Source organism: Jaculus jaculus, chromosome 10, assembly GCF_020740685.1.
Source record: "Jaculus jaculus isolate mJacJac1 chromosome 10, mJacJac1.mat.Y.cur, whole genome shotgun sequence".
Classification (NCBI taxonomy): domain Eukaryota; kingdom Metazoa; phylum Chordata; class Mammalia; order Rodentia; family Dipodidae; genus Jaculus; species Jaculus jaculus.
In genome coordinates this window covers 6304299-6426194 of record NC_059111.1, presented here as the reverse complement: position 1 = coordinate 6426194, position 121896 = coordinate 6304299, and the positions used below count along the sequence as shown (strand labels likewise).

The 121896-nt window shown below is 44.3% G+C and overlaps 3 protein-coding genes and 1 pseudogene across 3 annotated transcripts; 1 reads left to right on the top strand and 3 right to left on the bottom strand.

The window, feature by feature from the left end:
• Positions 1–4469: 4469 nt before the first annotated feature.
• Ccnb2 (cyclin B2) lies at positions 4470–17860 on the bottom strand. The gene is made up of 9 exons (XM_045160365.1): positions 17723–17860; positions 13541–13669; positions 13311–13424; positions 12233–12403; positions 11982–12140; positions 10536–10772; positions 9029–9169; positions 5763–5873; positions 4470–4714 (listed from the first exon to the last, which is right to left on the bottom strand). The coding sequence occupies exons 1-9, from the start codon at positions 17744–17746 to the stop codon at positions 4604–4606; spliced, it is 1197 nt and encodes a 398-aa protein (XP_045016300.1). The 5' UTR covers positions 17747–17860; the 3' UTR covers positions 4470–4603.
• Positions 15628–16321, bottom strand: LOC105944325 (annotated as a pseudogene).
• A 5400-nt stretch (positions 17861–23260) lies between the features above and the next one.
• On the bottom strand, positions 23261–70584 carry Rnf111 (ring finger protein 111). The gene is given in 14 exon segments (XM_004662504.3): positions 23261–24917; positions 26426–26529; positions 29551–29646; positions 31705–31797; positions 35974–36100; positions 37714–37839; positions 40305–40653; positions 42905–43163; positions 52717–53036; positions 58301–58495; positions 59149–59312; positions 60740–60866; positions 69692–70531; positions 70534–70584. Coding segments are annotated over 14 exon segments (2955 nt in total). The 5' UTR covers positions 70571–70584; the 3' UTR covers positions 23261–24799.
• Positions 70585–90658: 20074 nt separating this feature from the next.
• Positions 90659–92634, top strand: LOC123464054 (basic proline-rich protein-like). The gene is made up of 2 exons (XM_045160599.1): positions 90659–90665; positions 91808–92634. Exons 1-2 carry the CDS (start codon positions 90659–90661, stop codon positions 92632–92634), a joined length of 834 nt encoding a protein of 277 aa, XP_045016534.1.
• The last annotated feature ends 29262 nt before the right edge of the window (positions 92635–121896 follow it).

Sequence of the window (121896 nt, the reverse complement as noted above, 5' to 3'; positions counted from 1 at the left end):
CACCATTTGAGGGCCCGTAGTGTGGCATTTTCTGCAGAGACATGATCAAATGTCTCTAACCCCAAGAAGTCACCGATGACAAACCACAGAAAACATGTCCAACAGAATCCAGCTGGGCAAACCCATGAGTTTATTGGGCTTCACAGCACACAGGTGAGAGCTTACTCACAGGAGCGTAGGCGACTCAAAGACATTGCGTCACTGGGAAGCCTGCCCCAGCACGAGCGACCACTTCTAAAAGCTAGGTCCTCCGAGCTGCCCGCGAGTCCGGTTTGCTGGCCCACAGTCTCCCAGCAATCACCACTGCTCACTTCACTTTTGCAGAGGACTCAGCCCCGTAACAGCAGCTTTGGTGGAGAGTACACCACAGAAGGGGTTTGCCATGGAGCAAAGCTGCTCACCTAAGGGCAGCAGAGACAGAGGACGGGGCTAGGGTCGCAAGAGCCTCTTTAAAAGCAAACGTCCTGGCCAGGAGAGAAGGTTTAGCGGTTAAGGAGCTTGCCTGTGAAGCCTAAGGACCCAGTTTGACTCCCCAGAACCCGCATAAGCCAGATCTACAAGGTGACACATACATATGGAGATGGCTTGTGGTGGCTGGAGGCCTTGACACGCCCGCTCTCTCTCTCTCAATAAGTAAAAATAAAAATTTTAAAAAGCAAACATTGGGCTGAAGAGATGTCTTAGCAGTTAAGGTGCTTGCCTGCAAAGCCTAAGGACCCATGTTCAACTCCAGAGCCCATGTAAGCCAGACACACAAAGGTGAGGTCATACCTGCCCACTAGGTGGCACAAGCATCTGGAGCTCGATTGCAGTGGCTGAGGGCCTAGGGCAATTATCTCTCTAATATTGAAAAAAACGTAAGCATTTAGAAAAGATGACGTCAATTAAGAGAGACTAATTGGGAGGGAGGGGATATAATGGGCAGTGGGTATGAGAGGGAGAGTGTGGAGGGTGGGGAGGATAACCATGGTTTATTGTCTATAACTAAGGAAGCTATCAATAAAAAAGTTTTTACAAAACTGAAACAGGAAGGGGAGGGGAAGCAAATGTCCAGCCAGGTGTGGTGGCACACATCTTTAGTCCCAGCACAAGGGAGGCAGAGGTAGGAAGATCACTGTGAGTTCAAGGCCAACATGAGACTACATTGTGAATTTCAGGTCAGCCTGAGCCAGATGGAGACCCTACCTGGGGAAAAAGAAAAGAAAACATCCAGTGCCTTAACTTCCTTCTTCTAGGCTCCGTCACCTCCCAGCAGTACAGGGTGGAGACCAACCCTCAGCACCACTGGGGACATTCAAGATCCAAACTCTACTGGCCTCGGTACCCGAAGTCACACAGCAAACTCAAGGCCAGATCGAGCTACACTGTCTCAAAATAAACATACAAATCCTTTTTAACAGTGTATTTTAATTTATTTGACAGAAAAAGAGGGAGAGGCACACCCAAGCCTCCAGCCACTGCAAATGAACTCCAGGCGCATGTGCCCCCTTGTGCATCTGGCTCACGTGGGTCCCGGAAATCGAACCTGGGTCCTTTGACTTTGCAGGCAAATGCTTTAACCACTAAGCCATCTCTCCAGCCCTAACTATATAAATCTAGAAGGACACGCTCTGGAAATTGTATACAAACGTCCAGTCACGCTGTGCACTGGGGGCTGTGAGAGTGCGCCCGCAGCTGTAACCCACTTACCCAGAGTCTCCTCCTGGTCGGAGCTCTTTCCAGAGACAGCATGGATGTGCACCCAGATGCCGAGGCTGGCAGGCATCCACAGGAGGTCATCCAAACTCTTGTGCCCTCCCTCTGGGCAGCTGGTCAGAGGACATCTTGCTCTCCAGTGGCTTGGGTGATGATGGCTTCATTAGTGACAAGGCTGGAGTCTGCTTTCCAGGGCATTCAGCAGAGCCCGGCCTGATCCCAGCAGCCTCCACTTCCATGTCCACGTGGGATCCGTTCTAAGTAAGTGGTGCCCCCTTTCCTTCCTGTTGTCGCCTCCCACTAGGCCGGGCTGAATGCATTCCCTCCGAGAGTAGTACCTGGGTCTTGCTCCTTCTGGCTGTGTGATGCCTTTCCATCCTTCTGCACTGGGTTTGGACCTCTGAACAGACAGACCTAACTAAATGCCTCAGTTCAGCATGGCTTCCTCAGGGCCTTATCTGACTCAAAGCCCCTGAGGATTTTGGAGGGTGGAGGACATGGGGTGAGGGAGCTGGAGGTGGGTCTCACTCTAGCCCAGGCTGACCGGAACTCACTCTGTAATTCCTGGGTGACCTGGAACTTACAGTGACCTTCCTACCTCTGCCTCCTAAATGCTGGGGTTAAAGGTGTGCCCCACATGCCTGGCATCTCAGGTTTCTTTAAAACATTTTATTTATTTATTTGAGACAGAGGGAGAGATAATGAGCATGGCAGGACATGTACTAACCTGTGCATCTGGCTTACGTGGGACCTGGAGACTTGAACCTGGGTCCTTTGGCTTTGCAAGCATATGCCTTAACCAAGCCATCTCTCCAGCCCTGATTTTTTTTTTTTTTTTGGTTTTTCGAGGTAGGGTCTCACTCTGGTCCAGGCTGACCTGGAATTAACTCTGTCATCTCAGGGTGGCCTTGAACTCATGGCAATCCTCCTACCTCTGCCTCCCGAGTGCTGGGATTAAAGGCGTGCGCCACCACGCCCGGCCCAGCCCTGATTTTTATTTGCACATTGCATGTACCAGGGTCTCTTGCTGCTACAAATGAATGCCAGCCTGTGAATCCACATTTTGTGTCTAGCTTTACATTGGGTGCTAGGGAATTGAACCCAAGTCAGCAGTCTTCTTTGCAAGCAACAGTCTTTAATCTTCAAGGCATTTCCCCAGCCCTAAGTCCCCTGATTTTAATCACTGTCTCCAACTAGACACAATTGGGAATGATAGTCTGAGCTCAAGCATCCCTGGGAGGTCACGAGCTTCCAGAGCCGCAAAGCTCCACTCTATGGTCTCACTGTTAACATGCACTCTGACAGAAGTTGGTACAAAGCTGCCATGGGAACAAGTTTCACTCACTCAACAAGGGCTATTGATATAACTCTGAACAGGATTTCAAACCATAAAGATGTCCAGGCCTCTGAACACTCAGGACTTGGTGACATCCGCCAGGCAGCCCTGGCCTGCGCATGGGAGGTGACAAGCCAACTCCTGCTGGAGCCAAGCGGATTTGTCAAACGTGGATCCAGGACCAGACAAAGGGGTTTTGCCATGGAGGAGAAGGTGTCTTTTTCCATACCTTCAGTAAGGGATGTACAGAGATAAATGGCATTACTGCAAGGCTCAAAGCCTTTATGAGTCTTACAAAAACCTCAGTATTTGCTGAATTGGACTCTCTCAAGACATCTCATCACACTGACTTCAGGAAGTAGCTGCCTAAGACTATGTTTATAATTGGTCTTGACTTCAATGGTTAGAGATCAAGGAGTATTTCTCAAAAAATGTGATGTTACAGGGGCTAGGGACAGAGCTCAGCCATAGAGCACTTGCTGAGCATGTGACAGGCCATGGGTTCCATCCTCAGTACTGAAAAGACCCACAATGTTAAATGTGACGAGGTGCCCCACTGTTAATCCACATGTAGCTAAAACAGCCTACCAGGAAAACACATCCCATTTCATAAGTGTGTTTCCCTCAACTCAGGGTTCACCCACGCCTTATGGGCAAGAACCATCATGAGGTTTACTGCAGTGGCCTCCACCCAACTGTTTCTATGTAGGGAAAGGAGCAGGTGAGGAGGTTCCAGAGGGAAATAGTCATGGCTACTGCCTCATCCTAATTTTCTTTTTTTTTTTTTAATTAATTAATTATTTATTTATTTGAAAGCAACAGACACAGAGAGAAAGACAGATAGAGGGAGAGAGAGAGAATGGGCGCGCCAGGGCTTCCAGCCTCTGCAAATGAACTCCAGACGCGTGCGCCCCCTTGTGCATCTGGCTAACGTGGGACCTGGGGAACCGAGCCTCGAACCTGGGTCCTTAGGCTTCACAGGCAAGCGCTTAACGGCTAAGCCATCTCTCCAGCCCTCATCCTAATTTTCCATAATGAAGTAATGGACTCATGTCCCGGTGGCTTGGGAAAGGTTCAATGCTCAGAGAGGCCCAGCTCAAGTCCACTGGAAATGGTAAGTGGGCCTTTCCCAATGACTTACGTGCTCATCACAATCATAATAGCTCGAACAGAAACTAGTCAGAGCAAGCCTCTACAGACTTTTTTATTTTAGAGACACAGAGAGAATTGGCACACCAGAGCCTCAGCCACTGTAATCAAACTCTAGACGCTTATGCCACCCAGTGGTCATGTGCGACCTTGCACTTGCCTTACCTTTTGCGTCTGGGTAACGTGTGATCTGGGAAGTCGAACACAGGTCCTTAGGCTTCATGGAAAGTACCTTAACTGCTAAGCCATCTCTCCAGCCCTACAGACTTTAGTACAGAAGACACTTGGGTGCCCTTACGAAAAATGAATAGCTTTATTTTTCTTTGATATACATTTAGAAAATTAGTCTGAGAGAAGGTTTCACGGTGTAGACTAAAGGACTATGTACAAAATCAGGAGTTCCAAGCCAGCAGGAGCAAGTGCCTAGGCCCTTGCCATCAGAGGGGAGGCGAGGTCTCTGATGGCTTTGGAGTTCAGCTGAGGGATGGTGCTGATCTTCAGGAGCTTGCTGCTGGCATACTTGTTCTTGATGGCCTACGAAAGTCACGTGTGGTCAGACGTGCCAGGGCTCCCTCATCCTTTAGTCCTCATCCAATCTACTAGGCTCAAATGGTGGTCCCCGAATAATCTGATAATGCCCAGTGACTGAAGTTAGCCATACACATTGCCCTCCAGCCCTGTGGGGGGCTAAAACCCACACAGGCAATGGAAAAAATAATTTTAAGCCAGGAATGGTAGCACTTGCCTTTAATCCCAGCAGTTGGGAAGCTAAGGTAGGAGGATTGCTATGAGTTCAAGGCCTACCTGAGCTAGAGTGAGAGCCTACTTCAAAAAAAAAAAAAACAGAAAAATAATGTCAAGGCCCAAGGAACAGGATCTCCTCATGAGCTACTTGAGAGGAAAAAAAGTAAAAGGTCCGTCATACGTAAGCGGCATCAGGACCAGCAGCAAGAAGTGGCAATGAAAGTGAGCAGCAAAGAAAGGCCGGGCAGCCCTGTGGGCTGGGACAGTGTGCTTCTACAGTGTGCGACGTCATGCTGGAACCGTATGAAGAAGCAAATCAGGTGATGTGAGGCCACTTGACTATTCAGGGGACAAGCTTTTCGCCACCACACCCTTAGCGTGCTCGGACATCTGGTGTCCACAAACACAGGGCAGACTTGAGACTCCTGCACACACCAGGAAGCTTCTCGTCATCCCTTCACCATGCTCATTAGGTGCCAATCTCCGCTGCCAAAATGCCAAGCTAAGGGCCCCAAGTGCCATCACCTGGATACACAGGCCTGCACAGCTGTGTCACCCGCTGACCATCCTTCCCCACGCGCTGAGGGCCCTGCTCAGAGGGCGGCCGCGGGCGCGGAGTAAGCACGCGCTGGGCCCGGCCACTCGGCCTGTCTACCTTGCTTCAGACAAGGTCTGCTTTCAAGGTTCATCAGTACGCTTCACCGTGCCAGAAAAATTAAAGAATCTGCTAAAATAAGACTCCCATAAATGTAATAATACGCATATGTGCAGATGTAAACACACATACAGAAACCCATCAGCGAACACTTCCCGGCGCTTAGGAAACAACAGTACTCACGATGAATTTTGTTAAGTTCTCGTTGACTTTCACCACGTTTTTGGCCATATGCTGCATGACTTCCAAGACCTCATTTTCTGTGTAGCCTGTGTAATACTGCTGCTTTAGGTTCTGAAATACCAGGCAGAGAGAAGGAAGATGACTGGTCAAGAGAGCCTCCGCCCCTTCAGGAGAGTGCATCTTACACACCGCCGTCACCTGTAAAAGCTGTGAGAGCCAAGGCTGGAGGTGCAGGCTTGAAATCCCAGCTAACTTGAGGCAGGAGGATGGCAAGTTCAAGGCCTGCCTGGACTACTTAGTGAGATATTGTCTAAAATAAAAATATTAGCCAGGCATGGTGGCACACGCCTTTAATCCCAGCACTTGGGAGGCAGAAGTAGGAAGACTGCTGTGAGTTTGAGGCCACCCTGAGACTACAAGAGTGAATTCCAGGTCAGCCTGGGCTAGAGTAAGACCCTACCTCACAAAAATAAAAATAAATAAAATACTATGAGCCAGGCATGGTGGCACACTCCTTTAATCCCAGCACTCAGGAGACGGAGGTAGGAGGACTGCTGTGAGTTCGAGGCCACCTTGAGACTACATAGTAAATTCCAGGCCAGCCTGGACTAGAGCAAGACCCTACCTCAAAAAATTAATTAATTAAATAAAATACTGTGGTTGGGGATATAACTCAGTGGCAGGTCACTTTCCTAGCATCTGTAAGACCTTGGGATCAATCCCTAATACCACAACTTAAAAAAGGAGGGGAGGAGGCTGGAGAGATGGCTTAGCAATCAAGGCTCATGCCTGTGAAGCCTAAGGACCCAGGTTATATTCTCCAGGTCTGATGTAAGTCAGATGCACATGGTGACACATGTATCTAGAGTTTGTTTGCTGTGGCTAGAGGCCCTGGCATGCCCATTGTCTGCCTGTCTGTCTTTCTCTCTCTCCCTCCCTCTCTGTCTCTAATAAATAAATTAAAAAAAAAAAAAAAAAAAAAAAAGCTGGGATGAAGAGATGGCTTAGTGGTTGAGGTGCTTGCCTGTGAAGTCTAAGGACCCATGTTTGACTGCCCAGATCTCACATAAGCCAGATGCACAAGGTGATGCATGCACAAGGTTGCTCATGTGCATGAGGTGGTGCACACACATCTGGAGTTCAACTGTAATGGCTGGAGGCCCTAGCAAGCCAATTCTCTCTCATTAAAAAACAGTCTCACAAGCCAGGCATGGTGGTGCATGCCTTTAGTCCCAGGACTCGAGAGGCAGAGGTCAGAGGATTGCCATGAGTTCGAGGCCACCCTGAGATTCCATAGTGAATTCCAGGTCAGCCTGGGCTAGAGTGAAACCCTACCTCGGGGGGGAAAAAAAAAGTCCCACAGCTAAATGTAATAATCTAGCAAACCCAGAACTGAAATTAACCCTGGATTCTCTTGTCAGACAGACCCTTGTGTACAGAGAAACTTCAGAGAAGTCCCACATACTGACTCCTAACCTGCCCCCTCAAATCAGAATTCCAGCAGAAGCCTGATTGTCAGTGGGTGGTCAGACTATGCACACTGATAATGTTTTATTTGTGAGCAGAGAGAGAGTGTATGTGCAAGAGTGAGCAAGAAAGCATAGACATGTCAGGGCCTCTTGTTCCTGCAAAGAACTCCAGATGAATACACTACTTGGTGTATCTGGCTTTGCCTGGGTACTGGGGAAACTGAAGCTGGGCCAACAGACTTTGCAAGCAAGATTCTTTAATGGCTGAGCCATCTCCCCAGCCCTGTGGTAACAACTTAGCCCTAAATGACCCCTTTCAATGCTCATGCTCAGGCAAAATGAGCTCAATCCTAACGCAGTATGAGAAGGGAGCAAGGGGACACTCTCAATGCACAACCGTCAGGGTTGAAAATCAATCCCCAGAAAACAGCCCAAGAGCCCATGGCTGAGAGTCCAGAGCATATGTAAGCAACGCAGCTAAAATGAACCTTGTTCCCACAAAACCCCACAGCATCCTTTTTCATGTTTGGTTTATTCGTCTTGTATTTTAAGTTAGCAGATACATAAACACATATGCATAAACGTTCTTTCCCATGTAAACCAGCATATGTAGCCGTGTAGGACAATGGCTCCACCATACTGCCCTGGCAGCCTTGCCCATCACCCAGAGACCATGCAGGGCCAAGGCTTCAAGCAGAGGAAAAGGCCTGATGTTCCTCCTTCCCCTCCAGAAGGGACAGCAAGCTTGGAGAAGCCACCTCTAGGCCGTCTCCCACTTCACTCTCGTGTCCCTGGGAGACTGTCATGAGGTGATGAGGCTTTCCACTGGGGTTAACATAGTGTAGGACCAGCTCCTCTCCCCAAGTTCAGCCTTGGACTTGAACTACAGTCAGGGTTCCTTTTATCACGTCATCCTTCCAGGGTGTGGGACAAGGACCAGGGAGCTGGCATCCCATCTAAAAGTAGTCCATTTTTTTTTTTCTCAAGGTAAGGTTTCACTCTAGTCCAGGCTGACCTAAAATTCATGCTGTAGTCCCAGGCTAGCCTCAAATTCAGTGATCCTCCTCCCTCTGCCTCCCCAATGCTAAGATTAAAACATGAGCCACCATGCCCGGCTCTATTTTATATGGGTACTCAGAAACTAAACCCAGAGTGCCAGGCCTTGCAAGCAAGCGCCTTAACCACTGAGCATTTTCTCCAGCCAACCCCTTTTTTTTTTTGATTCTGTGGGGTTTTATTGTTGTTTTATAATTTTTTACTTTTACTTATTTATTTGAGAAAAAGAATGGACATACCACTGCAAACAAACTCCAGACACATGCCCCCCTTGTCCCTCTGGCTAATGTGGGTCCTGGGGAACTGAACCTTGGTCCTTTGGCTTTGCAGGCAAGTGCCTTAACCGCTAAGCCATCTCTCTAGCCCTTGTTGTTTTTGAGACAAAGTCTCATCCTGTATCAAACTCTCTGTCCTGTGCCCCAGCCTCACTGCTGAGACAGCAGGCAGAAATCATGACCCACGGTGGGCTCTTTGTATGTGGACATCAGCCGTGCCTTGGCCTTGCTTTGTCTAGTTGTGTTACAACCTGTCTCAACTAAGTGCCTAAGGAATCCTGCCTGAAAGGTCTCAGTGGCCTTCCTTGTCACACCTCCATATTTATGTGACATCATACACTCATGTCTCTTTCCTTCAGGCCTTTGACCTTCTAACAATTGTTTCAAGGACAGTGTTGGAAAGCATAGCATCTCATCATGAGGGTTTAAAAATATAACCTCATTTCTCCTTAAATCCACCACTCACCCATTTTCCTTGGCCCAGCACCTTCTGAGACAAGCAGGAAGCGGCTGCTGCCACCTGGGAAGGGTGGTAATGCACCATGTCGTAGTCGACAAGAGTCAGCTCCATCAGGTACTTGGCTAAGGTGTGCTGTTCCACATCCACCTGGAAGAACAGCGTGGGCAGGGGACATTATGACTACCTGGCCACATCTGGGACAAGGCCAAGGAGCTCAAATCCATCCCACAACATGCTCTAAGCACAGAACTCAAGGCCTAGGAATGGAAGAGCTAAGCACCAAGATTTCCTAAAGGGGACAGGGGTGATGGCTCAGCAGTAAAAGGTACTTGCCTACAAAGCTTACCAGCCCAGGTACAATTCCCAAGTACCCATAAAGCCAGACACACAAAGCGACACATGTGTCTGGAGTTCATTTGCAGTAACAGAAGGCTCTGGTGTGCCCAAACTTCCTTCCTCTTCCTCTTTTCTCCCTCCTCTCTCATAAATAAATGAAAATATTTTTTTAAGAGCTGGGTGTGGTGGCACAAGTCTTTAAACACAGTACTGAGTAGGCAGAGGTAGGAGGATCGCCATAAGTTTGAGGACAGCCTGAGGCTACATAGTGAATTCCAGGTCAGCCTGGGCTAGAGTGAGACCCTACATTGAAAAACCAAAAAAAAAAAGCAATTAAATTCAATGGAAATGTCAGCCAATATTTTCTCCTTTTTTTTTTTTTTTAGAGGCAAGCACAACAGATTGGCCCCTTTTTTTAATGCAAGAGAGAGGGAATTAGTGCACCAGGGCCTCCAGCCACTGTCATCGAACTCCAAATCCACGTGTCACCTGTGCGCATGTGCAACCTCGTGCGCTTGCATCACCTGTGTGTTTGGCTTACATGGGACCTAGAGATTTGAACGTGGGTCCTTAAGCTTTGTAGGCAAGTACCTTCGCCACTAAGCCATCTCTCCAGCCCTCTTCCTTTCTTTTCTTTTTCTTTGTTTCAGTTTTTCCACGTAGGGTCTCAATCTAGCCCAGGCTGCCCTGGAATTCACTGTGGAGTCTCAGGGTGGCCTTGAACTCATAGCAATCCTCCTACCTCTGCCTCCCAAGTGCTGGGATTAAAGGCATGACCACCACGCCCTGCTTCCTTCTCCTTTCTTTACTAAAATATTGCAAAGACAAAAGAAAAGATTTCCTAAAGGAAACTTCCTGTGTCTTTTCTTTTCCTTTTCTTTTTTTCTTTTTTTTTGGCTTTTAATTTCTAAATATTTATTTGAAAAAGGGTATGGTGTGGCAGGGGCCCCTGGCATTGCAAATGAACTCCAGACACATGTGCAACTTTGTGTATCTGGCTTTACATGGGTGCTGGGGAACTGAACCCGCATCATTCTATAAGCCAGTGCCTTTAACCACTGAGCCTTCTCCCTCGAGCCCCAGCTTTCCACACATCTAAGCTTTCTTAGTCAGATCAGGTTTCGGAGGGAGACACGAAGCAAAGAACAAAATCCACTGTGGAGCGGGAGGCACTCACCTCCCCAGCTTTCGAAGCTCGCCTTAGGAAGTGTAGTGGTAAGGGTCGTCCCAACTCAAATTTCAGCTCTTTCAAAATTAGAGTCTCCATTTCTCGGATCTGAGGACTGGTATAAGCATTGTCTGTGATGTAAACGAAGTCTTCGATGTTTGGAGAAAACATCTCCTCGTATTTGGAAGCCAAGAGCAGAGCAGTAATCCCAACCAGCTGCAGCTTCTTCCGGGAAACAGGCTGAACCTGGCAGAAACAGATGCAGCATGTCACACCTGACTTGAGTTCGGGGATCTGGGACAGATGTGAGGGCATCAAGGCCTGAGAAGGAGCAGCAGTCCATCCATGATCACAGGCCTCTGCAGGACACAGGAGACCTGTGTGTTGACAGAAAGAACCCTCAAGTAGCACATTCTTACCAAGCAGTGAGTGAGGCAGTCTCAGGGCAGAGATTCCTACACACAATCTCATCTGGTCCTCACCAGAATCCTGGGAAGTACTTTTGTTTTGTTTTTATACATTGTTAAATTTTTTCTCCTCCCTGAGGTCTAGCCCAGGCTGACCTGGAATTCACTATGTAGTCTCAGTCTGGTCTTGAACTCAACAGTGATCTTACCTCTGCTTCCAAGTCTTGGAATTAAATGTGAGCACCACCATGCTTGGCTTTTTTTTTTTTTTTTTTAAAGGAGGCTCTTGAGATGGCTCACAGGTTAAATGAGCTTGCTTGCAAAGGCTGGTGGCAGAGGTTCAAATCCCTAGTGCCCACATAAAGCCAGATGCACAAAATTGTGCATGCATCTGAAGTTCGTTTGCAGTGCAAAGAGGCCCTATTGCACCCATTCTCTGTCTCTCTCTGCCTGCAAATAAATACATTAAAAAATGTTAAAAATACAAAAAAAATAATAATTTTTTTTTCCTTTTAAGGCTGGGGAGATAGGTAAGTACTTGCCTCGCAAGTATGGAGATCTAAGTTTGATCCCCAGAACCCATGTAAATTCCAGGCATGGAGGCACACACCCATTACCCCAGGTCTTGGTGGCAGACATGGGGATCTCTAGAGGTCGCTGGCCAGCCAGTCTAACCTAAACTGGTGAGCTCCAGGCCAATAGATTATGTCTCAAGAAGAGGATGATGCCTGAGGAACAAAACCCAGGTTGTCTTTAGACACACACACACACACACACACACACACATACACACACACAAACATGCATATACTCATGCACACATACCACACATATACACATGCCAAAAAATTAAATTCCAGTTAAGCATTTTGGGTTACAGAATACTGAACATATTCCCACCGCCCCCCCAGCCCAGGTGTAGGCTGGCCTAATGCCACTGCCCAAAGTTGGTAACCAGCAGCAAAGGTCTGGAGGACTAGCTGTCCTTTTGGGGAGCTCCAGCTTAGCTCTCATGCAGCGCTGAGAGCCCCTAGAGGCACACACTTGCCTGTAAAAATCGGTCCATGATGGCAACGCACATATACAGAGTTTCTTGCAGCAGCCGGAACTTGGAGTGGACTTGGACCAGCCAGTCCACCAGGATGGCACGCATACGTCCGTTTATGTCTCTCCCTTCTAAGAAACGTGGGGTGATGGACTGCAAAACCTGTTGGGGGGAAAGAAAAGACCTTGTTCCCTCCTCGGCTCTGTGGCAAGTTCTGTAGTGACTACACAAGCCAAACACAAAGGCCTGCCCACCTCCAGCTGCCGGAGATACTGGTAGATGTCCTTCACGTAGTCGCTGCACAGCTGAGGGTTCTCCCAGTCCTCATTATCAATGTCCTCAACCTTGCAGAGCAGAGCATCCGAGAAAGCCTGGCAGAGGTTCTCTTCCTTCATGGAGACATCCTCAGGGGTGGGAGAAGAGCTCTATGCCGATAAGTAAAACACAGGTATTAAGGCCTAGAACTCGGGACTGCAGGAGAGGCTCAGTGGGGAAAGTAATTGCAAAGGACCCGAGTTTGAGACCCTAGCACCCGTGTAAAATAAGAAGTCAAGCATGGTGGCATGTGCCTGTGGTCTGGGGAGGCGGTGACAGGAGGATCCCCGGGACGAGCTGGCTAGAGTAGCCAAATTGGCAATTCTAGGTTCAGCAGCTGGAAAAGACCTGTGATGTTGACCAATGGCCTACACACAGACCACACAAAACTCCTATAACTAATGTTCTACAGACACTATTTATAGATTATGTGTGTTCCTTTCAGCCTGCCACTGGTGGAACAAAAGCTCTGTAAGCTTACATTTGTTTTAGTCAGCTTTGTTCACACTTGTATTAATTCTTACACAGAAGACCCTCAATAATTGAGAGACTTGACTACCTGGGTTCTTCGATTACAAGACCTGATTATTGCCGGGCGTGGTGGTGCACACCTTTAATCCCAGCACTTGGGAGGCAAAGGTAGGAGGATCCCTGTGAGTTCAAGACCACCCTGAGACTACACAGTGAAATCCAGGTCAGCCTAAGCCAGAGCAAAACTCTACCTCAAAAAAAAAAAAAAAAAAAAAGAACTGATCTTTGTGCAGACTATTCCGCAAATATGATGTTTGCTTCTCTTCAACTAATTTACTAATTTAAATTAAGAAACTGGCAAGTTTACTGCCAGCTTACTGTGTCAGTGAGCCTGGGTTGGACTGGGGGGTCTTATAAGGTGGAAAGCAGCAGAGGGAGACACTAGGCTCGGATCACGGGCCTCTACAGGCACACTCACCCTGCCCAAACAAATAAAGAAAAAGCACCCTGTAGTGCTCCATCACACAGGAGGTCAGATCCCTGTACCTTCGGAGGCAACATTTCCATCTGTACTGGTTTCACAGAAGCAGTAGGTTTCAGTGGCTTGCTGACATTGGTCGCTTTGGTGGGCGGAATGAGCACTTTGGTGTTCTGAGCTTTCTATAAGGAGAAAGGAAAGTGAATAGGGCAAAACAGCCAAAGTGGACCTCAAAGTCCCACAGCATCCGCCCCCCGCCCCCCCACCCTCCCCGCACAGGTTGCCTCACCGCCGTCACCTTAGCTACTTGCGCTGCCCTGGGTTTAACTTTATTTCCAATTTCCTCTAAAACCACACGCCTGACGGTCACATGGCCCTTAGCTTTAGGATTAACTCCTATGTCAGTATTCTCCAAATCACTGGACACCTAAAAGAAAAAAAAGAAGAAAACAAGATTAAACACTATTTAAAATACCTAGCTTCTCAAATTTGATTACTCAAACTATAATTGTGAGAAAGGCACATATTAGGTCTAAAAATACTATTCAAGATGACATCACTCAAAGCAGGCCGATCACTCATCTTCCTTATGGATCAGACACATCAGCCTACCAACATTTTTTTCTGTGGTAGATGTACATGTGTGTGTACCAGCACACACATGCACTCGTGTGGTTGCCCGAGTATCAGCTTCAGGTCTCTTCCTCAGTCACTCCTACGTTTTCACACAGGGTCTCACACTCAACCTACAACTCCTTGAAGCGGCCAAACTAGCCAGCAAGCTCTGGGGATCTACCATGCCCAGCACTGGAATTACAGCACACACTGCCACACGCAGCATTTTTAGCTAGGGATCTGAACTCAGGTCTTCTTGACCCACTGAGCCATCTCCCTGGTCCCTGCCACTAGTCTTATAGAACTATTTAAGATGCAAGTAATCTCTAAGAAAACATTAAAGACTGGGGTGTGTGGTACACGCCTTTAATCCCAGCACATGGAGGCAGAGGTAGAAGGATTGTCATGAGTTTCAGGCCACCCTGAGACTGAATTCCAAGTCAGCCTGGGCTAGAGAGAGACCCTGCCTCAAAAAAACAAAAAATAAAAAAGTGTCATTTAGGGCAGGCATGGTGGTGCACACCTTTAATCCCAGCACTCAGAAGACAGAGGTAGGAATGCCAGGCCACACTGAGGCTACATAGTGAATTCCAGGTCAGTCTGGGCTAGAATGAGAACTTACCTCTAAAAAATAAATAAATAAAATGTTATTTAGTTTAAATCTTTCCTTTTCTGAGATTAATACCAAGTGTATTTGATTTTTTAAACTTAATTTTCCTTATTTGCACACATAGGGGGGTGGAGAGGGATGTACCAAGCTCTCTTGCAGCTGTAAATGAATGCCAAATACATGCATCACTTTTTGCATTCAGGTTTACCTGGGTGCTGCGGAGTTGAACCCTGGGCCTACAGGCTTTGCAAGCAAGTGCCTTTAATCACTGAGCCTCCTCAGCCTTGGCAAGTATAGTATGAAAAGTTACAGAGCTATTTATTATACCAATAACAACAGGTCTAGTTGTTTAATAAAAGCAAATGTCTAACAGACAGGCGTGATGGCACATGCCTTTAATCCTATTCAGGAGGCAGAGGCAGGAGGATCACCAGGAGTTGGAAGCCACCCTGAGACTACATGGTGAATGCCAGGTCAGTCTGGGCTACATGAGACCCTGCCTCGAAAAGCCAAAAAGAGAAAAAGAGAGAGAGAGATCCAGGTGTGGTGGCACATGCCTTTAATCCCAGCATTTGGGAGGCAGAAGTAGGATTGCCATGAGTCTGAGGCCACCCTGAGACTACATAGTAAATTCCAGGTCAGCCTGGGCTAGAGTGAGACCCTACTTTGGCAGGGGGAGGGGGTAGAAAGGGGGTTGGGGGAGGGAAGAGACTGAAGAGATGGTTCAGAGGTTAGAGGCACTTGCCTGCAAAACCTGATGACCCGGGTTTGATTCTCAAATGCTCAAATAAAGCTAGATACACAAAGTTTGCAAATGGCAAGAGGCCCCAGCATACCTAAACTCTTTTTTTATGTCTGCCTCTTTCTCTGTCTCAAATAAATAAATAAATTTTAGTGATTATAAGGCTTTTATTTTACATTTTTTTAATACAATCAAAGCAGTGAAATGTTAAGTAGATAACCATACAATTCATAAAATAAAGAATGTAACTAACCTAAAATGAAATGACAAGAACTTGGAGATTTTCAAGGTCTTGCTGAAATAATTACTTGGGAATAATGATATTGAGAAATGAAAAACCACCTGTGAAAAATATAGGAGATGTAGAAAAAGCTAATGCTAAAATTCAACATGTTAATGTTATCAACAAGGTAGCTTTCTACTTCTGTTTCATCAGGTTTCTTGGCCTTTTCTGTGGATAAATATCTTGAAGTACTAAAGTGACTACAAATAAAAACTAGGCCACTAAAGTCACTACTATCCTCAAGTCTTTGAACCAGTTGGGATAATGTGGTAAGAGGAAAAAGTCCCCAGACCTATTACTGTCATGACTATAGCTTCACGGAGTTCTTCAGAAATGAGAATGCAAACCATGAAAACACACAGGGACCCATACTGTTAACTAAATTAAGGTGGTCTGGTTTGGCTGGACTACTTTCTGGCAGAGTAAAACCCCATCTGACCCTTCCCAAGAAAGCTAGGGAACTAGCTCTGTGAGTCTTCTGAGTAAAAGCTAACATAGGAATGTAATATAAGTCTTTGTTGTGACCGTGACCAAAGGCATAGCAACAAACGGTATTAGTCTTGCTAGAGTTACATACAATGCTGGCTTTGGGCTGTCAAGTAGGTAAATGATGTCACTTGGTGGCCTAGCAGGAAGGACTGCTTGCTTCTCTTTATTCTTAAAGCTGCATGGCGATGTATGATAGCATTATGTCATGCTCATAAGCACTTGAAATGATCCACAAAAGCCAAGGAAAGAAAGGAGAAAGGTTCTGCTGAAGAGATGGCTTGGAATAAAGTGTATCTATTCTGCTAGCTCTGAGTCTCACTGTGTAAGGGTATTTCAGCATCTTGAATTCACCACGTAGTCTCAGGCTGTCCTGGAACTCACAGTGATCCTCCTACTTCTGCTTCCCAAGTGTTGCTAGCATCGCATGGTGATCTTGAAAGAGCAACTTCTAAATCTTTAAAAATATTTTTTAATTTAAAAAGAAAAAAGCTGGGCATGGTTGTGCATGCCTTTAATCCCAGCACTTGGGAGGTAGAGGTAAAAGGATTACCATGAGTTTAAGGCCACCCTGAGAGCATATAGTGAATTACAGGTCAGCCCGGTTTAGAGCAAGACCCTAACTCAAAAAACTAAAGAAGAATGAATTTGACTATTGAATAACCTGGGTCAATTAGACAAAAAATTATGTGTTACTCTGACGCAGATGTCAAGAGGACACAACCATTGAATGTATTAATTCAGTATGTAGGGTTCACACTGTTCAATTTTTCCAGCATCAACTGCCAGCTGAAAGAAAAAAAATGTTTGAAAGTTTAATGCTGATGGGCTGAAGCCTGATAATGTGACTGAGTTTAAACTCATCTAGAAGGGAAAATTGAAAGCTTTGAAAGAACCTGGCAGTGGGGACAATGGAACTCAGCTGCGTAAGAGCCCTCCGATTTTCAGGAACACAAAAGTAAATCCAGGTACACTGCAAGCCCACAGGGAAGATACCTAAAAGCCAGGAAGACTTTGATTTTTGCAAAAATAAATAAAGGAATTTGGGAAACTTTTCTGTCTGCAATATTGATCTCAGGTATATGTCAATTTTCTATTACCTTCCAGTGATTTTTTTTTTTTTCCTGAAAGAGGATAACCCCAGCCAGGCGTGGTGTCGCACGCCTTTAATCCCAGCACTCAGGAGGCAGATTTCTGTGAGTTCGAGGCCACCCTGAGACTACATAATCAATTCCAGGTCATAAACAAACAACAACAAAGACAACCCTATACATTAATGAAGTTGGCCTGGGAGACAAGTGTGCACAAATCAATGGAAAATTCCTACAAAGCAAAGTGTGAAAAGTTTGAAAAACAGCTATGGAGGTGATGGCTCAGCCATGGAGAGGCCTGGACAGCTTTGCCCATTGCTTCCCGTCCTTGACGTCCCCACCCCCACCTCGATCCCAGCGGACCCGGGGATGACACAGTGGGAGGGGAACCCCAAGAATAGGAAGACAGACAGCTGCTCGGTTGGGGTTCGCGGGATGACCCACGCTCAGGAGGGTCACCGGGCAGCTGTCCCGTCCCCAAGCCTCACTCGAAGCAGAAGGGAAAAGCCGGCCACGGCGAGGCAGGCCGGGACGCCAGGGGAGCCCTGAGCCCCGGGATAAAGGAAGGGCGACGGCAGAAGAAGGCGGGAGAGGCCGGTGGAGGCTGCGGGCCCAGGCTGGGCAAGGGAGTGCGGGGCGCAGGCCGCACTCACCGTCGGTCGTCGGAGCAGCGCCATGAGGGAGCGGGGAGGCCGCGGAGCCGGTCCCGCCCGGGGAGCGAGGCGGACGGGAGCGCCAAGCCGCTGGGTCCGCGGTACCGTTGGTCTGCAGTGCGGGCTGAGAGCGACGGCGAGGGGCGGCGAGCTCCGCGGGGTCCGGGATTCAAATACCGCGCCGCTCGCGCCCCATTGGACGGCGCCACGCACGGCGCCTTCTCCTGACTGGCTGGACGGCGGCGGCCTCACGCAGGCGCACTCTCTTTGGCAAAGGGTGGGCGGCCTTACACACGGCGCGCTCCCCTCATTGGCTGAACAGGGACGCGGCTCCGCACGCTGATTGGCCGGATTCCCCTAGTTGTCATAACAACTTTTTTTTTTTTTTCTTGCTGCAAGGTTCTGTTGCTTTTGCTTTGTTTTGATACAGTCCCCGACATAGGTTGGAGTGAGTTGTTCTTCGTCTGTGACTTTTGAGAAAACTTAGGAATGTCCAGAGGGAACAAAAGTGGGATCCAGAGACCATCCTGAAAATGTCATTTCTGGCGTTCGTTCCTCTTCCGGAAATGTTGGGCTTGGACTGGGTTGGCTGGGGTGCTGGGATTTGCTGTGTGTGATAGAGACACGAACCTGTGATCAACGTCGGAAAGTGTGGCCGTTCCGCGAAGACTGATTCCTATCGTACGCAAAAATAAAAATAGAGAATGAACTCCGCATGATGGCGCACGCCATTAATTCCAGCACTCGGTAGGCAGAAGACAGAGGATCACCATGAGTTCGAGGCCACGATGAGACTACATAGTGAATTCGAGGTTAGCCTGGACTAGGGTGAAACCCTACCCCAAAAAACCAAAAAAATAAAAATAAAAATTTCCATCACGGGCAAAAATGAAGGCCGGAGTACTTTATGGGACTCCTGACTCAACATCTAGTAGTATGTAGGTGTTTGATACACACAAAGGCCCTTAAATGTTTTTTTAATTGTTATTAGCAAGGAGAGAAAATATGGGCACATTAGGGCCTCTTGCCACTGCAGACAATTCCAAATGGATACATCTCTTTGTGAATCTGGCTTTACATGGATACTGTAGAATAGAGCCTTGAACATTAGGCTTTGCAGGGCAAATGCAACATTAACCAAATAAATGATCGTTTGCTTGGTACAATTTTAAAATGAATAACAAGGTGTGACTCCATCATGAACAAATGGGTGGGAAAAGAAAGCAAAAGAGAGTTGCTTGCCCTAGCAAAAAGGTTATCAAAACAAAACCAAAAAATTTAAAAAGTTAAAAAAAAAAAAGAGGGCTGAAGGCTGGAGAGATGACTTATGGTTAAGATGTTTGCCTAAGGACCCAGGTTCAATTCTCCAGTACCCACATAAGCCAGATGCACAAGGGGGCACATGTGTCTGGAGTTGGTTTGTAGTGGCTGTAGGCCCTGGTGTGCTCATTCTCTCTCAAATTAAAAAAATGAAATATTTGAGGGAAAAAAAGGGGGGGAACTGACTGAGATAGGAGTATACCAATGAAGGGACCCAACACACAAGCGGGAAAAGGTCAAACAAAACAAATAAAAAAATGTCCTTTAGTGGGGCATGATGGCACACCTTTTATCCACCCAATCAGGAGGCAAAGGTAGGGGGATTGCCATGAAATCAAGGCCACCAGGAGACTACATAGTGAATTCCAGGTCAGCCTAGGCTAGAGAGAAACCCTACCACAAGAAACAAAGCAAACAAAAAAAAACAAAAACTCTTGCCCTCAAACACCTTCCCTGAAACTTCCTCTTAAGATGCCACCCATCACCAGAGAGGAAGTTAAGACCCAAGCAATAAAAGGAGAGGCCAGAAAGCTAGAAAGGGGATATAAAAGGAACAGAAAGGGAGGGAGGAGGGGGCACGTGAGAGGATGGCATTTTATCTATGTAAGCAGAAGAACAAATTACTGGGGATGGAAAGGCCTAAGTGAGTTCCGGGGAACAGATTGATTAAAGAAAGGATGGGGGAAAGGGTAATCAAAATCTAAGAGGACAGCCGGGCATGGTGGCACATGCCTTTAATCCCAGCACTCGGGAAGCAGAAGAGGATCACCATGAGTTCAAGGCCACCCTGAGACTAAATAGTGAATTCCAGGTCAGCCTGGGCTAGAGCAAGACCCTACCTCAAAAAACAAAAACAAAACAAAACAAACTCAAAAAAACCTTCTAAGAGGGATGACCAAGTCATATGGAAACCTAAACTTTGGGATAATGGTGTATCCAGAAGCCATAGATTACTAGAAAATTTTCATTGCTAGGGATGGGATACCTTCCAGTCAGTTGTTGGCCAGAGAGGTCTCTGTAGCCAACAAAACATTACAGGCCATTGCCGAGGACCTTGGTTTCCCACCAGGAATAGATGGCAAGACCCTATTGCTGAGGACTCCGCATACTTGTGCTGCAAGGCCACTGAGAAATCCTGCTGAAGCTGAGCTGAAAACCTCCTCCACTACACCAGCTGACAGAAAGCTGGAAAAAGCCATGCTGCATGCAGTTCAATGGGAAAGAGAGAAATCACCAGTGGAGATACTCAACAGTGAATACTGCAAGCCTTGAATTGGGCCAGCCAGGCCAAATGAGCAAATAGGTACAATAGTGGCTTATCTGTAGAGGGGAAACCAACTGCTCTCTAATTGGACTGGAGACTGGCTCCAAGGAAGGAAATATATGCCTGATACTTAAAACCTATGACAAGGGAAGTCAGAAGCCCTAGGGTCTAACACCTGCTAAATCTGGCTAAATGCACCTATTATGCTCACCAAGATAACCAATAAGCACTTCTCTTAATGTTCATACCCATATATTAATGCTACTCTTACTTCCCCCCCCCCCAGGTAGGGTCTCACTCTAGCCCAGGCTGACATGGAATTCACTCCCTATTCCCAGGGTGGCCTCTAACTCACGGTGATCCTCCTACCTCTACCTCCCAGTGCTGGGATTAAAGGCATGCGCCACCACAACAGGACTACTCTTACTTTTGATTACAGAAGCTTCTTGTCAGATGGTGGTAACTTCTGGGATGGCTCAAAAGGCACCATAGTGCTAAGAAGTGACAGAGGAGTACTCAGCACTGAAACATCTCTCATTCCTACCAAGGCTCAGGGTCCATTGTGGAAATAATCTAAGAGCCAAAGGAAGGACAGAACTCCTAACAATGCAATCTTCCAGACACAGAGTGGCTTTTATATCCATGACATCACAGTCCATGGCACTACCTACACAAGACCGGTACAAAAGGAGGAAAAAGCCGGGCGTGGTGGCACACACTTTTAATCCCAGCACTGGAGAGGCAGAGGAAGGAGGATGGATATGAGTTCCAGGACACCCTGAGACTGACTACATAGTGAATTCCAGGTCAGCCTGAGCTTCATTGAGATCCTACCTCAAAAAATGGAAGAAAAAACTAAAGAGGATGAAAAGATGATGGCATCAATACAAAAGACTAATTTGAGAGGAGGAAGAAATATAATGGAGAGTGGAAATTTGAAGGAGAAAGTGGAGTGAGGGAATTATCATGGTTTATTTTCTATAATTATGGACATTCTCAATAATAATTTTCAAAATAAAAAAAATTTACAAAGGAAATGACTACAATTTATAAATAAGAAAGATATTTGAACTTTAATGCATCTAATATTGTGACATGAAATTTTCAGTTAATAAAAATTTGCTATGTTGCCAGGCATAGTGGTGTACGCCTTTAATCCTAGCACTCAGGAGGCAGAGGTTTGAGGCCACCCTGAGACTCCACAGTGACTTCCAGGTCAGCCTGGGCTACAGTGAGACCCTACCTCAAGACAAGAGATGAGGATATATTTTCTACAGATCTAAACCTTCCCAGTCATGGAACATTAAATAAAATGTCCACAACAGGGCTGGAGAGATGACTTAGCAGTTAAGGGACTTGCCTATGAAACCTACAGAATCATGTTCGTTTCTCCAGATCCCATGTAAGCCAGACACACAAAGGTAAGGCAGGTGCAAGTTGCACATTGCCCACTAGGTGGTGCAAGCATCTGAAGTTTGATTGCAGTGGCTGAGACCCTGGCACACCAATTTTCTCTCTTTCTCTGAAATAAATAAGAAAAATTTCAGCCGGGCGTGGTGGCACACGCCTTTAATCCCAGCACTCGGGAGGCAGAGGTAGGAGGATCACTGTGAGTTCGAGGCCACCCTGAGACTACATAGTGAATTCCAGGTCAGCCTGAACCAGAGTGAGACCCTACCTTGAAAAGCCAAAAAAAAAAAGAAAAAAAGAAAAAAAGAAAAATTTCCACAACAATCCATTTTAATTTTGGTATTAGTTACAAATAATACTGGTTTTGGTTATTTGAGATAATATGGAAAAAAACTATTCCATCAACATTAAAAATCAATAGGGCTGGAGAGATGGATTAGTGGTTAAGGTGCTTGCCTGCAAAGCCTAAGGACACAGGTTCAAGTCTCTCATACCCACATAAGCCAGATGCACAAAGTGGTACATGCATCTGTAATTCATTTTCAGTGGTTGGAGGCACTGGTATGCCCATTTTCTGTCTCTCTCAAATAAAAAATTTTGAAAAAAATTAGCTGGGCATGGTGGCACACGCCTTTAATCCTAGCACTAAAGAGGCAGAGGTAGCAGGATCGCCATGAGTTTGAGGCCAATGAGATTACATAATGAATTCCAGGTCAGCCTGGGCTAGAGCGAGACCCCACCTTGAAAAAGCAAAAATTAGACAAATTTATTTATTTTTTTTTAATTTATTTATTTGAGAGCAACAGACACACAGAGAAAGACAGATAGAGGGAGAGAGAGAATGGGCGCGCCAGGGCTTCCAGCCTCTGCAAACGAACTCCAGACGCGTGCACCTCCTTGTGCATCTGGCTAACGTGGGACCTGGAGAACCGAGCCTCGAACCGGGGTCCTTAGGCTTCACAGGCAAGCGCTTAACCACTAAGCCATCTCTCCAGCCCTATTTTTGTTTTTTTTAATTAGTGACAATTATAAAACAGTATCTACCCTCATGTAATATTAAAAAGTGGACAAGGGTTGGAGAGAAGGCTCAGAGGTTAAGCACTTGCCATCAAAGCCTAATGATCCAGGTTTGGTTCTCCAGTACCCATGTAAAGCCAGATGTACAAAGTTGCGCAGGCATCTGGTGACCCAGTTCTTCCCTTGCACTCAGGAAAATCTATTAAGACCCCACGGCATAGCTCTCTCCATCTTCTTTGCTATCAACCCAACACCCAGGCAGGCCGCCTATGTGGTTTCTGCAGTGCCATGCATGGAACTCAGAACCCTGTCCTGTTTGGCAAATATTCTGCCACTGAGCTGCATACCAAGCCCCAAGGACATTGCAGTCCCTCCTCCATGTGCACATTTACTAATGTAAAAAAGGCATGGCTAAATGAACACAAGCACCCAATTATGCAAATATTAATTTATGTGAAATCAGTATTTTGTGAACTCCAAGATGTTTAATGTAAGCTGCTTTATAAAAACTAGTTATGAAACACAAAGACAATAGAAATATAAGTTATTTATTAATCAATCCACTTACAAAGCAGGTGGCTTAATGCAAGCTTATTGACATCTTCACATATGATCCATGGGAACATGTCTTCCACATACAGACAGCAATTATTACTGGCTGGATGCATTTGCAATCTTGGGCATATTAGGCATATTTAAACAAATAAAATTAGGCTATCCTGTATATGAAAGTATCTCCATACTACACATCCTGAAGTGGATAAAACTTTCTCCAAAGGAGAAATGTTAGTATGTTAAGTTAACTTTATACTCTATATTATGTCATAAATCTTAACTATAGAAATTAAAACTTTTAAATCAGTGATCGACTCTCAGTAACGTATGAAGTGGGAGTCTTTAACATAGCAACAGTAGGTTGACAATAGAACTTGTGCCTCACAGTATCTGCAGACATATTGTTTTCAAGTTTAGAGAGAAAGAAAACAAGAGACATGTAGATTCATCTGACTTTATTTATATTGAAACTAATAAAAATCCCCTAAAAGTAATCCTGGGACCTTTAGAAGTTCTACGAATGCATAGATACCTGCCCATGACTGAAATCCTAAATCCTGACTGAATGTCTTTACAAAATTAACGTAAGCAGATATCTTAACTATTCGTGCTTAGCAGAAGACTCAACAAAATTCTACATGTCTTTTTCAATTTCCCTAAAATGTCGTTGAATCTGCAAGTGTCCAATGCAGCTCCCTCAGATTCATACTCAGTGTTCGCCAGAGCTGTTTCAGAGCAGCGAAACAGAACCAGGGAAGTGAAGGTCTCAAAGATGCAGAGATAACGCCAGCCAGGATGGCGGCCGAGCAGATAGCATCAGAGCTCAGCTCTGTCCTGCACTGTGCTGGAAGCTGGGGGGGGGGGGGGGGGGGTTACACTCAGAAAGTCAAACTGAGCGCTCTGCTGATGCGAGTACCGCTGGCATCTGACTGGTACAGGTGTGTTCAGTTCCCAGTGAAGGATGGTATTTAATCAGAACTCCATATTGTAAATATACAGCAGCCATTTTGTCCTAATTTAATTAAGGAATGTCTTAATACACAATATTATCATTTTCTAGAGGATCTTTATACATTAAACTAAAGTACATGATTGATTAAATTAAAGGTTAGTAATGGATAAAAAATTCATAATTCTCAAGGCTTGGTACTATGTAAAAAAACAAATAGACCACAAAATTCTACTTACTAAAGCAGCTAATCTTGCCTGCAAGTTTAGGGTCACAAGCCCATAATATGTGCAAAGAAATGCAATACAAGGAACCATGCAAAAATACAGTAAAATGATACAGGAAAAATGTCAAATCTAGAAAAAAAAAAGCTTTTATAAATACATCAAAATCAACTGTGTACATGAATGGTAGGTCTAGCATCAGTTGTACCATAGAGCAGAGCCAGCACTTGAAGTTCACTGCTTCCAAACCTGCATGGGTAAATCATGCCATCTTTGGTTGACTGCAGTACCAGGAAGGGTGGGAATGAGAGGAAGGGCAAGAGTTCTGAAACATGCTGTCAACTCTCACTGGGCAGCTGAGCCTCAATGTCCACTCTGCAGATGGGGCACTTCTTGTTGGTGATCAACCACTGGTCCACACACACTTGGTGGAAAAGGTGCATACATGGAAGGCGCCTGTCATTGGCAAAGAACACAAAATGAACCATTAACTTAATGGTAACCCCATGTGGCATTTATTTCCAAACAAATCACACATGCAGTTCGTGAGTAGTGAGAAGCTAAGCATCTTTCTCTTTAAAGCACAACAGCCTCTCCAAGGAGAACCGCTCACAGCTGAATTAGCATTCTGAGCACTGTAACCATGAGTGAACACAGTAATTCACTGACACCATGCTAGAAACAAATGATATGAACTCTTACAACACAAAATACACTAGCAATGTGTCCATTCTTCTGTATACAAGCAACCAGTGTGCTAGAGATGGCAGTGTATGCCCTCTCATACAATGTTGCAAACAAACTGTTACTTTAAGTTTTATTTATTTGTTTAAGACAGGGCTGAGCTGGAGAGATGACTTGGCAGTTAGGGCGTTTGCCTGCAAAGCGAAAGGAACCTGGTTTAATTCTCTAGGACCCATGTAAGCCAGATACACAAGGGGACACATGCATGTGGAGTTCGTCTGCAGTGGCTGGATGCCCTGGTGTGCCCTTTCTCTCCAACCCTCTCCCCTCACCAAATAAATAAAATGTATTTAAAAAGAAAAAGAGAAAGGCAGTGCTTGCAATTTCCTCTGTGGTTGAGAATAACCTTAAACTCCTGATCCTCCTGTCTCTACCTCCTAAATGCTAGGGTTACTGGCATGTGCCACTACACCCTCTTTTACATAGTTCTGGAGACCTAACTAAAGGTCTCATGCATGCAAGGCCAGCACTCTTTCCACTGAGCCACACCCTGCACCCCACAAATTCTTCAGCCATCCAATCATCACTGTATTTGTGAAGATTTTTGAAGACTATCTCTTTCAAATATCTTACAAAGAGATTAGAACATATTTTGTAAACATGCGGTTCAATCTAAAGAATGTCTTGGGACTCAGTTAAGGCACTTCCACATAAAACCAGATACACTGAAGGAAGCTTGTTTGCAGTGGCCCTGCCATGCCCACACTCATTCACTGTGTCTGCCTCTTTCTTTCTTTCCCTCCCTCCCCTCCCTCCCTCCCTCCCCCCCCCTCTCTCTCAAGTATTTTTTTTAAATAAAACAGAAGGTCTTAATATAAAATATCAGTTCTGACCCAAAGGAATTTTATACATTTTACATAAGTACATGATTAGTAAATAATGTTGTTTTCAGGAGATAAACATATTGTGATATTCTGATCTTTCAAAACAACTTCTGGCAAAATCTTTTCTTCTTACAGCAATGCCTGGACTAGCCCTTTAGTTCCAAATTTACTTTTTTTCCCAAGCCAGGTTCTCACTCTAGTCCAGGCTGAACTGGGATTCACTATGTATTCTCAGGGTGGCCTGGGACTCAGTGATCCTCCTGCATCACCACGGCCAGCCCAAGTTGACTTTGCAGTTCATTCATTGTATGTATCTACTGGCCTGGCAGCTCATCCTGCTATCGTGATGCTGAAGCCCAAAAGCAAACAGATTTGAGATAATTCAGATCTAGTTACCTCACATCTTCACCTTCCTCTAAAATAGACAAACAGATGGTACACTTTTCCTCAGTGTCTTCCTCAGTCCCTTCTTCCCCATCTTGTTTGCAGTGCAGTTTCCTCTGTGAGAACCAATCAGTTGTTACCTTATTAGCAGAGATGACATTATTGAACAACTGAGTCAAGTCGTGTTTACTTAAAACAAAACACAACAAACAAAACCACACATTCATATGCAACTTATTTCCTATGTAAAATTGTCATGAATTAATGGATAAATGGACTATCAAGTAATTACTCTTTAAGATTCCCTAGTAATCAGCATAAAAAGCAAAATCAAATTTAACAGAAACTCATTAGCTTGAAAACCTTATTACATTTTATTTATGAATGAGGACGATATACCATATAAATGGTATTACAACACAGCTAAGGAAATTTTTCTAATGAATATTTCAAACAGTATCTATATAAATTATAATAGTATTTTGTTTAGAGAGCTGAAAAGAACTACGAATTCAGTGGTAGTAACACAATAATATTGTTAGAAAACATGAAAATGCTAAGAGTAGTACTTTTCACACTTATTTCCTGTATAGCAAAAAGCATCATCCAATGCTTGTTTGTGGCGAGAAACATATCTGACAGGTCTACATAGGAATTTCTCGTAGTACCACACAGAGTGGAGAGTGCAGATGCTCAAAGTGGCTATGTTTTGATTTTCTTTGAAGAAAAGTTTGTTATGAAGCCCATTCTGTCCTTGAACTCATACCAATCTCCTCTCAGCTTCCTCAGTGCTAAGATTACAGGCATGCCACCTTGCATAAGTGGTCAGTTAAACTATAGGAAGAGATGGCTGGGCAGTAAAAGGCACTTGCCTGCAAACCCTGACAGCCCAAGTTCAACTGTCCACACGTAAAATCAGATGCATACAAGGTGCAATGGCATTCATTTGTGGTGACGGGAGGCCCTAGCACATCCATTCTCATTAACTGCCTGTCTCTCTTAAATTGTATATCACTATCACATGATAGAATTCTGAATAAACTATTAAAAGGAACATAAGAGCCAGGACTGGGGTGGCCTGCAGTGAAATTCCAAGCACTTAAGAAGGGAAGGCAGGATGAACAAGTATGAAGCCAGCTTGGGCTAGATAACAAGAATTCTTCGAGGTAAGGTCTCACTCTGGCCCAGGCTGACCTGGAATTCACTATGTAGTCTCAGGGTGGCCTCGGACTTCATGGTGATCTTCCTACCTCTGCCTCCCAAGTGCTGGGATTAAAGGCGTGTGCCATTACACCTGGCAAGAACTTGTCTTTAAAAAACTAAGGGGGGCTGTGACAAAAGAGATTATATCAAATTAAAGTATGTTCTAATTTCTTTTTTTGTTTTGTTTTGTTTCTTTGAGGTAACAGTCTTGCTCTACCCCAGGCTGACCTAGAATTCACTATGCAATCTCAAAGTAGCCACAAACTCACAGAACTCCAATCCTCCTACCACCGCCTCCTGAGTGCTGGGATTATAGGCATGCACCACCATGCCCAGCTTGTTCCAGTATTAAAATTACCAATGCAGGGCTGGAGGGATGGCTTACAGATTGAGGCGCTTGTTGTATGCTTCTGGAGTTCAGCTGCAGTGGCTGAAGACTCTGGCACACCCTTTCTCTTTATCTGCTTCTTAATCTTTTTAAAATAACTAAAATAAATACATATTTTTAAAATTCCCAATAAGGGCTAGACAGCTTAGCAGTTAAGGCACTTGCCTGTAAGACCTAAGGACCCAGGTTCAATTCCCCAGTACCAAAGAATGCCGCATGCATCTGGAGTTCATTACAATGGATGGAGGCCCTGATACATCCATTCTTTTTATTATTTTTTATTTTATTTATTTATTTATTTGACAGAAAGAGAGGGAGAGGCAGACAGAAAAGGTGCGCCAGGGCTCCAGCCACTGCAAACGAACTCCAGATGACCCTTTGGGCAACTAACTGGCTTATGTGGGTCCTAGGGATCAAACCTGGGTCTTTTGGCTTTGTAGACAAACGCCTTAACTGCTAACCCATCTCTCCAGCCCTTAAGTTTTGTTTTGTTTTTGTCTTTCTTTTTTTTTTTTTTTTTTTTTTTTTTGGTTTTGCGAGGCAGGGTCTCACTCTAGCCCAGGCTGACCTGGAATTCACTATGTAGTCTCAACGTGGCCTTGAACTCACAACAATCCTCCTGTGCCTCCTCAGTGCTGGGATTAAAAGTGTATGCCACCATGCCCAGCTTCCATTCTTTCTTATCTACTTCTCACCCCCTCACTCCCGGTCTCTCTCCCTCCTTCCCTCCTACCCCTCTAACTCTCAAATAAATAAAACATTTTTCGAAATTCTCAGAAAAGCCAGGTGTGGTGGCGCATACCTTTAATCCCAGCATTTGGGAGGCAGAGGGAAGATCACTGCGAATTCGAGGCTACCTGAGACTACATAGTGAATTCCAGGTCAGCATGCACTACAGTGAAACCCTACCTTGGGGAGGAGGGATCTCAAAAAATCTGCATGTGGATATAGAATAAATAACATATCCTCATGCATATTATTAGAATGTACAAAAATAGGGCTGGAAGCCTTTAATTCCAGGACTTGGGAGGCAGAGGTACGCAAATCACCGTGAGTTCGAGTCTACTATGAGAGTACATGGTGAATTCCCGGTCAGCCTGGGCTAGAGTGAGACCTACCTCAATAAAATGAAAAAAACAAAAATAAAATAATAATAATAATAACAATAACAATAATAATAATGATGATGATGATGAAGACTTGGCTCACAGGATAAGAAGTTTCTGAGTATATTTTTATTTTTATTTATCATAATTTATTTTTGGGGAGAGTGTGGTTCAAAGTAGGATCTCACTCTAGCCCAGGCCGATCTGGAATTCACTATGTAGTCTCTGGGCCTCAAACTCACAAGGATCCTCCTACCACTGCTTCCTAAGTGCTGAGATTAAAGGTGTGCGCCACCACGGCCAACTTCTGTGTCTATTTTAGTGTCCAATGCTGTTCTAAGTGTGTCTGTATTGGGTCAACAACTGAAAGTCATAGGTCATTGCACACTAAATGTTCTCTACTTCAACAACAAGCTGAAGGAGCAAGGAATAAAACTCACCTTTTTGTATTTGTGTGGATATGTACATCTTTCAATTGTTCCCTGGGACGCGCCACGATTGACATTTCCTAACCTTTCCTCCAAGTGAATCAGTTCCTGAGAGGGAAGAACAACCAATGTGAGAGGCCAGGATGCTCATCCCTTCCCCAGCTGCAAAAGCCACAATCCCAAGTATTTAGAAACCTACACTATAAGCACAATGTTCAATACATACCTACATAAAGAAAGGTAAATACTTTCTATCATTTTTCTTATGCAGTAACATGGTAAGATAAATGGCTGTTTATAATCTCTTTCTTGGCCGACTGACATGGCATTGCAGTGTCCTTCTCACGATAGAAAACAATGTTACCCACCCTGAGACTACACAGTGAATTCTAGGTCAGCCTGAGCTACAGTAAGACTCTACCTTGAAAAGCCAAAAATCAATGTTACCATATGGTAGGTATTATGAAGTCTGTATGTTCATGAAAGTGTAGGATTTTTAAATTTATTTATTTATTTATTTATTTATTTATTTATTTATTTATTTGACAGAGAGAGAGAAAGAGAATGAGCATGCCAGGGCCTCCAGCCACTGCAAACAAACTCTAGAAACAAGTGCCCCCTTGTGCATCTGGCTAATGTGGGTCCCAGGGAATCAAATCTGGGTCCTTTGGCTTTATAGGCAAACACCTTAACCACTAAGCTATCCCTCTAGCCCAAGGGATTTAATCCTTCCATTACATTTGGGAAACAAACATGAATAGTTCTAAGTTACACTAACAATCATTCCAACCTGACATGAAGAAATACATTATTTTTTTCTTCCAGGTAGGGTCTCACTCTAGCCCAGGCTGACCTAGAATTCACAATGTAGTCTCAGGGTAGCCTCGAACTCACTGCAATTCTCCTATCTCTGCCTGCTGACTCCTGGGATTAAAGGTATGTACCACCACACCCAGAACAAACTAACTTTAAGTAATGTTCAATTCAATATTCTTACTAAAAATTCAGATGACAAGACACTAGCTACATAGTGTATTACTTAGGTTCCTTTTCCTCAGCAATGTTTCTATACAAATAAAGCAAAGTCAAAAGCATTAAGGGGCTGGACAGATGGCTTAGTGTTAAGGCGCTTGTTTGCAAAGCCCAAGGACAAAGGTTCAATTCCCCAGTTCCACATAAGACAAGATGCTTAAGGTGGCACATGTGTGTGGTTGCAGTGGCTAGGGGCCCTGACATAACCATTCTCTCTATATCTGCCTCTCTCTCTCAAATTAATAAAACATTTTTTTTAAGTTTAAAAAATAAATAAAAGTATTAAAGGGGTTTGGAGAGATGGCTCACTGGTTAAGGCACCTGACTGCAAAGCTTAATGATCTGAGTTCAATTCCCCAGTTGCCACATAAAACCAGATGTATATAGTGGCATGTGTGTCTGGAGTTTGTTTGCAGTAGCAATAGGTCCTGATGTACACATTCTCTCTCACACAAATGAAATTTTTTTAAAGATTAATAAAATGCACATTTTTAATCCCATTGCTCAAGAGGCAGAGAAAGGATGATATCTTTAAGTTTGAGGCCATCCTGGGACTACAGAGTGAGATCCAGGTCAGCCTGGGCTAGAGTAAGACCATAACTTGAAAAAAAAAAAAAAACTTTTAAAAAACGAGCTGGAGAGATGGCTTAGTGATTAAGGCAATCCAAAAGACCCAGGTACCCAAGTAAACCAGAGGCACAAGGTGGCACATGAACTTGAGGGGTTTTCAATGGCTGGAGACCCTGTTGCACCCATTCTGTCAATCTGCCTCTTTCTCTCTCAAAATAAATAAGTAAAATAAAAAAACTTACCCCCGAAGCAACCTCAGAAAGTCACACATTTTATTGCTTTCTTATGCCCTGCCACAGCAGCAGTCATATACCAGTGCATATGAGCAGTGTGTATATATATAAATACACTATAAAGCTGGGTGTGGTGGCACCTTTAATCCCAGCACTCAGGAGGCAGAGGTAGGAAGATCACTGTGAGTTTAAGGCCACCCTGAAAATGCAGAGTGAATTCCAGGACAGCCTGGACTAAAGTGAAACCCTACCTTGGAAAAACACACACACAGTATAAACTCACTCTACACTGGAGATACCTTGGCAAATATTCATCTATTTTCTTACATACCTCAAAATTTCCCCTGAAAGGCCCTCTGAATGATGTCCCATCCAGTCCTGATGAAATGTAACGGATGTGAGGGTAACCAGCCATGTCAGGAACCTATTTTTAATACAAGAGATAGAAGATAAATTTACCAAGATGTGTTTTCTACTAGTATTAAATGATTTCAGACACCCTAGCTCTCCATTCAACTTATAAAATTCAGCTACACACACACACACACACACACACACACACACCCCACTATGCATTCTGCATCAGGGTTAGGCTTCTTTTAAATATTATCTCTTGTCTCTTGAAATATGGTCATGGGCTGGGGAGATGGCTTAGTGGTTAAGGCGTTTGCCTGCAAAGCCACAGGAGCCAGGTTCAATTCCCCAGGACACATAAGCCAGATACACAAGGTGGTGCATGTCTGGAGTTTGTTTACAGTGGCTGGAGGCCATGGTGTGCCCATATTCAGTCTCTCTTTCCTTCTCAAATAAATAAAAAATTAATGAGCCAGGGATAGTGGCGCAAGCCTTTAATCCCAGTACTCGGGAGGCAGAGGAAGGGGGATCACCATGGGTTCAAGGCCACCCTGAGACTACATAGTGAATTCCAGGTCAGCATGGGTTAGTGTGAGAACGTACCTTGAAAAAAAACAATAAACAAACAAACAAGTAAGTAAGCAAATCAGCAGAAACTTAACCTTCAAATGACCTACTTAAATTGTCTGTGGGCTAGAGAGATGGCTCGGCGGTTAAGGCTCCAGCCTGCAAAGCCTAACAACCCGGATCTGAGTCCCCAGTATCCATACAAAAGTCAGATGCAGAGAGTGACACATGCATCTGGAGTTCCTTGGCAGTGGCTGAAGGCCTTGACTCACCCATTCTTTCTCTCTCTCTCTCCTCTGCTTGCAAATAAATAAATAAAAATATTTTTAAAATAACTTTATCTGCAACTTTCCTTCAAGATCAGTCCTAAACACACAACTCAACCTAGAGATTTCCAAGACAATCAGGAAGGAATTCCTCCTCCAAAACTTCTAATTTTATTATATTTTATTTATTTGAGAGAGAGAAAGAGAATGAGAAAGAGAATGGGTGCACCAAGGCCTTCAGCCACTGTACACTCCAGATATAAGCGCCATCTTGTGCATCTGCCTTGCGTGGGTACTGGGGGATGGAACCTGGGTCTTTAGGCTTAGCAAGTAACACAACTGGACCACTAAGCCCTCTGAACCTTCCAAGTCATCACTTCTCCGAAGCTCCCTCCTCAGTCTCCTTGTTCTACCATCTGAGGATGACATCCACCTTCTATCCAAACGTAGTCGTCACCACTGCTACAAGTTTCTTTTCCCTACTCTAGTTCCTACGTAACTGACTCCCCCCACCTGTTTCTTTAAAGTTTCTCTCTTTGTAGCTTTCTGCCTTAAACCTAAAATTTTCTTATTTTTCCAAAACTTAATTTTGAAATTAATGCTAATCCTATTTCTCAATTTCCTTTCAAAACCTAGCTACAGGGCTGGAGAGGTGGCTTAGCGGTTAAGTGCTTGCCTGTGCAGCCTAAGGACCCAGGTTCAAGGCTTGATTCCTCAGGACCCACGTTAGCCAGATGCACAAAGGGGCGCATGCATCTGGAGTTCGTTTGCAGTGGCTGGTGGCCCTGGCATACCCATTCCCTCCCTCCCTCCCCCCCCTGCCTCTTTCTGTCACTCTCAAATAAATAAACAAACAAAATTTTTAAAAAAACCAGCTACAAAATAAGTAGTCTCTTTTTACTGTCCTCAAATTTTCTATAGTGTGGGTGAGTAGCAGAGCACTTGTGTAAAAGCACAAAGGAACTCTGCAACTCAGCCACAAAAAAAGGCAAGAGGGAAAGAATGAGGAGGCAAAGTGTCCCGTATCTCCACTTCCCACCATTAGTGAGCCAGGCTAAGAAAAGCCAACAGACCCCATTCATGGCAGACGAGGAGCACACTGCAAGCTCTAGCCTTCTGTGTGGCGGTGAGACACCACTGACCACAGTAATTTAAAACAATGTTCTCATTTTGTTTCTCGGCCAGTTCTCCTAAGCATTTGACTGAAGTACAGTATCAAACCATCACTCTCTTCATCCTCAGTCATTTACAGGTTTCTCTATGGTAAACTGCCATGTCTCAAACGTATTGTCAGCCCAGGGCCATCAACAAACGTTATGGGACATTCAAATAATCTTGACAAATTCAATTCAGTATGTCTAAAACCTACCTTACCTAACTCCTTCACTAAACCAACCAATATTCTCCAACACAGCAAAAGGCATTACATTTTTTAATCTGTTCATTTTTCCAAGGCAGGGTCTCACTCTAGCCCAGGCTAAAATAGGACTCACTCTGAAACCACAGGCCAGCCTCAAACTCAATGATCCTCCTACCTCTGCCTCCTGCGTGCTAGGACTAAAGGCACAAACACCACCACGAAAGCAAGAGCAGTACATCTTTAAATCCAGACTAGAAGTCTGGGAAACATGCTAAGTATTACTACTGTGAGCAGTCATGCTAAGTGCTGATGCTTTTTTCAGGCATCAGTCAACATTTCCTTCTAATTCAATATCTAAATGAGTTTCCTTCTATTTCTAGAACTACTGAATGCAAATGAGGAAGACGGGTCTTTTTGGGGGGGAGGATGGGGGTGTTGAGGTAAGGTATTGCTCTAGCCCAGGCTGACCTGGAATTCACTATGTAGTCTCAGGGTGGCCTCGAACGCACAGCTATCTTCCTACCTCTACCTCCCAGAGTGTTGGGATTAAAGGTGTGCGCCACCACGCCCGGCTTCAAGACAGGTCTTTTTAACTACACACAGATTAATCCACTCTAAGAGGACAAATATAATCAAAGCATTTTCTCCTTTTATGGACCCAGCATCTTGGCAGAGGAGCTTAACTTCATTTCACTACTTTATGTTGGCTATCAACATAACAGAGCTGTCTGTCTAGCTTTGATGGTGGCACTGGGGGCTGAGCACAGGCTTCATGAACGCTGGTCAACTGCTTGGCCACCAAGCCCCTCACCCGGCAGATCTGGACTCCCACAGTGCCAAGTTGCAAGGCACCTCGTGCTGTGCCAGCTCCTTGCATGCTGCAGCCATCCAGGCACGGGAAGCCGCCGATGACGATGGGCCTGAGGCTTCGCTGAACCTCGGCTATGCCTGGGTCCACAAGACAAACACTCCCCTCTCTGTCCCACGTCTATACTTAGCACAAATTACAAAGAATAAAGTCAATAAATGTTTGCTCAGTTTTAATTTATAGCAGCTTTAAGTTAGCAAAATTTGCATGTGTTCAAATCAGAAGTAGAATGCTTCAGAGAGGACCAATTCTACTTGAGGAACAATAGATATGATTGTCTTAGCATACAAAAAGTGCCACTTAGCCAGGCATGGTGGCGCACGCCTTTAATCCCAGAGGTAGGAGGATTGCCTTGAGTTCGGGGCCAGCCTGAAACTACATGAATTCCAGGTCAGCCTGGGCTAGAGCAAGATCCTACCTTGAAAAACAAAACAAAACAAAAAGTCCCAGTTTGCTATTTTGTACAGAGCATATTGTATAATGCACATTATAAACCCAGATTTTAAAGTATCTAATACCTTCTTTTGAAAACTATTTTTATTTCACAGAGAGAGAGATCCTGCAACTGCATAAAGAATCTAGACATGCATCACCTTAAATGTCTGGTTTGATGAAGGTAACTGGGAACTAAACCCAAGCCAGGGAGCTTTGCAAGAAAGTGCCACCAAACATCTCTCTAGTACTCCCATATCATCTGGCTTTTGAGGTAGGGTCTCACTAGCCCAGTATGACCTAGAAAACTCATTATGTGGTCTAAGGTTGGCCTTGAACTCATAGTACCATCAAACCTGGCTTGCTACACTCTTACAGATGCACCAGGTGGTGCATGCATCTGGAGTTCATGTGCAGTGGCAAGAGGCCCTGATGTACCCATTCTCGCTTTCTCTAATCTTGCAAATAATAAAAATATTTTATCAAACAGATATTCCAAGCTGGGTATACTGGCACACACCTTTAATCCAAGTACTCCACAGGCAGAGGCAGGTGGATCTCCTTGACTCTGAGGCCACCCTTAGACTACATTGTAAATTACAGGTCCACCTGGGCTGGAGAGCGAGACCCTACTTCGAAAAAACTAAACAAAAAGGTATTTCATTTTCAAAAGGAAAAAAGATATTTTATGTAGAAAACAGAGCATGACTTTTAGAAGAACAATGTCAAGAGTCTTGAAGCCTTTCCACCTACCATCAAAGGAAGAGCGCCAAGCTGTAAGTGATGGAGTCGAGGAGGGGCGTGGTAATGGGCCAAGTGAGGGTGCAGTGCCCCAGGGGTGTAAGTAGCAGCAGTCACTCCAGCTTCAATTCCCAGCTCCCTGAGAAAGGAAGAGAACACTTCAACTGAATGTCTTTCTTCTAGCCTCCTAATTACCAACAGAAATAGGACAGTATGTTAATATATCCAAAATAATATGAAATTTCTTAACTTACAAAGCTGAGGACCCCCACCCCATAAAGCTTGCTAATTCTAAATTTACTTCAGAAATTAAAGTTTAAAAATATCAGTTTGGGGGCTGGAAAACTGGCTCAGTGGTTAACAGCACACGCAAGGCCTGACAGCCCATGTTCGATGTTCCAGTTCCCAGATAAAGCCGGATGCAAAAAAACGGTGCGCTTTTCTGGAATTTATCTGAAGTGGCAGAAGGTCCTGTCACCTTTCTCTATTTGGAGATAAATAATAAATAAAAGTGTTTCTTTCAAAAACAACAACAAAAAAATCCCAATTTTGTGATCTTAAGGATAAAATCATTTAACTTCACATCTCACAGGAGAGGGACATATGAACAGCTTCCTAAAGTCTCTTCCACTCATGGAGCACACACAGCAGTTTATATTTTTTTGGATTATCTGAATGTTATAAAGGCTCCATGACTTTTGTTTGTTGGATGTTGTCTCTGGGTTCTTGACAAAAAATAAAGGAAAACAAAATTTTAGGAAGAGTAAATTTGGTACATATATCAAAGTCATCACACTCAATTAATCAATTCTTCCAGGTAAGGCAGAGCTATATCAAGAACCTACCTCAAAAAAAAAAAAGGATGTTAATTGTCCCACAATGCATACATGTATCAAAACAGCATATATTACCCAATATATACAAGTTGTATTTGACAATTAAACATGATTTTTTTTTGTTTTGCTTTTATTTTTGAGGTAGGGTTTCACTCTACCCCAGGCTGACCTAGAATTCACTATGTAGTCTCAAGGTAGCCTCAAACTCACAGCGATCCTCCTACCCCTGCCTCCCGAGTGCTAGGATTACAGACATGCCACCACACATGGCAATCATGAAATAATTTTAAAACAATAAAACCAAAAGGCTCTACTCCACTTGAGGAATGAATTTCCCTACACCACAACTCAAGATTGTAGCATTTTCTTCCCAAGGCTCAACCCTCCAGAGTCAATGAGTCAAGGAAACTCAGACCCAAGGAGATAGTTTTGGTTTCCCACACTACCTTTCTACCCTGCTACAGAGGATTTGTTCCCACAGTGCTGCTGAGCACTGGCTAGGAGACAAGCAGGGGCTGGACAGATGGTTTAGTAGTTAAGGTGCTTGCCTACAAAGCTAAAGAACCCACGTTCGATTCCCCAGGACACACAGAAAGCCAGTTGCACAGGTGGTGCATGCATCTGGAGTTTGTTTGCAATGGCTAGAGGCCCTGGTGCACCCATTCCTCTTCCCTCGCTCCCTCCTTCCTCCCCCCTCTCTCTAATAAATAAATAACAATAAAATATTCAGGTGTGGTAGCAAAAAACACCTTCAATCCCAGCACTCAGGAGGCAGAGGTAGGAGGATCCTGTGAGTTCAAGGCTTCCCTGAGACTGCATAGTGAATTCCAGGTCAGCCTGAGCCAGAGCCCACCTCGAAAATCCCCCCAAAAAAATAAATATTAAAAAAGAAAAAAAAGGCAAGCAGAATACTAACCAGGCAGATCTCTCTGGCGCCTGTCGAGGATGTGACGACATAGTTTGAGGCACATGAATGTGATGGCCATGACCATAGTTCGGGTGCATCCTATGTGGATGAGGTGGGGGGCGTTCATGTGCCCGCCTGGAAACACAGAACACAAAAAGACCACTGGAAATAATTGAATAATTGGTTATTTCTTAATGTAGAAAAAAATTCTAGTGTTAATATAATATAAACATCTATAGATTAGTCATTAATATAAAATTAATTTACAGAAATAAGTAAGCAATATAATAAGTAATAAGCATTATACAATCATTAATAAACCAAGAAATAACCTGTTTTTAAATATTTTCATTTGACAGAGAAAGAGGGGGGAGAGAGTAAGAGAATGGGGAGACCAGGGCCTCCAGCCACTGCAAATGAACTCCAGATGCATACACCCTCTTGTGCATCTGGCTTACGTGGGTCCTGGGGAATCAAACATGGGTCCTTTGGCTTTGCAGGCAAGCCCTTTAACTTCTAAGCCATCCCTCCAGCCCCAATAATAACCTTCTCCACAAACTCTTAACTGCTCATTTATCCCAACAATTCTAATTCAAACAGCAACCCAGAAAAAGTCAATTTTAGCATGACTTTGGAACCTTCCACTATTGGCATTTCTACTTGTGAAAAAAATGGGAACTGAATGGAAATAAAACTGTAAGAACCTGCTGGGGGTGGTGGCTCACGCTTTTAATCCCAGCACTTGGGAGGCAGAGGTAGGAGAATCGCTGACGAGTTCAAGGCCGCCCTGAGAATACATAGTCCAGGTCAGCCTGGACCAGAGCGAGACCCTACCTTGAAAATCCAAAATAAATAAATAAATAAATAAATAATAAAAATAAAAAGGAAGATCACCAGGAGTTCAAGGATAGCCTGAGACTTCATAGGAAATTACAGGTCAGCCTGGGATAGAGACCCTACCTCAAAAAAACAAAAACATTGTATGTATGTATATATATTGTATATATGTAAGTACAATGATTGTGATGGGGAGGTAATATGATGGAGAATGGAATTTCAAAGGAGAAAGTGTGTGGGGGGGGATTAACATGGGATTTTTTTTTTTTATAATCATGGAAAATGCTAATAAAAATTAAAACAAAAAAACTTGATCCAGGCATGGTGGCATTTGCCTTTAATCCCAGTCACAGGAGGAAGAGGTAGTTGGACTATCATGAGTTCAAGGCCACCTTGAGACTAAATAGCCTGGGCTAAAGCAAGACCCTACCTCCGGGGGGGGGGGGTGGGGGGGGGCGGGGGCGGAAATCTATAGACACTTAAAACCCCCCAAAAAGTTTCTATGTACAAACAAGTTATTACACATAAACATATAAAGAAACACAACAGAAGCTATTTTGCTATACTCTTATGAAAACATTCAACCATGTCAATGTAAAAAAGAATATTCTGGCAGGACGTAGTGGTGCACGCCTTTAATCTCAGCATTTGGGAGGCAAAGATAGGAGAATTGCCATAAATTCGAGGCTACCCTGTAACTACACAGTGAATTCCAGGTTCAGTCTGGGCTACAGTGAGACCCTACCTTGGGGAAAAAAAAAAAAAAAGAAAATTCTGTTTTTATGACCTTATTGCTATATAGCCCAGGCTGTCTGGAATTCCCACTCCTCTTCCTCCAGCCTCCCAAGTTCTGAAACTATATAAACATAAAGCGTAAACACTACCTCAACTTTTAGAAGCTTGTAACCTTTTGTGTTCTATTCAAAAGGATACATGTAGCTCTGACCACTTGGGAACTTCCAGCTGTGGGTGAGTTTTTCCCTTGGCTGGGCTGCCGGGACTAGCTTGGGGGGGGCACCTGGCCCTTACTCTCCACATGTGGGATCTCCAGGCATGTGGGTACCTTTTCTTGGCTCTGTACTTCCCTCAATAAATATAATAATAATTTTTTAAAATACATGTAAACACATCAAGAAACTAGCATAAAATAAAGACAAAACAAAAAGTTAAGGCTAGCTTGGGACTACAGAATGAGTTCCAGGTCAGCCTGGACTAGAGTGAGACCCTACCCAAAAAAGGGGCGGGGGCGCCTTGGAGAGATGGCTTAGCACTTATGGTGCTTGCCTGTCAAGCCAAAGGACCCAGGTTTAATTTCTCAGGGCCCACATAAGCCAGATGCATAAGGTGGCACATGTGTCTGGAGTTTGTATGCAGTGGTTAGATGTCCTGGCGCACCCATTCTGCCTCTCAAATAAATAAATAAATAATAAAGCTAGGTGTGGTGGCACACACCTTTAATCCCAGCACCTGAGAGGCAGAGGTAGGAGGTTTGCAGTGAGTTCGAGGCCACCCTGAGACTAGAGAGTGAGTTCCAGGTCAGCTTGGGCTAGAGTAAGACCCTACATTTAAAAACCAAAATAAATAAACAAACAAACATTTTTTTACAACCCTAAGGCTAATCCCAACATATGCGTGCCTGAGGCAGGAAGACTGCCATGAATTTATGGGCCAGTTTGGGCTACAGTGAGTCCAAGTCAGACAGGGTTGGAGGGAGACCCTGCCTCAAAAAAATAAGAAGAAGAAAGTAAAAGGCTGACACGTACGTGGGGTGCTGCATCATCCTCCTCCTCTGCACCTCCATCCTCTGCATCACTTCGTGTGGGTGCAGCCTCTGGGCAGGAGGAGCCGGGGCTGGAATATGGTGTGAGATTGGCTGGTGAGGAGGAGGAAGGTGCTGAGGGATGGGGGCAGCTGTACTGCCTAAATGCGTTGGGGGTGGGGGAGCCACAGGATGCGACGGTGCATGAGAAGAGATCTGAGAGTGGAAGGCGTGCACAGGATGGGGAATGACGTAATCCACTTGAGGCGGAGGCGGAGCCTGAGAAGGCGGGTTCCCGTGGGCGTGAGGGCAAGTGGAGGCTTGATGGTGAAGTGGTCTTGTCAAAGAAGCATCTGTAAGAAGACGTGTACGTCAGTACAGGCAACTTTACTTCAGTCACAGCAACAACGTACTACACAACAAGATAACATAAACATCCATGCACATTATTCCTACTGTTCATGCCATTTCACATACATGCCATGTATATGCATACACCCCCAACTCTGGCAATAAAACTCATAAGTAAATATGTGTCAAAAGAATAATTTAAATTCAGATCTGTTAACAATATCCCCTTCTGAAAGGTTGACAGAATGAACAGTACAAAAGTTTGCATTAGTACCCTTACGTAATTACCAATTTTTAAGAAAAATGTAAATCTATGAATATTCACTAACTGTGTAGATTTCTTCTCAGAATGATCTATTTGTATTCTTTCCCTATTGTGTTAATCACCATTTTACTATTGATTTACAAGTAGTTTGCATGTGTGTCATTGTGCTATAAAATAGTGTAAATATTTTTCCAAATCATTTTTTTTTTGTTTCTGTTGTTTATTTTTTGAAGCAGGGTTCCACTCTAGCCCAGTCTGACATGAAACTCATTCCGTAGCCTAAGCTGGCCCACTGCAATTCTTCCTCTGCTTTCCGAGTGCCAGGATTAAAGACGTTAATTAGGACACCCGGCCACGGCTTGAGTCCCTTACAGCTTACCTTGTAAAGCCATCAAAGTTATACCTAGGGGTGTGGTCAGTACACACTCCATTCTATCTGAGAACACAAGTTGAATTTTCTTTTAAAACCAGTGAATTGCAACTAAGCATCTAATGCCGGACATATCATTATTTCAATCTTTGCCCAAGGGAAAAATTCCACCTCACTAGGCAACAGCCTTAGTCTGCTGTAGAGCTACAGTCATTGACTAGCTTTCATTAGCAGGACAACCATGATGCCACTATGGCTCAGCAGTGACATCAGACTGTAACTCAGTTATAGTCTATAACATGGTTTCCTAAGGAGCCTTATTAGAATGTACCTAAAGGAAACCATCAGGAAATGCAATACATGTTGAAGTTTACAATTTTGAGCACTATCCCCTTTGGTAAAAAGCAATTTTCTAAAAGAGAGTGTGCGTGTGTGCGTGTGTGTGTGTGTGTGTGTGTGTGTGTGTGTGTGTGTGTGTTTTACTCATTTGTGAGGAGAGAGAGCTGCACCAGGGCCTCTTGCCACTGCAAACAAACGCCAGATGCATGCACCATACTATGCATATGGTTTGACATGGGAACTGGGAAACTGACCCCTGCTGGCATCCCAGCCCATAAAAGGTGTAGTTAAAAATTTTTTATTTTTCAAAGTAGGGTTTCACTCTAGGCCAGGCTGACCTGAAACTCACTATGGAGTCTCAGGGTAGCCTCAAACTCATGGTGATCCTCCTACCTCTGTCTCCCAAAAGTGCTGGGATTAAAGTTGTGTGCCACCACGCCTGGCTCCAGTAATATTTTATTTATTTATATTTGAGACAGTGAGAGAAAAAAGCAAAGAGAGAGAATGGGCATTTTCTCTAATTTATTTTTATTCATTTATTAGAGCTTGAGACAAGGGGAGGAAGGGGGGGAGAGGGAGGGGGGAGGGAGGGAGGGAGGGAGGGAGGGAGGGAGGGAGGGAGGGAGGGAGGGAGGGAGGGGATGATGCCCATTACCTCTTGTACCTTTCTTCTCACTGCTTGCAAATAGATAAATATTTGGTTGGAGAGAAGAAAAAAAAAAAAAAAAAAACGGGGCTGGAAGAATGGCACAGCAGTTAAGGCATTTGCGTGCAAAGCCAAAGGACCCTGGTTCAATTCCCCAAGGCCCATGTTAGCCAGATGCACAAGGGGGTGCATGCATCTGGAGTTTGTTTGCAATGGCAGGAGGCCCTAGCAAGCCCATTCTCTTTCTCTCAAATAAATAAACAAAACACCACGCATGGTGACACAAACCTTTAATCCCAGCACCCAGGAGGCAGAGGGAGGAGGACTGCCATGAGTTCAAGGCCACTAAGACTACACAGTGAATTCCAGGTCAGCCTGGGCTAGAGTGAGACTCTACCTCGAAAAAAAAGAAAAAAAGAAAAAAAAAAGAAAAGGGCATGTTCTTAAGAATCTAAGGTTCCATTCCACATACCACACACTCAAGTTCATAATCACTGATGAGAAGACCACGCCCCTCTCAAGCTGGGTAGCTCAGTACTACAGCCTCTCAAGTAGGGTTAATGACAGGCAGCGTCACAGAGGAGCTTGCCGTCTGTCACAGCCTCTAGCTTTATGCATGAAGTTTATACTCACACGGGGGTGGCATGTAGTGCCGACATGATGAGAGGGAGGGCTGCGGAGGAGGCTGCGGCTGGGGCTGCGCAACCATGCTGGATCCATAACCCTCTAGTGCTAAGGGCTGGCTCGGGGCAGCGGCGGCAGCCTGATGGCCAAAGATGGCAGCTCGGGAAGAAGAAACAGGGCAGCAGGGATCAAATGCAGAAGCTCCGTGAAAACCACCATTTCCATGGCTTCTGACAGCGCTGTTGCTCAGATCCACGGGCAGTGCCTGCTGTGTAAAGAGGAGCCAAAGCTGATCTTTCTAAGCTTCTCGAGAGGTTCCTAATGCAACTGATAAAAATCAACCTTAAAAGCAGTAGAAAATGGTCATGCTCAGTATAGAGACATATAAAACAGAGAAAGATTGTAAAGCTTGGATTTCAAATTTTTCACCTAAACTTTAAAAATCAAGATAAGGACTAGAGAGATGGCTCAGCAGTTGAGGCACTTGCCTGTACCATCTAAAGACCCACATTTGACTCCCCAGATCTCGCATAAGCCAAAAACACAATGTGGCAAGTGAACAAGGTCACACGTCACAAGGTGGCACATGCCTCTGGAGCTGCAGTGGCTGAAGACCCTTGCACGCCATTCAAAAGGTCAGACTGCTGAGCTTCCCTCAAAACAAGAAAAGATCACCAGGGGCTAGAGAAATGGCTTAGCAGTTAAGGGCGCTTGTCTGCAAAAGCCAAAGAACCCAGGTTCGGTTCTCCAGAAACCACGTAAGCTAGATGCACAAGGAGCACATGCATCTGAAGTTCATTTGCAGTGGCTAGAGGCCCTGGCATGCCCATTCTGTGTCTGCCTCTCTCTCCTCTCTCTCTCTCTCTCTCTCTCTCTCTCTCCTTACAAATAAATAAAAAATAAATTAAAAAGATCAACCAAGATGGACAAACATTTAACATATTATTTTATCTAATCTTACATTACCTATATCTAGGAAAGAGACAAACAGATTTCAAATGATACATATTTACTGCTGTACCTCAAAAGTCAATAACAACTTAGGATATCTTAATTTTATTTATTTGAGAGAGAGGTAGATGGGGGTAGGTAGATAGGCACAGAAGTGCCTCTGGGCACTACAAATGAAATCCAGATGCATGCTCCACCTCCTGCATCCGGCTTTATGTGAGTACTGAGGAACTGAACCAGGGTCCTCTGGTTCTACAGGCAAGTACCCTAACATCTAAGGCATCTGTCCAACCCAAATTAAGGATGTTTAAGAAAGTAATCACCACACTTTTGAAAAACTCTAGGTAAAAAAAAACTGTCCAAAATTTATAAAAGTCTTACAACAAACATTCAATTTAAATCCTAATAATGCAAACAAATTTACATTATGTTTTTAAAATATTTTTATTTATTCAGAGAGAAGAATGGGCATGCCAGGGCCTCCAGGCACAGCAAACAAACTCCAGACACATGCACAACCTTATGCATCTGGCTTACATGGGTCCTGGGGAATTGAACTTTGCAGACAAATGCCTTACTTAATTACTAAGCCATCTCTCTAGCCCAAATTCACATTTTTTTTGTTAGATAAGATAGGGTTTATTCAGAGTAGTATGGTCATAGAGCCAAGAGTTACTAAAAAAACTTGCTGGGGCTGGAGAGATGGTTCAGAGGTTAAGATGCTTGCCTGCAAAGCCTAACAACTCAGGTCTGATTGCCCAGTACCCATATAAAGCCAGGTGCACAAGGTAGCACATGCGTCTGGAGTTCATTAAAGAGGCTAGAGGCCTGGCACGTCCCTTCTCTCTTTTTCTTTCTATCTGCCTCTCTGTTTCTCTCATAACAAAAATATTAAAATACATAAATAAAATAAAGAAAAAAACACTTGCTAAGTCAGGAAATTGAATCAACTGCTCCAAGATCATAGAATTGTCCCCATGCAGGATTAAGCAGTAGGGCAGAGAATGGTAATCACATCCCTTGAATGATTTGGGGAGTCCTGGATAAGATCTCCATACTTGTCATTTGCTTTATGTCCTTAATATTTTAATAATAATAATTTCTTTCTTTCTTTCTTTTCTTTTTTTGGTTCTTCGAGGTAGGGTCTCACCCTAGCCCAGGCTGACCTACAATTCACTATGTGGTCTCAGGCTGGCTTTTAAGTATTTATTTTATTTTTATTTCTTTGAAAGAGAGAGAGTACATTATTTTTAAATATTTTATTTATTTATTTTTATTTGAGAGAGAGAATGAATGGGCACGCCAGAGCCTCCAGACGCATGCATCCCCTTGTGGATCTGGCTAACATAGGTCCTGGGGAATCGAACCTGTGTCCTTTGGCTTTGCAGGCAAACACTTTAGGAGCTAAGCCATCCCTCCAGCCCTACATTTTTTTAATAGTTTATTTTTATTTCTTTATTTGCAAGCAGAGAGAGAGAGCAGAGAGCGCATGCGCCCACTGTGCATCTGGCTTGCGTGGGTGCTGGGGAATCAAATCTGGGTCCTTTGGCTTTGCAGGCAAACACCTTAACCACTAAGGCATCTCTCTAGCCCCTACATTATTTTTTAAAAAACCAAAAATCTCTCAAGATTTGTGCTAAATCATGAATTTGTTTCCTTTTATTAGAAATATGATTTGGAGGCTGGAAGGATATCTTAGCAGTTAAGATGCTCATCTGAAAAGCCAAAGGACTCATGTTAGATTTCCCAGGACCCATGTAAGTCAGATGCACGAGGTGGCGCATACATCTGGAATTCATTTGCAATGGCTGGAGGCCCTGGCATGCCCATTCTCTTCCTTTTTCACACACTCTCTATTTCTCTGTAAGATAAATAAAAATAATAAAATACTAGAAATATGACTTGGGAACCTGGTTTGGTAGGGCACACCTTTATTCGCAGTACTCAGAGGAGGCATGGGTAGGAGAATTGCCATGAGTTCCAGGCCAGCCTGACATAACATAGTGAACCCAGGTAAACATCAGCTAAAACAAGACCCTACCACAAAAAAAAAAACAAAAATCAAAAGAAAAGGAAAAAAAAAAAAAAGATTTGAGGGACAGCTTATATCTTCTCCACATGTTTTGTTTGGTTTATGGTCCTGAGAGAATCTCACTTCATACTACACTGACCATGAAACTAAAAACTCCTGTCTTCACCTCCATTCAAAAGTCCTAAGCAGGCCAGGCGTAGTGGTGCACGCCTTTAATCCCAGCACTTGGGAGGCAGAGGTAGGAGGATCACTGTGAGTTTGAGAGCATCCTGAGACTCCATAGTGAATTCCAGGTCAGCCTGTGGCTAGAGTGAGACCCTACCTTGAAAAACCAAAAAACAAAAAAAAAGTCCTAAGCAGCCAGCCATAGTTACGCTCACCTTCAATCCCAGCATTCGGGAAGCAGAGGCAGGAGGATCATCCTGATTCAAGGCCACCCTACGACTATACAGTGAATTCCAGGTCAGCCTGGGCTAGAGTAAAAACCCTACCTCACAAAAAATAAAATGAAGTCCTAAGGAGAGCAGGGCACGGCAGTGCACACCTTTAATCCCAGCACTCGGGAGGCAGAGGTACGAGGATAGCTGTGAGTTCAAGGCCACCCTGAGACTACTACTACTACTACTAGGTCAGCCTGGACTAGAATGAGATCCTACTTCGAAAAACCTTTAAAAAAAGGGGGCAGCTAGAGATGGCTTAGCAGTTAAAAGGCACTTGACTACAAAGCCAAAGGACCTAGGATCGATACCCCAGGACCCACGTAAAGCCAGATGCACAAGGTGGCACATGCATCTAGAGTGCACTTGCAGTGGCTAGAGGCCCTAGTCCACCCATTTTTTTTTTTTCCCTAAAAGTCCTAAGTAGGCCAGGTGTGGTGGTGCACACCTTTAATCCAAGCACTTGGGAGGCAGAAGTAGGATAATAGCCACAAATTCAAGCCACTCTGAGTTTACATAGTGAATTCCAGGTCAGTCTGGGTTAAACTGAGACCCCACCTCAAAAAACAGAAGTATAAGCCAAGTGGCATGGTGCACGCCTTTAATCCTAGCACTCAGGAGGCAGAGGTAGGATTGCCATGAGTTCTAGGTCAGCCTGGACTATAGAAAAACCCTACCTCAAAAAAATAATAATAAATAAATCCTGGGATGAAGTGATGGCTCAGTAGTTAACAGTGCTTGCTGATTAAACCTAACAACTCGAATTGGATTCCCCAGTAACCACTTAAAAGCCAGATGCCCTAAGTAGCACATGTGTCTGATGTTTACAGCAGCTAGAGGGCCTAGCACACCCATTCATTCATTCCCTCTCTCCTTAGTGTGGTGGTGTACACCTTTAATCCCTTGGGAGACAGAGGTATGAGGATTTCCGTGAGTTCAAAGACAGCCTGAGACTACATAGCAAGTTTCAGATCCATCTGGGCTAGAGTCCCTACCTTAAAAAAAATAAAGTCACCCAGGCCGGGCTGGAGAAGATGACTTAGTGGTTAAGGTGTTTGCCTGCAAAGCTAAAGGACCCTGGTTCGATTCCCCAATACCCATGTAAGCCAGATGTACAAGGAGGAACATGCATCTGGAGTTCATTTACAGTGGCTGGAGGCCCTGGCACTCCCATATTCCCATATTCATTCATATTCTCTCCCTCCCTCTCCCTCTCCCTCTTCCTCTTTCCCTCTCTCTCTCAAATAAATAAATAAAATATATTAAAAGGAAAAATCACCCAGGACAGGCATGGTGGTGCACACCTTCAATCCCAGCACTCAGGACTCAGAGATAGGAAGATCACCCTGAGTTTGAGGATACCCTGAGACTACATAGTGAATTCCAGATTGGCCTGGGCTACAGTGAAACCCTACCTTGAAAAACCAATAAATAAATAAATAAATAAATAAACAAACAAACAGCAAAAAAATAAAAATCCTAAGTAGAATTCTTTCATCTTTTCATCATACTGTAGAGTAGATAATAAACAAGAATTGTTTTTTTTTCCCCCGCAATGTAAAGTCTGACTCTAATCCAGCCAGACCTAGAACTCACTCAGTAGCTTCAGGCTGGCCTTAAACTACCGGTGATCCTCCTATATCTGCCTCCAGAGTGCTGGGGATAAAGGTAAAGTATTGCTTTTTTTGTTTGTTTTTATTGACAATTTTCATAATTATGGGCATTAATGGTGAAGGATTGCTTTTTCATTAAAGTAATTTAAATGCATATCTGTGACTTAGGTTTACCATAACTGTGGTCTTCAAAATGTAACTAGTGAAATAAAAAGATTGGGCCAGGGATGGTAGAACAAGCCTGTCATTTGAGCACTTGGGATGTGAAGGTAAGAAGATCACAACTTCAAGGCTACATAGCCAGATACTGGGGGAGGGGCATGAATATTAAGATTTAATGTTGCATATAGAATTATATACACAAACACTGGAATTAAAGGAATAAGAGATAAAGAAAACTAAGGCAATGATTTATCAGAGATCTAGCAGTCCTGAGAACATAGTGGCCTTTCTACTTTCAATGGGCTCCATACTCAAAGGGATAATTGAAATAAAATTTTAAAAGGCTCTACATGTCAAAGTATGTGAAGGAGCTCTTCTATAGGTGGCTATGGTCAAGTATATAGCCTATATACGTAAAGTTCAAGAATAATACTGCCTGGGGAAATGGCTTAGCGGTTAAGGTGTTTGCCTGTGAAACCTAAGGACGCCAGTTCAATTCCCCAGGACCCACATAAGCCAGACACACAAGGGGGTACATGCATCTGGAGTTCATTTGAGTGGCTGAAGGCTCTGGTGTGTCCATTCTGTCTTTCTCTCTGCTTCTTCCTCTCTCTCAAATAAATAAAACATTTACAAAAAAAGAAAGAAAGAAAAAAGAGTAATACTGCCAATCAGGGCAGGTGTGGTGACACCTTTAATCCCAGCACCCCCAAGCAGAGTTAAGAGGACTGTCATGAGTTTGAGGCCACCTTGAGACTCATAGTAAGTTCCAGGTCAGCCAGCCTGAGCTAGCACAAGACCCTACCTCAGAAAACCAAAAGAATATAATAATAATACTGCCAATTGATTTCAATAGCTCGAATCCATTCTTACTTCCCTACTCCTTACACGAAATTAGAGATCAGAGTATAGTATCAGTATCTCAACAAAGACCAAGTTCAGTCATCAACAGCACTTTCCAGAGACACTGAGGACATAGTTCACCAGAACAGAACTGGCCTGGGTTACACAAGGTTAGGGTGGGGAAGGTATAAAGGAGTAAGCCATCAAGGTCCTGCACTCCACAGAATCAGCCAGCTACAGCCATTCTGGCCAGCCTCATTTCACCATCCGGCGCAAGCTCACGCGCATCCCCAGACACCTACACAGCCATGCCTCCTCAACCTGGCCATCTGCTTCAGCTTTTCCTCAGCTTCTTGAAGCAAAATAACACTACCTCATGAGGACATGGCCAATCTCTCATTGGTCTACAAAAACCTCAAATTTACTTCAAAACCTCACTCTGGGGCTGGAGGGATAGCTTAGCTGTTAAGGTGTTTGCCTGCAAAGCCAATGGATCCAAGTTTAAGTCCCCAAGACCCACATTAGCCAGATGCACAAGGGGGGCACACATCTAGGGTTCATTTGCAGTGGCTGGAGACCCTGGCACACTCATTCTCTCTCTCCCTCTTTCTCTGTCAAACAAACAAATAAACATAATTTTTTAAAAAAACTCACTCTGCTCACTATCTAGACCATTAACTCCAGTGTGGTAGCTTACTAAGTTTTTTATTTATTTACTTAAATAGAGAGAAGCAGAGAGAAAGCATAGGCATGTCAGAGCCTCCAGCCACTGCAAACGAACTCCAGATGCATGCGCCCCTTGTGCATCTTGCTAACGTGGGTCCTGGGGGAATCAAACCTGGGTCCGCTGGCTTTGCTAAGCCATCCCTCCAGCCCTAGGTTTTATTTGTAATCCAAATACTTCTTATTCAAAACTGGATAAATAGGTTATACTTTAGAGTAACCAGAACTGGGAAAGGTATTACACCTCTGATTAACTGATTCAGTCGAAATACACAACTACCTCTTAAACCAGCTGGGTTGTCTACCAGTTTAATCACAGGCCACCCTGCTTCTTAATGACTTCTTAATGACTCTTCAGTCAAAGTGGTAGGCAGACAGAGCCACCTACTCATCTTCCTGTACAGTTTTCTTTAATTGAGAGAGAGAGAGAAAGGCAGAGAGACAGAAAGAAAGAATGGGTGTGATAGGGCCTTCAGCTGCTAAAAAAAAAAAAATCCACATACATGTGCCACCTTGTACATCGGGCTTATGTGGGTCCTGGGGTACTGAACCTGAGTCATTTGGCTTTGCAGTCAAATGCTTAACCGCTATACCATCCCTCCAGTCCTCCGTGCACCCCGCCTCCCCGCTTTTAGGTAGGGTCTCACTCTAGCCCAGGCTGACCTGGAACTCACTCTGTAGTCCCAGGCTAAATTTGAATTTTTTTGTTTTTATTTATGAGAGAGAGAAAGAGAGACACAGAATTGGGATGCCAGGGACATAGCCACTGCAAAACTACTGCAGATGTGAACGCTACCTTGTGCTTATGCATCAGCTGCTGCATCTGGCATGTATGGGTTCTGAGGAGTTGAACCTGGACCCTCAGGGTTTGCAAGCAAGCGCCTTAGCACCTAACCCATCTCTCCAGCCCGTTGTTGTTGTTGTTGTTTTGTTTGTCTTGCTGGTCTTGCTCAAGCCCAAGTTGGCCAGGAACTTACTATGTAGTCTCAGGGTGGTCTTGAACTCCCAGCAATAGTCCAAGTCTTCCTCCCAAGTGCTGGGGTTAAAGGTGGGCTCCACCACACTGGGTTCTTCCTGTACTTCCTTAGCTTCTCTTTCAACCCAACTAATAAAAGGCTGGCACCTGCCATAGCAAGGCTTCCTCCAGCTCACTGTGGCTTTTTTTGATGCTACCTCAGTGCCAAGACATAGAACAATTCAGAAAATTAACACCTTAGACTGTTTCTAAAACCAAACCTGTCATCAAAACCTTGTACCATAGCCGGGCGTGGTGGTACACGCCTTTAATCCCAGCACTTGGGAGGCAGAGGTAGGAGGAGCTCCATGAGTTCGAGGCCACCCTGAGACTTGAGAGTGAATTTCCAGGTCAGCCTGGGCTAGAGTGAGACCCTACCTCAGGGGGAAAAAATAACAATAATAACCTTATACCAAATCCTTTCAATTTCCCTCCTGAAAAGAGTATACCTCCGGGTGCATGTGTGTGTAGTTCTATGTACTGGGGCACATGGGCCATAGCATGCACGTGGAAGTTAAGAAGACCATGCTGGGTGTCACTCTCCACCTCCTCTTGTCTGGCCCACAGGCTTTGGAATTCTCCTAACTGTACCTCCACAGGCACAGGCTCACTGAGGTTAAAGATCTGTATCCCAGCCGGGCGTGGTGGCACACACCTTTAATCCCAGCACTCAGGATGCAGAAGTAGGAGGATTACCATGAGTTTGAGGCCACCCAGAGGCTACACAATGAATTCTAGGTCAGCCTGGACTACAGGTGAAACCCTACCTGTAAAAAAGAAGATGTGTGCCCCCACTGTATCTGCCTTTGCATGGGCTCTAGGAACCTTTGAACGCACAGATGGAGTTTTTAAAGAAACATCTCTCCTCCTCCATTTCTTTAACTGGTAAGACCCAAAAGGACAGCCACCAAGATTCTGAGATGAAACAAATGCTTTATGAAAGAAAGGTTAAGGAATACAGAGAGAAATCTGTGGGAATGTTCTTTTTGACTTTCTTCCGTATTATGTCAAAATTACAATTCTCCCCCAAAAAGAGCAGCTTTTAATTTTTAAAGCCTGAAACTGGCAAGCTGTTCTCAGCATCATCACTGCATGCTGACACACTAATCTAACAGCATCTGACACTGGTTCCCCTTTACAAGTTACAAACCAATTTACTTAGTTATAATTTCTTGCTGTCATTTCAATCTCTCATGTTGAAACTTTACAATAGGTGTGCATCTGAGGAGCTGTTTCTAGATGAATGGAGCACACTGAGCTCTAGAGTGGCACAGAGGAAGGACAGCGTCAGCACTATATGAAATCAAATTTCAAAGATCAGATTCATCTATACTTCACTGAAAACATCAAATCATTCCAGAAGAAAAGAACTGATTCTTACATTAAATATCATGTCAAGGGGCTGGGGAAGTGGCTTAGCGGTTAAGGTGCTTGCCTACAAAGCCTAAGGATCCTGGTTCAATTCCTCAGGACCCACGTTAGGGGGCACATGAAGCTGGAGTTCGTTTGCAGGGACTATAGGCCCTGGTGCGCCCATTCTCTCTCTCTATCTGCCTCTTCCTCTCTCTTTCTCCAAAATAAATGAGTATTTTTCGAAATATTAAAAATAGGACTGGAGAGATGACTCAGCAGTTAAGGCTCTTGCCTGCGAAGGCTAAGGACCAAGGTTTGATTCCCCAGTACCCACAGAAGCCAGATGCACAAGCATGGCACATGCATCTGGAGTTCATTTGCGGTGGCTGGATGCCCTGGCACACCCATTCTGACTATCTGCTTCTTTCTATCTCTCTGTCTCTCAAATACATAAATAAAACAAAAATATTAAAAATATCATGTCAGCTTCTCTACATCATTGTTCCTCTTTTCATAATTTGCACTAATTAGCCATCTAAAAAAACTCTGAAGATTTCATTTGTTTTTCAAATCACAGATCACTAAATTAGGCCATTTTGCATGCAAGAATATGATTTGGTTTATAAAACACTTCCCCCTCCTTCTGAAGGTACAATTAGGAGAGAACAAAGGAGCTCATTAAATCCACATACCTGGTCATGGTAGCTGGAGCCAGCACTACTGTTTGCTCCACAAGGCGCTTGGACTTGCGGAGGTCTTTCCACAGGGCAGGGCAGATCGCTAAAGGAAGGAGACACTGGGACGGCTGGATGGGGAGTGTGGTGGTGGTGGTGGTGGTGTTGAAAATGGTGACTGTGCTGCTGAAAGCAACTTGAGTGTGGGTGTCCCAATGTATGGTGGGTCTGTGCTGACCCTCCACATGGCGAGTGCTGAGGACAGCAGGAAGGTAACCTTGGCATTGCAGGAGGGCCAGCTTCTGCTACAGCACTAGACACTGTTCTCCTCGAATCATCTTAAAACAGAAGCAAGCATAAAATCAAACAGCACTGAAAATAAGTATTGTGTATTAATCTTTGCAAATAAGAATTTGATTGAGCCGGGAGTGGTAGCACACGCCTTTGATCCCAGCACTTGGGAGGCAGAGTTCAAAGCCACCCTGAGACTACGTTGTGAATTCCAGATCAGTATGGGCTTAAGTAAGTGAGACCTTACCTCAAATACCCAAAGAAATACATATTTTTTAATTAAAAAAGAATGTGATTGTACAACATGCATCATAAGAATTCTGAGTAGTGGTCTCCTTGGGAACTTTCTGAAAGTCTAAATTCTTTTGTTGGAGCATATTTATTGTTCTGTGTAAATCTGACAACAGACCACCTTTTCTTAACTTACATAAAATGTTACCAATGCAAGTGCACTTATAAAATTCTAGAGATGGGCTGGAGAGATGGCTTAGAGGCTAAGTGCTTGCCTGTGAAGCCTAAGGACCCTGGTTCAAGGCTCGATTCCCCAGGACCCACATTAGCCAGATGCACAAGGGGGTGCATGCATCTGGACTTCCTTTGCAGTGGCTGGAGGCCCTGGCGAGCCCATTCTCTTTCTGTCTCTGCCTCTTTCTCTGTCACTCTCAAATAAATAAAAATAAAAAGTATATTTAAAACAAAATTTAGAAATGACTCAGTAACTGTAGGCACTAGCCTGCAAAGCCTGACGATTTGGGTTTGATTCCCCAGTACCCACGTAAAACCAGATATAAAAATAGTACAAGCCGGGCGTGGTGGCACACACTTTTTCTCTGGTAGGGTCTCACTCTAGCCGGGCAGCACACACCTTGGGAGGCAGAGGGAGGAAGATTACCATGAGATTGAGGCCAGCCTGAGACTACATAGTGAAATCCTGGTCAGCCTGGACTAGAGTGAAACCCTACCTGGAAAAAAAATAAAAAGTACTACAAGTGTCTGGAATTCCTTTTCAGTGGCAGGAGACCCTGACACCCAAAGTCACTCACCCTCCCACACACTCTCTTTCTGTGGGCTGGAGAGATGGCTTACTGGTTAATGCACGTGCCTATGAAGCCTAAGGACCTATGTTCGAATATTCAGATCCCATGTAAGCCAGAAACACAAGTGTCTAAAGTTCAACTGCAATGGCTGAGGGGCCAGCACACCAATTCTCATTCATTCTCACTCTCTCATAAAGGTGTGTGCCACCACACCCAGCAAATAATAACAATGCAGACTGCTATGTACTTAAAATCTCACCTCTTGAAGTCATAACCACCCAACTCAGAGTGTATGTTAATTCAAGTCTACTAACTGCTAACATCCTCTCATGTTCTCTGACTTCTAAACTCAAGACAAAATGGATTATGTGAAGCAGTCAAACTGATACTTGGACAAGATATGATTCATGAACTGGCTGGTGTTGGAAAGATCGCTCAGTAGTTAAAAGGCACTTGCTTGCAAAGCCTGATCCTGATGGGCTGGATTCAATTCCTCAGTACCCACATAAATCCAAAAGCTCAAGGTAGCACGTGTCTGGAGTTTGTTTGCAGTGGCAGGAGGCCCTGGCACACCCATTTTCACTCTTCTTTCAGTCTGGCTCTTTTTCTCTCTCAAATAAATAAAAATATTTTAAACTGGTATTGTGCAATAGGCAGAAAATGCAGAGTTAAAGGGACCTGGGTTCCAATCCCAGAGTTGAACAGTCTTTAAAAAAAAAAAAACAACGAACTTCTCACTACACGGCCCTGCCTGACCTAGAACTCAAAATTGTGGGTGATACTCCTTCGGCCTCTCAAATGCTGGGATTACAAGCACGGACAGCCACATTCCACTCCTGAACATGCTTATGGTGTAAGATCACGAACAGTGCACCTCAAAAAGACAAGACTGAGCACACAGAGCTGCTCAGAGGGGCGGCTCTGGATCCCAATTCAATACATAGCCAATTTCCTACACTTCAGAATTTCTATTTCTCCAATCAGCTTGTGACCCAACATCAATACAACTCTGTCAGAAATTATCAGCCATAAAAATAGAAATGGACCCAAGTTCAATTCTCCAGTACCCACGTAAACCAAAAAGCTGCATTTACAGTGGCTAGTGTGTGTGCGCGCGTGCTCGCTCGCTCTCGCTTGCTCTCTCTCTCATAAAATTTACAAGAAAAAAATGTAGAGATGGGGGCAGGAGAAATAACTCAGAGGTTAAGAAGCTTGCCTTAACCCAAGTTGTTAACTAGTGATAAAATATAAAAACTGAGATAAAAGGCTGGAGAGATGGCTTAGCGGTTAAGCACTTGCCTGTGAAGCTTAAGAACCTTAGTTTGAGGCTCGATTCCCCAAGACCCAGGTAAGCCACATACACAGGGTAGCCCATGCATTTGGAGTTCAGTTGCAGTGGCTGGAGGCCCTGGTATGCCCATTCTCTACCTAGCTATCTGCCTCTGTCTGTCTCTCTCAAATAAATAATAGACAAAAAAAAAAAAAAAAAAAGTTTTTCAGACAGGGTCTCACTGCACAGACCAGGCTGGCCTTGAACTCATGGTAGTCTGACTTTTTTTTTTTTTTTTCAGCCTCTGATTGCTGGGATTCTAAGTATGAGCCACCACACTGCCTGAAACACTTCTTTTTAAAATTAAAACTATCTCACGATGGATCTACTAAAGATGAGATAATCAAGAAGACCCCTCATGGGTGGTTCATAGTTTCTGTACAGACACGGAAGATCCCAGGGGCACATAGGTTCTGAAGTCACAGAGAACGTAACTATCAGAGCACAAGGAGTATGGAGATTAAGGAGGGACTTGAGAAGATCGCTGTTTATAAAGGCTAGGTAGAAAGACCTTGCAGAAGCATTACAGGTTGCAGGGGTTTTTACTTGAGAACCTTCCTTACTTTTAAATCTATTTTCCCATGGAAGGCAAAACCCTTGTCAGGGAGGATTTTAAAATTTGCATGGGAAGCAAAGGGAACTGATCATGGTATTACACTGATTCACTACCCAAAACCCAAGAGGTGGTATTATACATTTATGGAGGTTGCAATCTGCTTGGCATGTGATTTTTACCAGCATAGGTTAGGAGGTTGTCAAAGAGTAACATTCAAGCATTGGTGTGATTCAAGGTTGAAAATCTGTAAAAGGTGGGAAGACAGGTCATAGGAGAAAACAGGTAAAGTGATATTGCACATGGTCTTAGAAGGAAATGGGAAATTCAATTTCGTTAATATAGACTGACTTCCTTTACCTGCTTCTATCATGTTTAGGGAAAGCAATTTGGCCCAGAGCAGGCACCCTGGTGTTGAGAAACACAATGAGCAAGATCATCTCAATGACAGTCTTAGTATTGAGCTTTTCAGGACCATAGTGAAGCCAATACTGAAAACTAGATGTGATCTGGGATGGAATGTGAGTAGCAGACACACACATACAAGCTGGATAGGAGAACCCTTACCAGACTGTTCTAAAATAAAGTTTGGTATGTGTGCCATAAACGTTAGGTAAGAATAGGCCACCTAAGACCACCTAGAGAACATGAATGAAAAGAGTTTAAAATCCTTACCTAGGATCTAGGTTCAATGCCCCAGAACAAAAGCTAGATGCACATGGCAGAACATGCATCTGGAGTTTGCTTGCAGAGGCTAGAGGCCCTGACACACCCATTCTCATTCTCTCTATCTCTCTCTCACACACACACACAGAGGGGAAAAAAAAAAAATGAGACAGCATTAAAATCAAAATGAGGGAGGGAATTACCATGGGATTTTTTTTTTATAATCATGGAAAATGCTAATGAAAATTTTTAAAAATTTTAAAAAAATCAAAATGAATTATAGGGGGCTGGAGAGATAGCTTAGCAGTTAAGGCACTTGCCTGGGAAGCTGAAAGACCCAGGTTCAATTCCCTATTACCATGTAATCCAGATGCACATGGTGGCACAGGTGTCTGAAGTTTCTTTGCAGTTGTCTAGAGGCCCTGGCACGATAATTCTCTCTCTCAAAATAAATAAGTAACATTCAAAATATAAATTATAAAGCCGGGCATGGTGGCACATGCCTTTAATCCCAGCACTCTGGAGGCAGAGGTAGGAGGATCACCAAGAGTTCAAGACCACTCTGAGACTACATAGTGAATTCTTGGTCAGACTGGGCTAGAGTAATACACTACCTCGAAAAACAAACAAACAAAAAATTATAAAATATAAGGTGGCTTCATCAAAGGGTTCATAAAATGGTATTACAGTCAATGTAGACGTTTACAGACTCTATGGTGTTCTTGTTACTAAGCAGTTAACAACTTTCTATCTGTACCATTGTCATAAAAGAAAAAAAAAAATCTACCTTAAAACTCAGCTAGCTGGGCATGGTGGTGTACGCCTTTAATCCCAGCACTCAGAAGGCAGAGGTAGGAGAATCGCTGTGAGTTTGAAGCCACCCTGAGACTATATAGTAAATTCCAGATCAGCCTGGACCAAGGTTAGACCCTACCCTCAAAAAAACAAACAAACAAAAAAAAAAAAACTTGCGGCACCAAGTGACCTGAATGAGCACACACAGACACACACGCACAAGTATTTAAAATAATAATAATAATAATGGGGACAATGGAGCTCCTGCCACATCTTCAATAGTTCTCAGTACATCCATAAGAGTAGTGAGTAGTGAGCTGTAATTCTGACAAACTGAGTACAGCCACAGGGCTTACTCCTGGCTGGACTTTTTGCATCCCAAGCAGAGTAGTGGAAGAATTATAATTTATCTCCATATTGCTAGTTCTCCTTATTCTGTTTTGTTGGCTCTTTTTAAACCAGATAGCCTAGTAGGTGTTAGGTGACCACGTGCCTCAATGAGGCTATGTCACACTGATGACAAGGGACACTGAATATCTGTGTGATTCCTTGGTCATTTGCATCTTACCTTTGGGAAATATCTACCCAAGTCCTTTTCCCAGAGTGTGGGTACTAGAACCCTTATCAGATTGATATGACTTGAAAACATTTTTCTTACACTCTAGACTATGAACAAAGTTTTAAATTTTGATGAAATTCAACTAATCTACTGCTATTTATGCTGCTCGTAAATTCACTATTAGCCATTTGCTTTTCCTGATGTTTTAGTTGGGATATAAAACTTTGGTCACATGAAGCAAATGCAATCAGCCTTAATTCTAATAAATAATACTTTGCGCACATTTAAATATACTCTCGTAATAGAGCTGAAATCTTAAAAACAGTAACACTTTTCCTAACAAAAGCATGACAGAATGCCCCCTTGCTTACCTCCTGTAGAGGCCGCCGCCGCGCCGCTGCGTGCAGGAGCCGCCGCGCCCTCGGACACCGCGGGAGCCTGGCTGCTGCTGACAGCAGAAGCGGTGTCGGAGGCTTGCTCAGAGGTAGACGGATTTGAGTTGTTAATGGAAGCGCTAGTAGTTTGGGGTTCCATTCTTGCAGAAGTGGTAGGTACTACAGTAGGTTCTATGAAACACAAGAAGTGGGGGCTAAGGAAACGGCTCAGCAGTGAAGACACTTTTTTACAAAACAAAGGCAGATAGATAGACCACACTCAATTCCCCAGTACTTACATAGATCCTAATGCAAACTGGTGCATGAGTCTATAGAGTTTGTATGCAATGGCTAGAGACCCTGGCATGCTCATTCTCTATCTGCCCCTCTCTCACAAATAAATCAATAAAATATTTTTAAAATAAACAAACTTTCTCACAAGTATAACACATAAAGGAAGCTTTCATGCAGCTAAACAGCAACATCAAACTGTCATGTTACTAAAATATAAGTACTACATTTAAAAACAAAATATATTTAAATGTATAATCCACTCAAGTATAGAGTAAAAAGATTTCCAGATAGGGCTCAGTGGTAAAACACTTGCTGGCAGGTTTGTGGCCCTAGGATTGATCTCAACACTGGGGTGGGGAGGGGTGTTACAGGTAACTATTAAGTTTTCTGATCCCTCACAAAGAAGGAAGGAGTAGAAGTGAAAGTTATTCTGCTACGCCTATTGGCCTACGGCATGGTCACAATAGCCAACAGCACACTTCACAAACTGTGCAAGATACTTCACCCCGTCACAGACCCTGCCTCACTCTACAGCTACAGCTCAGACTTACCATCTTCATCAACAGTAAGGTCCACAACTTCTGCTGCGTTCTGCCTCAAGGGCTGTATGACAGTAGAAATCCTACTGCGGGTCCGCGGCTCCTGTGACCGACCTGCATGAGAACTTGCACCTTGGCTCCAATGAGATCGGGAGTGTCCAAGGGTTGAACGAGACCTTAAATAACAACAACACCGCATTAGTCAACATAGGTGAAGGACAGATTTTTTTTTTAAATATATTTTATTTATTTACTTGAAAGAGAAAAGGAGACAAAGATAGAGAATAGGTAGGCCAGGGCATCTAGCCACTGCAAACAAACTCCAGACACATGCACCACCTTGTGCATGTGGCTTTATGTGGGTACTGGGGAATAAAACCTGGGTCCTTAGGCTTTGCAGACAACCCAGATTTGATTCCACAGTAACCATGTAAGCCAGATGCACAAGGTGGCACATGTGTCTGGAGTTCGTTTACAGTGGCAAGAGGCCCTGGTGCACCCATTCTCTATTTCTCTCAAATAAATTAAAATTTAAAAAAAAGAAAAGAAAGAAAAGAAAAGAAAGAAATCTGGGAGTGGTGCTTTTAATCCTAGCACTTGGGAGGCCAAGGTAGGAGGATCGCCGTGAGTTTGAGGCAACACTGTAGTGAATTCCTGGTCAGCCTGGGCTAGAATAAGACCCTACCTCAAGAAACAAAAAAAACTTTTCTCTACCATTCTAGTTCAGTAGGTCTGGTATGCTAGTATAGAGTCTAGAAAACAATGTATCTTTACTATCTTCCTAGGTAAATCAGTATATCCTGGCTTGAATACCAGTAATCTAGACCAAACATAAGCAATCTGAAAATCTAAGGAAAAAAAAGTAATACAAATACCACTAATTTTTTTTTCCAGTTTTTCAAGGTAGGCTCTCCCTCTAGCCCAGGCTGAACTGGAATTCACTATGGTGTCTCAGGGTGGCCTCAAACTCATGGTAATCCTCCTACCTCTACCTCCTGAGACCTGGGATTAAAGGAGTGCACCACCACGCCAGGCTTGGAGTTCATTTGCAGTGGCTGGAAGCCCTGGCGTGCCCATTTTCTCTCTGTCTCTCTCTCTCTCTCTCTCTCTCTCAGCTGCCTCTTTCTCTCTCAAATAAATAAAAATGAAATGTTTTTTAAAAAGCCAGGCGTGGGGCTAGAGAGATGGCTTAACGGTTAAGGCGTTTGTCTGCAAAGCCAAAGAATCCCAGTTCGACTCTCCAGTACCCACTCTCTCCAGACGCACAATGGGGCACATGCATCTGGAGTTCGTTTTAAAGTGGCTGGAGGCCCTGGCGCACCCATTCTCTCTCTCTCTCTCTCAAATAAATAAATAAATAATAAAAAATCGGGCATGGTGGCACACGCCTTTAATGCCAGCCCTCAGGAGACAGAAGTAGGAAGATCACCATGAGTTCAAGGCCTCCCTGACACTACATGGTTAGTTCCAGGTCAGCCAGGACAAGAGTGAGACCCTACGGCAAAAAAAAAGAAAAAATTAAAAAGAAAGTTTATATCCCATGGATTTTCCCTAAGTATTAAATTTAAACCTTCAAGTACACAGCTAAGAGCTAAAATCTCACCGACAGCTTTCTCCTACTGTCACGATCTCCACTTCACTGTCAGTTGAGGTAACATTGATTTCTTCATTGGCAGTGACCTGGGGAGTGAAGGAAGTTTCTATCACCACAACATCTTCATCAATACTTCCTAGGGGGAAAAAAAACACATCTGTAGCATCTACAGGCTAAACACTAGGTTTGAAAATTTTATTTTTAATATCAAGATTATTAAATGCTTACAAAGATAAGAGATTGCATAACAAGTTCTTTTGTAGAGTCAACAAATTAGTCCTAAGGTCAGGGCCAGAGCCGCTGTAACTGCAGAGATTCAAGTGTAAGGACAGAAGACAGGAGAGGGGGTGCTGAGGAAATAGCTTAGCAGTTAAGGCATTTGCTTACAAAGCCTAAGGGCACAGGTTTCATTCTCCAGGACCCACATAAGCCAGATGCACAAGGGAGAGCATGTGTCTGGAGTTCCTTTCCAGTGGCTGGAGGCCCTGGTGCGCCCATTCTCTCTTTCTATCTACCTCTTCTTCTCTTTCTCTCAAATAAATAAATAATATTTAAAAAAAAAAAAAAGACAGGAGAGGGAACACTTTGGAAGGTGATAAGCGTCCACAGACATGCATGAGAAGAGAAACTTGAGGAGTCAGGTCTAAGTGGGCTTCATTGTGGACTTGGCAACACATTTTTATTATTTTTTATACTTTATTTCTTTGAGAATCAGAGAGGAAGAGGCAGAGGGAGAGAGAGAATGGGTACAGTAGAGCCTCTAGCCACTGCAAACTCCAGAATATGTGCCACCTTGTGCATCTGGCTTTACATGGGTACGGGGATATCAAACCCAGATCCTGGACCTTTGCAGGGAAGCCCCTTAACCACTGAACCATCTCATTAGCCCAACAACATCTTTTTAAAGCTTCAGGTGTTGAAGTGGGTAGACATGCAGGATATGGTAGATACATATCAAATTGGGGTGTTGTTTGTTTTTGGTTTTTCGAGGTAGGGTTTCATTCTAGGCTGACCTGGAATGCACTGTATTCTCAAGGTGGCCTCAAACTCTCAGTGATCCTCCTACCTCTGCCTCCCGAGTTCTGGGATTAAGGCATGCGCCACCATGCCCAGCTTCATAAGCATGTTTTAAAAGGACCAGCACCAAACTGGTGGTCAGTCCAACAAGGGAGTTGGGAAGGTGGCTTGGCAGTTAAAGGTGCTTGCTTGCAAAGTCTGCCGCCTGGAATTCAATTCCCAACCCAACAACATAAGCCAGTAACAAAAAAAAAAAAAAAAAAGTGACAAAACATGGTGTGAATTTTCAGTAAAAACAGGTCCTGTAGCACACATACAAACATACACATGCAAATAAATAAATTTAATTAAATGAGAAGTCCAGCAAGAAATGGAGCATAACTTCTTAAGAACTATCTTAACGTTTTTCTTTTTTTTTTTTCACTCAGTCACAGCAATCTGGGAGCACTGACCACATTCACAGTGCTGTGAAGTCCTCCACTGATGCCATCCATCTTGGAGCTGAAGCTCTGGTCTATCAGCTGCCCCTTTCCCTCTTCCTGCACCCTTGCTACTGCGCACTGCTCACTCCCTTGGAGCATGCCTATTTCAGGTGACACATTAGCACAACCTCGGGGTTTGTCTTTTGATGATGGCGTGCTCTACTTCACAAACTAGCCGAGCAAAATGAAGACATGTACATACATAAAGGTTCACAGCAATGCTCACAGTAACCAAACACTAGGAGCAATTCAAATGCTCTCTACTGTTCATAGGAATGCTCACAGTAACCAAACACTACAAACAATTCAAATGCTCCCTACTGGACAAATGAAATGTTTCACATCCATTGACAATATTATAAGTGAACTAATAAAAAAAAAAATGGCAGCCAGACATGGTAGCACATGCCTTTAACCCCAGCACTAGGGAGACAGAGGTAAGAGAATCATTGTGAAACCAGTCTGAGACTACACAGTGAGTTTAAGGTCAGCCTAGGCTAACAGCAAGACCTAACCCTAACCTCAAAGGTAGCTTCAAAAAGCCAATTATAAAAAAGAAAAGAAACTGCTCATGCATGAATAAAACTTGAAAGATTATGAAAGAAGTCAAACACCAGAGGTCACCTGATTCATCTCTGTGACACACCTACCAAACACAAACTCTGTGTGTGACAAGCAGATGAGTGTTTGTACGGGGCTGAGGGTAGCAGGAAGTGAACGAGGAAGAGAAGGGCTGTTCCTGAACTGACAGAAATACTCTGTCCATACTATGTCCATACTGTGGTCATAGTTTCCCAGCTCTAAATTTACCTTAAAGTTTGCTGAACTGAACACTTGCATGAATTTTCTTTGTTTTTGTTTGAATTTTTCAACGTAGGGTCTGGCTCTAGCCCACTGGCCTGGAATTCACTCTGTAGTCCCAGGCTGGACTTGAATTCACAGCAATTATATCTCAAAAAAGTTGGTTAAACAAAAAATCCATGCAAGATCAAAACTAAACATTAATAAATGAAAAGATATGTCATATTCTGGAAAAACAAAATGCCCCCCCTAGTTTAATCTGCAAACACATTCCCAAGAAAAATACTATCATGTGTCTACCTTCTTTCACCCCTTTATGAGCAAGCGGCTTATAAAGTTAAATTGAGGGCTGGAGAGATGGCTTAGCATTTAAGGTGCTTGCCTGTAAAGCCTACGGACCCAAGTTTGATTCCCCAGTACAGAAATAAGACAGATGCATATGGTGTCACATGTGTCTGAAGTTTATATGCAGTGGCTGGAGGCTCTAGCATGGCCCTTCTCTATCAGCCTCTTTCTCTCTCTCAAAAAAAAAAAAAAAAAAAAAAAAAAAAAAGACCTAAAATATTTTTAAAAAATAAAGTTCAGTTGAGGGCTAGAGAGATGAGTAGTTGAGGCTTGCCCGTAAAGCATCAACATCGACACAAGCCACACGCACATGGAGACACGAGTCTACAGTTTGTTTGCAGTGGTAGAGGCCCCCGCGCCCCTTCCCTCTCTATCTGCCTCTTTCTCTCTCCCAAGTAAAAAGTAAATAATAGGGCTGGCGAGATGGCTTAGCCGTTAAGCGCTTCCCTGTGAAGTCTAATGACCCCAGTTCAAGGCTCAGTTCCCCAGGTCCCACGTTAGCCAGATGCACAAGGGGGCGCACGCATCTGGAATTCGTTTGCAGAGGCTGGAAGCCCTGACGCGGCCATTCTCTCTCTCTCCCTCTATCTGTCCTTCTCTGTGTCTGTTGCTCTCAAATAAATAAATTTTAAAAAAATTTTTAAAAAAAGTAAATAATATTTCTAAAAATAATAATAGTAAGGCTCAATTGTGGGCTGGAAAGATGACTCAGTAGTTAAAAGCACTTGCTTGCAAATCTTGACAGCCCAGGTTCCATTCACCAGTACCAAATAAAGCTAGATTCACAAAGTGGTGCATGCACCTGGAGTTCGTTTACAGGGACAAAAGACCATGGTGCACCTATACTCATCTCTCTCTCTTTCTCCATCTGTCTCAAATACATAAATAGAATGTTCTTAACCTGTGTGGGACATGGTGGCACACACCTTTAATCCCAGCACTTGGGAGGCAGAGGTAAGAGGACCACTGACTTTGAGGCCAACCTGAGAGTACAGAGTGAATTCCAGGTCAGTAAGACCATAGCTCAAAAAGGGGGGGGGGGCCCTCTGCAGTTAAGGTGCTTGCTTTGAAGGCCTAATGACCTGGGTTCAATTCCACACTACCCACATAACAACAGATGCACAAAGTAGCACATGCATCTAGATTTGTTGGCAGCAGCTGGAAGCCCTGGTGCAACCATTCTTTCTCTATCTCTACTTGCAAATAAATAAAGAAAATATTAAAAAGATGATGATGAATGTTATTCAGACTACAGAATGTCTCAGAAGTTCAGTGTTCCTCCTACACAAGCACAAGGACCTGTAAGCCCAGTCCTGTAAGGAGCAGAAAGCAAAGACACACTGGGGCACATAAAAATCCAGCAGCAGCTAGAGAGATGGCTTAGTGGTTAAGGTGCTTGCCTAAGAAGCCTAAGGATCCAGGTTTGATTCCCCAGTACCCATATCACAAGGTGGCAGATGCATCTGGAGTTTGGTTGCAGTGGCTAGAGGCCCTGGCACACCATTCTATCTGCCTCTTTTTCTCCCCTCCCCGCCCCTCTCTCTCTTAAATAACTTTTCAAAAAACAAAATCCGGGCTGGAGAGATGGCTTAGCGGTTAAGTGCTTGCCTGTGAAGCCTAAGGACCCCGGTTCGAGGCTCGGTTCCCCAGGTCCCACGTTAGCCAGATGCACAAGGGGGCGCATGCGTCTGGAGTTCGTTTGCAGTGGCTGGAAGCCCTGGTGCGCCCATCCTCTCTCTTTCCCTCTATGTCTTTCTCCCTGTGTCTGTCACTCTCAGATAAATAAATAAAAAAATGAACAAAAAAATTAAAAAAAAAAAAATCCAGCAAGCACCTGGCATTGCGGTGCATGCCTCTAATCCAGTACTCAGGAGGCAGAGGTAGGTGGATGGCCGGGAGTTTGAGACCACCCTGAGACTACATATGGAACTGCAGGTCATCCTGGACAAGAGTAAAAACCCTACCTCAAAGAAACCAAAAGAAAATTAAAAAAAAAAAAAAAAACTCCCAAGGGCAGTAAAAAACAGCAATCTCAAGAAAAAACAAGCAGGCGAGTAACAGAAGAGGGTCATTCAATACTTTCCTCTGGACACTCCTGGCGCACTGACTGGGCACTGCATCAGCACACAGAAGTGCATGCACCACACAGCTCTCACTTGCACACCACACAATGAATAGACAAACAAATGAGGCAATAAAAATTTCATCAGTGGGTCCAAATGTACTCTGAAAGTTGACATAACAAAGGTGGAATTCCCAGTACACAGGGAAAAGAAATATTCATAATTGATTTGGGACAATGGGATAGCTACAAGAATAAAATAAAACTGGACTGGAGAGATAGCTCAGTGGTTAAGGTGCTTGCATGGGAAGCCTAAGAACACATGTTCAAACCTCTAGGTTCCACACAGCCAGACGCACAGTGACACAAGCATGTAATGACACACATGCATATAAGGGGGTGTAGGTGCATGCATCTAGAGTTTGTTCAACAGTGAAGAAACTCAACAGTGGATACTGCAAGCCTTAAATTTGGCCAGCCAGGCCAAATGAGTCAATGGGTACAATAGTGACGTGTCTTATAGGGGAAACCAACCACCCTCTTAATTTTACTGAGGCCCACTCCATGGGGGGGAGTACATGCCTGATACTGAACACCTACAACAGGGGTTGTCATGAACCCAAGGGGTGTAGCGTCTGCTGCTGTCTGGCTTAAAGTATAAACTATGCTCACTAAACGGCCCAGTAAGCACTTCTCTTAATGTTCATACTCATGTATTAATGCTACTCTCATTTTTGGTTAGAGAACCTTCTCATTTCAGATGGCAGTAAGTAACCTGGGGATGACTCATAAGGCATCATGGTGCTGAAAAGAAGTGACAGAGGAAAGCTGGGCATGGTGGGCATGCCTTTAATCCCAGCACTAGGGAGGCAGAGGTAGGTGGATTGCTGTGAGTTCAAGGCCACCCTGAGACTACATAGTGAATTCCAGGTCAGTGTGGAATACAGTAAGACCCTACCTTGAAAAACTGAAAAAAAAAAAGAAGTGACAGAGGAGTGCTCAGCACTGAAACATCTCTATCACACCTTCCAAGGCTCAGGGTCCATTGCGGAAGAGGTGGCAGAAAGAATGTAAGAACCAAAGGAAGAGTAGGACTCCTTACAACATGCTCCCGCAGACACAAAATAGCCTGGATATCCATAACCTCACAGTGCCTGACACTACCCACACAAGACCATCATAACAGGAGGAAAAGATCATGACATCAAAATAAAGGAGAGATAGCCAGGCATTTTGGCACACAACTTTAATCCCAGCACTCAGGAGGCAAAGGTAATAGAATCACCATGAGTTCAAGGCCACCCTAAGACTACAGAATAAATTCCAGGTCAGCCTATGCTAGAGTGAGACCCTACTACAAAACAAATAAAAAATAAAAATAAAAGACTGATGGGGGGGGATTATGTTGGAGACTGGAGTTTCAAAAGGAAAAGTGGGGGGAGGGAGGGAATTACCATGGAATATTGTTTACAATTACAGAAGTTGTCAACAAAAAAAATTAAAAGCTGGGCGTGGTGGCGCACGCTTTTAATCCCAGCTTCGAGGCAGAGGTAGGAGGATCGCCGTGAGTTTGAGGCCACCCCAAGACTCCACAGTGAATTCCAGGTCAGCCTGGGCTAGAGTGAGACCCTACCTCGAAAAACCAAAAGAAAAAAGAAAAATTAAAATTAGGGCTGGAGAGATGGCTTGTGGTTAAGCGCTTGCCTGTGAAGCCTAAGGTCCCGTTCGACACTTGATTCCCCAGGGCCCAGATGCACAAGGGGTGCACACACCTGGAGTTCATTTGCAGTAGCTGGAGGCCCTTGCATGCCGGTTCTATTTGCCTCTTTCTCTCTCTGTCATGCCCAAATGAATAAATCAATAAAAATTTTAAAAATTAAAATTTAAAAATAATAATTAAACAAACAAAAAAATAAGATTGCTGGAGCCATGGCTATCACTCAGTGGTAGAGCAATATGCTTAGCATGTGAGGTCCTGGGTTCCAACTCCAGCATTAAATAAAAAATAAAGAGGGCTGGAGAGGTGGCTTAGTGGTTAAGACACTTATCCACAATGCACAATGATCCAAGTTCAGTTACCCAGTACCCACGTAAAGCCAGATGCATAAAGTGGTGCATACATCTGGAGTTGGTTTGCAGTGGCTAGAGGCACAGGCACACCCATATTCATATTCTCCCTCTCCCTCCCTCCCTCACACACACACACACACACACACACACACACACACTCCCTCTCTCTCCCTCCCTCCCTCCCTCCCTCTCTCTCTCTCTCTCTCTCTCTCTCTCTCTCTCTCTCTCTCTCTGCAAATATATATTTTAAAAATTGAACAAATAGGGCTGAAGAGATGGCTTAGCAGTTAAGGCATTTGCCTATGAAGCCAAAGGACCCAGGTTCAATTGCCCAGGACCCACATAAGCCAGATGCATAAGGTGGCATGTACATCTGGAGTTTACAGTAGCTGAAGGCCCTGACACACCATTCTCTCTATCTGCCTCTTTCTCCCCAAAATAAATTTAAAATAAGAAAGAAAGAAAAAGAAATTGTTGGGCATGGTGATGTATGCCTTTAAACTCAGCCCTTGGGAAGCATAGAAGGATGTTCATGAGTTCAAGGTCACCCTGAATGCCAGGTCTGCCTGGGATGGAGACCCTATTTTGTAAAACAAAAAGAAAAAGAAATATTGAAAAAATAGCTGGGCATGGTGGCACACACCTTTAATGCCAGCACTGAGGTAGAAGGATCCCTGTGAATTCAAGACCACCCTGAGACTACATAGTAAATTCCAGGTCAGCCTGTGCTAGACCAAGACCCTACCTCAAAAAATAAAAATACAAAAAGGAAAAAAATTTTTTAATCCTAAGTATAATACTTTCATCTTTTCATCATATTATAAAGTAGATAATAAACAAAAATGGAAGGAACGGTAGGAAGGAGGGAATGAGAGGAGAGAGGAAGGGAGATAAAGAGAGTGAAAGGGAGAGGAGGAAGAATTAGTTACCAGGCTTAGCGGTTAAGGCATTTGCCTGCAAAGAGAAAGGACCCAGGTCCAATACCCCAGTACTCACAAAAGCCAGAAGCAGTGGTTGGAGGCACTGGTACACCCATTTTATCTGCCTCTTCCTCTCTCTCTCTCAAATGAATAATTTATTTTATTTATTTATTTATTTATTTATTTATTTATTTATTTATTTGGTGTTTTTTCAAGGTAGGGTCTCTCTCTAGCCCAGGCCAACCTGGAATTTACTAAGGAGTCTCAGTGTGGCCTCCAACTCACTGAGTGCTGGGATTAAAGGTGTGCACCACCACACCAGGTTAAAGTTTTATTTTTATTTATTTGAAACAGTGAGAGGGAGGGGAAGAGATAGAGAGAGAACGGATGTGCCAGGGCCTCTAGCCATTGCAAAAGAACTCCAGACACATGCACCACCATGTGCATCTGGCTGATGTGGGACCTGGAGAATCGAACCTTGGTCCTTGGGCTTTGCGGGCATGTACCTTAACCACTGAGCCAACTCTCCAGCCCTAATTTTTTTCTTTTTAAGCTAACAAAAGCCAGGCATGATGGTGCACGCCTTAATTCCTAGCACTCAGGAGACAGACATACAACTGCCTTGAGTTCAAGGCCACCCTAAGAGACATAGTGAATTCCAGGTCAGCCTGAGCTAGAGGAAGACCAAAAGGTACTCCCAAAAGCCTGCACAAGAGCCATCAACATTTTATCGTGGATGAGGTGGAACTCATGAGGCCCCACATCACCCTGAGGACTTACTGGTAGTTAATGGTTGCTAGAGAAGTGGGAGACTATAAAATGCCCACATCCCAGTAAACAATCATGCCAGGAACCCTAATTAGACTCTATGGAAAAACAATGCCATCAAAGTAGAAGTGGGACTAGCTGGAATAAAGGGGGAGGAAGGACCGGAGAGATGGCTTAGTGGATTAAGGTACTTACCTGTGTAGCCTAATGACCCAGGTTCGATTCTCCAGAACCCACATAAGCCACACGCACAAGGTGATACATGCACACAAGGTGGCACATGTGTCTGGAGTTTGCAGTGGTTAGAAACCCTGGGCTGCCAATCCTCTCTCTCCCTCTCTTGCTCTCATAAAAACATTCTTTTTAAATGATCAAATATAAAAAAGAAAAGTAAACAGAACTGGTTCATCCTTTTAAAGGCAGCAAAAACACAAGGAACCCAACCCAGTGGGTACAAACACAATCCAATACTGCTCCTGGCGCTCAAGCGTCTCACCTGAGGGGGCCGCCGGGTTGCTGGCGCGGTTCTCACCAGCAGAGACGAACAAGTCGTCCTCTGCTTCCGTGGACGAGCTGGAGGAGGACTCACTGCTGAGGTCGTTCTCACTCGAGCTACTAGAACTGGGCAGCAGGGCGTATTTTCTTCGAGCTAACACTTCTCTTTTTTTCCTCTGCATTAATATCCTTTCTTTCTGTTTCTGCGTCCTCTGTGAGGAACTATTTTTTACAAATCGCTTTCGGCATGGAAATCTTCGCAAGGAGCTACTGTGAAAGCAAGGTCTTTTCATCAGCAATCCGGACACAGATTCTGCCTCAGTCCGAGGCCACTTTGGGGACCGCACGCTGTGGCTTCTACTCTTAGCACTCAGAATGGCCTGCGAATGTCTTACGGAGACTTCTCTGTCCTCATCGGAAGTCACAGTGTCAGAGTCTCCAAAGTGCAGGCTGGATGACGGAGAAGATAGACAGTCGCTGAAGGAGGAGTCATTGTCCTCGCTCGGCGTTTCTGGGGGTTGCCTCAGTCCTAAAATTCCCTGATTTTCTTTAACACAAGTCTGCATATACGAAGAAGGGCCAGCCTGCTGGCTTTTGCGTTTTTTCCTCACCACCACACTTTTTTCTTGTTTGTCCTGGTTACCATTCATGTCCTTCTCTTGCTTTTGAGAATCATCACACAAGTGAGAAAACTCATTCCCCACTTTACTATTAATCATCTCCACTCCTGCAGGAAAACTTGCGGTGGCCCGGATGGGCTGTGGGTGCAGAAGGACCCCTTTCAGACTCTCCGGTGTCTTCGCTGCCTCCGGAGGAGCCTCGCTCTTCATAGCCACTCTCGGGTGTAGAGCTCGTTACAGGCAGGAGTCCACTGAGACATGGGAATCTTGAAGAAAGGCCTAAAAGACACAATTGGATTGAAGAGAATTTCAACATACTTTAATGGCACTATTGCCGTGGAGACTTCTGGAAGTCCATTGGGAGCTCCTCTACTGAGAGAAATTCAGTAACTATTACAGAACCACTTACAACTGTTTTTGTTGTTTCAGGTGTTTTGTTTGGTTGGTTTTTTTGTGAGACAGTCTCACTCCAGACCAGACTAACCTAGAATTCACTCTGTAGTTCCAGGCTGGCCTTGAACTCAGAGCAATCCTCCTACCTCAGCCTTCTAAGTGCTGGGATTAAAGATGTGGGATTAAAGATGTTCTTGGGCCCAGCTTGTCTTGCCAAACTGATGGGTTCTCCAGGCTAGAGAGATGGCTTAGCAGTTAAGGCACTTGCCTTTGAAACCTAAGAACGCACGTTCAAAACTCCAGGTCACTCATAGCGTGCAGTGACACAAGCGTGCAATGTTGCACATGCACACAATGGGGCACACACATCTGCAGTTTGTTCACAGTGGCTGAAAGGCCCTGGCGCGCCCATTCTCTCTCTCTCTCCGAAGTAAAATAAAAAATAAGGTGGACAGCCAAGGTTGTCCTTTGTCCTCAACATGCACACACACCTGCATATTCATGCACATATATAACCACCAAAACACACACTCAAAATACTGGCTACTCTAAGTTCCACAGGGAGCAAATATGCGTATGTGTAGACCACTTGGCCACAACCTGATTTAGTAGGCCACGCTGTTTCAACAATGAAACCGCAACACTAGTCTCTCATTGTTCCCATTGGATCCATCAGCAAACTAATGACTCCTTGAGTCACTAATTACTCCCAAGAAGACATCCCACTATGCTAGTTAGAGGTGCAACTGACAAACACTACCTTTCCAGGTGATCACAGCTAACACCATCAGTGACAAGTTGTGCTGATGTCATGGAGCACTGGTATGTGATAAGGGTTCCACTTAATGAGGTCATTAACCAAGCCCAAACCCCAGTCAAATCATAACAAAACCATCTGACAAACCAATCAAGGCACTATCTGACACTTTCACGAGACACAAGGAAAGAGTGAGAATGTAGATATCGGTCACATGACAATGCTGACAGGCAACGGGAAAGAAGTTAATTTTTTTTTTTTAAATAGGGGGAGAAGGGGGTATGGAAGCACTTGTTTACAAAGCTCCCTTAATCTCTAGAAAAGGCAGGATACAATGGAGTGACTATGGTGTTTTCCCTGTCCTCCAATCACCCAATTCCCTCAAGACTGCCACTATCTCCAAAGCTTTGCATAGTAGGGAAGACTACAGCTGGGATGCCTTTAATCCCTGCACTCCTGTGAGTTTAAGGCCACCCTGAGACTCCATAGTCAATTCCAGGCCAGCCTGGGCTAGAACTCTACCTCAAAAAAATGGGGGGAGGGGGCTGGAGAGATGGTTTAGCGGTTAGGTGCTTGCCTGTGAAGCCTAAGGACCCCAGTTCAAGGCTCGATTCCCCAGGTCCCACGTTAGCCAGATGCACAAGGGGGCGCCATGCATCTGGAAATCATCTGCAGTGGCTGGAAGCCCTGGCGCGCCCATTCTCTCTCTCTGCCTCTTTCTCTGTCTGTCACTCTCAAATAAATAAAAATAAACCAAAAAAGAATTTTTAAAAAAAAGAAAGAAAAGAAAATAAATATATAATACCTAAAACCATCTGGCCATTCCATAGACAGCCAGGCACCAATCTCCATAAACTGGGAAAGTACATATAATTCAATGAATGGCTATCAGAAAGCTACTGCGTTATGTTACCTTCCCAATTTACCACCAGAATTTAGCAAATAAACATATAGCTGTTGAGTTAAAACATCTGCAGTATCACATTTAAAATAGTATGTTCGGGCTGGAGGGATGGCTTAGTGGTTAAGACATTTGCCTGAAAAGCCAAAGGATCCATATTCGATTCCTCAGGACCCACGTTAGCCAGATGCACAAGGGGGTGGATGCGTCTGGAGTTCATCTGCAGTGGTTAGAGGCCCTGGCACGCCCATTCTCTCCCCCCCCTTTCTCTGTCAAATAAATAAATAAACAAACATATTTAAATATATATATATATATACATATATATATATATATAGTATGTTCACAGAACTCACAAACCCTACGTATGCTTAAATATGTGTTTTAATTTTCTGTGACATAAAAAATTTGATTTTCAAAAGACAACAGCCAGGTTTCAAAACACTAAACGCTACCAGGGCTTATCATTCAACATACAAATTTGTTACAGTTTAGACAAGCCACAAACCAGCCCTTCTTACATGAACTGGGGGTATTTGGTCTTAACTTTGACAACCTCAGTCTGGTGTCAAATAGGAAATTGACTATTAGAAAAAACACATTAATTCTATGTATTTATGTGGTACAGACTGATTTTTTTCCCCCGAGGTAGTGTCTCACTCTAGTCCAGGCTGACCTGGAATTCACTAAGGAGTCTCAGGGTGGCCTCAAACTCATGGCAATCCTCCTACCTCCACCTCCCAAGTGCTGGGATTAAAGGCATGTGCCAACACGCCAGGCTTCAGACTGATTTTTATTTTCAGGTTTTTTGTTTGTTTGTTTTTTTCCCAGCCCCAAAAGAATTTTGTTTCCAAGTGCCTCACTATACCTTAGGCTGATCTGGAACTCACTCTGTAGTCCCAAACTGACCTTGAACTTAAAGTGATCCTCCTACATTTGCCTCCCGAATGATCAACACACTTCAGACTGATACTGTTTTATTGTGTTTGTTTTTTGTTTTTCCAAATAGGCTTTCTATTTTTTTTTCTTTCTTTCTTTTTTTTTTTGAATTATTTATTTGAGAGGGCAAGTAGGAAAGAGGCAGGCAGAAAGGCAGAGAGAGAGAGGAAATGGGCATGCTAGGGCCTCCAACCACTGCAAATGATCTCCACATGCATGTGCCACCTTGTGCATCTGGCTTATTACGTGAGTGATGGGGAATCAAACCTGGATCCTCTCACTTTGCAGGCAAGCATCATAGCCGCTAAGCCATCCCTCCCAGGCCCCAGGTAGGGTTTCAAGCTAGCCAAAGCTGACCTGGAATTCACTATGTAGGCTCAGGCTGGCCTAGAACTCACAGTGATCCTCATACATCAGCCTCCAGAGTGCTGGGATTAAAAGGCATGTACCACCCAACCAGACTGATTTATTAGAGAGACAGAGAAAGGGAAGGAGGCAGATAGAACTAAGACATCTTTCCAAACCCCAGACTTATCTATTTATTTATTTGAGAGAGAATGGGTCCTCCAGGGTCTTCAGCCACTGCAAATGAACTCCAGACACATGCGCCCCCTTGTGTGCATGTGCGATATTGTGTGCTTGTGTCACTGTGTGTCTGGCTTACATGGGGCCTGAGGATTCAAACATGAGTTTTTAGGTTTTTCAGGCAAGCATTTTAACCACTAAGGTATCTCTCCAGCCCCAGGCTGAAGAAACAATTCACATGTTGACATCATAACAGAATACATCAAAATGTGACAGCATTTGGAAACAGAGCCTGTATATTAATGTGACTTACTGTTTTGAAACAGGGTCTCACTTTTTGTTGTGTTTGTTTTTCAAAGTAGTCTCACTCTAGCCCAGGCTGACCTCAGATTCACTATGTAGCAATCCTCCTACCTGTCTCCCTGGTGGTAGGATTAAAGTGAGGGCCACCATGCCCAGCTTAGGGTCTTACTTTTATAAGCAAGACTCTCCTTGAACTTACTGTGCATTACTCCACACTAGCCCCAAACATCCTTCAGCCTTAGCACCCTGAGAAGAAAGGAATTCCTGAACAGTGGAATTTTTGAGTCTAGTGACTCCAAACCCACTGACTTTAGTCCCAACAATTACAATGACTAAATTCTATGACCTCCCCCCTGCTACTGTGCCTCCTTCTCAAATTACTAACTATTCTGTGTCAAAATCTCGTCTGAAAATGTAAATATTTGAACCATCCATGCCTACAATAGCATTTTCCTGTATTTTTAAAGCTAAGGAGCTTTTACCAATCCAGACACAAAGGTCTAGCAGCAACTCCAAGGTGTTTCTCCTGCCTTCTTGGGGGGAGGGAAAGGAGAACTCTCAAGGTTAACTGACCTCAGGAGAGTGAGCCTCTGGCCTGGAGAGATGGCTCAGGGTAAAGGCACTTGCCTGGGAGCAAGTCTCAAATCCTTGAAAGCTGGGCATGGTGACACACACCTTTAATCCCAGCCCTTGGAAGGCAGAGGTAGTAGGATCTCTGTGAGTTCAAAGTCACCCTGAGACTACACAGTGAATTACAAACCAGCCTGGACTAGAGTGAGACACTATCTTGAAAAACAAAAACAAACAAAAAAAAAAAAATCCCTCCTAAATAGAACTATGGAGATGATAATACCCAAGCCCAAGGCTGGTATATCTAAGGAAAAATAAAACATGAAAACATGTTAACTGTCTAAGAATACAGGATCTAACGGAGAAGTAAAGTTGTTTCTTGAAGCCCAAGGACTTTAGTTAGGACAGTCACTGTATACAATCTAAGTAACATCAGAAAGCCAGGTGGGGTGATGCATGTCTTTAGCACCAGCTGAGGTTGGACAACATGAGTTTGAGGGGAAGGAAGGAATTACCATGAGCCACTGTTTACAATTATGATAGTTGTCATTAAAAAAATAAACTTAACCCAGGAGTGGTGAAGCACGCCTTTAATCCCAGTGCTCGGGAGGCAGAGGTAGGATTGCTGAGAGTTCAAGACCACCCTGGGACTACATAGTGAATTCTGGGTCAGCTTGAGCTAGAGTGAGACCCTACCTCAGAAAACCAAAATATAAATTAATCAATTAATTAGTTAATTTAAAAAATATGCATATGTATATAAGCCAGGCTTTGTAGCACACATATTTAAACTCAAACCTTGGGAGGCAGAGGTAGGAGGATCACCATGAGTGCCAGGCAAGCCTGGGAATAGAGTGAATTACAAGTCAGCCTTGGCAAGGGTGAGTCCTATCTCAAAAAGAACCAAACACACACACACAGAAGGAGAGAGAGAGAGAGAGAGAGAGAGAAGGGGGGGGGGAGAAAGAGAAATGGTTTAGCAATTAAAACTGCCTTCTATTAACCAGAATCATGCAACACTTTTAATCCCAGCACTAGGGAGGCAGAGGTAGAGGACCACCATGAGTTCAAGGCCACCCTGAGACTAGATAGTCAATTCCAGGAGAGCCTGAGCTAGAGTGAAACCCAACCTGGAAAAAAAAAATCCTATTTCAGCCAGACATGGTAATGCACATTTTTAATTCCAGCATTCAGGAGGCAGGGATAGGAGGATCACCATGAGTTCAAGACCACCCTGAGTTTACACAGTGAATTCCAGGTCAGCCTGGGCTAGAGTGAAACCCTACCTCAAAAAAACCAAAATAACTTTTTTAAAAAAAAATCTATTTCAGGGGGCTTTGCAGTTATCTGCAAAGCCTAAAGCCCCCAGTTTGATTCCCCAGTACCTCCATAAAGCCAAAACTACAAAGTGGCATATTCACCTGGAGATCATTTGCAGTGGCTATAGGCAATGACACCAATTTGATTCCTCAGTATCCACATAAAGCTAGATGCACAAAGTGGTGCATCTGGAGTTTGCAGTGGCTGGAGGCACTGGGGCACCTATTCTCTCTCAGCCTGGTGTGGTGGCACACACCCTTAATTCCAGCACTCTGGCCATTTGGGAGGATGAGGTAAAGGATCACTGTGTGTTTGAGGCCCTCCAGACTACATGGTGAATTCCAGGTTAGCCAGAGCTAGACCTTACGTCAGGGGGAAAAAATTACTCATAGAACTCCATGAAGAACAGACAGTGGCCAAGAAATTAGGAACTATTTCCCAGAACAAAAGGACATGAGCAATGGTTAGTCCAGCAAGTGCAAGCCTCTCCTCCTCACCCATCTGCCCCAGCCTCTCTGCTGTATCTACGGAAGGAATTTCATCTGGCTGCCTGACAAGGCTCTGCATGCATACAAGGCTCCCTCCCTCATTCCCCTGCTCAAATGATGCTTCCCCTAGGTGTCCTTCACTGACCAGCTCGTATGTTAAAGGGTAGCTCAATGTTACGTCTGTGAGGAAGTCAAAACCATCTAAGGGGCTGGAGAGATGGCTTAGCGGTTAAGCGCTTGCCTGTGAAGCCTAAGGACCCCGGTTCGAGGCTCGGTTCCCCAGGTCTCATGTTAGCCAGATGCACAAGGGGGCGCACGCGTCTGGAGTTCGTTTGCAGAGGCTGGAGGCCCTGGCGCGCCCATTCTCTCTCTCCCTCTATCTGTCTCTCTCTGTGTCTGTCGCTCTCAAATAAATAAATATATATATAACCATCTAAGGAAGGTCAACCCCACCCACGACTTTCCTTCTCCAGCCTGTCACCTTACCCAACATCTACAAGTTTTACCTAACTTCCCACTACAGTGGACTTCATTTTGGTCATTACTTTGCACCCCAAAGCTTAGAACAGTGTTATGTATTTCTATTTAAGATAATTAAAAAAAAAAAAAAAAGCCAGGCATGGAGGTGCACACCTTTAATCCCAGCACTTGGGAGGCAGAGGTGGAAGGATCACCATGAGTTTTAGGCCACCCTGAGAATACATAGTGATTTCCAGGTCATCCTAGGCTAGTGATAGCCTACCTCAAAAAGCCAAATAATAATAATGGCTTGAGGGATGGCTCAGCAGTTATGGGTACTCACTTAGAATGCCTGCAGGCCCAGGTTCATTTCCCTAGCACCCATGTAAAAGGCCAGATGCAAGATGGGTGTGAGGGGGCACGCCTTTCAGGAGGCACAGGTAGGTGGATTGCTGTGAGTTCAAGGTCACCCTGAGGCTACATTGTGATTTCCAGGTCAGCCTTGACTAGACAGAGTGAAACTACCTTAAAAAAAAAAAAAAAAGCCAGGTGGGCATGCCTTTAATCCAAGGACTAGGGAGGCAGAGGTAGGAGGATTGCTGAGAGTTCAAGGCCACCCTGAGACTACATAGTGCATTCCAGGTCAGCCTGGGCTACAGTGAGACCCTGCCTCCAAAAACCAAAAAGTAAAAAAAAAAAAGCTTACAACTGATTTCTTCTCTAAAGCGTATTTCTCAAATTGAGGTATGAATGGGCCAGCCTTGGTGGTACACTTGAGGCTATAGTAGGAGGATCATCTTTAAAACATATTACTAGGGGACTGGAGGGATGGCTTAAGAGGCCCCGGCACTCCCATTCTCTCTCTCTCTCTTCCCCCTCTTTCTCTGTCAAATAAATAAATAAAAATAAAACATATTACTAGGAACAGTAACAGTACTATACACTAATAGGAGTAATATTCAGAAACAATTTTAAAATATTTATAAGATGAAACTGCTATACTTTTTTTTGTTTTTGATGAGAAAGTACTTTGTACAGTCTGGACTAGAAGCAGTTTGCATGAGAGGCTTGCTGTTATGCCCATGTCCTGAGAACTTGTGCAGGGTTGCATTGCACGGAAACAAACTGGTGTGAACAGAGGGATATGGTAGACACACACACAAAAAAAAAAAAAACAGACAATGACGACTTAGGGCTGAAGCTTCTGCTCCTTCAGCTGCAACTGTCTGACAGATTACCACCACTGAGAAAATTGGGCCAGCTGACCTACACTGAGACAACAGGAAGAATGCAGTCCCTTGGAAGGGGTGTCCTGTTCTTCAAAGTCTGCTTTATTCTCCCCTGCATTAACAAACTGGCAGCCCACCTTGTATTATGGAACATAAGAAATGCAGGAAATAGAGGGTCATTGAATTTGCAACACAGTTTTGGTTTTTGGAAATGGCCAGGGGCTTTGTAAAGTAGGCTTTTTGAATTACCTGTGTGAAGCCATGAAGATGGGCCATGGGTTGCTGTGGAGACCCAAGGAGAGCTGCCTAGCTGGAGGGGTGGAATTGGGACTCAAGAAACTGGTTAAAGAGTTGTTAGACTTGGAGCTACAGAGTTGATGTTTGCCCTGTTTAAATCTTTTATTGGTTCAATATTTCTTTGCTTTATCCAATGCCATCTTTTGGAGTATGAATGTTTATTGTATCATTATAGTGTTTCTTGTTTGTTTTAGTATTGTGGCTCAGCTAAAAGACCCTGGACTATGGGGATGTTTGAACACCATTGGAATTGATAAAAACTATGGAGATGGAACAGGGCACGGTGTCTCATGCCTTTAATCCCAGCACATTTGGGAGGCAAAGGTAGGAGGATCACCTTGAGTTGGAGGCCACCCTGAGACTACAGAGTGAATTCTAGGTCAGCCTGGACTAGAATGAAACCATACCTGGGGGGGGGGGGGGGTGCGGGGAGAAACTATGGAGACTTATAAAGTTGAATGAATGCATTGCATTTTACATCATGTATGGTTATCAGTTTATGGTGGTCAGGGGTAGAACGTGGTGGTTTGATTCAGATGTCCCCATAAACTTAGGTGTCCTGAACGCTAGGTTCCCAGTTGATGGCAATATGGGAATTAAAGCCTACTGGAGACAGTGTATTGTTGAGAGCGGGCTTGTAGGTGTTATAGCCTGTTTCCCCTTGCCAACATTTGGCACACTCTCCTGTTGCTATTGTCCACCTGATGTTTCCCAAGAGGTGATGTTCACCTTCTGCTAATGACACAGTTTTCCTCTGCCATCATGGAGCTTCCCTCGAATCTATAAACCAAAATAAATCCTTTTATCACTCACAAAAAAAGAAAAAAAAATACCATACTTACCTCCCGAACACTAGCACATGTCCATATATAACAGCCAAACAAAGCACACGGCCAGGCTCAGTGGCCCGCACCTTGTTAACTACAAATCTTCAGCCACCCTGGACAACTGAGCTAGGTTCTCAGATAGGATACAACTAGGTGGTAGAGCTTACCAGGCATTCACAAGCCCAGGATTTATCAACAGCACTGCAAAGACTATCACTATCTGATTAGAAAAGTCCTTAAAAACTGCCAGGCTCGGGTGTGGTAGAGCATGCCTTTAATCCCAGCACTTGGAGGCAGAGGTAGGAGGATCACGATGAGTTCAAGGCCACCCTGAGACTCCATAATGAATTCCAGGTCAGCCTGAGCTGGAGTAAAACCCTACCTTGGAAAACCAAAAAACACCTGCCAGGCTCATAACAATGGATCTAGGTTGTCTTAATTTCCAATTTTTGCTTTGAAAAGTGAATTTTAATCATGGCAATAAATTGTGTGAGTTTTCCTTGCAGTGACAGGCTCACTTCATTTATTTGTCAGAAAACACATAGAATCTTCCTTTTTATAATTTTTTTTTTTTCTAGACAGGATCTCACTCTAGCCCAGTCTGACCTGGAATTCATTGGAATCTAGTCTCAGGCTGGCCTTGAACTTATGGTGATCTTCCTCCAAGTAGACAGAGAATATGAGCACACCAAGGCCTCCAGCCACCACAAACTCCAGATGCATGCACCACTTTGTACATCCAGCCTTACATAGGTACTGGGGAACCGAACCAGGGTTGTAGGCTTTGCAGGCAAACACTCAACTGCTGAGTCATCTCTCCAGCTCTGATCTGCACTTCTTGAAAAGAGAAGGTTTCACTAAAGGCACTAACTGATTTACTAACGGAACCACTACTCACTCACACACATCCTCCACAGACAAGTGCCTTGTGACCCAACATCCTTCCTACTGAGTCACATGCAAGGTTATGCAACTTTGTTTGTGTTTTTCTAAGACAGGCTCCCCTGTATCTGAAACTGGCCTTGAACTCACTACAAAGAGCAGGATGACCTTGAACTTGTGAATTTTCCTGCTTCCACAAAACTAGTACTAGGACTACAGGCTGTACCACCACACCACATTTATACAGAGAACTCAATGCTCCCTGCAAGCCAGGCAAACACACCACTAAGTAAGCTACCTCACCAACCAAGCTTTTTATTTATTTTTGAGATACCCTAATAGCCCATGCTTGCCTCAAACTTATAATCATCCTACCACAGCATACTAAGTGCAGGAATTACATGGACGTTGTCACTTTTGTTCAAGGTCAAGTTTAACAAAATAAAGTTTACTGATGTTTTCAGAGGATGATGTCAAGTGAAGCTGGTGGGTGGTGATCATGACCCACTATCTTCATTCATGCCAATGCTGTTTTTGCACCATCAGTGCAAATGTCAACTCATGTTGACATTAGTTACACAGCAAATAAGAACCTTAGTATCATTATGAAATAGTTTCAGCCTGCCAGAGTTTCCAAAACCCACAGACCTCCTGAAGCAAGTGCTCTTCTGGATACTGTTACAACGGGAAGAGAGGTCGGCACCTCAGGGAAAAGAACCAGGCAGTGAGACTGCAAGGATGCGAGCACCTTTGTTTTAGCCTGTACATCTGCGGTACTTTGTGATTTTGGTAATATTTGCATCATCTCAAGAAAAAATATTTACTGGGAACAGTGGCACCCGCCTTTAATCTTGGCATTTGGGAGGCAGAAGTAGAAGGATCGACCTGAGTTCAAATCAAGGCCACCCTGAATATACACAGTAAATTCCAGGTCAGCCTGGGCTAGAGCGAGACCCTACCTGTATTAAAAAACACAGTACCGGGGGCTGGAGAGATGGCTTAGTGGGTAAGGCACTTGCTTGCCAAGCCTAAGGACCCAGGTTTGATTCCCCAGTCCCCACATAAGCCAGATGCAGTGCGGTGCATGTGTTTGGAGTTTGTTTGCAATGGCTAAAGACCCTGGCCTGCCTATTCTCTCTCTCTTTCTCTCCCTCTGTCTCTAATAAAAAAATGAAGCAAGAGCCAGGCATGGCGGCACCCGCCTTTAATGTCAGCACACAGAAGGCAGAGGTAGGAGGATCGCCATGAGATTGAGACCAACCAGAGACTACATAGTGAATTCCCAGGTCAACCTGACCTACAGTGAGATGCTACCTCAAAAAACAAAAAAAGAAAAAGAAAAAAGATATGTGGGATGGAGAGATGGCTCAGCGGGTATAGGACTTGACTGCAACACCTATGACCTGGGTTCAATTCCCCAACACCCACATAGAGCCAGATGCACAAAGTGGCACATGCATCTGGAGTTCTTGGCAGGGTGAGGAGGCCAGGATGTGTCCACTACCTCTTCCTCTCAAATAAATAATTTTTTTTTTTAAATAGAGGCTGGAGGGATGGTTTAGTGGTTAAGGCACTTGCCTGCAAAGACAAAGGACCTAGGTTCAATTCCCCAGAACCCACATAAGCCACATGCACAAGGTAGGGCACACATCTGGTGTTCGTTTGCAATGGGTGGACGCCATTCTTTCTCTCACGTAAATGACTAAAAATTAAAAAGATAAAAGATTAAAAGATATATATATATATATATATATATATATGCCAGAGAGATGTCTCAGTGTTTAAGGGCACATCTTGTGCAAGCATGAGGGCCTAAGCAAGACCTTCCCCTAAAACCAGTCAACAAGTCTTGCAGTGGAGGGCAGACCCAAGAATCTCAGAGACCCAAACTCCAGTATGACAAGAACCAGACTCCAGCACAAAACACATTAGGGAATTTCAGGTCAGCCTGGGCTAGAGTGTGACCTAAAACAAAACAACAACAACAAAAAAAAAACTAGGTGGGGGCTGGTGTGGTGACACAAACCTTTATTCCCAGCACTTAGAAAGCAGAGGAATCTTTGCATCATCTAAAGAAAAAATATTTACAGGGAACCAAATTGGCACACGCCTTTAATCTCGGCATTTGGGAGGCAGAAGTAAAAGGATCAACCTGAGTTCAAGGCCACCCTGAGACTACACAGTGAATTCCAGGACAGCCTGGGCTAAAGCATGACCCTACCTCCAAGAACAAAAAAGAAAAACACCAGGCAGAAGAGTAAACAAGCAAGACACAAACGTTCTACTCTGGCCACTACAGCAAGCACATAGGGCACAGGAAGGGCACAGACATTCACATGCACACACATGTATGCACCTACAAAAAGATGAAAAACTCATTTTTAAAAAAATATGGGAAGCCCGGTGTAGTGTGGCACACGCCTTTAATCCCAGCACTTGGGAGGCAGAGGTAGGAGGATCGCCATGAGTTCGAGGCACCCTAAGAATACAGAGTGAATTCCAGGTCAGCCTGGGCTGCAGTGAGACCCCACCTAGGGGCCTAGAGATGGTTTAACAGTTTAGCACTTGCCTATGATGCCTAAGGATCCTAGTCCGAGGCTCTATTCCCCAGGACTCACATAAGCCAGATGCACAAGATGGCACATGCATCTGGATTTCATTTGCAGTGGCGGGAGGCATGACACACCCATCCTCTCTATCTGCCACTTTCTCATTCTGTTTGTCACTCTCAAATAAATAAAAATTAAAGAATTTATATAAAAAACTTAAAATTTATATAAAAAAAACTTGGGCTGGAGAGATGGCTTAGCGGTTAAGCGCTTGCCTGTGAAGCCTAAGGACTCCGGTTCAAGGCTCGAGTCCCCGGGTCCCACGTTAGCCAGACGCACAAGGGGGTGCACGCATCTGGAGTTTGTTTGCAGAGGCTGGAAGCCCTGGTGCGCCCATTCTCTCTCCCTCTGTTTTTCTCTCTGTGTCTGTTGCTCTCAAATAAATAAATAAATAAATTTTTTAAAAATGTGTTTAAAAAAAAAATTCACCTGACAGAAAGGTGGAAAAAGCTACACTGCATGCAGTTCCATGGAAAACAGAGAGAGAGAAAAATCACCAGTGGAGATAAACAACAGCGGACACTACAAGCTTTAAATTTAGCCAGCCAGGCCAAATGAGCCAACAGGTGCAGTAGTGGCATGTCTGTTATGGGGGAAACCAACCACTCTCTAATTGGACTGGAGGCCCACTCCACAGGAGGGAATACATGCCTGATACTGAAAACCTATGACAGGAGAACTCATGAGCTCTAGGGGTGTAACATCTGTTGGTATCGGGCTAAATGTATATATTATGCTCACCAAGCTGCCTGGTAAGTACTTCTCTTTATGTTCATACCCATATGTTAATGCTACATTCACTTTTGGTTACAGAAGCTTCTCTTTTCAGATGGTGGTGACCTAGGGATGACTCAGAAGGCACCATAGTGCTGAGAAGTGACAGAGGAGTGCTCAGCACTGAAACATCTCTATCACACCTTCCAAAGCTCAGCATCCATTGTACAAGAGGCAGCAGAAAGAATGTAAGAGTCAAAGGAGGGGCAGGACTCCTTACAACATGATCCTCCAGAAACAAAATGACCTGGATATCCATGACCTCACAGTTCCTGACACTACCTACACAAAACCATCATAACAGGAGGAAAAGATGATAACATCAAAATAAAAGAGACTGATTGAGAGGGGGGAAAGATATGATGGAGAGTGGGCAAGGGAGGGAACTACTATGGTTTACTGCCTGTAATGATGGAAGTTGTCAATAAAAATATTAAAAAATAAAAGAATATCAATAATGAAAAAAAAAACTTTATAGGGCTGGAGAGATGGCTTAGTGATTAAGCTCTTGCCTGTGAAGCCTAAGGACAGTTTAAGGTTCGATTCCCCAGGACCCATGTTAAGCCAGACGCACAAGGGGGTGCACACGTCTGAAGTTCATTTGCAGTGGCTTGAGGCCCTGGCACGCCCATTCTCTCTATCTGCCACGTTCTCTGTCTGCTGCTCGCAAATAAACAACAAAAAAAAAACTTTATAAAAAGGTAAGAGGACATGTGTCTGGAGTTCATTTGCAGTGGCTAGAGACCCTGGTACATCCATTCTCACTCTCTCTCCCTCCCTTCCTCTCCCTGTCTCTAATAAATAAATGAAAATTAAAAAAAAAAAAAAAGTAAGAGGGATCTGGCATGCCTTTAATCCTAGCACTCGGGAGGCAGAGGTAGGAGGATCGCCAGGAGTTCAAGGCCACCCTGAGACTACATAGTGAATTCCAAGTCAGTCTGGGCTAGAGTGAGAACCTACCTCAAAAAAGCAAAACAAAAACAGAAAAGGAGCCGGACATGGTGGTGCATGCCTTTAATCCTAGCATTGGGAGGCAGAGGTAGGAGAACTGCCGTGAGTTCAAAGACACCCTGAGACTACATAGTAAATCTAGGTCAGCCTGGGCTACAGTGAGACCATACGGGCGAGACAGAAAAGGGCTGAAGGGCTTCACTTAGTGGCAGAGCATATATGCGCACAGCATGTATAAGGCCCAGTGGTATGTTAAAAAAAAAAAAAATCAGCTGGGCGTGGTGGCACAAGCTTTTAATCCCAGCACTTGGGAAGCAGAGGCAGGAGGATCACAGTGAATTTGAGGCCTGCCTGGGATTACATAGTGAATTCCAGGTCAGCCTTGCCTAGTGAGACCGTACCTCAAAAAAAGGAAAAAAAAAAAGTATCTTTTCTTTATCTTTCACTTCCCTTGAAGTACTAGGAATCAAATGTGAGACACCTTGGGCATGCTAATCAAGCACTCCCAGAAAACTATCTTTTACAAAACTTTTTTTGTTTTTTGGTTTATCAAGGGAGGGTCTCACTCTAGCCCAGGATGACCTGGAATTCACTATATAGTCTCAGGGTGGAGTCCTCCTACCTCTGCCTCCTGAGTGCTGGGATTAAAGGTGTGCGCCATCCCTCCAGATGCTACTATTTTTTAAAATTGTATTTATTTACTTATTTATTGTGTGTATAGCAAAAAAAAAAAAAAAAAATGATGGTATACCAAAAAGACAAAGCCCTACTGGAGAGATGGCTTAGTGGTTGAGGCATTTGCCTGTGAAGCCTACGGACCAAGGACCGTGGTTCAATTCTCCAGAACGCACTTAAACCAGGCGTTCATGGTGGCGCATGTGTCTGGAGTTCGTTTACGGTGGTTAGCAGCCCTGGTATGCCCATTCTCTTCTGTCTGTCTGTCTGTCTCTGATACTAAATAAATAATAAAAAACACAAAGCCAGCACAGAGAAATGCCCAGTGAGCAATAGGAGACATAATGAACCAAAACTATCATAGCAGTGCCCTATACCTCCTCAACTATAAGGGGAATATATAAGGTCAGCACTGGTAAAAAGAAAGGTAAATGGATATGTCTTCCTAACAGGAAAGGGAGTTAAAAATAACCATTTTGTAGTCACTGTACTAGAGCATATGAGTCATTAGTGGACACTACAGAGGGGATGAGGTTTAAAGATCCTCAGAACTCCCAAAAACAGGCCTCACCCAACCCAGTTATAAGACTGCCACATCTCCTCTATCTAGCTCACCTCCTACCACTTTTGTTTTGTACAAAAGTTTTTTGATTTTTTGAGGTAGCCCAGGCTGACCTGGAATTCACTGTATATCTTCAGGGTAGATTCAAACTCATAATGACCCTCCTACCTCTTCCTTCTAAGTGCTGGGATTAAAGGCATGTGCCACCACACCCTGCAAAAAGAATTTTTTTTTTCAATGATCACATAACCATTTTTCTCTCTCATTTCTCAGACTCCAGGTCTGAAATCTGATTTTTTTCTTTTGCAAATATGCCATGTCTCTATCAGCAATATAGTATTTCTTTGATATCTAACACCCTTTCAAATTTCATTCTTCCAAGTGCTTCAAGCGTTTCTGGTTGGGTTTGTAGAGTTAGAGAGATGGCTTACTGCCTGCAAGGTCTAAGGAACCCAGGCTGGCAGTACCCACATAAGCCAGATACACAAGGTGGTGCATGTGTCTGCATTTCATTTGGCTGGAAGCCCTGGTATACTCATTCTATCTGCCTCTCTCTCTCTCTAAAATAAATAAATAATTTCTTTTTTAAGTTTCTAGGGCTGGAGAGAAGGCTTAGCAGTTAAGGTACTTGCCTGCAAAGCCAAAGGAGCCAGGTTCAATTTCCCAGTACCCACGTAAAGCCAGATACACAAGGTGGTGCATGTATCTGGAGTGTGTCTGCAGTAACTAGAGGTCCAGGCATACCAGTTCTCTGTGTCTGTTTCTCTCTCCCTTTCCTAAATAATTTTTTTTTTAAGTCTCTAGTAGGTGGCTGTGGTGACACACCTCTACAATTCCAGTACTCAGGAGGCAAGGCAGGAGAATTCTGGGCTCAAAAGGAGCCTGAGCTACATAACCAGACCCTTTCAAAAACAACTTTCCACAACTGGATCAACTTGAATTAGGTTACTAAACATAAAAACTTCTTAATCTGCTTATATCACCAATCAGCAATTATGAAAAGCTCAACAGACAAGTCAAACAATTAATTTACATATTATAAACTATCTAAATTATATATAATCCTCAAGAATGAAACCCAGCCTAATCCATGTACATGAATGAATAATCAACAGTTCTCGCTTCAGTCACAGATCACCTGGAACCATAGGAGAAGGCATTTCTTTTTTTTTTTTTTTATAATTTTTTATTTATTTATTTGAGAGCGACAGACACAGAGAGAAAGACAGATAGAGGGAGAGAGAGAGAATGGGCGCACCAGGGCTTCCAGCCTCTGCAAACGAACTCCAGACGCATGCGCCCCCTTTGTGCATCTGGCTAATGTGGGACCTGGGGAACCGAGCCTCGAACCGGGGTCCTTAGGCTTCACAGGCAAGCGCTTAACCGCTAAGCCATCTCTCCAGCCCTCTTTTTTTTTTTAATTAATTTATTTAAGAAAGAAAAAGAGAGAAAGGCAGATAGAATATGGGAATGCCAGGACCTCCCACCACTGAATATAAACTCCAGACACATGTGCCAACTTATGTGGGTCCTGCGGAATTGAACCTGAGTCCTTAGACTTCACAGGCAAGGGCCTTAACTGCTAAGCCATCTCCAGCCCAAAGAAGGCATTTCTGGTCCTTGTCTACTGCATGGTCTCACTATCTTCAGGTACTAGTGTTGGCTAGGCTTCCACTGAACAGAACATCCAGTCCATGAAGGCCAAGTGCCTTCCGCACTGCAGACCAGTAAGTAGCAGGGCCTAGAACACAAGACAGTTAGTACTTACTGAGGAAATAATGGCATGGTGCCTCTACTTGAAATAAGCTCTGCTGGAGAGAAATCACCAGTGAAGATAACCAACAGTGGACACTGCAAGCCTTATACTTGGCCAGCCAGGCCAAATGAGCCAATGGGAGCAACAGTGGCATGTCTGTTACGGGGGAAACCAGCTGCCCTCTAATTGGACTGGAGGCCTGCTCCCTGATACTGAAAACCTAAAACAGGAGTAGTCATGAGCCCTAGGGGTGTAACATCTGCTGCTATCTGGCTAAATGTATACACTATGCTCATCAAACTGCCCAGTAAGCACTTCTCTTAATGTTTATACCCTTATATTAATGCTAGTCTCACTTTTGGTTAGAGAACCTTCTCTTCAGATGGCAGTGACCTTGGGATGACTCAGAGGACAACATGATGCTGAGAAGTGACAGAGAAGAGCTCAGCACTAAAATATCTCTTTCACACTATCCAAGGCTCAGGGTTCATTGCGGAAGAGGTGGCAGAAAGAATGTAAGAGCTGAGAGTGTGCTGGTACATGCCTTTAATCACAGCACTTGGGAGGCAGAGATCGGAGGATCGCCATGAGTTCGAGGCCACTCTTGAGACTACATGGTAAATTCCAGGTCAGCCTGGGCCACAGTGAGACCCTACCTCGAAAAACCAAAAAAAAAAAAAAAAAGGTAAGAGCCAAAGAAAGGGTAGGATTCCTTACAATATGCTCCTCCAGACACAAAATGGCCTGGAGGAGTTTCAAAGGGGAAAGTGGGGGAAGGGAGGGAATTACCCTGGGATATTGTTTACAATTATGGAAGTTGTCAATAAAAAAAAATAGTTCTTGGGCTGGAAAGATGGTTTAGCGGTTAAGCGCTTGCCTGTGAATCCTGAGGACCCTGGTTCAAGGCTCGATTCCCCAGGACCCACGTTAGCCAGATGCACAAGGGGGAGCATGCATCTGGACTTCGTTTGCAGTGGCTGGAAGCCCTACATGCCCATTCTTTATCTGCCTCTTTCTCTCTCATAAATAAATAAATAAACAAAAAAAATTTTTTTTTAAGTTCTGCCATTGGGCATAGTGGCATATACATTTAGTCCCCGCACTTGGGAGGCAAGTAGGAGGACTGCCATGAGTTTGAGGCACCTGGGACTACATAGTGAATTCCAGGTCAGGCTTGGCTAGAACAAAACCCTATGTTGAAAAGCTGCAAACACCCCCCCTCCGCAAAAAAAAAAAAAAAAAAACACTGGACAGTGTGGGGTTCGTGCATTCAAAGCTCTCACTTCGCCTAATAATAATTCTTCTTCTATTTTATTTTTGGTTTTTTGAGGTAGGGTCTGGCTCTCGCCCAGACTAACCTGGAATTCACTATGTACTCTCAAGGTGGCCTAGGACTCATGGTGATCCTACCCATCTCCCAATTGCTGAAATTAAAGGTGTGCACCACCACACCCATTTTTTTGTTTTGTTTTGTTTTGTTTTTGAGGTAGGGTCTCACTCTAGCCCAGGATGACCCAGAATTCACTGTGTAGTTTCAGGTGGCCTGGAACTCACCTTTGCCTGAGTGCTGGGATTATTAAAGGCATACGCCACACCCAGCTAATTCTTCTAATAATTTTTTAATTTACTGGAGAAAGAGAAAATGGGCACACCAGGCCTCTGGGTATGCAACTGAACTGCAGATGTATGCGCCATCCATGTGCACCTGGCTCATGTCAAGTCTGGATTGCAGAACCTGGGTCCTCAGGCTTCCCAGGCAGGCATCTTAACCACTAAGACATCGCTCTCTCCAGCCCATCTACTGCTGTTATCAACAAGGTAGGAGACATATAAAGAACAGATTTAAGACATTTAAATGTAATTTTGAACTTGTACTAAAAAAGATTATTCAGGATTGTTTAAAGAATATCACTAGAGGAGAGGGGTATGATAGAGAGTTAAGCTGCAAAGGGGAAAGTGGGAGGAGAGAGGGAATTACCACGGGTCATTGTCTATATGGAAGCTGTCAGTAAAAAAAAAAAAAAAATTTTAAAGGTTAAAAAAAAAAAAAGAATGTCACTAGAGCCGGGCGTGCTGGCGTAGGCCTTTAATCCCAGCACTTGGGAGGTAGAGGTAGGAGGACTGCGGTGAGTTCAAGGCCACCCTGAGACTCCATAGTGAATTCCAGGTCAGCCTGTGCTAGAGAGACCCTACCTCAAAAAACCAAAAAAATAAAATAAAATAAAAAGAACGTCACTAGAAGCCGGGCGTGGTGGCGCACGCCTTTAATCCCAGCACTCAAGAGGCAGAGGTAGGATTGTGTGAGTTCAAGGACACCCTGAGATTACATAATGATTTCCAGGTAGGTCTGGGCTAGAGTGAGACCCTACTTCAAAAATAAAATAAAATAAATTAGGGACCTAAACAGGTATGCTCATTTTAACAATGCAGAGCACTATGAAGCCCTGGCAATAAGCAATGAGCCACAGATCCAATATACAGAAACTAAGCGAGGTATCAACCAAGATCTCCTGTCTTTAGCGCTATACTTTTTAAAGATGTCACCCACAGAATGTTAATGCCAAGTTATAGCAGAAACATTGGAGGTCAATGCAGAAACACATATTAATTATGTCATGGGTGCACCAGCCTATAGCCACTACAAACTCAATACATGCACCACCATGTGCATCTGGCTTTACATGGGCACTGGGGAATGGAACCTTGGTCCTCTGGCTTTTTAGGAAAGTGCCTTAACCTCTTAGCCACCTCTCCAGCCCAAATATAACATTTTTTAAAGGGACATAAGGGCCGGGCGTGGTGGCGCATGCCTTTAATCCCAGCACTGGCACTCGGGAGGCAGAGGTAGGAGGATCACTGTGAGATCAAGGCCACCCTGAGACTACATAGTGAATTCCCGGTCAGCCTGGGCTAGAGTGAGACCCTACCTCAAAAATTAAATAAATGTAAAGGGACATAAGGATACATAAATGAGCTGTTGCACCCCGATAATCAAGAGGAAACTGTTTCTTGTACATTGTCTTATATAATTATACAAGCCAGTTCACAAAAGTCCTCATCCTAAATACTGCTGAGAATCTTAGGTCACCAGCAAACAAGCCTAAGATGGGAAGTCCTTTGTCCAAGGTTACATGGCAAGTGTGCGACAAAAGAAGTATTTATAAACCAGGGATGTCCAACCTTCAGGCTTCTATGAGCTACATTAGACTAAGAAAGAAGTTACCACACATTGCTTAAAACTGATTTAAGCTCTTTTGGAGAAGAGGAGGAAGTTGCTATTTTATTTTCTAATCTGTTTCACAAATGTAACAAAAGACCATTGTTTAATATGCAAACATCACTTCTACTGATAGAAACATTCTTACAATAAAAGATACAAAGTAGCAAACTAAGGAAAATATATACATTTTTACCCCAATAAATCTAAGAACAGTTAGTATGGAAAGAAGTTCAAATGGATCTCAAAATCACATGATTGCTTTTACACACACACACACACACACACACACACACACGGGAAAGGAAATGGAATGGATCACCTTTCTCCCCTTCTGCTCTTTTAGGTAGTAATCTAAAACATGATTAAAGATAAAATGCCAAGCCAGGAGTTGGTGCGCACACCTTTAATTCCAGCACTCGACAGGCAGAGGTAGGAAAATCGCTGTGAATTCAAGGCCAGCCTAAGACTACAGTGAATTCTAGGTCCGCCTGGGCTAGAGCGAGACTGTACCTTTAAAAAATAAAAATAAAAAATAAACAAAAAGATAAAATGCCAAATGAAATAAAATTTGGATTAAGCCAGGTCCAACCACCGCTCTGACGGCTCCTATTACGAAGTATCTGTCAGCTGGCTCGTAACAACTCTAGAGAGTTGTAAATTCATCCTGAACATAAATCAAGAAACAGGAAAGCTTACAACAATACAATAGGGTCACCCCGCACCAAAAACACGAACAAATCAAATGAATGCCCTTTACTTCCTGGTTATTTTTTTTTAACGTCAAAACTTAAGATTTGCGTTAATACCGGTGAAGCTGTTCTATAACCTAAGAAGACTGGTGACAAAGCTCTTTCTGCAATGCCACCCCCCCAAAAAAAAATTTTTTTTTTTGCACCAACCCGCTGCTGACTGAGCAATTATCTAACTACGATAATAAAAACATCTTTCCCTTTTTTTTTCTTTTCCTTTTAGCGCCTGAGCAAGCCAAGTCCATACAGACCCTGACGCCCGGTGTCTCGCTGCGGCTGCCCCGCGGTCTCCGTTTCCCGGATCACAACAGAAGGCAACTCCCCTGCCGTGGGCGCGGACTCAACAGCGCCCTCGGACTCGCGGGGTCCGGGCCGAAGCTCCCCCGCTCCATTCCATTGTCAGGCGCCCCGACTCCCACGCCGCGGGGCTCGGCCCCCCATCCTCAGCGCCGGCGCTCCCTCCCCGGGGGGCTGTGGGTGTGTCAAGCAGGCCCACGCCGGGCCGCGGCCCCGGGAGCTCCCCGGGACGCGGGGTCACGCCGGGGATGGGGCGTGGGTGAGAGCTGCCCGGCCCCCCACCCCACCCCACCCCGAGGCCGGCTCCTCCCCCGCCCGCGCCGCCGACCCCGGCCCCGCGCCGCCGCGGCCCTTCCTCTGCCCCCCGCCCCGAGTGCGCACGCGCGGGCCGCCGCTCCCTGCCGCCCTCCCCGCCGGCCTCCCCTCCCCCCGGCTGCCGGCCCTCACCGTAATCGTGAGCCACCCTCTTCCCCGGGGTCCGCGGCTCGCCGAACCCACGAAGGAAGTCAGGAGACCGAGAGCCCGACGATCGGCGCGCCCCGCAGACTCCGCCTCACACGGGCCCCCGGGGAGCGCACAGCCGCCGTCCGTCGGTCTGTCACCGCCGCCGACACGGTTCGTGCGGCAACCCGGCTCGCCCGCCTGCGGTTCCGACGGCCCCACGGGGCGCCCGCCTCGAACTCCCGCCTCCCGCACGGCCGACGATCTACGCTGCGCACCCCGAGCGCCTTCACACCATCGCCGCCGCCGCCGCCGCCGCTCTCCCGGCCCTGCCGCCGCCGCCGCCGCCGCCGCCGCTGCCGGACCAATCCCTCCCCTACTGCGCGAGCACGACACTTGAGGCTTTTACGACAGGTCGGAAAGCGGGAGCGCCTTCATGACCATCTGGGCTTCTGCGCCTGCGCGGACGCCCGCGGCTGCCGGCCCCGCCCCGCCCCCGGCCCTCCCCTTTGTGCTCGCTTGATCGACCGAGGGCCAAGTCCGGCGGCGCTGAAAAGCTCCGCATTTTATATGTCCTTTGACGGCGGCGCGTTCGATAACGTTTAAGTACAATTCGGGCTACGTCTCGGTGCATGTTTCCCGAAACTGAAAATTCCAGCTACAGAAGTGTGGTCTGTCCTTGAGGGGGCGGGGGTGGGGGTGGATCCTAAAAACAAACAAACAACAAAAAAAAAAACAAAAACATGGTTTTATCGGTGTCTTTTGACTAGGAGCGATACCCAGATCCTAAGGCTGTGGACAAGGAGGTCACGACGCCTCACCCACCGTTCAGGTGATCTGGCTCCCGCATCAAGTCAGGCGGTCCTGGGGCGCTGGGAGACGGGCTATGCAATCACAAAAGCCTTCCCTCTTAATTATCTTATGCAAAACACCAGATAGCAGATGCCTCATTGTGTGCCTTTAGGAGGTAAGGACCCGGAGCGTGGGCTGTGGAGTCAATCACACAGATTTCCGGTCAAAAGCCCTGGGATGCCCGCCTAACAGCTGTCTGATTTATTGCATACACCTTTATTTAAATCTCAATTTCCTCTTTTCTAATTCAGAATGACGCTATGTACCTCAAACGGTTCTTGTGAGATTAACTGAGTGTATATAAAGCGCCGAACAATGACTTAACCAATTACGTGCTCAACAAGCACCCATCCCCTCCTTTTGCATGGATTATGCCTTTTGTGATACTTTTATTTGTTTCCGAGCAGAGAGATAGAAAAGGGACGGAGAGGGCTGGAGAGATGGGTTAGCTGTTAAGTGCTTGCCTGTGACGCCTAAGGACCCCGGTTCGAGGCTCGATTCCCCAGGACCCACGTTAGCCAGATGCACAAGGGGGCGCACGTGTCTGGAGTTCGTTTGCAGTGGCTGGAGGCCCTGGAGCGCCCATTCTTTCTTCCCCTCCCTCTCTCCCCCCCCCTCTCTGCCTTTCTGTGTCTGTCACTCTCAAATAAATAAATAAAAAATGAACAAAAAAAAATTTTTTAAAGGGGGGAGGACAGAGAAAACGGAGGTCCCAGGGCCTAAAGCTGCTGCAAGCAAACTCCAAAAGTAGGCTCCACTTTCTGCGTTGGCTTTAAGTGGGACTGGGGAATCAATTGAACCTGGATGCTTAGCCTTCGCAGGCAATTGCCTTAACAGCTGAGCCATCTCTCCAGCACCGTTCCTATTACTTTTAGTCATGGTTAGTCCCCATATTAATCAGTGAAGAAAAAGTATTTCAAAGGAAAAAAGTCCTCCTGTCTCATTCTAAACTTGGAATTCCTAGACTAACTACTCCCATGGGTTTATTATTGCTTGGTGACTTCTCAAACGGATTGTTTCCAGCCACAGATTGCCCCTGCCCGAAGCTTTTGACCTGTGTTCTTCAATAAGCTAGAGACATTAACCATACACATGCAGTGTAGTTACTACAACCTGAGAAGTGCTTTAAATGAAAAATACACATACATGGGCTGGAGAGATGGCTTAGTGGTTAAGCGCTTGCCTGTGAAGCCCAAGGACCCTGATTCCAGGCTTGATTCCCCAGGACCCACATTAGCCAGATGCACAAGGGGGCGCAAGCATCTGGAGTTCTGCAGTGGCTGGAGGCCCTGATGCGCCCATTCTCTCCTCTCTCTCTCTCTCGCTCTCTCTCTCTCTCTCTCCCCACAAATAAATAAATAAATAAAAATAAATAAAAATTAAAAAAAGAAAATACACATCCAATTTCAAAGACCCAATACAAAAAGGCTAACCTGGAATTCACTATGTAGTCTCAGAGTGGCCTTGAACTCATGGCAAACCTCCTAACCCCAACCTCCCCAGTGCTAGGATTAAAGGTGTGCACCGCCATACCCAGTCTCAATTTTTTTTAATGTTTTTTATTTGTATTTATTAAAGAGTGAGAGGAGAGAGAATAGGCATGATAGGGCCTCTAGCCACTGCAAATGCACTCCAGATATATGTACCACCACCATGTGCATCTGGCTTATGTTGGTACTGAGCAATTGAACCTGGATCCTGAGGCTTTGCAGGCAGGCACCTTAACTGCTATCTCTCCAGCCCTCAATTAAAAAAAAAAAATACTGATTATATGTCAAAGAATATTTCAAATATATTGGGTTAAGTTTAGTGAGTCACGCCGGGTGTAGTGGCCCACCTCAAAAAAAAAAAAAAAAAAAAAACTTCAAGGGTTTGAAGAGGGGATGATTCCCACCCATCCACACACCAGGGGACATTTAATAACATTTGAAGTTATTTAGGTTGTCATAACTAGGGAAATATGGGCAAGGTAGTGCACACTTTTAGTCCAAGCACTCCAGAGGATGAGGTGGTAGTATCATTATGAGTTTAAGGTCAGCCTGGGCTAGAGTGAGACCATATCTTGGAAAACAAAAACAAAAAATAAGAAATGGGCTGGAGAGATGGCTTAGTGGTTAAGCGCTTGCCTGTGAAGCCTAAGGACCCCGGTTCGAGGCTCAATTCCCCAGGACCCATGTTAGCCAGATGCACAAGGGGACGCACGCATCTGGAGTTTGTTTGCAGTGGCTGGAGGCCCTGGTGCGCCCATTCTCTCTCTCTCTCTGTCTCTTTCTCTGTCACTCTCAATTAAAATAAAATAAGATTTAAAAAAATAAATAAAATAAAAATAAAAGTAATTTCATATGTTTCAAAACCTTTTGAATATGGATATTGGATATTGTAAAGGTACTTCTTTTTGTTATTTTTGATTTTTCAAGGTAGGGTCTCAGTCTAGCTCAGGGTGACCTGGAATTCATTCTGTAGTCTCAGGGTGGCCTTGAACTCACAGTGATCTGCCTCCCAAGTGCTGGAGTTAAAGGTGTGAGCCACCACGCCCAGCTTAAATTGTAACTCTCAATTATATTGCTATTGGCCTCTCTCTCAGATAATATCCCAAATAAATGAATAAAAATAGGTTTATTGGAGCTGGAGAACTGGCTTAATGGTTAAGTCATTTGCCTGCAAAACCAAAGGACCCAGGTTCAAATCCCCAGTGCCCACATAAACCAGATGCACAAGGTGACACGTGCATCTGGAGTTCATTTGCAGTAGCTGGAGGCCCTGATGTACCTATTCTGTTGACCTCATCCTCTGTCTCCCCTCTCAAATAACTAAATTAAAACCTTTTTAAAAATAGGTTTATTGGGCTGAAGAGATGGCTTGGCAGTTAAGCACTTACCTGTCAAGCCTAAGGACCCCGGTTCGAGGCTCAATTCCCCAGGACCCACGTTAGCCAGATGCACAAGGAGGCGCACGTGTCTGGAGTTCCTTTGCAGTGGCTAGAGGCCCTGCGTGCCCATTTTCTATCTATCTATCTGCCTCGTTCTCTCTCTGTCTGTCACTCTCAAATAAATAAATAAAATAGGTTTATTGTATCTACTCTCCATCCATGTGATTCTCCTACCTTTATCAATTACACCAGATTTACCAAGCTAGAAACCCTCCCAACACATCTTTGACTCCAGTCTCTTCTTCACGGTCTACCTCAGATTCAGCAATAAGCTCTTCCAGCTCTGCATCTGAAATACCCGCCCCCCACGTGCAGTCTTCACCTGGGTTTGCCCTTAGCATTTTTCAGTTTTCTTTAGAACTCACAGGGCTCCTCCTACCTCCTGAGTCATTATGCCCAGAGTAATGTTCATCGCATTAAGTTTTATCAGACATGTCCTATGTGCTGGCCATTGTGCTAGACACTGTAAGTACTCAGCACCCAGCACCCCCCACTGCTTGAGTACTGAATACACCATCACCACCCTAGCTGCAATGTTTTCACAGCGGGAGCATCAAGACGATGGGATAGTGCTGTGAGAACTCAAAGATGGTACACCACAGAGAAACCTACAGGAGGTATGGTAAAAACTAAGTTTTAGGGCTGGAGAGATGGCTCAACAGTTAAAGACACTTGCCCGCAAAGCCTAATGACCAGGGTTCAATTCCCCAGCACACAAGCAAAGCCAGATGCACAATGTGGCACACGCATCTGGAGTTTGTTTGCAATGGCTAGAGGCCCTGGTGTACCCATTCTCTCTCTTTCTCTCTCTGTGCATGTGTCTCTTGCTTTTAAATAAATAAATAAAATATTGTTTTTAAAAAGGCTAATATAGACAAAAATAAACAAGTTTTTTTGCAGTCTGCCATGGTGGGTAAATTCTAGGTCAGCCTTGGCTAGAGTGAGACCCTATCACACACACAAAAAAGTTTTACGACATGTGTGAAGATGGCTAAGTAAAACAAATAGAGATGGCTTCTGTGCAGAAAGATCCACACAGGCCAGAATACAGAAACCTGTACTTGGAACAGTATGAAGCAAAGTCCCTACCAGAATTTACTGAATGTTTCACACTAGGAAACTGAGAGATGCCTCCTGAGTGCTGGGATTAAAGGCGTGTGCTACCATGCCTGGCGGATGAACTACTTTTTTACTTAAAATTTATAGAAAGTAGAAGGCAGAGGTAGGAGGATCGCTGTGAGTTCAAGGCCACCATGAGACTACATAGTGAATTCCAGATCAGCCTGGGCCACAGTGAAACCCTGCCTCAAAAAAACAAACAACAAAAAAATATTATAGGAAGCTATTAAAAACAGTGAATCTGAGGTGCTGGCGAGATGGCTCAGTGGTTAAAGGCACTCACTTGCAAAGCCTGCTAGCCCAGGTTGTGTTCCCCAGCTACCCATGTAAAGCCAGATGCAAAAAGTGGCACCTCTAGCCAGGTGTAGTGGTGCATGCCTTTAATCCCAGCACTAGCAAGACAAAGGTAGGAGGATCGCCGTGAGTTCAGGGAAGAACCCTGGGCTAATGGTAGAGATTTGGATGTACTGACTTCCATGTGAGGACTAAGGCAATAGTTCTGGTGAAGTCATCCAAAGTATGTGTTAGAGGAGACAGGTATCTGGGGGTGTCTGGTATTTTAAGAATTGAGTGGGGGCACTGGAGAGATGCCATAGTGGATAAGGTACCTGCCTGCGAAGCCTAAGAACTCATGTTTGAATCTCCGGGTCCCACATAAGCCAGAAACACAATGTTGCAAGTGCGCAACGTCGCATATGTGCACAAGGGGGCGCTCGCATCTGGAGTTTGTTTGCAAGGGCGGAAGGATCCGATGCACGCATTCTCTCTCTCCCTCAATTAAAGAGAGAGAGAGTTGAAGAGGGCTGGAGAGATGCCTTAGCAGTTAAGGTGCTTGCCTGTGAAGCCTAAGGACCCAGGTTTGATTTCCTAGTAAGCCACTCATGCTGTTATTTCAAGGCCACTTAGTGAAATTAAAGGTGTGTGCCAGCATGCCTGACTAGGGGTGATTTTTTTTTTTTTTTTTTTTTTTTTTTTTTTTTTTGGTTTTTCGAGGTAGGGTCTCACTCTAGCCCAGCTGACCTGGAATTCACTATGGAGTCTCAGGGTGGCCTCAAACTCACGGCGATCCTCCTACCTCTGCCTCCCAAGTGCTGGGATTAAAGGCGTGCGCCACCACGCCCGGCCTGGGGGTGATTTTTGACCCTGAAATTATTTGACAAAATCTGGGTTGTCACAACTGGAGAAACGCTATTGAAAGCTAATAAGATCCCAAATACATACAGCAGTGTCACACAACAAATGCACAAAACCAAAATTCCAATATTTCAGTTGAAAAGTCCTAGTTTTAAAAGTACCGAACACTAGCCGGGCTTCATGGTGCACACCTGTAATCCCAGCACTCGGGAGGCAGAGATAGGAGGATCGCCGTGAGTTCGAGGCCAGCCTGAAACTACATAGTGAATTCCAGGTCAGCCTGGGCCAGAGGGAGACCCTACCTCAAAATAAAAAGTACTGAACACTGAAGTTAGACAGGACTGGTACCATTTCATGAAATTGGTAGTGAATGAAAAAAAAGACACACATCTGGCAAGATATGGAGTCAAAAAAGGGTATGAGGCGGGTGTAGTGGCTCACACATCTAACCCCAGCACTCGGGAGGCAGAGGTAGGAGGATCGCCGTGAGTTCGAGGCCACCCTGAGACACCATAGTGAATTCCAGGTCAGCCTGGGCTAGAGTGAAACCCTACCTCAAAAAACCAAAAAATTAATTAATTAAAGAAAGAAAGAAAAAGGAAAATAAAATAAAGAAGAAATTCGCTTAGCTAAAGGGGCAAATCCAGGCCTTACTCATTGGATAACCTTGGCTTCTCTGTGAAACACAAGGTGGGACCATCTTACCAAGATAGAAGGTTTGGGAACGGCTGGGTGAAGAGTGATTAGAACAGAGATTTAAAACAAACCAGAAGCAGGAGGTCCAGAGCAGAAAGGGTGTGAGACTGAGGACAGATGCCCGGGTTGTATTTACAGAGACAATGGTGGCTTTTAGGGGAGGGAGATAGCGCTCACCTGAATTAATACAATCCAGATGGGCTTCAGGTCTCCTGCTTTTCTTCTAACTGCTATTAAACACCACTATCAGCTCTATTTAAAGCCACTGTGAGAAAACAGCAGAAACTAATTGAGATAATGAATTGCTTAAAATCCTTCAATGAGCTGCCTCCACCACCCTCCATCACCTTCAGGTTAAAGTCCTGAATCCTAAAAGCCAGAGCATGGTGGCACATGCCTTTAATCCCAGAGACAGAGGTAGGAGGATCACTGCAAGTTCGAGGCTACCCTGAGACTACATAGTGAATTCTAGGAATTCCAGGTCAGCCTGGGCTAGAGCGAAACCCTGCCTCAAAAAAAAAAAAAAAAAAAAGGAAGAAAGAAAGAAAGAGAAAGAAGCAGGTGTGGTGGCACACTCCTTTAACCCCAGCACTCAGGAGGCAGAGGTAGGAGGATCGCCGTGAGTTCAAGGCCAACCTGAGACTACATAGTGAATTCCACATCAGCCTGCGCTAGAGTGAAACCCTACCTTGAAAAAACAAAAAATAAATAAAAAATTTTAAAAAAGAAAGTCCTGAATCCCTAGCTTGGCAACAAAGCTTTTCAGAATCCAGATTCTTACTGTCTTCACACCACTCTCTTTGCCACATCCTGCCCCTGCTTGGACCACAGTGGACTTCTCAAGCTTTCTGCCTCACTCTCCTCCAAATTATGTACGTCTTGAAATGTTCCAAATCCAAATTTCAATTTGCTCCCTCATTTTAACACACCTTATGCATTTATCCAACCACTTCTCACCTGTTTCAGTGTAAGGGGTAGCCCTTCTCTCCAAGACTAGTTCTTCCCTTTAATTTTTTTTGGGGGGTTTGGGGAAGGTCTCAAGGTAGGGTCTCACACTAGCTCAGGCTGACCTGGAATTCACTATGTAGTCTGAGGTTGGCCTTGAATTCACAGTGATCCTCCCACCTCTGCCTCCCCGGTGCTGGGGTTAAAGGCCTGTGCCACCACACCCAGCTTCCTTTAAGCTGTGAATGTCATTTCCAAGGATATCTCCAGTCAATGTTCCTTTACCTCAGTAAGTTTTCACCTCTGTTTTTCAACTGGCTCTTTCTCATGTGTAGAAGACACAAACCTCACCCTTCCTAAAACCACACCGTCTGTTGTGTCCTATTAACCATCACCCTATCTTTACACTTACAGTTTACATTGTCTCAGAATAGCCTCCCTTCTCCTCCACACTCCCACCACGCTTTATCTGCTTAGTGAACGTGTGCATTCTCCCCAGCCCTCCCCTGTGAAGCATTTCTAGTCATGCACACGCCTGAAACAATTGCTCCTTTTGTACCCTTCCATCTATGGTTATACTTTAAGAATTACAAATATTGACATGAGGTCAGGGGAAGAGATTGAGTAAAGGAAAGGTGAAGGGAGGGCTAATCAAAATCTAAGAGGATAGGGCTGGAAAGATGGCTTAGCAGCCAAGGTGTTTGCAAAGCTGAAGGATCCCAGTTCAACTCTCCCGGCCCCACTTAAGGCAGATGCACAAGAGGATGCATACATCTGGAGTTTGGTTGCAGTGTCTGGAGACCCTAGCATGCCCATTTTCTCTCTCTCTCTCTCTCTCTCTCACTCTCTCATATAATATAAATATAATATAAATTGATAAAATATTTTAAAAATCTAAATAAGTCATATGAAAACCTACCTTTTTGGACAATGGAACACACAGGAGCCATAGATTGTTACTAGAAAATTTTCAATGCCAGGGATGGGATAACTTCCAGTGAGTTGTTGGCCAGGAAGGTCCTTGATGCCCCCAAAACATTACAGGCCATTCCCGAGGCCCTTGGTTTCCCACCAAGAAGAGATGGTAAGACCCTATTGCTAAAGACTCCACATGCTTGGGCTGCAAGGTCAATGAGAAATCCCACTGAAGCTGAGCTGAAAACCTCCTCCATGTAGACCAGCTGACAGAAAGCTGGAAAAAGCCAACTTGCATGCAGTTCAATGGGAGAGAGAAATCAACAGTGGACACTGCAAGCCTTATATTTGGCCAGCCAGGCCAAATGAGCCAACAGGTACAATAGTGGCATATCTGTTATGGGGGAAACCAACCACTCTATGGGAGGGAATACATCCCTAATACTGAAAACCTACAACAGGGGTAGTCATGAGCCCTAGGGGTGTAATGTCTTCTGCTGTCTGGCTAAATGTATATACTATGCTCATCAAACTGCCCAGTAAGCACTTCTCTTAATGTTCATACCCATCTATTAATGCTACTCTCACTTTTGGTTGGAGAAGCTTTTCTTTTCAGATGACAGTGATCTTGGGATGATGTAGAAGGCACCATGGTGCTGAGAAGAAATGCCAGAGGAGTGCTCAGCACTGAAATATCTCTATCACACCTTTCAAGGCTCAGGGCCCATTGCAGAAGAGGTGGTGGAAAGAATGTAAGAGCCAAAGGAAGGGTAGGACTCCTTACAACGTGCTCCTCCAGACACAACATGGCCTGGATATCCATGACCTCACAGTGCCTGACACTACCTACACAAGACCCTCATAACAGGAGGAAAAGATCATGACATCAAAATAAAAGACTGATTGAGAGGGGGAGGGGATATGATGGAGAGTGGAGTTTCAAAGAGGAAAAGTGGGGGGAGGGAGGGCATTACCATGTTTACAATCATGGAAGTTGTCAATAAAAATAAATAAATATTTTTTTAAATTATTATTTTTATTTATTTATTTGAGAGCAGCAGACAGAGAGAGAAAGAGGCAGATAGAGAGAGAGAGAGAGAGAGTGGGCATGCCAGGGCCTCCAGCCACTGCAAATGAACTCCAGAGGCATGCACACCCTTGTGCATCTGGCTAATATGGGTCTGGGGGATCGAGCCTTGAACCAGGGTTCTTAGGCTTCACAGGCAAGTGCTTAACCACTAAGCCATCTCTCCAGCCCATAAATAAATATTTTATTTGCAAAAGAAAAACAATTACGAAGACTGGGCTGGAGAGATGGCTTAGCGATTGAGGGATGTGACTGAAAACCCTAAGGACCAGGTTCAATTTCACAGTACCCTCATAAGCCACATGCACATGGTGGTCCATGCCTCTGGAGTTCCTCAGCGGTGGCTATAGGCCCTGACTCGCCCATTTTCTCTGTCTCTCTCTCTCTCTCTCTCTCTCTCTCTGCTTACAAATAAATAGATAAGACAGACATACCGATATATAGAAATTTAAAAAAAAGAGAGAGGAAGGGGCTTGCCTGTGAAGCCTAAGGACCCAGGTTCAGTTTCCCAATACCCTCGTAAGCCAGTTGCACAAGGTGGTATATGCATCTGGAGTTCATTTGTAGTAGCTGGAAGCCCTAGTGCACCCATTCTCTGTGTCTCTTCCACTTTCTTCCTCTCTCTCATAAATTAATTAATTAATTAATTAATTAAAAAGAGAGAAGCCAGGTGTAGTGTCACATACTTTTAATCCCAGCACTCAGAAGGCAGAGGTAGAAGGATTACCATGAATTTAAGGCCATCCTAAGACTACATAGTGAATTCCAGGTCAGCCTGGACTAGAGTGAAACTCTACTTCGAAAAACCAAAAAATAAAAATAAAATAAGTAATACTACTTGATAATCAACCAAATTAAGGAGTCAAGTCATCCCAGCAAACAAAATAGGAATTTTGAGATGCTGCAACTAAGATATAGTGGTCATTTACTTCCCTAATAAAGTTACTGCTCTTTCTTAAAAAAAAATAAAATAAGTAAAAGAGATGGCTTAGCAGTTAAGGTGCTTGCCCGCAAAAGCTAACAACCCAAATCCTTAGTACCCACATAAAGCCAGATGCCCAAAATAGTGCACGCATCTGGAGCTCATTTGCAGCAGCTGAAGGCTCTGATGTGCCCATTCTCTCTGTCTCTCTTCTGTCTCTCTCTCTCTCTCCTTGCAAATATTAAAGAAAGCCAGGCACGATGGAACATGCCTTTAATCCCAGCACTCGGGAGGCAGAGGTAGGAGGATCACTGTGAGCTTGAGGCCAACCTGAGAATACATAGTGAATTCCAGGATAGCCTGGGCTATAGTGAGACCCTACCTTGAAAAACCAAAAAGAAAGGAAGGAAGGAAGGAAGGGAGGGAGGGAGGAAGGAAAAATAGCCAGGCATGGTGGCACATGCTTTTAATTCCAGCTCTTAGGGGGCGCAGATAGGAGGATCAAGGCCAGCTGAGACTCTAAACAACCAGGGCTAGAGTAAGACCATTCCTCGAAACAAAACAGAAAAAGCCAGACATGGTGGCATATATCTTTCATCCCAGAGCTCGGGAGGCAGAGGTAGGAGGATTGCTGTGAGTTCGAGGCCACCCTGAGACTCCATAGTGAATTCCAGGTCAGCCTGGGCTAGAGTGAGACCCTACCTCGTAAAACCAAAAAAAAAGGAGGGCTAGAGAGATGGCTTAGTGGTTAAGGCACTTGCCTGCAAAGTCTAAGGACCCAGGTTTGGTTCCCCAGGACCCACATAAGCCAGATGCACAAGGGAGTGCATGTGTCAACTGGCCCTGGTGCACCCATTCTCTCTCTCTCTCTCTCTGTCATAAAAAATTAGTTAATCAATAAAAATATTTTTTAAAACTTTGAAGATTCCCTGCAAAGACATAGGGAGATTTGGGGAACACACATCTTTAATCCCGGCACTTAGGAGACAGAGGTAGAAGGACTACTGTGAGTTCGAGGCCAGCCTGAGACTATTTCCAGGTCAACCTGGGCTAGAGCAAGACCTCAGATGAAATGCTTCAGATAGAATGGAAAAGCTGTCAGAGACGTGCTTGTGAGAACACTTGATGATGCACAGGGACTTACTATCTTGTTGAGGCATGGAAATTGGCTAGCAATTGAAACTGAGAGGAACTTGATGTGGGCTTCACAACTGTTAACTTGGCTAAAGTAGTGTAGCTCCTTAAAGCTGTGTTTGCTGAGAAAGGTGACTTCAGGGCATGTGATCACAAGCAGCAGCCATGTTTAGTTTATGTACCTGTACTTCTAAATACTCCTTTGATTTTTATTTACTTGTGACGAAACACAGAAAGGGGGGTGGAGAGAATGAATGGAAATGCCAGGACCTCTAGTCACTATAAACAAACTCCAGATGTACGTGCCACTTTGTATATCTGGCTCACAGTGATCCTCCTACCTCCGCCATTCCCAAGTGCTAGGATTAAAGGCATTGCCACCATGCCTGACTCTTTTTTTTTTTTCTTTCTTTCTTTGTTAATATTTTACTTATTTATTTAAGACAGAGAGAGAGAGAGAATAAGAGGCAGAGAGAAAGAGAGAATGTGCCTGCCAGGGCCTCCAGCCACTGCAAACAAACTCCAGATGCATGAGCCCCCTTGTGCATCTGGCTTATGTGGGTCCTGAGGAATTGAAGTGGGGTCCTTACCCTTCTCAAGGCAATGCCTTAACCGCTCAGCCATGTCCCCAGCCCCTTCTTTCTTTTAACTTTTTTTTTTTTTTAATTTAGAGAGAGAGAGAGAAAGAAGGGAGGGCTGGAGAGATGGCTTCACAGTTAAGGTGCTTGCCTGTGAAGCCTAAGGACTCAGGTTCCATTCCCCAGAGCCCATGTAAGCCAGATGCACAAGGTGGCACATGCATCTGGAGTTCATTAGCAATGGCTGGAGGCCCTGGTGTGCCCATTCTCTCTCTAATAAATAAATAAATAAATTGTTTAAAACTGTGCATAAAAAAAATTTAAAAAGAGAGAGAACAGGCTCATTAGGGCCTCCAGCAGCTGCAAAAAATCTAGACACATGCACCACCTTTCCCATCTGGATTACATGGGTATTGGGAATTCAAACCTGGGTCCTTAGGCTTCACAGGCAAGCAACTTAATCGCTAAGCCATCTCTCCAGCCTCCTCCTCCTTTTTTCTTCTTCTTCCTCTTCCTCTTCTTCTCTTTTTTATTTAATTTATTTAATGACCTGTGCCAGGGTGTTCCTCAGCTGCAGCAAAATTCCTGCTGGCTTTACAGGGGTGGCTGGGGAATCGCACCCAGGCTAGCAGGCTCATCACACTGCCGCTGCGCTTCTCACCACTAGTTTATAATCTGCTTCTCTAAGAACATATGACACCGTTTTTAGTCAGTACCTCAAGGCCAAGACGCCACAAATTCTTGGTGTGGTGATGGGACAGTAGAAAGGACAGTCTTTGCCACATCTGCCTTCTTCTTACCCTGTGGGGGGCAAGGGCGAGGTTGGTTTTTCGAGGTAGGGTCTCGCTGTAGCCCAGGCTGACCTGGAATTCACTATGTAGTCTCAAGGTGGCCTAGAACTCACAGATCCTCCTACCTCTGCCTCCTAAATGCTGGGATTAAAGGCGTGCAACACCACACTCAGCTCTCTCAGTTGTTTTTTTTTTTTTTTTTTAACCCAGATCCCTGAATCATATTTCTTTGAATTATACAGGTAAGTAAAAACCTCACAACTGAGACGGGCTCTCTGTAGCAGCGAATTAACAGTGGGAAACAGTGCCACCTGCTGAATAAAGTATGTAAGCATAAAGATGTTCATCTCCAAGGATGAGGAAAGCTACATGAATTTTTTTTTTTTCCTCAAAAATGTACATTTGAGGCCAGGTATGATGGCACATGCCTTTAATCCCACCCCTCTGGAGGCAGAGGTAGGAGGATCCACGAGTTCGAGGCCACCCTGAGAATACAAAGTGAATTCCAGGTCAGTCTGAGCTAGAGTGAGACCCTACCTCGAAAAAGTATATAAAAAAAAAAGTACATCTGAGGACTAGTGAGATAGCCTAATGGTTTAGGCGCTTGCCTGTGAAGCCTAAGGACCCAGGTTTGATTATCCAGTACTCATGTAAGCCAGATGCATAAGGTGGTGCATGCATCTGGAGTTAGTTTACAATGGCTAGAGGAGGCCCTGGTGTGCCTGTTCTCTTTCTCTCTCTATCTGCCCCCTCCCTCAAATAAATAAATAAAATATTTTTTTAAATGTACACCTGGGGCTGGAGAGATGGCTTAGCAGTTAAGCGCTTGCCTGTGAAGTCTAAGGACCCCAGTTCGAGGCTCGATTCCCCAGGACCCACGTTAGCCAGATGCAAAAGAGGGTGTATGTGTCTGGAGTTCGTTTGCAGTGGCTGGAAGCCCTGGCATGCTGGAAGCCCATTCCCTCTCTCTATATCTGCCTCTTTCTATCTCTGTCTGTCCCTCTCAAATAAGTAAATAAATAATAAACAAAAAAATTAAAAAATGTACACCTGAGCCAGGTGTGGTGGCACACGCCTTTAATCCCCACACTTGGGAGGCTAAAGTAGGAGGAGCGCCATGAGTTCAAGCCCACCCTGAAACTACATAGTGAGACAACATAATCCAGGTCAGCCTGGGCTAGAGCAAGATACAACCTCAAAAAAAAAAAAAAATAGAGCCTGGAGAAATGGCTTAGTGCTTAAGGCACTTACCATGAAACCTAAGGACACAGGTTTGATATTCCAGGTCCCATGTAAGTCAGATGCACAAAGTGGCACATGCTTCTGGAGTTCATTTACAGTGGCTGGAAGTCCTAGTGTACCCATTCTCTCTGTCTCGTTAATATATAGGGGTTTTTTGTTGTTGTTGTTGCTTTGTTTTCCGAGGTAGGGTCTCACTCTGGAATTAACTATGTAGATGTAGTCTCAGGGTGGCCTCGAACTCACAGTGATCCACCTACCTCTGCCTCCCTAGTACTTACTGGGATTAAAGACGTGTGCCACCACACCTGGCATAAATAAATAACTTTTAAAATTTTTATTTATTAAGGCCGGGCGTGATGGCACATGTCTTTAATCCCAGCACTCGGGAGGCAGAGGTAGGAGGATTGCCGTGAGTTTGAGGCCACCCTGAGACTCCACAGTGAATTCCAGGTCAGCCTGGGCTAGAGTGAAAACCTACCTTGAAAAAACAAAAATAAATAAATAAATAAATTATTTATTTGACAGAGAAAGAGGAAGAGAGAGTGAGAGAATGGGTGCCCCAGGGCCTCCAGCCACTGCAAATGAACTCCAGATATGTGTGCCCCCTTGTGTAGCTGGCTAACGTGGGTCCTGGGGAATCGAACTTGGGTCCTTTGGCTTTGCAGGCAAATATCTTAACCACTAAACCATCCCTCCAGCCTATAAATAATTTTTTTTATTTTTGTTTTTCGAGGTAGGGTCTCACTCTAGACCAGGCTGACCTGGAATTCATTATGTAGTCTCAGGGTGGCCTCAAACTCACAGCAATCCTCCTACCTCTCCCCCCTGAGTGCTGGGATTAAAGGCATGCGCCACCACGCCTGGCGATCATGCACCACTATACCTGGCGATAGGATCTCTCTCTAGTCCAGGCTGACCTAAAGTTCACTATGTAGTCTCAGGGTGGCCTCAAACTGACGACAATCCTCCTACCTCTGCCTCCCGAGTGCTGGATTAAAGGTGTGCATGACCATGCTCAGCTTCAATAATATCTCTTATAATCAACAGCCTCGAAGCCCCAACCAAAAGACATAGGTTCACAGACTGGGTTAAAAAGCAGCATCCTTCAATTTGTTGCCTCCAAGAAACTCACCTTTCTACAAAGGATGGACACTATCTTAGAGTGAAGGATTGGAAAAATGTGTTTCAAGCAAATGGACCTAGAAAACAAGCAAGAGTCATTATCCTAATATCTGACAGGATAGACTTCAGATCAACATTAGTTAGGAAAGATAAGGAAGGTCACTTTATATTGATGAAAGGAACACTCCAACAGAGGACATTACAATCTTAAACATATATGCAATATATGCACCTAACATGGAGGCTCCCAAATTCATCAAACACTATTAGAACTAAAGTCACAGATAACACCAAACACAGTTGTAGTGGATGACTTCAACACCCCGCTCTCATCAATTGACAGGTCATCCAGGCAAAAAAATGAACAGATGCATCTGGATTAAATGAGGTCATAGGGGCTGGAGAGATGGCTTAGCGGTTAAGCGCTTGCCTGTGAAGCCTAAGGACCCCGGTTCGAGGCTCGGTTCCCCAGGTCCCACGTTAGCCAGATGCACAAGGGGGCGCACGCGTCTGGAGTTCGTTTGCAGTGGCTGGAAGCTCTGGCGTGCCCATTCTCTCTCTCTCCTTCTATCTGTCTTTCTCTCTGTGTCTGTCACTCTCAAATAAATAAATAAATAAACAAACAAACAAATAAATAAATAAATAAATAAATATGAACAACAAAAATGAGGTCATAGAACAAATGGACCTAACAGATATATACAGGACATTTCATCCAAATGCTGCAGAATACATTCTTTTCAGTAGCACATGGAACATTCTCTAAAATAGACCATATAATAGGACACAAAACAAAGTTAACCAATACAGGAAAATTGAAATAATTCCTTGCATTCTATCTGATCACAATGGGATCAAAGTGCAAATCAATAGCAAGAAAAGCTATAGAGCATACACACAATCATGGAAATTAAACAATATACTACTAAATGATGAATGGGACAATGGAGAAATCAAGAAGGGGCTGGAGAGATGGTTTAGTGGTTAAGGTATTTGCCTGCAAAGCCAAAGGATCCTAGTTCAATTCTCCAGGACCCACATAAGCCAGATGCTCAAGGGGGCACATGCATCTGGAGTTCATTTGCAGTGGCTGGATGCCCTGGCATGCCCATTCTCTCTCTTTCTCTCTCTTTTTCTCTAAAATTAATAAATAAAATATACTTTAAAAAAAGAAATCAAGAAGGAAATCAAAGCCGGGCATGGTGGGTCATGCCTAATCCCAGCACTCAGGAGGCAGAGGTAGGAGGATCACCATGAGTTTGAGACCACCCTGAGACTACATAGTGAATTCCAGGTCAGCCTGAGCTAGAGTGAGACCCTGCCTCAAAAAACCTAAAAAAAAATAAAATAAAATAAAATAAAAAATCATAGACTCAAATGATAATGAGAACACAATATACCAAAACCTTTGGGACACGATGAAGGCAGCCCTAAAAGGGAAATTTATAGCTTTAAGTGCCTATATTAAGAAATTAGAGCTGGGTATGGTGGCACATGCCTTTAGTCCCAGCACTGGGGAGGCAGAGGTAGGAGGATCGCCATGAGTTCCAGGCCACCCTAAGACTGCATAGTAAATTCCAAGTCAGCCTGAGCTAGAGTGAGACTCTACCTCAAAAAAAGAAAAAAAGAAAAAGAAAAAGAAAAAAAATTAGAAAGGTTGCAAGTAAACAATTTAATGCTTCACCCGAAAGAGTTGGAAAAAGAACAACAAAGCAAACCAAAAATCAGTAAATGGGAAGAAATGATAAAGATTAGGGCAGAAAGTAATGAAATAGAAACCAACAAAACAATCCAAAGAATCAATGAAACAAAGAATTAGTTCTTTGAAAGTATAAAAAAGCTTGATAAACCCTTAGGAAGTCTGACCAAAAGAAAAGAAGAGACACAAATTAATAAAATTAGAGATGAAAAAGGCACCATTACAACAGATACCAGAGAAATTCAAAAAATCATAGGGATATACTATAAGAACATATACTCCAATAAGTTTGAAAATCTGAAAGAAATGGATGATTTCCTTGATTTATATGACCTACCTAAATTAAATCAAGATAAGATTAACCACTTAAATAAACCTATAACAAATATGGAGATCCAAGCACTTATAAAAAAAATCTCTCAACTAAAAAAAGTCCAGGCCCAGATGGATTCACTAGTGAGTTTTACTAGACCTTCATGGAATATATCAGAAAGATCATTCACCCTGACCAAGTAGGCTTTATCTCAGAGATGCAGGGATGGTTCAACATACACAAATCAATAAATGTAATAAAATGAATATAAATGGACTGAAGGACAAAAATCACACGATCATCTTTAGATGCAGAAAAAGCATTTGACAAAAATTCAACATCCCTCATGCTAAAAGTTCTACAGAGATTGGGAATAGAAGGAACATATCTCAACATAAAAAAAGGCTTTTCCACTAAAATCAGGAACAAGATAAGGGTGTCCATTGTCCCCACTTTTATTTAATATAGTACTGGAAGTCTTAGCCATAACAATAAGGCAAGAGACACTCATAAAAGGGATACAGCTTGGAAAGGAAGAGACCAAGTTATCATTATTTGCATAAAGGACCCTAAAGACTCTACCAACAAACTGTTAGAGCTGATAAACACCTATAGCCATGTAGCAGGATACAAAAACAAAAAACAAAACAAAACAAAAAACCCACACACATAAATCAGTAGCCTTCCTATATGCTAACAAAAAACACACAGAGGATGAAATCAGAGAATCACTCTTATTCACAATTGCATCAAAAAAGAAAATAATAAAGTACCTTGGGCTGGAGAGATGGCTTAGCAGTTAAGCGCTTGCTTATGAAGCCTAAAGACCCCAGTTTGAGGCTCGATTCCCCAGGACCCATGTTAGCCAGATGCACAAGGGGGCACAAGCATCTGGAGTTCCTTTGCAGTGGCTGGAGTCCCTGGCGCACCCATTCTCTCTCTACCTCTCTGCCTCTTTTTCTCTCTGTCGCTCTCAAGTAAATAAATAAAAATTAAATTAAAAAAATAATAAAGTACCTTGGAATAAACCTAACCAAGGAAGTGAAGGATCTCGACAATGAAAATTTTAAAACACTCAAGTGATAAATTGCAGAAGACACTAGGAAATGGAAAGACATCCCTTGTTCTTGGATCAGAAGAATCAATATTGTGAAAATGGCAATCTTACCAAAAGCAATCTACACATTTAATGTAATCCCCATCAAAATTCCAATGGCATTCTTCACAGAAATAGAAAAAAATCCAAAAATTCATTTGGAAGCACAAAAAAACTTTGAATATCTAAAACAATTTTGAGCAACAAAATAAGACTGGTGGTATCACCATACCTGATTTTAACCTATACTACAGAGCCATAGTAACAAAAACAGCGTGGTACTGGCACAAAAACAGACATGTAGATCAGTGGAACAGAATAGAGGACCCAGATGCAAGTCCAGGTAGCTACAGCCACCTGATATTCGATAAAAATGCCAAAAATACTCACTGGAGAAAAGATAGCCTCTTTAGCAAATGGTGTTGGAAAAACTGGATATGTATCTGTAAAGGAATGAAAATAGATCCTTATTTCTCTCCATGTATGAGAACTAAGTCCAAATGAATCAAAGACCTTAATATCAGACCTGAAATTCTAAAACTGTTAGAGTAAAAAGTAGGGGAAATCCTTCAAAATATTGGTCTTGGCAAAGACTTTCTGAATATAACCCCAATTGCTCAGGCAATAAAACCACGGATCAACTGCTGGGACCTCATGAAATTACAAAGCTTCTGTATGGCAAAGGACACTGAATAGAGCAAAAAGGAAACAGAATGGGACAAAATCTTTGCCAGCTATACATCTGACAGAGGATTAATATATAGGATATACAAGGTACTCAACAAAAGTAAATAATAAGAAATCAAACAACCCAACTTAAAAATAGGCTATGAGAAAAAAAAAAAAAAAAAAAAAAAAAAAAAAAAAAAAAAATAGGCTATGAGGGCTGGAGAGATGGCTTAGCATTTAAGCACTTGCCTGTGAAGCCTGAGGACCCCGGCTCGAGGCTCAGTTCCCCAGGACCCACATTAGCCAGATGCACAAAGGGGCACACGCATTTGGAGTTCATTTGCAGTGGCTGGAGGCCCTAGTTTGCCCATTCTCTCTCTCTCTCTCTCTCTCTTTCTCTCTCTCTCTGACTCTTTCTCTCTCTGTTGCGCTCAAATAAATAAATAAAAATGAACAAAAAAATAGGCTATCAACCTACTTTTTTGGACAATGGAACACAGAGGAGCCATAGATTGTTATTAGAAAATTTTCAGTGCCAGGGTTGGGATGCATTCTAGTTAGTTGTTGGTTAGGGAGGTCCATGAACCCCCAGAACATTACAGGCCATTGCCAAGGCCCTTGGTTTCCCACAAGGACTAGATGGTAAGACCCTATTGCTAAAGACTCCACATACTTGGGCTGCAAAGTCACCGAGAAATCCTGCTGGAGCTGAGCTGAAAACCTCCTCCATGTAGACCAGCTGACAGAAAGCTGGAAAAAGCCATTCTGCACGCAGTTCAATGGGAGAAAGAGAAATCACCAGTCAAGATACTCAGCAGTGGACACTGCAAGCCTTAAATTTGGACAGCCATGACAAATGAGCCAATGGTAAAATAGTGGCATGTCTGTTACGGGGGAAACCAACTGACCTCTAATTTAACTGGAGGCCCCCTCCATGGGAGGGAATACATCCCTGCTACTGAAAAGCTACAACAAGGGTAGTCATGAGTCCTAGGGGTGTAACGTCTGCTGGTATCTGGCTAAATGTATACACTATGCTCATCACATTGCCCAGTTTAAGCACTTCCCTTACTGTTCATACCCATATATTAATGCTACTCTCGCTTTTGGTTAGAGAAGCTTCTCTTTACAGATGGCAATGACCTTGGGATGATGTAGAAGGCACCATGGTGCGGAGAAGTGACAGAGGAGTGCTCAGCACTGAAATATCTCTGTCACACTTTCCAAGGCTCAGGGTCCATTGTGGAAGAGGTGGCAGAAAGAACGTAAGAGCCAAAGGAAAGGTAGGACTCGTTACAACGTGCTCCTCCAGACACAAAATGGCCTGGATAGCCATGACCTCACAGTGCCTGACACTACCTACACAAGACCATCATAATAGGAGGAAAAGATCATGACATCAAAATAAAAAAGAGACTGATTGAGAGGGGGAAGGGATATAATGGAGAGTGGAGTTTCAAAAGGGACAGTGAGGGAAGGGAGGGAATTACCATAGAGTATTGTCTACAACTATAGAAGTTGTCAATAAAAATAAATAAATTTTAATTTTGTTTTTTGGTTTTTTTTTAATTTTTTGTTACTTTTTTATTTATTTGTTTGAGAGTGACAGAAAGAAAAAGAGGCAGATAGAGAGAGAAAGAGAGGATGGGCACGCCAGGGCCTCCAACCACTGCAAAGGAACTCCAGATGGGTGCGCCCCCTTGTGCATCTGGCTACTGTGGGTCCTGGGGAATTGAGCCTCGAACCAGGGTCCTTAGGCTTCACAGGCAAGCGTTTAACTGCTAAGCCATCTCTGCAGCCCAAAATAAATAAATTTTTAAAAAGAGACCTACCTTGGGCTAGAGAGATGGCTTAGCAGTTAAGGTGCTTGCCTGAAAAGCCAAAGGAACCCGATTCAATTCCCCAGCATCCAAATAAGCCAGATGCACAAGGTGGCGCATGTGTCTGGAGTTCATTTGCAATAGCAGAAGGCTCTGGCATGCCCATTTTTTCTCTCTCCCTCTCTCTCTCTCTCAAAGTAAATTTTTTTTTAAAAAGTGACCTATCTCAAAAAAATGGACAGCAGGGCTGGAGAGATGGCTTAGTGGTTAAGCGCTTGCCTGTGAAGCCTAAGGACCCCAGTTCAAGGCTTGATTCCCCAGGACCCACGTTAGCCAGATGCACAAGGGGGCGCATGCGTCTGGAGTTTGTTTGCAGTGGCTGGAGGCCCTGGCGCACCCATTCTCTCTCTCTCTCTCTCTCTCTCTTTCTCTCTCTCTCTCTCTCTCTCTCTCTCTATATATATATATATATGCCTCTTTCTGTTTCTCACTCCCAAATAAATAAATAAAAATAAACCAAAAAAAATTTTTTAAGTGGACAACAAATATTCTATTTATATAAATTTTCTCTAGATGTCAAAGATAACATATTTTCCCCATATATTTACATGACAACTGGCAAAAAAATTTTAAAGGTAGACACTCAAAATAAGAGGGGTCTGTAGAGATTATTCAGTGATCAAAGGAACTTGCTTGCAAAGCCTGACAGCCCAGATTCAATTCCCCAGTACCAACATCTAGAATTCATGTCTGCAGCAGCAGAAGGTCCTGGCCTGCATGATTTTTTTTCTCTGTCTCTCAAATTAAATAAATAGATAATAAATAAATATTTACAAGACAACAAAATGATGACAGCATATCACCAACCAACCAGTTACCCCATCAAATGTGGACGACGGGGCTGGCGAGATAGCTTAGCAGTTAAGGCGCTTGCCGGGGAGGCCCAAGGACCCGTAGTAGACTCTCCAGGTCCCATGTAAGCCAGACACACAGTGATGCAAGTGCACAAGGTCACACCTGCACACAAAGTGGCACACACAGCTGGAGTTTGATTACACTGGCTGAAACCACTCTCTTTCTCCTTTTTTTTTTCTCTCTCTAGCATTAAAAAAAAAGATAAAAAACTAAAAAATATAATAAAATGAAATGTGGAAGACAGACTGCAGCCCGGTGAAGAAAGCTCTACCCCGAACCACTGCAAGAGGGAGGATGGTGCAGTGAGCAGAGCCAGTGGGCCTTGCAGAATCCGAGTCAAGGGAAAACTAGAAGGCACAAAAGGGAAGAGAAGCGCCCCAATGTAAGTCCTTATGTGGCAGAGAGAGACCTCTCCACCTGTCTTGTGACCACACTAAGAATAAGTGGCATCCAGGACTTTGGGTGCTGGCTACAAACAGGGGCAGAATTCTATAGAGAAACAGATTTCACGAGGTGCCAGAACCAGAACAGCTGGTGTGACAAGCTGCGGTGACAGTTCTCATGGCAATACCGCAGGCCCCACCTGCCCACACCTGCTGCGGTAGGCAGCTCCCACGTGCACAGACGCCATATTATGGTTTTTTTATTTTATATTACATTTTTATACACAACATTCGTAAATATTTATTGACAACCAAGAAATGTCAGGTATTTGAAGAAAAGCTCATAACAGGAAAAAGACCAAGATAAATATTTTTAAGTGACTTTACAGGAGGAGGAGGTAATTTAACAACTGAAAGGAAAATACTTTAAACCTTTAATATACTCAAATTAAAAGCTGAGTGTGGTGGTGCATGCCTTTAATGGCAGCACTCAGGAGACAGAGGTAGGAGGATCACCATGAGTTCGAGGCCACCCTGAGACTCCATAGTGAATTCCAGGTCAGCCTGGCCTAGAGTGAGACCCTACCTTGACAAACAAAAAAAAATTTCCTTTATATGAGGGAGGGAAGTCCAAGAGCTAGGAGTCCAGGCTGACCTGGAATTCACCATGGAGTCTCAGGGTGGCCTCGAACTCATGGTGATCCTCCTACCTCTGTCTCCTGAGTGCTGCCATTAAAGGCATGCGCCACCACGCCGAACTTGGTCCCTCTTGTCAAGGAGCTTCTTCCCCTCATCCAGTGGAGTGTTAAGTTTTCATGCACAACGTTGGCAACGCTCCATTAATGCATGTATCTGAGCCTGCCCTGTGGGTGACAGACGGTGTGCCCAGGTGCCCTGCAGCTGTATGTAGGTCATGGCCACTGTAGTAGCGTGGCCAGGGTCAGGCACGGGCACATGGAGCATCTGTGACAGCTGTGGGCCCCGCTAGGACGTGGCGCTCAGAGAGCTGGTCCACACCTCCCCCGGGGCCTGCTTTTGCCCGGTGCTGAGGGCTGCCGGCTGGAGACACTCACAGAACACCTGTGACTGTGGGCACCAGGTCAGTCTCAAGATGAACTGCCAGGCGCTGATAGCAGCTACAGGGCTTCACACTCCAATTAACACGAAGAGCAGCTTCAGATCTGGTGAGGCGGCTCTGTGGATGCTGGTGTGCAAGCATGAAGACCTGAGATTAAATCCCCTGAGCACCTGGGAAGGCAGACACGTTCATGAGCATCTGTAACCACAGTACCGTGCAGAAACAAACGAGGGGCAGAGACAGACTTTCCCAGAAGCTGGCGCGGGGTGGGGGTGGGGTGGGTGCAGGGGCGGGGGGATGGGGAGCAGCTGTCCTGGTGAGTGCAATGGTGAAAGACAAGAGACCCTGCCTCAAGCATGGTGGGAGGGTGAGAACTAATACCTGAGGTTGTCCTCTGGAGAGGGACTAGCCAGGTAGCTTTGGCCGAAAGGCAATTGTTAGATAGGCTCACTAGAGGGAAATCTTTACTACATCAGACTCATGACATTGGGCCAGGTGTGGTGGCACACACCTTTAATCCCAGCACTTGGGAGGCAGAGGTAGGAGGATCCATGTGAGTTGGAGGCCAGCCTGAGACTATATAGTGAATTCCAGGTCAGCCTGAGCTAGAGCAAGACCCTACCTTGAAAAAAAACTAAAACCAACAACATCAGAAGGCATCATAGTGCTGGAAAGAAGTGACAGGAGTACTCAGCACTGAAATATCTCTATCACACATTCCAAGGCTCAGGGTTTATTGCGGAAGAGGTGGCAGAAAGAATGTAAGAGCCAAAGGAAGGGTAGGACTCCTTACAACGTGCTCCTCCTGACACAGAATGGCCTGGATATCCATGGCCTCACAGTGCCTGACACTACCTACACAAGACCATCATAAGAGGAGGAAAAGATCATGACATCAAAATAAAAGAGAGACTGATTGGGCTGGAGTGATGGTTTAGTGGTTGAGGCACATGCCTGTTAAGCCAAAGGACCCATGTTCCATTCCCCAGGACCCACATAAGCCAGATGTACAAAGTGGCACATGCATCTTGAATTTATTTGCAGCTGCTGAAGGCGCATTCTTTCTCTCTCTTAAATATATATATATATGTATATTTTTTGGTTTTTCAAGGTAGGGTCTCACTCTAGTCCAGGCTGACCTTGAATTCACTATGTAGTCTCAGGATGGCCTGGAACTCACAGTGATCCTCCTACCTCTGCCTCCTGAGTGCTGGGATTAAAGGCGTGTGCCACACGCCCAGCTTAAAAAAGTAAAAAATATATTTTTTAAATTCCAGAGAGAGGAACCCTGACTCAAATGAGGTGGACAGGTGAGGCCTGACATACATGCGGTCCTCTGTATGCCACATGCATGCTGTGATATGTGAGCACCCACAATCACATGTAAACACAAATAATTTTTTTTTCCGTTTTAAACTTTTTTTTTTTTTTTTTTTTACTGAGATAGAGAATTGGCATGCCAGGGCTTCCAGCTACTGCAATCGAACTCCAGACACTTAGCGCCACCTTGTGCGCATGTGCGGCCTTGTGTGGTTGCATCACCTTGAGTACTTGGTTTACATGGGATGTCGGGAGCAGAAAATGGGTCCCTTAGGCCTCCCAGGCAAATGCCTTATCCACTAAGCAATCTCTACAGTCAGTAAGCTAGAAAAGAGATATAAAGGGAAGAGAAAGGAAGGGAGGGGGGTACTTAATAGGATGGTGTAGCACACAGATTCAGGTTCGCAGAGATGAACTTCCAGACCAGGCAGGGTTATGGAGGAAGGGATATTTATTGAAGCTTACAGATCCAGGGGAAGTTCCATAAATGGCAGAAGAAGCTGGCCTGCTTCACAGGACCAAGCAGAGAGAGAGAAGCACAAGCCAAAAAGCCAAAAGCCAAATAGCACACTTTAGGAATTCCAGCTAGGCACACTTTGCATATCTTTTTTTTTTTTTAATTTTTTTAAAATTTTTATTTATTTATTTGAGAGCGACAGACACAGAGAGAAAGACAGATAGATAGAGGGAGAGAGAATGGGCGCGCCAGGGCTTCCAGCCTCTGCAAACGAACCCCAGACGCGTGCGCGCCCTTGTGCATCTGGCTAACATGGGACCTGGGGAACCGAGCCTCCAACCGGGGTCCTTAGGCTTCACAGGCAAGCGCTTAACCGCTAAGCCATCTCTCCAGCCCTCTTTGTTTTATTTATTTATTTTTATTTATTTATTTATTTTGGTTTTTCGAGGTAGGGTCTCACTCTGGCTCAGGCTCACTGCGTATCTTTAGATTGAAATCTGAAACCCACCACTATACCTTAAGATCAACCCAGTGATACTGCCTCCAGCCAGGTGGCTGCAGATGCAAACTACAAACGAACAACTGGATATTTGGGGGCCATACATTCAAACTATCACAGATGGTATTGTATATATGTAAATAGAAGAATAGATCAATGGGGGTGAAAAGGCCCAAAGTGAGGTCAGGGGAAGAGATTGAGTATAAGAAAGGTGGAGGGAGGGCTAATCAAAATCTAAGAGGATATAAATAAATCATATGGAATCCTACCTTTTTGGACAATGGAGCACTCAGGAGCCATAGATCGTTGCTAGAAAATTTTCAGTGCCAGGGATGGGATACCTTCCAGTGAGTTGTTGGCCAGGGAGGTCCCTGATGCCCCCAAAACATTATAGGCCATTGCCAAGGCCCTTGGTTTCCCACCAGGAATAGATGGTAAGAACCTATTGCTGAAGGATGGTAAGACCCTATTGCATTGCTGAAGACTCCACATATGTGGGCTGTAAGGTCACTGAGAAATCCTGCTGGAACTGAGCTGATAACCTCCTCCATGTAGACCAGCTGACAGAAAGCTACAAGAAACCATTCTGCATTCAGTTCAATGGGAGAAAAAGAAATCATCAGTGAAGATACTCAACAGTGGACACTGCAAGCCTTATATTTGTCCAGCCAGGCCAAATGAGCCAACGGGTGCAATAGTGGCACGTCTATCATGGTGGAAACCAACTGCCCTCTAATTTGACTGGAGGCCAGCTCCATGGGAAGGAATACATCCCTGATACTGAAAGCCTACAACAGGGCTAGTCATGAGACCTAGGGGTGTAATGTCTGCTGCTGTCTGGCTAAACGTATATACTATGCTTATCAAACTGCCCAGTAAGCACTTCTCTTAATGTTCATACTCTTATATTAATGCTGCTCTCACTTTTGGTAGAGAATCTTCTCTTTTCAGATGACAGTGACCTTGGGATGACTCAAAAGGTATCATGGTGCTAGAAAGAAGTGACTAGAGTGCTCAGTACTGTAATATGTCCATCACACCTTCCAAGGCTCAGGGTCTAATGCAGAAGAGGTGGCAGAAAGAATGTAAGAGCCAAAGGAAGGTTAGGACTCCTTACAATGTGCTCTCTCCAGACACAAAATGGCCTGGATATCCATGACCTCACAGTGCCTGACGCTACCTACACAAGACCACCATAATAGGAGGAAAAGATCATGACATCAAAATAAACGAGAGACTGATTGAGAGGGGGAGGGGATATGATGGAGAATGGAGTTTCAAAGGGGAAAGTTGGAGAGGGCGGGTATTACCATGGGATATTTTTTATAATCATGGAAGTTGTTAATAAAAATTTGAAAAAAAATTTGTTTTTGGTTTTTCAAGCTAGTGTGTCACTAGAATTCACTATGTAGTCTCAGAGTGGTCTCAAACTTACTGCAATTAAAGGCATGCACCACCATGCCCATCTTCAATTTTTTTTTTTTTTTTCGAGGTAGGGTCTCACTCTAGCCCAGGCTGACCTGGAATTCACTAAGGAGTCTCAGGGTGGCCTTGAACTCACAGCAATCCTCCTAGCTCTGCCTCCCGAGTGCTGGGATTAAAGGCGTGCGCCACCACGCCCGGCTCTCCCATCTTCAATTTTTATTTTATTTATTTGACAGAAAGAATAAGGCAGATAGAGAGAGAACGGGTGCACCAGAGCCTCTAGCCACTGCAAATAAACTCCAGATCCATTCACCCCCTTGTGCATTGGCTTACATGGGTACTGGGGAATCAGACCTGGGTGCTTAGGCTTCATAGGCAAGTGCCCCAACCACCAAGCCATCTCTCCAAACCATAAATGTTATTTATTTGCAAGGAAAAAGAGGAGGGGGTAATGATGAACTTCAGAGGCATGCACCGCTCTATATCTGGCTTTACAAGGCATTGAGGAATCTAACCAGGGTCGTTAGGCTTTGCGGGCAATTGCATTAACCACTGATCCATTTCTCCAGCTCTTTATTTTTTCCAAGGTAGGATCTAACTCTAGACCAGACTGACCAGGTGTCAAGCCTCAAGTTCTTTCCTTCTTTTTTCCTTTTGTTTGGTTTCATTTCATTTTGGTTTGGTTTGGTTTTGATCTTTTCAAGTTAGGATCTTGCTCTAGCCCAGGCTGACCTAGAATTCGAGAATTCACTATGTAGCCTCAGAGTGGCCTTGAGCTCACACAGGCCCTCCTAGCTCTGCCTCCTGAGTGCCAGGATGAAAGACACACAGGTGATTTACTGCATGTGCTTTCTGGACCTTCTTGTTTCAGTGGAGTACAGAGCGTCCTCTCTTCAAAGCAGCATGTTGCGTCCTCTTTTCTCTCTCTCTCTCTCTTTTTTTTTTTTTCCTAGGTAGGGTCTCACTCTGGCCTAGGCTGACCTGGAATTCACTATGGAGTCTCAAGGTGGCTGAACTCACAGGGATCTTCCTACCTCTGCCTCCCGAGTGCTGGGATTAAAGGTGTGCGCCACCACGCCTGGCCTTTTATCACTTGTTACTTCACCTGAAACTTAACTAAACATGCTATGTTCTCCTTTAAAAAATATTTTCAAGCCAAGTGTGGTGGCTCATGCCTTTAACCCCAATACTTGGGAGGCAGAGGTAGGAGGATCACCGTGAGTTCAAGGCTTTCCTTGAACTTTTTTCCTTTTCCTTGAATTCCAGGCCTGCCTGGGCTATAGTGAGACATGAGACCCTACCTTGAAAAAAAAAAAAAAAAAAGCCATGTCCCTACCCAGGGCCAGAGATAAAACTGGAATTAGTTTTCCCTCAACAAAAGCCTTGACACATCCATGTTACTTTTTTTCAAACAATATTTTATTTTATTATTGCTTGTTAAACAAAAAGAGTGGCCTCCAACTCATGGCAATCCTTTTACCTCAGCCTCTGGAGTGCTGGGATTAAAGGCATGTGCTACCATGCCAGGTTTCATATATTTTAAATCCTATGGACCCATTGTGATGTGTCCTTTTCCAATGTTACCAGGGAAACAGGAGGTTGAGTCTGTCCTTCAGTGATCTCCAAGACTAACATCTATCTACACATCTATCACTCCTGGAACAGTTTGGCCCCAACCCAAAGGCCATGTATTTTTAGAATGCTTTGCTCCCAGTCCTAAATGACTAATTGTTGCATAACATATCTACACAGGAATATCTTCTTTTTAAAGATTTTGTTTTATTTATTTATTTGAGACAGAGAGAGGGAGAGAGAGGGAGTGAGGATGGGTGTGCCAGTGTCTCTAGCCATTGCAAATGAACTCCAAATGCATCTGGCTTATGTGGGACCTGGAGAATCAAACCAGGGTCCTTAGGCTTTGCAGGCATGTGCCTTAACCGCTAAGCCACCTCTCCAGTCTAGGAATATCTTATATGTGGGAAAAATATCAATAGATATGACTTTACCTCACAGTAATTAAGAAATGGAAAACAGTCCAGGTGTAGTGGTGCATGCCTTTAATCCCAGCACTCAGGAGGCAGAGGTAGGAGGATCAGTGTGAGTTTGAGGCCACCCTGAGACTTCATAGTAAACTGCAAGTCAGCCTGGACTACAGTGAAAACCTACCTCAAGAAAACAAAAACAAGCAAATAAATAAAAGGAATGGAAAACCTATCAAGAGTTCACACGTATATTCTCTTCACTGTTCTTTTGGAGGTAGGGTCTCCCTCTAGCCCAGGCTGACTTAGAATTCATTATGTATGCCCAGGCTGTTCTCAACTCACAGCTGTCTTCCTACCTTTGCCTCCCAAGTGCAGGGATTAAAGGAATGTGCCACCAATCCCAGCACTCGGAAGGGAGAGGGAGGAGGATCGCCATGAGTTTGAGGCTACCCTAAGACTCCATAGTGAATTCCAGGTCAGCCTGGTCTAGAGGGAGACCCTACCTACCTCAAAAAGCAAAAACAAACAAACAAAAAAATA

Bases quoted from the DNA above. Each gene is read 5' to 3' on its own strand.
- Ccnb2 (XM_045160365.1), bottom strand. From the start codon at position 17,746: ATGGCGCTGCTCCGACGACCGACG. The intron at 13,670-17,722 runs GTGAGTGCGGCC...TTTTTCTTTTAG, and splicing joins CGCTGCTCCGACGACCGACG to GTGTCCAGTGATTTGGAGAA. The intron at 9,170-10,535 runs GTGAGTGCCTCC...CTGTTCTTCCAG, and splicing joins GAGCTTCGAAAGCTGGGGAG to GTGGATGTGGAACAGCACAC.